Source organism: Rattus rattus, chromosome 14, assembly GCF_011064425.1.
Source record: "Rattus rattus isolate New Zealand chromosome 14, Rrattus_CSIRO_v1, whole genome shotgun sequence".
Classification (NCBI taxonomy): Eukaryota; Metazoa; Chordata; class Mammalia; order Rodentia; family Muridae; genus Rattus; species Rattus rattus.
Genome location: NC_046167.1, coordinates 60,701,275 through 60,845,453, shown reverse-complemented (window position 1 = coordinate 60,845,453; position 144,179 = coordinate 60,701,275). Strand labels below are relative to the sequence as shown.

Sequence of the window (144,179 nt, the reverse complement as noted above, 5' to 3'; positions counted from 1 at the left end):
AGGTGTCCAGGGCTACTGTGATGTTTGAGGAATCCCTTTGTACTTGGTGAAGAGTCACAGGTGTCCTCGGACTTGGGTGATGTCTTTAGGAAAAAAAATGTAATCTGGTCCTCAAGTTTAACTCGTTTAGTCTGAGCCCCAGAACTCAGAAATTCAGACTCTACAAGACAAAATGACCCCAGAGGGGCTTGCCTCTACCTCCCATTGTGAATTCTCAGGAGCTACACAAAGTTCGATCTAGGGCAAAGGTCAGATCCTTCTCTTCTAGGTAGGTTGCTGCACCAGTGACTCATAGGCCTCTGGATGCTCAGCTAACTCTCCTTAGTGAGGGATAATTTGAGGAAATAATAATATCATTATTTTAATTGTTTGTGTATGAATGAGGACACGTGGTTGCCATGACCCACACGTAGAGGTCAGAGGACAAGCTCTCATGAGTTGGTTCCCTCCTTCTACTGTGGGATTCTAGGTTAAACTCAAATCATCAGGTTTGCTCACCAACCACCCTTACAGCTCAGCCGTCTCGCCAGCTCGCTTTTGATACGATAGGACACTTGTCTGTAAGTTTCGACCCCTGGTGTATTTTCAGCCCACTTAACGTTCTGAATCTCTGATTCTGGTCTTTGCACTCCATTCCATTGCTCATAATTCATCCTTAATACTTTCTACCTTATGAACTTCTAGGTAGTCTATAAACATCTTCTAGCCCAAATCTTACACATCATTATACACCTAAATCCCAGCATTCCATTTGTTATTCCTGAGCAAGTTAAAACCACTCTGACTGATCATTCAATCTTACTGGGAAGCTCCTTTAATAGATTCCTTTGATGGAACAAAATCTGATAATAGCCCAAGGTCTATGTGACACAGAAATCCCATCCAGAAAGCTGGAGACATTTAACATTTCCATGTCTCAGAATAACATTTACCACGGGACACAGACATAAGACCTTTGTGCTTTATTCCGATTTTCTTTCCTTTGAGAGAAGACTCCAAGTAAACATGTCCGAGGCTGGCTTTGATCTCTTTGTGTAGCCCTGGTTGTCGTACAACTCTTCTGCCTTACTGCCCTGTGTGCCGGAAGTACATACTCCCACCACCCATGTTCTGCTATTAGTATTTTTTTTTAAAGAATAAAAATAGTAGTTTCATAGTTTCTCCTTTCCCAAAGTTTGACTTTCTACACATTCAGTTAGCCATGGACAGTAGTAACATGATGAAAACCCATGATGTCCTATTCTGTCCTGCCCGAGACATGGATCTGTGATGTATATGCTACCCGCCCGTGTATTACTTACTTGAAAGCCATCTTAGTTCGTCAGATCAATTGCTGCAAGGTCCAAGTCAAATAACTCTTATATTTCTTACTTAGCTCCAGAAAGCACATGAGTAGGGTTGTTGACAGTTCACATACGTCAAAAAAGAAGCAGTCACTTATTTTAATTTATGTGTTTTTGTGCCTTCTCCCTATGTAACCAAAGCTAGTCATGAGCGTTCACTGTATACCTTGTGGTGGGACTATATACCATTGCATATGGCCTTGAAGTGTGTCCTTAAGGAGAAAAACAAAAATATGTACATATAGGCAAAATCGAATATGTAAAAACTGATGTAAACTATGGCTTCACAGACTCACTAGAGGACTTGGGGTCTATTCTCTGGGATTTAAGGGGGTGATTATTCTCTGCAAACAGACAAATTCTATTATTGTTTTTCAATTGAATTAAATCTCCAGATCATGTTTTGGAGTCCTAGTTGTTTTCCCTACTTAGTATGAATAGTCACTAGCTTGTCAAGGAACACATAGTAGGCATTCAGCAATTATGATCAAATGACCAATTGTGTCCCTCTACTCCTGCCTTAAAACGGTGTGCCCACTATCTGACTTGGCTTCCAAAAGTCTCCAAGATACCCCAGATGATGAAAAGTTTCAGACCAGGATCCTAGCAAATCTTCCATAAGTTAAACAAACTGACTGAGTTCATTCAGTCTGCTACCTTACCATGGTTGCTTTCCACAGTGAGACATTCAGCAATTCTAAGAGATGGGGCTTGAGCAGACAATACTTTCAATGGGAACAAAAGCAAATAGTATCCTCTTTGCCATCGGCATCTCGGAAAACCCACGGGTATTAAACAGAAAACAAAGAGTATCGATATTATAATATGCCCTTCGCTCAAGTACGCATGTACATATACCAAAACAAGGCAAACCCCTTTTAGGGGCAATATTTGTGGTAGAAATAATTACTGTCTACTTATTGCTGTTGGAGCTGTGACTCAGCAGGGAAATAGGGCAGAGCTGTGGGGGAGCCAATGGGCATTAAGCAATTTACAAAGGTCTCGGTTTGTTCTACCTGGAGAGAGGCGTGTATGTTTTAAAATATCACGTTTAATTAACACTTGAGGAGAGGAAAGAAATGGCTCGCACCAGTAATCCTAGGCAGCTTTTGTGTGGAACAGACGAAGGAGAAAATAATCTGATTAGGCGCTGGCCTTAAGTACAGTTTCCGCAGATTCCCGTTCGCCTCCTTACCATATAATAACACGGCTTAAAATTAGTTCTGACAGCTAATCAGAGTGAGTGGCCTTTTCTTTTCCTGGAGTGGTTAACAAGTACTGTGCATTGTGCCAACAAACTATACTGCGGCCTAGCTGTAAGAAGGGAAGAGGACTGGTTTGTTCTTTCATGGCGGAAAGCTCTGTGGCTCTTTTGTTAGAATCGGAGCCTTCTGCAGTACGAGAATCTGCTCTGTGACCCAAGGCAGTCTGGACTTACCAGAACCCTCCTCACTGGATAGGACGGCTCTTCCTTCTCTCCACCCCACCGTTCTCTGCTGTCTCTCACTCAATTACTCCTGTGTCTGACTGCTCCCTGGCAATCTGGGCTATAAGAACGGAATGATGGGCTGTTCTGTGACAGAGTGGGAGGAAAAAATACACCCGACTGTCTTTTTAAGATAAGGACTTGGGAGCCAAGAGGGTATCTGAGGCTGAGGACAGACACCTGTGTTTAACTGGGTCAGGCAGAGGTGGCGCAAGGTCAACCAGAAAGCCTCTCTTTCTCCAAAAGCTGTCTATCTTTATGTGGATCTGAAAACAGATGTTTATGCTTCCCAAAATTCCAATTCTCTTCAAGAGAACACCCATTGCTCAGGGGGAAGTGACCGTCTGCAATGGAGAACTACCAAGACTTCCCATATGAAAGCCGGACAAAAGGATACAAAAAAATTGCCCCTCGATGTAAAAGAAAAAGCAACAGCAAAAGTGGCTTTGGGGGTGGTATCTGGGCCCGACCTAGTCCACAAGATCCCAAGCCTGTGGCAAAGCTGGGTCACATTCAAAATCCCGTGCATCTGTGGGAGTTGTCCTGACACCTCCTCTCTAAGAAAAGGAGCAGGGGAAAGGCTTAGGATTCAAACGAGGCAAGCTAAGGCCTGAAATGTTGGCAGGTCCCCTAGCCTACCTAGGTAGTAGGTCAAAGTGAAGAAGCTTAAGGGCATAGCCAGGCCCTACAAGGTTCTTGGCTGGGCTCATAGACTAGCTCTCCTTAAAGTCGTTTTTTGAGGGAAAACAGGAATGCTTGAGGTCAGTCATTTTGAAACTTTAGTGTGTCACTTAGTACAAACGCCCTGCCTTCTAAAGGTTGGCTGTTACCACATCCATGCAAAAGGAGGAAGAAAGAAAGAAAGAAAGAAAGAAAGAAAGAAGGAAGGAAGGAAGGAAGGAAGGAAGGAAGGAAGGAAGGAAGGAAGAGGGAGGGAGAGAAGAAAGAAGAAGGAAGAAGGCTTTAAATCACTTTTAGAAATACACGTCTAATATCAATCATAACCAGGTGGGATGGTACATACCTTTAATCCTGGCTCTTGGAAACAGAGCCAGACAAATCTCTTTGAACTTGAGGCAAGGCTAACCTCCATGACAAGTTTCAGGCCATCCAGGGTTGCAAGGTACAAAGTTGTCCCAAATCAAAACAAGCAAACCGCATTAAAGTCGATCTTGGTGATTCAAGGCCTCGGCAGTGCAGACGCTGCAACAAGAGGATCTTGAGTTTCCCATCAGCCTAGACTATTGTATAAGACTCTTTCAGAAAAAAAAAAATCAAAACAAATGAAACCAAAAGCATAAGTTACACCTTAGTTAAATTGATACTTGTCATTTTTATTGCATAAAAAGTACAAAAAACATATTTCAGTCATCTTCAGTGTGCAGCTTAGTCACATCACATGTGTCTGTGAGACCACAAACTGCCAATGTTGTCTTTTTCCAGGACGATTTTAATACTCCACAAGAAAACTGTGCACAGTCCTTCCCCTTTCTGTCCCTGCCTTCTGGTCCCTGGACATACATAACCCATCTGTTCTCTGTGTCTAGTTGTCTGCACTGGACATCCGTTGACATGGGCTTCTTGGGTGTATGTTGTTTCCTGTCTTCATTCACAGAGCACCATGCCTTCAAGGTCACTGATGTTACAGAATGTTATCGAGGGCCTCACTCCAGCACATGTCAAAACCTATTTAACTTATATATGCATCATTCAGCTAGTGTTTGGGTTGGCTTGATTCTGTGGACACTCTGATGAGCATTTGTGCTTTTATTATTATTATATTTTATTTGTAACTTTTATAAAACTATTTCATTTTACACGTATGACCGTTTTGCCTGCATGGAGGTCTGTGTGCCACATATGTCCATGATGCCCTTGGAAGTCAGAAGAGGACATCCGATCCCATGGAACTGGACTGAGAGACAGTTATGAGCCACCTGTGGGTGCTGGGACTCAAACCAGATCATCTGGAGAGCAGCTGGTACTCTTTTGAGTCATTTCTTTTCCTGGGTAACTATGTGCTTGGATTCCTAGTCTCAATGCTTTGGGTCATTCCTAGGAGTGGAACTGCTTAGTCATAGGATATCATGTTTAACAGTAATAAATGCCCAAATGGTTTTCCACAGAGGCTGGTGCACTCCACAGCGTTGGGGTGGGAAGGTGTTAGCTTCTAAGCACAGACACACTTGCATTATTGATGTCATCGTATCATGCCAGTGGAGAAGGGCTATGTCATCATCCCTTCGATTGATTTGCGTTTCCTTGGTAACTAAGGGTGCTTGTCTATCTCATGAGACTGTTGGCCATTGGTATGTTTTCTTTCCAGAAGTGACTTTTCAAGTTCTTAGCTTATTTTATTTTCATGCTCTTGAAAGTTGTAGTGATTTGTGTATTCTGTGTAGCAGGCCTTGATCAGAATGACTTATAAATATTCTCCATTTCTGTGGATTGCCATTTATGGCTTTCGATTTTGTGGGTTTTCTTTTAAAAATAAAGATTTATTTATTTTTATTTAATTTATTTTTATTTATTATGTGGATGAATGTTTTGCCTCCAACTATGCAAATGTGCCGCTAGTTTTTCTGGTGTCCATGGAGTCGAGAAAAGGATGCGCTAGGCTCTGGAACTAGAGTTCCACCTCTGTAAGAGGAGAGAACGCGCCGAACTGTCTCTTCGGCCCGCAGTGCTCTTGTTTTGAAAAGGTAGCTAATGAACAAAGCACTCGGGTATCAATGGGATGAGAGCCACCATAAAAGGTTTGAGCAGAGAGGTCTCTCTGTCACCTCTCTCCGGTCCCTCATAAGCAGCGCACATCCAACTTTGCTGTGATCACTCCAGCCACCTAGGTTGTGTGAAGACTCATCTCACAGCCATGTACCCTCTGTGTCCCTTCTGCTGTCTGTGGGTATCCTGCCTCATAAATGCTGGTGCTTCCGTTTTCCAGGGGAAACTGAGGAACAAACACTCCAGCGAGCGACTCGAGGCTTTGCTGCCCCATAGCAGCAGAGTGAGGATCTAAACCCGTCTGACCGATTTGACAACTCAAACCGTCCATCCACACTTGTTCACTAAAGTGCCCTCACATGCTGTGAAACATGTCTGCTCACAGGAAGGAGGGTCAGAGGAGGGTTCCGGTCTTGGTAGCCATCCACGCTCCAACCGTGGCAGCTTGGCTTTCTTTTTGTAATTTAGGACTCTGGAATCAGATTCCAGATTCTTGAGAGACAAGAAAAGAAGATAATGGTGCTTTTAAAAAAGCATTTGGGGAAAAAAAATGACAATGAACTCATGTCACTTTGGTGGAACAAATTCCAAAGTCCTTGTAACTTCTCATTAGATGGAGGTTTCAAATAAAGGACACCCAGTTCTAAGCTTAGAGCAGAAAAATAGGATTTGTGCATACTCGCATCTGCACATGTGCTGTCGCGTGGCATTTCTATGCCCTATCTTTATTTCCCAACTCATGCCCGTTTCTGGCCCAGGGTAATGCCAGCCGTAGAAGGAGTTACCTCTAAACTCCCACTCACTGGGGGGAAAAAAAAGTAGTGGCCACACCCACACTTCCCAGAAGTCCTAGCTGCCACCATCATCAGTCAGCTATGCTGTCTGCTCACCTTCGAAAGGCTTCTCAACAGCCGAGCAACTCTCTAAACCAGAGCTGCCCATCTCAGGCTTTGCCTTTCCATTAGCAAAATAAGCTCCCATCAGCCCCCGAGGGAGGCCTTAGCTTTTCATCATTCCTAGTCATGAGGCTGAAATCCGGGAACAGCTATCCTGAGGATCCCTGGCAAGGTGAAGACAGGTCGTAAGAGAAATAGCTTGCACGTGAGTGGCCCTCCTCCTTGCCTGGCTTCGGGCCAGGGCAGAAAGGGATGGGTGAGATCAGGGGAGGGGCCACTGGACCACCCACTCCCTCCCACAGAACACTTCTTATCTTCCAGACAGAGCTTGTCTTAGTAGGGTGGTGCTCTGGGCCAGGAAACTCCCCTGGCCACTGGAAATCGAGCTTGACCTCAAGCTCTCTGCATTTGCCTTGGTAGAAGACCCAGGTAGCTAAGGTGAGTGCTCTGTCTCACCACTACCTGTGAGATTCAGAAGCCCATGCAGATGAATAGTCGCTGCACAGTTGCTGGGAGGGTGAGCCTTTGAAGTGGACGGGAGGGGAGGTAGATTTTGTGTAGCTTCCTAAGACTCTATCTTGATTTTTCTGAGTGCTCCGATGTGCCAATAAATCACTACCAGATGGCTGCTCAAATATAGTTCAAGTGTGAGATTCCATGAGAAGGTTTGATGATGTTATTAACTGCTTTGGGAAGGTTGGGGAAAGGTGCTGGAGAATGCTCCTGCCCGCTAGATAAATTGGACGGAGGGGCAGAATCTTTTCATCTTCTGTCCCTATCTTCAATTGAACATTACATAAAGAATGTTGTTGGCTCATGACCCTGAAGATTCCTCAGCTATGGGTATCAAGCAACAATTCTCTGGCTTGATGATGCTTTCTGGTTCCTTTAAGAAAGAGCCAAGGCAGACTGGGACTCACAAGCCACAGATTAAAAACTGCAGTCTCAGGTGGCAGTGGGTGCTTTCAAAATCCTCTCCCGTGACTTGCCTGGGTACCACTCCTTTCCTGATCCAGCCTAAACTTTCTCCAACCCCCTATTGAAGTCAGCAGCCATTAGCCAACCGATTGGACTTGTGGTACCAAAAGGGACCCTGGAAAAAATAGCCCTTGTCTGGCAGGCTCAGCTGCACTGTGACCAACCATTCTGGAAGACCTAACTCATGCTGATCAAAGCACCTAGGGTGTGCCCTTCCTTTCACAGGCAGCCTTTGGTTCACACCCATACTAGCTGTGCTTGTCAGCAACCGGCTCATCCAGACTTGCAACTCCCGTCCCCAGACACAGAGGATGAGTTAGTTACTCATGGAAAGTTAGATGCTCAGACGTACAGAAAAAGGCCCTCGCCTCGTCTTTCTTCTGTGCAAAGCCTAGAGATGCGACTGAAATGTATGCCCTTCTTTGCAACGGGAAGAGTCTGAGACAGAGTAAAACATTTAGCGCAGCCAAGTCTGCCTGATTTCCAAGACCTCGGATCATCTTACATGCTGCGATGTTTAGTCTTTCAGTGACACGTGATCCATCTGGGCGCACAAGGGAGAGTGGAGAAGGTCACATTCACCCCCCACATACCCAATGGGAAACTGCATGACAATTAGACCGGCACGGTGCCTAGCTGCTACTCCCATAACAATTCTTTGTGTTCTCGCGGGGAGGGGTGGAATTAGCCCATAGATACCTGTGGAGCACAACGAGAGGGAGAATGTGTTTGGATTAGAGTCTAAGCTAGCCTCGGAAGGAGTGAGATAGCAAGGGATGTTGGAGAGCAGCTGAAGGCAATAGGAGGAGACCCCGTCATGACCTGGTATTTACGACTGTCCTAGCTTTAAGGATTTCATATGGAAGGCGCATGGTAGACCGCGGGGATGCTGGGTTAGACATCTCGTAGATACGTTATAGTTAGGATCATCTCCAGAACAGTGTACCAGGTTTCAATAAGGAGCAAATACAGATTTACACTTGAGGATAGGCATTATTAAAAATCAAAAGAGAAGATCTATCCTTCTGCTCACATGAAAGGAGCCCCCCAAAGCCCCGTTCTCATTACTGGGACCTCATAGCACAGGCTGCAGACAGCGCGTGGGAGAGAAAAACAGCACACCGTTGTGTTAGACGTTCACAACGTGATTGGGACAAACCCGCTCGCTCTATTAGCTACAGCACACAAATGACTGGGAACAAGGAGAAAGGACCTGAACTCACTGGCCAATTATGCTTATTAACTTTGTAAAAGATCATTTCTCTCCTGATCGTTTCTCAAGAGAAATAAAGCTGATGGCTGTTTAAATATTACCGTGGGTGTCCGGGAAGACATCTGAGATATTGTTTCATTTCTAGTTCATAAAATAATTCTTTGCTTCATCAGCGCGGCATCTGGGGTTACAGGAGTGGATGTTCAAATTGGAGCATACGCGGGGAGATGGGCGTCCTCGTTGTGTTTGGAGACTAATCCTGCTGCCCTTGGAGCAACCTGGCTGTGGAAATCAGCAGAGTAGGTATTTAGCAAACTGTGATTTCAACAGCACAGTGCTATCTGCTCCACTAAATGTTCACATCGTTATCTGGAAAGGAATAGCAAATTTCCGTGAAAATAAACAAAGTATTTAAAAGAATCATTTCTGAGAGATTCAGTCAGAGAAACCCACCCTGGTGTTTCCTGGTAGTCATTCTATATGTCTCTCCTTATGCTTAAAGTCTATATTAAAATGTCTTTATTAATTATATATTATATATACATATTACCTTAAAATATGAATATTAGCTGCGATGTTGGCTATTGCTTGCCATTTAAGGGCTGGAGGGAGAGTTTCATTTTAATGGAAATCCCTTTACATACCTTACATATTTTAAATCATTAAACATTTCTTAGATCCATACCCAAGGGGAAAAACGATCCTTTACTCATTTCAGGACGAGTCACCCTCTTTAGCCCAGGCTGTCCTACAACTTATGAGTCTGTCTAGGTATGTTTCATAGCTGGGAAGTAGGATCAATTATCTATGGTCTATTGTTAAGCTTTAAAAAAAAAAAAAAAACAAGTTAAACACTGGTCCCCTTAAATGACTCACTTGAGGCAAATAGCACATTTAAACATCATATGGTATTTGTACTGTGAGTTTGGTACTTCAGTAATGAATGTGTCTTGGGATAAAGATTCACATTTGACCTAAATCTCATTATTAGCCATGAACCAAACTGTCCATCTGAAGCATACTTGATATTTAAAGACTAATCAGAAATAATTCCTTATAGGTATAACGTTTAAGTGATAGTTTCTAAAGGGCCATTTAGTATACTTAGGATAGATCGTTCTTTAAGAGAGAGAAGGAAAATTGTCACTTTTGAATTTCATGGAATTTATACCCTCCACGGATTATCTCATTCACTCCTGTCAATTCTGGGACAAAGTTCATGCTGTGTTCTGAGGCTCAGATTGTTTTGTTTTAACCAGTGCCAAGGGTCATGGTATTAGTGACCTGTTAATCTTATTTCTCCCACAATGCTGGGGTATATGAGGACAGTCTTCATGGGGTGAGGGCAAGGTCTCAAGGCAAAGTTCATTCCCCACCCTTCCCCAGACAAGTTAAAACAGAACTTTCGGGTGCGGGATTCAGAATCCTATTTTAAGACAACACTCCCATGTGCTTCTTATGCTCCATGTAAGGAAGTTTGCTAACCACTGTCAAAGAAGAGGGAAATTGGTTTGTTTGCTCATCCCTTGACTACTGGTATCTTTATTGATTGATCAAAAACCAATTGGGGACAAGGACCTTTAGCATCTGCACATGCAGATTCCCAATTGAATCAAAGCATTAGAACCAATCTCCAACAGTTACCAATCAATATACATTTACAAGGAGCAGAACACATCTAGTCTTTGTAGTGACAGGATGTGAAATCAAGAGTTCCTTTCGTCAGGACCCTAACAGTTGAGATCAATTTTTGCAACAAGACATAGTTACAGTACCGTACCAGGACATAGTCAGGTATAATCCCTCTTAAACTTATTTGTAATTTAATTGAAGAAAGAGTTGAAAGGGGTCCTTTTCTGGAGGGAGAATTCAAGCTGTAGTTGGGAGGTAGGTTAACTGTTGGAATGCACAAGCTATTGCAAGAAAACAAAATTCAATTTTAAGAAATTCTCACAGATTGGAAATTCCCTAGAATCAGGAACACAAAGCTGTTGTAATATTTTTTTTAACATGGAAAATGTTAGCATTTAATTAACCTCCAGAGTGGCTTTAAGCCACCAGAACACAGGCACCTCCAACACCCTCAATCTTCTCTTCAGCTCTTCTGCTGCGGCCTTCGGCCTTCACCATGACAGGTTGCTTAGGCAGCTTCCTCGTCCCCAGAACTTTATAGCAGCCTGGATCAAACAACATCATGGGAGCAGCTCTAGTCTTGTTTTTGTTGCACTGATCCACGTCTGCTCGCTGACCAATGTCCATAGTTTATTCAGGTTGACAGTTGGGCAGAAGCTCTGGTTCCTCTTCAGGTGGTAACGCCTCAGACCGTCTTTCCTGTTACAGTATTGTCACAGTTGATCCTGTGGAGAAGCTCGCCTCCAGCATTCCTCTGGCCTCCTCGGTGCTTGTGGTGCTTACTGATGCGACTGTGACCGTGGCTCACGTGGCCCTGGAATTTCCGGGACTTCCTCAGTCTGGCTGACATGGCGGTGGCAGAAAGGAAAGAGGGCAAAGCTGTATTATTTTTAATGAGGCAACCAGTAGCCTTCGGTTCTCTGATGAGCTGAAAAGTGACATAATGAGCTTGAAGATCTACTTTTAGCTCATGGTTTCATGAGCGTTCAGTCTGTGGCTAATAGTCCCACGTGTTTGAGCATCAAGGTGGTGGACATTGTGGTGGGGTGGGCTCTTTCTTTCTAAACAGACAGGCAGTAGACAGAAGAAAAAAAATAAATAACAGAGAGAACAATGGCAGAGAGTGTAGGTCCCAAAGACAAGCCCCCAGGGCCCTACTTTCTACAGCATCGATCCTCTCCCCACTTACCAATAACATCATTGTGAGTTCTTCAGGGTAGTGGCCTTGTCACTCAGTCAGAGCCTCAAGATCTAATCTCTTCTGCAGAGATTGTCACAGAACACATAGAGGTGTGTTTGGCTGATGTCCTGACTAGTTCTTCATCTACCAAGCTGGCAAACAAGATCGGCTATTGCAGTTTACCCGACTGACTTAGCCAGCCTGAGAAGGCTTCAGACTCAGTGAATCCTCAGTAAACTTGGATCGCCCAGTCACCCTAATATTGGCACATGGGATTATTTAAATAAAAATTAATTTTACTTTATGGTACTGGTCCCATTTCAATTGTCCCAGGACAATGTAGTAGCTAGTTGCTATGTTGATGATCAATGAAAAATTAGAAATCGTCACCATTACAGAAAACTCTGTGGGGTGGTGGTGAGCTTAGAGGTTATTTCATATAACTAGCATCCTTGGAAACAGCACACTAGTCAAGGACTGGGCATGCTCAGCAGTGAGGATGCTGTCTCAGTGAGCACACAGAACCTGCTGTATCAGGAAACCTGCAGTGAACGGTTTCTCAGAGTTTGTACCAGGTTTTTCGTCTCTGTGCCCTCAATCTGCTTAGCTCCCAGGAATGTATGAACACTTACTGGTGCTTAGTGGAGGTAGGGGCATGACATTACAAATATTTAATGCATATGCAAAACAAAACCACTTGATCCTATTTTAAATTGCCCGCTAAGCATGAGAGTCCCAGTCATTTCCTTCCATTAGAATATCTCCCTTGACGTGCCACACTGCAGAAACGATGGCTGATGCAGCTTGCAGCTGAGGGTGGGCGAGCATGAGGGAAACTGCCTTTTTGCAACCAGATGACTTGTAAGTCCATTGCAGCCCTACCCCAAGCATCATTTGGATGATGGAATGTAGTGGCCATAGTCATAGAGAGGACCATTCTCTTCCCTAGGGCAAAGGCAAATTAGCATCAGAAACAGAGACAAGATGCCCATCTGTTTGAAGACCTACTCCGGGAGGATCTGAAATGTGAACACGGGGATTTGTGCAACTTTTATTGACCACTGCTCTGCTTCTTGCTCCTGTGGCATTCAGACCAGAGAAAGAGAGAGAGGTGACAAGAGCGGGAGGGAAGGAGAGCAGGAGGGAGAGAGAGCAAAGGGGGCTAGCACATTTACTGATTGTAAAGGTATGATGTAAATGAAAATTTGTGAAGGCTGTGTTTGCAATGATGGCAGTGGTTTTAGGATGATATCTAGTGTTTATTGGGAGCTTCCCATAGGGCAGGCTCTCTTCGGCTTTATATGGGAAAGTATAAAGCAATACGTTGGGAATCAAGATGCTGAAAGGAGCCTTCAATGAAACGTGATGTTCTATTTCTCAATATTTCTAATAAAACTATCACTGAAGCAGAGTAAAACTCTTGTCAATTATATGTAGAGAAAGAATCTTAAACTAATGAAGATGATGGATTTTATTCTTAAAATGATCATTTTTGCTGGGCAGTGGTGGTGCAGACCGTTAATCCCTCAGCACTCAGGAGACAGAGGCAGGTGGATCTCTTTGAGTTGAAGTTAGCTTGGTCTACTACAGAGCTAGTTCATGTTGGAAACTCTTAAGATTTTTATAAGCTTCAACAGTAGCACACTGAGTTCCAATGGGATAACAGGGCTCTGAGTTGATATAAAAATTATTTTCATAATGAATATAATAATAAGTTTTGAAATTATAGCTGACATTTCTGCCAGTTGTTCAACCTGTATGCTTTAATAACTTACTTAACTCCTAAGCATACTCAGATGGCTTTCTTTAGATGACATAACGATGTGTGCCTTGGTGCTGGAGAGATGGCTCAGAGGTTAAGAGCACTGATTGCTCTTCCAGAAGTCCTGAGTTCAATTCCCAGCAACCACATGGTGGCTCACAACCATCTATAATGAAATCCGATGCCCTCTTCTCGTGTGTCTGAAGACAGCGACAGTGTACTCACATATATAAAAATAAACAAATCTTAACAAAAAAAAAAACAAAGAAAGAAAGAAAGAAAGAAAGAAAGAAAGAAAGAAAGAAAGAAAAAAAGAAGAAAGACTTGAGAGACTGTGTACAAAGTGCTTAGCATGCTTGGGCCATTCGTACACTTAATAAACAGTTCTCTTTATTTATACAAATGGTATATTTGCCTTAATAATTTTATGAAAATAATATATAATATTAAATGGACACTGTCTCCTAATGCTTACTATAATTCCCTTTTTTCTGTAGTCCATTTCTTTCTCAGTTAGAAGTTCACACTAAGTCACGTGACTCCACCATCTTTTCGCCTTGTATCATTCACGACCTTTTTCCTACTTAAAGAGACAGAAGGAAGCTAGACTTGGTATACCCTTTGTCTTGGTCATTCATGTTGTTTTAACAAAATACATAATAGACCAAGTAGCTGAAACAACAGAAACATTTCTGTATAGTCATGGATGGTCAAGGTCAAGGTGCCTGTCCACTCAGTTACTTGTGAGGGTGCTGATCCTTGCCACATCCTCACATGAAACAGAGAGAGGACAAAGTTTTCTGTGGTCTTTTATGATAAGGGCATCAGTACTAAGATGTGAGCTTCCCAAAGACCCCATCTCCAAGAACCATCTCACTGGTGAGTGGAGTTCCAACATAGCACTCATGTTCTCTTCAGGGGCTCACTGGCAAGGGAAGGGAATTGTGTAGCACTGTCTTAGGCATTCTGAGCATGGGAACAATAACTTTCTTTCTTTGTGGAGCTACTAAATGACCCACTGACCAGCTTCCTATTGTCTACTTCTGAGCTATAGAAAAAAGTGTGGCAGAGAGCTAAAGTACCAAGCAACTTCTACAGTACCTATTTTTCTTATCATCCTTAGTTTGCTGACATCATGAGCATTAATTCTATCTTTAAATGGGGTAAAAAAGTTTTCCAATCTTTCGTGGAATGTAGTTAGTTAATGTGGATTTCCTTCATCATTGATTTTTTTTTTTTTTATGGTTCCACACGGAGAGGTTTAATGAGAGGAGAAGAGGAGAGGAGAGAGAGGAGAGAGAGGAGAGAGAGGAGGGGAGAGGATTCATCATTGATTTAACATCATGCCTACTACCTGATTTCTTAAGAACAAGTGTTAAGAGCAAAAGAGGCATCTGGGAAGAAAGTAAAGCACACGGGAGCACAAGTGTGGTCTCCTCAAAGAGTCAACAAGAAGAAAAGACTTTAACTGATCGCATTTTGGGTTATATATTCAAAATTGGTTTGTTGACTCCTCAGAATTTGATAGGTTATTGAATAGATTTTGATTTCCCATCTTTTTTTCTGTTTCACTGAAAATACTTCTAATTATAATTTGATCTGTTTTACCTAAAACAGATGTCAATTCACCATTGTTTGCTGCCCTTCCTACCCATACTTTTTATTTTTATAATCCTAATTCATTAGCATTCTGGTTCCTTCTATCTCTCACACTTGATAATTCACCACCCTTGGACTTCAGGTCAATTTCAGATGCCCTTTCCAGTTCCTGAGAAATGTAGGAGGGACTAGTGGGAAATTCTGGGTCATTGAGGTCTTAATGGAAATCCCCAAATTAAGAATGAAGGTTTTCCTTCAGTTTGAAAGCTAATGTTGGCCTTAAGACAACTATGAAATATTCTTGGAAATTATTCCCCTTGAATATTTTCTGGAAAAAATCATAATGCTAATAGTAGGCATCCTCATGGCTGAACTGTTGCTTCTACCATGCCTTTAGCAGAAAACATATCTCTAAGTTATTCCCATAGATGCACCTCCCAAAGCCATACACTTCTTGTGGATCGCTAGGATGTTTGTTCTCTTCAGTTGATAGTCACAAGTGATAACATTCTCGCTCTCAACCTGTGGCTCTCAACTCCTTAGGGGTGGGTCCAATGTCTCTTTCACAGAGGTCACCCAAGACCACTGAAAAACACAGATATATATGTCATGTTTCATAACAATAACAAATTACAGTTATGAAGTAGCAACAAAAATAATTTTATGGCTGGAAGTCACCACATTGTGAGCAACTGTATTAAAGAGTTGCAGCATTAGCAAGGTTGAGAAATCACTGCCCTAAAAGCTATTCTTATCATAAAGCCTAATACATGTTGAATATTCACAGCCCTATGGGTTGTGTACAGCATCCATAAGGACTGTCTCATTTAATGAGCCTTGGAAAGCTGTGAATGGGGAGTTATATTACTGCCTTCATTTCACACTCAAGAAAACAGGTATAATGTTTTACTGCCTCACACATGAGTGGGAAGAACTGAACCCATGACTTGACTTTGGAACAAGCACTGCTGACTGCTTGTGAAACGGTTTTCTCTTTGGAGCCCACACAGTTTCAGAAGCAAGGCATGGTGTGGTCCAGCTGTTACAAGCATTTGCTCAGTCCTCTTCTCTGCCCTAGAATCTTAGCAACACTATCACTGATTATAAACAGGTTTGACCAGCGGTTGGGTAGTACGCTGAGGGTGAGAGTTTCCTAACTGACTCTGGCTACTAGATCCAGTGTGTTCTCCCTTAGCTTCCAAACAATACCGACCTTGAAAAGACAGCTGGTCTTATAAAAACATGGATGTCCATATGAATGCCACTAAAAATCCAAAAGAGTATATAAAATCTACTTCCGGCTAACACAGTGCTGGCCAGAGTATCTTTGGTAAGAGCAAAAGATTATGTCACTGTCACTGAACATAATCTAAGCACTATTACGTCTCAGAACAGAAAAGAAGTCATCACCCTAGCTACTCAACTAAGGGCACACGAAAAGCATCCTCTGTGGAAGACAACTTTGAAGAGTTTATCTTTCTCTCCATCTTCACCTTTTTCATATCCTTTTTGACAGGACTCCTTTTGAACCTTAAAAAATGGGCAGAGAAGGAAAGGCAGAAAGAAGGTCATGGCAGGGATTTTGATATCATTCAAGACAAGGAATGCAGGGGCTGAGTCAGAGTTGTGGGACTGTTGCTCTGAACATCTAAGAACTAGCTACACTTCTTCTTTCCAAGGAATCCACAGTTCATAAAACATCCTCATCCCCAGGAGGCTGAGTTTTCAAGAAGCTTAGTTTTGTTAGAAGTCATAAAGAGAGTTGGGTTTGATTTCATCTAATTTATTTTGGGCACCTAGGAAACAAATTGGAATCTCCCAGAGTGCCCTCAGATAGCTTGAACATTCTAGAGGACACTGGTGGAAAAATGGTCAGTGACCATGGGTGCACCCAACCCAATTAGAAAACACCTCTGTAAAAGCTGAGTATGGCCTCAGATGCCTGTGACCCCAGCACTAGGGGACAGAGGCAGGTGGATGCTGGGAGTTTGCTGGTCAACCATAACACCAAAACAGCAAGCTTTGACCTCAATGAAGATTCTGTCTGAAGGGGATAAAGGTAGGGAACGATAGAGGAGAATATTCATTTTCCTTTTCTGGCCTCTATGTGCACACACATGAGCATGCTCACTGGAATACACACGTGCATACACATGCACACATAGTCAAGTCTTCTGATACCCGAAATTTGCGTAATATAAGTGCAATGAAGCAGTCATGCCAAGAATCAAGAAAAAAAATCACATCTAGAATAAAAAAAAGAAACAACAGTTCAATCAGATACTACAATCATCTGACAATGACTTTAAGACAACTGTTATTTTAAAAAAATCTTCCATGAGTAATTGCAAACTCTCTTGAAGCGAGTGAAAATAGACAATATCATTAGAGAAGCACAAATTATAAAACAGAAACAGAGAACTGAGAAATATATTGGCAGGAATAAATATAATGACCGCAATAAAATATTGTTCTCGCCTCGTGGGAGCAACCATGAAGCCAAGAGGACTGCCTGGCTGCAGAACCAGAGAGGTGAATGGTGCAGTCACCGAACCCAGCCAGTCTGAAGGCCAGAGAGAGAAAGGAGATGGATGGGGCAAATGGAAAGTCAGCTGAACTGTCAGACAATGATAGAAGACTTTTAAAGCATCTCATTGAAAAAAATAAAGACTGAATGTTTTCCAAATTAAGTGGAAGATACAAACTTACAGATTTAAGAAAATGAAAAATCCAACAGGATTAGAGCAGGCAAATTCATATCTCAGCTCATCATCATTAAGTTTCTGGATGTTTTTTGACAATGTCTTTAAAAGGAGCTAAAAAATTATGCACACAGGAATGCAAGTTAAGTAATTGTACATTTTTTCCTGCAGCCACGAGGGCTGAAAAGAAAGGGCACATGGCCTTTAACCTGTGTTGTAACTGTGGCCAAGGATGCCTTCAACTTCAGAAGTGAATTATTCAGAAAAGAAATACAGAGAACTCACTCCCATGAATTGTCCTCTGACCTCTGCAAATACACTGTGGCATCAGAAAGGCACACACACACACACACACACACACACACACACACACACACACACACACACAAATGTAATAAAACCTGTACTAAAAATGAAGTAATTCAAGCTGAAAGACAATGATAAAAGAAGGGAATTTAAAGCATCAGGAAAGACAACCAATGGGATGCATGAAAATCAGAAATAACTGAGAGGAGTAGGAAGGATACTGGACATGGAGTTTCCTGCTTAATGCCCAGCTCCCAGGGTACAAGGAGAGGACGGCTTATAGTTGTTAATTCAGCAGCAGCAGCCGCCACAAAATGTTGAAGTGGGGATGAAGACAGGGAGATAGCAGATAGAATGGGGGATGACTAGGTTATCTAAAACTATGGGTAAATGAAGCCTCACAGAAATTAATAGCTTGGAAGTTAATTAAGATTATAATATAAAATAAAGGTTGTTGAATAAAGGATGAGAAATAAACTCCAAGGGCAGACGATGTTGCTCCCAAAGATGGCATGAGTTACTGAATGGAAAATCTCAGTGCTGGGCACAGCATACCTCCCTATGAATTATTATCAATCAGGGAGGCCCAGAGGAACCCAAATCAATGCAGGCTATGCTCTTGACCTTGGTTGCCCAAGTTAACCAGATAGGAAGGCCCTATTGCAGAAGATATCACTAACTTTGGATGCTGGACATAGAAATTAACCTTAACTGACCAGAAAACTCTCCCTTGATGGCTAGCTTACATGGTGCCAAAAGTTGCTATACAGAATTCTGGCTCAGAAAATATATAAATGACTTCACTCAACACTGGGCCCTGTATGGTAGAATACCAACTTGCTTCACAGGGTACATTCACTGTTGAAATGGAGGTATACAGGTTACAGAATTGACCAAGCTCAGTCTGATTGGATAGGAGGCCTGTTACACAGATGGATTTCAAAGCTGGCTAAAAGCTCATCACTGGGAAAATCATAGATCTCAAAGGAGAACCTACTATTGTTATGTTAAACAGGCTCACTGAATTCCAAATATTTACACTTATACCCATAGGTTTGTGCTGCTTTTAACTTTGGTTAGAGAAACTTTCTTTTACAGTGAGTAGTAATTAATGCAGAGGCATATAGATGGTCAAAATGTCAAGGATACATAACTATAAGCAACCCCATGTGGTTAAAATATCTATACTAACACCTCACCCCCTCAGCCAAGGCTTGGGAAATGTTCCAGAAGAGTGAGCAGGAAAGATAAGGAGCGCTATGAAATGCAGATTTCTTGACCTCCCATGCTGAGGAACTTAGCAGTTCATAGCAGTTGGTGTTACTTGTACAAGACTGGCACAAGATGAAACCAGTCAAACTTCCAACACATATGGGGAGGGGCCCCTGAGGATCCACCCTTGGAGGAGGAGCTACTAGCTCTAGATGATTGCAGAAGGAAGGGGTCCTTTAGTGTATAGTCTCTTGTAGCTTGCCCGTATTCCAGAGGCTGGCCCCATACCCAATTAGTACATACAGGTAGCACTAATTGAACTTAGGGGGAAGACATGAAGTTGGGAGGGAGATGGGATGATGGACTAGGAAAGGTGGATGGATATGATAAATACATTGTATAATGTATGAAAATTTCAAACAAATAAGTGAGCAATGAATACTGTGTGGGGGGAGGGGGATGACAAACAACACCTTCTTGCCCACCAGCTGCCGGACAGTCAGAAATAGAGTGAAGCTTAAGATTACCATAACAACCAGAAACTTTTATTTGACTGTTGGGCAGGCTTTCCCTGATTGGTCGTAAGTCTCACCTCATTTGCATAGGTCTTACCTTATTTGCATGCCAACAAGGGGCTATCCGTGACCCAGTGGTTTTTTAGGAAATTCAGGTTGCCGGCAGCTTCTATACCCTTCCTTCACTGTTGGACTCAACAGAGGAGGACCATACAAAAACATCAGAGCCAGTGGTTGATGATAGGAGACAGTCTCTAGCCAACAGCCACTTCAATTATGCATAGGATAAGAGTAATTGTTTTCCATCCTGCTTAGAAATTAGAGTGAGTAGCACCAAGTGAAGCAAGACATAGGAACATAGGAAAGATAAAGGCGTCAAAACAGAAGGATAGAAGGAGGCCATATTTCAACTAAAGTAAAAACATATATACAGGTAGAATACAATGGACTCTGTGTGTATTGTCATGTTCAGACATTCAAATGGATACAATCAAAACCATATAAATAAATCAAGATGAAATCTTAAAATGTATTCAAGTAATGTAGAAATTCATGGAAGTAAGATCAGAGGAATAAGACACAGCAGAAATGTACTGAAAACAAAGAATTAAATGGGAAATTTGAATCCTGACAGGTAACAGCTACCATAAAACACAAATAGGTAAACAAGACTATAAGGCCTATGTTGACACAATTTAAAAAAAAATAAGCCAAGAGTCAGCCTTGGTGGTACACACTTGTAATTTTAGCATTTAGGAGACTGAGATAGGAGAATCGTGATTTGGAAGTCAGTCTGAGCTACAAAGTAAAACCTTACTTACAACAACAACAAAATTAAACAAATTAAAATATTACCCGGTCATGTACTACTTACAAGACACTTACCTTCATTGTAGATTGATTACTAGAAACAAAAACTATATAGAAAGAAGTCATTAAAATGGTTTGCCGTGGGCCCTGCATTGATAGTTCTGTGATGTTGGGCAAACTCCTCCATTTCTCTGAGCTTTAATCTTCTTATCTGAAATATAAAGAGGTTGGACTGACTGATTGCAAATGCTTTTCCTCCATGACCTAAACTCTTAATGTGACTCAATCTGATGCTCTCATAAACAGATGAATCCTTTGAACCTTTAGCTACAAGTGCACCCTGGAGACTCCTTACAGTGATCCCGTCTCCTCTCAGGGACTCTAGGAGCACACAGAGCCCTGCGTTCCACCCCAAAGCAAAGCTGGAGAGCATTGGAGAAGGCTCCTCTGAGCCAATGACCTCAGTGTAGCAGGCAGAGGGGAGCTGAAGAAAATAATTATCTTTAAAATGGAAGAAAACCAAGAAACAAGCTCCTATGTCGTTCAACACCAGTTTAATGTGGTCACTAGAAATGCACATGCTTTTTTTGAAACAGACTTCAGGAGGTCACCTGAAGCTATAGATTTTTAAGAAAGGGGCCATTCATGTTGGTTTTCCAGACAAACAAGTACTCTTGGTTGTGATTAAAAAAAAATACAGCTCAGTGGCCCAGCACACCATTCTAACCAATTTTTTAGCAATGGCCAAGAGCTCTTAGGGTTGTGAAATCCCCACTTGATTTCTGTGTACTTTGACTTCAACTGTTTGTGACACAGTCCCAGTTATTCTAGAATCACCCCCCATTTGGAGAGAGGTACCATAGAAGAAGACAAGCTGATACAGGTTCAGAGGCACTAGGGGATTGGGAGAGTACATAAAACATCAGTGGATGAGACCACAATCACTAGAAGCCCAATGCCACCCTTAGTGATTATCAGTAACACATGATGCCTGAATGCATAGCAAATCTTGTGAGCAACTAGAATTCTCCTGCCACGTGCCTAGGCCAGGTGCGAAGAGATATGTCAGACGTCACCAGAAGAGTTACTAGTTCACTTCCTGTCTCAGGATGTCCCATCTTTCTTGGGGAGACTACTATTACTTTGGGGGATGGAGGTCAGAGTTAAACAGCTCTTGAGGCCCCAGATGAACTTTTAAGGGAACCATCTATCCATCTTAAAAGGGCTCTTCAAGTAGATTGAGCAGTTAACCTAGTAAGCATGCAAACTCCCATTCAAGTCTGGGTCCCCTCGCTCTCTCTTCTTCCTGCCTTTTTACAAGGTGACTGTGAAAATGTAGATCCTATATTTATCAGTGTAATGGCTATTCCTAGTTGTCAACTTGACCATATCTGGAATGAACTACAATCCAGAATTGGAGGGCTCACCTGTGATCCAGATCTTGAGGCTGGAAGACACAGGTTTCTGACCTGGATCTTGGCATGGAGACCTTGAGGCATAGTGGCCATGAAAAGCTTAGGCCCAGGCAAGGTAGCACATGCCTTTCATTTCAGGAGACTAAAACAAGAAGATCTCCGAGTTCAAGATCAGCCTGGGACAAAGCAAGTCCCAGATCCAGGCATTGGTGGTACACACCTTTCATATGGGCCACACCTTCTGCTGGAGACCTACAGAAGGACACTGGAAGAAGGAAGATTTACTCTTCTTTGTCTGCTTGCATTTACTTGCCAGCACGTCTGTTGGAACCTACTTCTACAGAAGACCAGCTAAAACAACCAGCCTGAGAAACTATTAGACTCTTGGATTTCCCATTCACAGCTGACCGTTGTTGGGTTGGTTAGACTACAGACTGTACGTTATCACAATAAATTCCATTACTATACAGAGACATTCCATAAGCTCTGTGACTCTAGAGAGCCCTGACTACTTTGATCAGGAAGAACTGTTGGTCTTACTACTAGTACGGTCTGTAATTTATCTGTTGCTATGAGGCCCACTGAGGACACCAGACTGATCCGGATCCACAGAGAGGCTTCGCCATCCCATTGGCTGTACCTGTTGTGTTCCTGAGGCAGCCCCCTCCTGTGAAGGGTGAATGATGAGATTGAGAAGCTGGGGAGGACTCTCCTCGAGTGGGTGGCCACGGGGTGACTTTAATATTTTTTCTTCTCCTGTCTAACAACTGAGTTTCCGGTGATTTCCTCAATGCATTCAACCCTAGTTCAATCTTCGGAATATTTTAAATGACAGAATAATCTGCAGGATAATTTAAACTCCATTACTACTTTATGCATATCCCCATTATAGCACTTATCACATCTTGCTGTAATCTTTTGTTTACATATCTGTCTCCTCCACTTGGCTTTGAGTTCCTCCAGGACTTCGGTTAGATAAATTCTTCATCCTAGATTCTCCCTCCTCCTCTGAACATAACAGCTTAAGGCTCTGAACAAAGTAGGCTTTTAATGAATGAGTCAGCTCTGAGAGGCTCAATAGCTAGATGTACCTACTATTCATATAAACATTTATCCGTAGACATTTTTACAGTAATGATTTGTTTGTAAGAAAGTGTGGAAGTATACAAATGGTTAAGCCAAGCTTTACTTTACATGCATTTTGTGGTGAGAATACTTCAAATCTTTTGGAAGTTTTCTTTTTATTGATTTTATTTGTTCTCTGACAATTTTACACATATGTACATAATGGATCCTGTTTGCTCGTGACCCCCACCTCTACTCCCTCCCTCCCACCACCATCACCTCCTTACCCCTTCCCTCTCCCCCATTCCATCGGGTCCCTTTCCCATATGTGTATTGATTTTTGTCAGGAACAACTGTGTAGCCAAGTCTGGAACTATCCAGGAGAGTATCACATACCAGAAACCATTAGAGTATCATGGTATATAACTGAAGGGAATGACTGCCCCGCCTCCAGATCCGTCAATAGCCAATAGTTTACCAGGTAGGCGTGAGGCCATGTGAGCTCCTCCTTGATCCACAGTTGGCTATTGACAGACCCTGTCTTGTGCAGGCAACTGTGGCCACTGTGAGATCACATGCACAATGGCTGTCATTCTCTGGAGACAGCATTTTGTATCTCTTCTTCCTATCTTTGGCTCTTATAGTCTTTCCAATCTCTCCTGCCAAGTTCCCTCTTGGAACACATGCATAATACACTGTTATTAACTGTAGTCACCACGATATATAACTGATTTATTGAACTTACTTCCTTTGGAACTGAAATGCTGTCTATGAACAAACTCTAATTTCTACTCCTACCTGGGCTTAATTCCCCACAAACCACAGTTCTATTCAATGCTTCTATAAACTTAGGTATAGACTCTTCATAGAAGGGAGACCCTGCAGTGCTTGTCCTTATGGCCTTGTGCATACTTTGCATATTGTTACTAAGTTGAGCCATGTTGCTATTGGCAAGATTCTTCCCTATGCAAGGGCTATGACACATAAGTATCTATCAACTGCCATGTGTCGTCCATGCCTTTGTTTACTGCTGGGCATTTAAAATGACCTCATACCACAAGTACCGAGGATGGTGCTGAACTAACACAGGAGGGCAGATGTATATTTGGCATTCTGACCTCATCTCACGAGGAAGCATATCCAGTTTTGATGACGTAGGATCATATGGTGCATATTGTGGGGCTGTTTTGATTTTTAATGGAATCTTCAAAGTGGCTGGATCAATTTCGATTCCCACTTGGGATATACAAGGGCCCCCTTTTCTCCACAGTTTCATCCATATTTATTATTTTTTTATAATAACCATTGTGACAGAAGTAAGTTGATATCTCAACTTTGCTTTTGCATTTGAATTTAATGAGGATTAGTCATATTGAACATCTTGTTCGTGCATTTGTTGACCATGGGTATGCTTGCTTTTGTGAATCTCTTTGGGTCTTTTCTTTATCTTATTTTATATATTGTATCTTATTGAAATAAGTCATCACTATGTAGTCTTGTCTGACCTGGAATTCATTATGTAAACCTAGCTGGTCTCAAACTCCTGCCTCTACCTACCACACCCAGCTTCTTTAAGTTTTTTTAAGTGAGTTGTTCTTTCTCTTATTTGACAGACATTTGTAAAGCACTATGTACACAGCACTCCTATGTGCTCGACTGTCTGATACGTTTTAGGAACTACATCAGCATCTCTGAACACCAAAAGCAACAGGGTATTTAACAGTTGCATTCTTGGTCATTTTGTGATTTTTTTTTTCTGAGATGCTTGGAGTGTCAGAGAAGAGATAAATGTTAGGGAAGAGGTGGGTACCATTTTATGTGCCTGGTTCAGGCAGGCAGGCATGTCAGGAGGTCAGGGAGAAATTCCAGAGAAGAAACTAGGCTGTGCTTCAGTGGATGATTCTGAGATAACCAGTCAGACTTCTGGGAAATCTAGGAATGTGGGCACATGTAACCTGGGTGGGAAGAGGTGGGAAGTTCTGTTTATTTCTTGTTCTTCAAGGAGCAACGTGTGACAGCAACAGATAAGGCTGAGGGGAAAGAGCCAAAGTCAGGTAATAGTGGGCGACTCATCAAAGCTTGTGAACACAGATACTGTGTCATTACTGATATCCATACATCAAAGGAACGCACATCAAGAATGACTTTGGCAGCTGGGCTGTGCTGGTGCACACCTTTAATCCCATCACTGGAGAGGCAGACAGATGGATCTCTGAAGTCAAGGCCAGCCTGGTCTACACAGCAAGTTCTAAGACAGCCAGGGCTGCAGAGAGAAACCCTAGGCAGGGGTGTGGGCATGTAGATGACTATGGCATTGCAGAAAGAACCACCTCTTAATTGTAAAGAACAGTGTTGGGGAAGGAAACTGGAGTAAGGACAATCAGTGAAGAGACAGTTGTTTTTGCCAGTGAGAGACGAAGACCTAAACTAGACCAAGGAAGGGTGGACAAAGAGAGAGAGAGAGACTGCTCAGAGCCCGATTTAGGACGCAAACTGGCTGGTTTTCTTCCTGTTTACTCTGCCTCTGCTTTCAAGAGAATACACTTCCTGATCTCAGGGATTGGGTTTTTATTTCTAAAGAAACCCTTGGATGAAGAGCTTCAAGTGGTCAGTGCCTGCACAGAGTTGGAGAATTAGTCTCTCCAGGGGCCCATTCTCATATAGGTTGGCCCAGCCCACTGGGGCACCCCTGGACACACATACAGACAAGCAAAGCTAAATGGAGCCAGTAGGTCTCGCATGTAACAGTGATAATTTTTAAAAAGATGACGACGTTGGGAAGGGAGACCCTGCAGGAGCTGGGGGTGGAGGGATTGGAGTGATGTAGATGTAGAGTGTATGTGTGGAGTATTCAAAAAGTTATAAAACAGAGGAAGAAATGTCCTTGGCCTAGTTAATTCCTGGAAAATTGCTATTGTTTGATATGCAGTTCTTCAACACCAAGATGAATTTAAGAAGCTAAAATCTTACACCCTGTCTCCTGAGAGCACAGAGCTATGAGAAGCACTTTTGTGAATCAAGTTGTCTACGCAATGTTTAAAGTCTCATTATTGCCTCTTAAAATTAAATCTAAAAGGCAGCCCCTTTTAAAAATACATTTTAGTTCTTTCCTTTCGCCTCTCTATAAAATGTAGCTTCTAATTCTTGATGAAAGGGGGCATGCAGGCAAAGAACAGACTAGACCTGTGTTAGTTCAAAAGTGGTACCATTTATTGCTTGTTAAAGTACTCCTGGACCCTGGATGGGAACTAGTTATCAGAGTCCTTACCCAGCCTCATGAAGCCCTATGTTTGATCTCTAACACTGAATGCTGAATTAGGAATGGCAGCCTATAATTCCAGCATTTGGGAGCCTGAGACAGGTTGATCAGAAGTCCAGACAGTCAAGGTCAGCCTGGGAGATGGCTCAATTGGTAAAGTGCTTGCTCAGAAAGAACAGGGACTCAGTCCCTAGCCCCCACATACAAATGTTAGGGATGATGGGACATGACTATGCTATCCTAGAACTGGGGCTATGGATGTTAGGTCTCAAACCTGAGACAAACAATTAACTGAGGTGTTTATTGACATATCTGATACTAGCTACCAGGTTCTCCCAACATCCCCCAATCCCTACTTGCGGTAGAGTCTTCCTGGATGGCATACCCGAGACCCTACCTTAAATTTCTCCGGCCCAGAGAAATGGTGAAGTCAGCCATTTTGGTCACCAGCCTTTGTAAGTCACTTTGCCTTTTGGTGGCTACTCTTGGTTGCTGTCCTCCTGGTCTCTTGATTTCTGGTTCTCCCCTTCCCCCCTCCCCAACTTGTTTCCTCACATGGCCTGGTTCAGTTTGCTGGCTATGTTCATTCTGGACTCCCCCAAACACCTCTGCCTATGTTCTCCATTACATTATAATGGAAACCTCAACTCCTTAGGAGTAATCATGGTCTCTTTTTATTTTTCTCTCATTCAGTGGAGACAAGAGGACTCTGAGAGTTCACTGATCACCCAGTCTAGCCTAATACATGAGTTCCAGGCCAAATGAGAGACCTTGACTCAAATCAGGTAGATATGTTTCTAGAACAGGGGTTCTCAACCTTCCTAATGTGGTGACCTTTTAACACGGTTCCTCATGTTCCAGTGACCCCACCCCCCACCACAAAATTGTTTTTATTAAATTATATTTAATTACTTCATAACTGTACTTTTTCTGCTTTTATGAATCATAAGATAAATATCTGATATGCCAGACACCTGATATATGATCACTGTGAAAGGGCTCTTTGACCCCCAACCCCCAAGAGGGATCACAACCCATAGGTTGAAAACCATTGTTCTAAAGGATGGCATTTAAGATTGTTCTCTGGTCTCCAACACACATGTGTACAAATGGAGATGCCCTGTGTACACAAGTGTAGCTCCCCGCAACACACATTTAAAAAGTTTACCATCGTCCTTAAGTACAGGAGTTTCGGGACAACCTGGGTCTATTTCACAAATTAAAAACCAGCAGCAGCAGCAACAACAAAAAATCAGATAAATCAACAACAAAAGTGGCAAAAACTCCACCTGATGTCATTGCTGGGGACAGATATGGAATGAAAGCGGGTCTGGTCATTCATCCAGGGATATTTATCGTTGAGGGCTGGTCTGTTGCTATGTATTGTAATGCTAAACCCTGGCTTACCTTAGGGAGAGCCTCACGTGCTCCAAATGATGCCATGTAACTTTGCCCTCCCAAGTATTTCTGATTGGTCAATGTCCTAGCCAGGGTTTCTATTCTTGCACAAAACATCAGGACCAAGAAGCAAGTTGGGGAGGAAAGGGTTTATTCAGCTTACACTTCCTCATTGCTTTGTCACCAAAGGAAGTCAGGACAGGAACTCACACATGGCAGGAACTTGGAGGCAGGAGCTGAAGCAGAGGCCATGGAGGGGAGCTTCCCCTGGCTTGCTCAGCTTGCTTTCTTATAGAACCCAGAACTACCAGCCCAGGGACAGCACCACCCACAATGGGCTAGGCCCTCACCCCTTGATCACTAATTGAGAAAATGCCTTACAGCTGGGTCTCATGAAGGCATTTCCTCAACCGGGGCTCCTTTCTCTGTGATAGCTCCAGCTTGTGTCAAGTTGACACACAAAATCAACCAGTACAGTCAATAAAGATGCCCACAGCCTATAGCTGGGCATGTCATTTTGGCCCTAACATCGTTATGATCTTTAGTGTTCAGAGAACCAACATTAGTAAACCGCTCAGAGCCACGCTTAGCCGCAGTGCTGGAGAAGCAGGAGACACTATTGTTATTCGCAGTTTTAGCCCTAGCCAGCATTGCTCCCATGTCCTGGATTGCTCTCTCCGTAGTGAATGGCTTTCTGTTTTAAGTGTGTGTGCCTTTGCCAAATTCATAGAGTGAGATCCTAACTCTCTGAGTTGATGATATTAGTCACAGGTACGGCTATAGACAAGTCCTGGGGACATAAAGACAGAGCCTTCTCAGATAGGATTCTGGCCCCAAAGGTGCCCAAAGGATCTGCTCTGTCTCTTTCCCATGAGAGGTCGTGGTGACAGGATTATCTGTGTTAAGTAGAAAACAAACCCTTACCAGACACCAAACTTGCCAGCACCCCGGTCTTAAAATGCTAGCCTCTAAAAATAGGATAAATAAAATTTCTTGTTTATAAGCCTACAACTGTGTAATATTTTGGTATAACATTTCCAACAGACTGGGAAGCGGTTACCCTGCAGGCCTGCTGGCTCAGGGCCACTGTCCTCCTCCGGCCTATGAGTTTGAATGTTTGGTCCAGTTGACTTTTCAGAAGGAGAGAGTCATGTTCTGGATTTATTTGGGTTCCCATAGCTCCTTATGGTTCTCTCTCTCAGTTCTTCTAAGCCCTGGGGAAATGGTGAATAACGTCAACTGCAGACTTCCCTAATGCCTCCAGGGGCATTTCTCAAAGAATTTGCTCACCCCTCCGAGTTGCCCAGGGAAACGAACCAGTGATGTCACAAGGCATGACGCTTGCAGTTCTCCTTAAGTCCCCTTCTGTACAGGTGGAGGTAGGGACCTGTCCTTTTCTCTCCCAATCCAATTATGTCTTGTACGCCCCAGCGCAGTACAGAGGCCCTTGCTACCCCCGACATATACCCACGACCAACCATGTCTACACTCAGGTATGCTGGCTTCCCAGCCGTGGATGTCTCTCTCCTTATGCTTCTTCCCTCCGGGCACAAATGCAGTGCGGATGGAATGTCTGGACACCTTTCTGTAGTGTAAGGGTAGCGGGCAGACCCAGACTCCTTTGAGCTTGTTCTCAGAGGATCAAAGGCTTTTCTCAAGCTTGAAAAGGCCTCAGAGATTTCACAAGTAGAATGACTACACCCTATTTCCTTTCTTCGGGCTATAAACACATCCAAGTCTGTACTTCCTGGTTTAAAAATATAAAAGGACCCTCCCCTTCTTTGCTGGGACGCTGTTGCTACCTTACTCTGACCTTTCAGCCAAATGAAAAAAGAACAGAGGCATGACCTTTTACCTAGATGGCATCTGTAACCGGTCCTTTAGCAGGCTAAGCCCTCTGTTCAAAGCGCAACTTCCTTGCTCTCCTCAAAGCCCTGTTTTGAAATGGGTGCAAACTGTCAAGTTATCTAAATGCGGATATCTCTGAATTCCGTACTTGTGAGGAAAGGTGCCTCAGAGCGAAGCAAAGTCCAGCCTGTGTTGAAATGCTCATCCCCAGAGGGCTTTGTTTCTGCAGCTCCGGTGTGAACAGAGTGCAGCTGTGACTCCCAGGACCGAGTGAGAGCAGAGCAGGTACACCGCCACCGCTGTCGCCATCGTCGTCCTGATCCACGGAAACCATGACGAAAACAACTACGTGCTTGTATCACTTCGTTGTTTTGAACTGGTACATTTTCCTCAATTATTACATCCCACAGATTGGGAAGGATGAGGAGAAGTTAAAGGAATTCCATGACGGTGGACGGTCCAAGTACTTGACGCTCCTGAATCTGGTAAGTTCATTTCTCCACATCTAGAACCGAGTTCTGATCACTAAGGGGAGTTTTCCCACAAACCACTTTACTGAGCACAAGCCCCCCTACCCCCGTACGTCTTCCTTCTTCATGGTTGGTGAGTTTTGGGGCTTCCCCTGATCACTAGTAATTTGTTCTAAGGAACTAAATTTGGAGACTCTCCGTAGCTCCTGGGGTGTCTAACTATTAAATACTCTTTTACAAAGACTCTTGGAGCCCAACTAGGGGACCACAGGCTTGAGTACAAAACACAGGAGAGAGTTTTGAACCTTGCTTGGGGACGTCTGTGAGAAGAAGGCAGTGTCGCCTGTTGAGTAGGAAGTGTGACTCCCAGTGGAGGAGTAATGCTATTTGACAGGACACACCGACTCACAGATTTATCCAAGAAAAGCAAACACATTTTGCCACCTTCCTCTCCCACCACGATTTTTTATAGGCTCAAGTTTCATCTGAGAGGAGAGATCACCCGAGCCAACAGCCAGTGCACAGTTTCAGCTATTACAGATAAAGCAAAGTGAAAACCAAACTCATAGCTTCATTCCCTGATGCCTACCTAAACTGGCTGACCTTGTGCTAATAGACAAAGTCTGGATGAGTTGAAGAAAACTGCCTTGAAAAAAGTATTTTAGGGGGCTGGAGAGATGGCTCAGCGGTTGAGAGCGCTGACTGCTCTTCCAGAGGTCCTGAGTTCAATTCCCAGCAACCACGTGGTGGCTCACAACCATCTGTAATGGGATCTTGGTGCCCTCTTCTGGCATATGGCCATATATTCAGGCAGAACATACATACATAATAAATAAATAAATAAATAAATAAATAAATAAATAAATAAATAAATCTTTTTTTTAAAAAAGTATTTTAGGAATATACTTTTAAACTTAAAAACTAAAAATGGAACATCCTTCAGACATGAGGATTGACATCTGAATTTTTGTTGTTGCTAAAATACACAGTTCTGCAGGGTGGTGGTAGTGGTAGCCATTAACCCCTGCAGAGGCAGGAACAGAGGTGCAGAGGGGCAGAGGGGCAGAGGGACAGAGGGGCAGAGGGGCAGAGGGGCAGAGGGGCAGAGAGGCAGAGGGGCAGAGGGGCAGAGGGGCAGAGGATCTCTGAGTTTGAGACCAGCCTGGTCTACAGAGTGAGTTCCAGGATAGACAGAGGTATACATAGAAACTTGTCTCAAAAAACGAAAATAGGTAAATAAGTAAGTAAATAAATAAATAAGTAAATGTAAATTTAAAATAAAATATACCCAGTTGTAAAATTACCTGGTGTCAGGAAGCTGCAAAATATTTCCTGTTCTCAAGATTTATTTTTATTTTGACTTTATGGGCATGAGAGTTTTTCTTGCATCGCCTATGTGCATGCATGTGTCTCCCATATGTGTCCCTGGTGCCTGTGGAGGCCAGAAGGGGGTGCCAGATCTCCCGGTACTAGAGTTAGAGGTGAGCTGTCAAGTGGGTGCTGGGAACTGATGCTGAGTTCTGTGAAAGAGCAGAACGGTACCCTCAGCTGCTGCCCTGTTATCTCTCAGGCCCGGGGATCAGAATGTGCGAATCCCTCAGAATCTTCAGAACCGCAATCTTCATTTTGCGACCAGAGCCGAAGCATGGTCAGAAAGGATGGCGAGGTGCTGAAATGTCAGGCTGGAGATGTGGAGCTCAGGTTGAAGAGCACCCCCCCCCCGAGGCCCTGTCCCCTTCCCTCTGGCCTTGTGCTCTCCTCTGGGTATTAGCCTGGATAGTTTGAGCTCTGGACACAGCTCTCTTATGCTAGAAAGTGTCAAGGTGACTGTTTCCGTCTTGAGATTTTTATGAGGGAAAAAGTTGACTCATTAAAAAAGAAAACAAAGACTGATTTTGTGGTGTTCTAAGAGCACTGTACATATAAAATCGTGAGGTATTTTTAATCTCCGTTGCATAAACTGGGGGTGGCTTTAATCTACTAATCAAAGGCAGGCTCCTCTCTGGGCATTCTATTTCCTGTAACTCTGCAACAGAACAGATTGATCACAAAGCTCCATAAGCCACCTCCCTGACCTCTTCCGGCTTCCGATGTCACATATTCTGTCTCCTGGCATATCCTAGTTTGGTGTTTTCCAAAAAGAAAAAAACTATAATCTATTTTGTGTGCATGTATGTATGTGTGTATATGTGTATGTGTTGGGGTCATGTGCACCACAATGCATGGGTCGAGGTCAGAGGAGTCAGCTCTCTCCTTCCACCGTCTGGGCCCTGAGGCTTGAACTCAGGAAGTCAGGGCGAGCAGCAATCATCTACCTCATGAGCATCTCATGGGCCCAAATCATATTCCAGTTTCATTCCTTTTCTTGCCTTCCTGGTGAATTAGCCATCAAATCACATCCCATTGGCTTTTCCTTCCGTTGGACGCACCTCTCCCTCCCCAAACTTCCTGCTGTCTCCTTCCTAATTCTGATTACTTTGCATCAGAGGACTACCACACTACCCTGTCCTTTCCTATCCAGAGATCTGCCCATCCAATACTCAGATCCCAGGTTAATCTTCCAGAGCGCTCTCTCTCTCTCCTCTCTCTCTCTCTCTCTCTCTCTCTCTCTTGAATTCCTTTAAACAATGTGGCCTCTTTGGTTTGGGGAAGGGCGGGGGGGTCAAGGAAAAAATACAAAAAGAAACAACAAAACCAACCAACCAACCAACCAAACACCCAAATTCACCGCTCAGGTCCCTTTTTCCCCCAGGATAGCTAGTGTCCCTCTGAGAAAGGACTTGGTCTCTAGTTTTGTCTACAGGCTTCCTTCCTCATTTCTCTGCCCATATCCCCTAAGGCCAATTCGCCTCTGTTCAACACTTCCTCCGTTGCCTTCCTTAGACCACCTAGAGTCCTGTTTACAGCAATGTTTCCTCGTCTTTTCCCTCCCCTTTATGTAAATGTAAAAAGCATTTGAACTCTCACTAGCTCAAAACCGGTTCTGCCTCCCACACTCTTATCAACCCAACCCACTTACAGGGCTCCACTTTGCTCACGTGGTCGGCTGTGGGCGTGGCTAAATTGAATAGCATCTCCTCTGGCTGCTTCTGCCCCAGCGTGTGAGCAAAGGAGACCTGATCTGTAGGGATTTGTTTCTATGCTCTTGAAAGTTTGACTTCGCCGAATCTTCCCCATCTGACAAAGACAGGTTTAAATATATTTTAGGGAACACATCCAAGGATGGTTTTCAAATAGATTGTTCATCTGTGCCAATTCATTCTTAACTGACTTATATTTTAATGGAATAGAATGATCAGGTTATAGATCTCCTAACTTACTTTTTTTTTTTTTAAATTGTTTATTTAATGTATGTGAATACACTGTTTCAGACACACCAGAAGAGGGCATCGGATCCCATTACAGATGGTTGTGAGCCACCATGTGGTTACTGGGAATTGAACTCAGGACCTCTGGAAGAGCAGTCAATGCTCTCCCGCCCCTCTAATACTCATGTTTATTAGAAACTGATGAACTCAGTATCCAATTCAAGCTAGTAAGAATTATAAATTTTATTATATTGTATTTTACATGTTAGTTTTTTGCCTTAGTTTTACATTAACTTTTGCCTGCATGTTTGCATGTGTACCATGTGTGCAGGGCCTGCGGAGACTAGAAGAGGCTGCCAGATCTTCTAGTGCTGGAATTATAGGCAGTTTTGTACCAACTTACAGGTACTGGGGACTGAACAGGAGTCTCTAAGAGCAGCAAATGTTCTCTAACCACCAAGCCATCTCTGTAATCCATCGACGTAGCAGGGATTGTATCCCTCTTCTTTTTATTTATATCTTAAATCAAACATAACTTTTAACATCTTTGTTATGTGCCCTGTTAACCTTCTATGTGTGCTTTTGTGTGAGCAATACAAACAAAAATGGGCATTTCATGGAATTTTCATACCGATTTTGATTTTATTGATCCCCACCCACACTTCCTTCCTCTGCCCTCCTACCCTTCACCCTGCTTGTCCCCAGTAGTCCCCAACCTCCTTGCATGTCACGTACATCATTTGACTTTTTTTTTCTTTCTCCCCATGACTTCTTTCCTCCCCTTTCTAGTTTCATGACCTAGAGGCTCCATCCCACGCATAGAAACAGTTACATCCAGAGCCGACATATGAAGGAGAATGTGTGTCTTTTATCTCTCTGAGTCTGCTGTACCTTCCCTCTCAGACATTCTAATTTCTAGTCTGCTGAGTGCTTGTCTGTGTCCCAGTTGAATAGCAAAGCCCGTCTTATTACAAGTCAGCTTTCAGAGCTTCACGCCATTTTTCTCCTGAAACTGCCCCCCAGGAAGTCTCAAAAGAAGCTATGGAAGCTGCCAGAGGGTTGGTGGCTAGCAGAGAGCTTCTAGCTAAGAAGAGAAAGGGCAAGGGGACAAGAACGTCACTCCCAACAAGACAGAGAGGTGGCCCCAGAGAAAGGGACTGTGCTCTGGTGGTTATGTCCCCTGTAAGGGTTCCTCTGTCTTATTGCTTACTGTCTGTGACCCAGGGCTAAGGACTTTATGCTGTCCATTCCCACATTTGTTAAGTAGGAGAACAAATAGAAGCCAACAGCATGGCCATAAACTTAGAAGGCTCTCAACATGGTGTAAGGAGAAAAGAAGAGAAGACAGAAAGGAAACAGGAAGGTTGGAGTCAGTCTTGTGTTTGACGGATGGATAGTTACTGTGGGACATATTGTTTAGTGGAGCATGGGTCTCCTTGATAAGTTCTTAGTGGGTGATCTGGATGAGAATCAACCACCTCATACTACATACATTGTACATGCCCAGCTCCCGTATGTGCCTCTCCACCCTACACTCCCTGTCATTAGCTAGGAAAGGATGTCAATGGACAACTCTGCTCTCTCTGCTGTAGCTGTTGGGGTAGACACCCTTGACCCTGGAACTTTGGGGGAGGTACAGCTTCAGGTGCAAGCTGAGAGCACTGAGTTCTACCGAGTGATGAAGCCCTAGCAGCTGCATATGGAGATCGCGCTATGCACAATTTTAGTCTGATTGTCCTAGTTCAGTTCAGTCCTTCACAAATGTGCTTCCTGGTTTCCTTCACTCCCTTTCCATCCAAGAACTGTCCCTGGCCCTAAGGGACACCTATTAGTGAAAGTGACGAGTCTTCAGCCACTTCTTGATGTGCAGGGTCATTGGGTTTGCTCAGATTTCCCATTTTTAGGAGCCCCTAGGTGAGATTCTTAGAGTCTTTCCCCCTTCTAGCCTGTATCTCTTCCTCCAGCAGACGCGTGCTTTTCCTTCATTCCTCTCTTGTTTGAGCGACCCAAACCTCATGATCCGCCAGTTTTCAGCATGACAGCAATGTGATGTCATTGCATATGTCCCCAGAGAGGATGATTCATGGCTAGAGAAAAAGAAGTCCCCTCCCTGTTGGCCCAAACTCCAAGACAGCCTACAAACAGTAGAAAGGCAGGGTTCCATTTACATTACAGTTCCCGCTCTGGTACCTAGAAGGAAACCCTCAATTCCTATCACCGAGTTTAGAGCTTAATCTGTGAAGATCTTTAGCTTTACAGGGTCCAAAAGACACAAGACTGATGGTGGTCACAAAAATGTTTAAAACTCTTCCTGACTTAGCACTCATGGGTCTGAAGGGATGGCAGATGATAGCACAGAAGGAACGGACACCAGCAGCACCCGAATAAAGCAGCTAGAATGGATTAAGTAGGCAGGATGGATAGCATTTTGATACATTCTTTAAACCCAGTGGAGAGATCTGTGCTGAGAAGCCAGGTTTCTGGAGCTAGAGCCCTGGCTGTCTTACTTACTTCCTGTGTGATTCTAAGAGAATTGTTACCTAACTTTTCACATCTCGGTTTGTTCCTGTGTGGCACCGAGGAAAACATATCCTCCCACCTCACAGAGCTGGGAGATTCATTCCACAGCTCCCAGATGGTGTGTGGGCTTCCGGTCGGTCACAGGTGATCTCTCTTCCCAGAAGCACCCTCAGCAGAAGGAAGCTGCCTCCACCAGGGTTTATTCCCCTTCCCTGGGGGCTGGGAAAGGGCTGATTCAGGGAATATCTGCAGGGCAGGGCAGCTCAGTACAAGAGCTCCTCTAGATCCGCACTGCCCCAAATCCTTCTTCCTCCCTGTCACAGATACATCAAGGGTATTATCCTCAATGCATTCCCTATAGGCACGGCTCAGAATCACACAATTTCCCACTCACCCTGGCTTTTATCCTACCAATAACAAGTTACAGAAAAGGTTCCTTTCTCCCTCCTCCTCTTTCTCTTTCTCCTCCTCCTCGTCCTCCCCCCCCCCACTTTTCCTTATTCTGACATGAGCCAGCCCATTCTTTCTCTAACACAATTCTGGGTTCCTAACTGGCACTCCAGGGATATTGGCTGAATGGATTGTCAGCAGTACATACTTCTAATAGGGATGAGCCACTTACCAGGAGACCCCATCCTCTCTGTAGGTTGCTGTGTCCCAGGGAATCCTGCTATAAGAAAGCTGCTCTCTCAGCCCCACAGCCTTGGCCAAGGCTTCCTATCCTTCTTGGCCAACACATCCCACAACTCTTCCTCTCCCTATTTTTCTCCTCGTTATTCCAAATTGTATTCTTTACATTTGTCCTTCTGGTTTTGTTCGTTTAACGCCCTCGCTTACCTCAAGGGAGTTTTGTTGTTGTCATGTTGATGTATTTTTATTTAATTTGTTTGAGGATGTCCTATATGAGTACTGTATTTACGTAATTTTACCACTCCCTCTCCCCCTCCTACTCCTCCACATCCGTAACCACTCCCACGCAAACTTACAACTTCTTTAGTTGTCAGTGGTTTACACCTACTCGGTCCACTGATTCCATAAACTCAGGTGAGCATCTGTTTGGGGCTCACCACCTGGCTTGGATAACCTATCAGGGGGCTCATCCCTAGAGAACACTGATGCTCCCTCAGCAGTCCTGGATGGATTGCTTGTGGGCCTTGGTTGATGGGTGTGGCCATGTGAAATGTCCTACGCCCACCTTGGCATGCCAACAAGTTGGTATCAGTATGCTTGTCGTGTTTAGACAGCCAGGTTGATGAGATTACATGGACGAAGGAAGCATTGGCATCTTGTTGCTGTTAACTTTTGATTGGTTCACTGTAAATTCCACACCATGTACTCCAATCCCTCCCTCCCCTGGTACCCTCTCTCCACCCTTGCAACCCACCGTCCCAACAGAGAAAGAGAAATCTCATTGTGGAAGCTGTAGGGGGCCCCACAGTCTACCCTTTTGTCCACACATTTCAGCATCTTCCTCAAATCCACATGAACTATGAGTGGGATTGTGCTCTTCATAGACCCAGATAGCCTTGACTGAGAGGATCCTATCCACCTTCTGGTCAACCGCACCTTCTCTGATACCACCAGATAAAACATCAAACCCTGTTAGTCCTTGTGTTCTCTTTAATTTTAGAATGGTCTTTCGCTGCCAGGGTTGCATCAGGTTGACAGAAGGGTAAGGAAAGTCCCAGTGTGGCCGATTTAGGCCTGGAGCCTTGAGCTTGGCACTGGCTTGCTTGACTCATCCAACAGGAGTCATAATGTCTTGTTCAGGGAACTTGTGGAATCTCCCTCTCTGGAATTATTATTCTTTTTTTAATGGAAGAAATTTTCATTTCCTGGGGTTGTTTAAAAAGGTTTTGGCTTTAGGGCAAGGAAATAAACTTGATGACTTAGAGAGGGTAAGTTTCCATGATTTTAAGATCCTCGTGGATTTGTGAAGACATGGAATATATAAACTAAATACCTTTCAGCTACAGTTTTTTTTTAAATTACGTTCGTTATTTTTTTTTTAGATGTAAATTCAGCTCTGTCACTGGTCCTAAGTTTGTTAGCTAGCAACAGAAACAAAAAGACAGCTAACACATTTAGAGCAGCAGCCTTTCAGGAAAAGTCCCAGAACATTCCACTGGAGTAGAATCAGGGAAAAGCTGGTAGAAAAGATGAATCGAAAAACATCAGCTGTGACAGGACACCATGAAGTCTACTTTCCTGGGCACCAATGTCCCAGGATGGTCGAAGAACAGACCACTGTTTATTCAGATGAACTGAGATGATCCAAATGTGCGCTCAGTACCGCACAGGACTCCCTAGAATTCGTGTGTGTGTGTGTGTGTGTGTGTGTGTGTGTGTGTGTGTGTGTGTGTGTGTGCTTCTTGGTGGATGAGCAGATCACTACCCATCTGGATGACCTGGTTGGTCCTACTGTACCCTTGACACCCCTCCAGACTCCCTAGAAATCCAGGATCCCACTACTCCATATCCTCCAACTCTGTTCAGTGGCCCCTTTAAACCCTAGCACTAGCCTGTGTCTTTGCCTAGGCCAGGCCTTCACCTCGTTCTCTCCTACACCCACGTGGGACCTGCCACTGCCCGAGTATTCCTTGTTGGTACTGAGGTAGCGTGTCAGCACCGCAGATCAGTCGCAGCAAGGCTGCTTCACACTGAGTTGACGTCTGGTATATGTCTGTCTGCAAGACAAGACGACATGTGTGAACTGGGGGGTGGAGGGGGAGAGGTGATTGGCACATTTACAGTAGGGAGCCAATTTGTATTGATGGGGGAGAAACGACGGAGGAGCTGAGTAATATGCTATCTTCCTTAGTCTGATTTCCACACTCTGTGGCTGAGAGGGGCAAGGAAAAGGATGGGCTTGACTCCCTCTAAGACGCTTCTTTGACCAAAGGACATCATTGGGGGAGGGGGGGTATAGATTTCTCTCTCTAGTTGGAGGCAGCCTCTCAGTCTCAGGGAGGGCAGGTCCAGAGGATGGTCAGTGTGTGTGTGTGTGTGTGTGTGTGTGTGTGTGTGTGTGTGTGTGTGTGTGTGTGTGTGTGTAGAATGGTTGTGTTGATCAACAGAGACCAGGTCCCAGGGTTGCTTCTGCAAACTGAGGCAGCAAAAGGCTGCCTGTGGCCAGAGTATCTGGAACTGAAACTAGGACTGAGAGCTATGTGAGATGGGGAGAAGGCTGGAGAAGAAGCAACTTCTGATGTCTGTGTGCAAATGACTTCATACTCAGAACTCTACAGCTCGTGGGCTTTGAGCCAAAGGCACCAACAGTAGGGCTAAACATTCTTCAGGGAACCTCTGATAGCATTTAGAACTGTGACTCTTTCCCTCCTTCCCACACCTACCCTCTGCCCTTGGGAAGCCTCCTCCTCCCGGAGGAACCTTTGGACTCTCACCCAGCCTGTGAATCTGCCCCAGAATCTGCCTTTGTGACCTTGAATAAGCCTTGCCTCATCCTGTGCCTCACCTGAGGTAACTTCCTGGCATTTGTTCCCTGCCCTCAGTTCCCTCAGCAATTTCATTCCACCTGAGAGGACTGACTACCTAGGTCTTCTCCTCCCAGCCCGGTCTCTCTGAAACCACTTGATAGTTGTATTTCCAAGAGGAGGTTTTACTGGACAGGTAGGCTTCAGTCTTGGATACCTAGGGTCAGCGTACCCCAGGGGTGTGGCTAGGGAGAAGGCTCAGTTGATCAAGGGCCTGAGCACAAACACCAGAACCAAACTTTCATCTCCACCATCTACATGTAAGGCTAGTCATGGCGGCATGACCTTGAAATCCCAGCACAGAGAAACTGAAGATAGACAGGTCCCTAAGGATTGCTTGCTGACCAGCCTAGCTGAGGCAGAGAGCCCCAGACCCCAGTGAAGAACCTATTTCAAAACCCAAGATAGATGTTGTCTCCTGACCAAGGTTGATCCCTGGCTAACCCTACCACCGCATACCCAAAAGAAAACAGAGCAATCTTGGGAAGATTTATAAACCCTAATACCTGAGCTGTGTCCCCTTAGGCCCATTAAAGGGGAATCTTGGGTAGAAGCAGCACACTGTGTTTGTTTGTTTGTTTGTTTGTTTTTTGTTTTGTTTTGTTTTGTTATAATTTATTCTCCTAGCCATATAGAATTGTTTCTCCTCAATTCTGCTCAGGAAATCTGATGTTTCTTAATTCTGGCTCAAGAACCAGAAGCCTTGGGACTTAATGCAAGTTTGTTAATCTCTCTTTAGCCCATTTTTCACATCTTTAAATGGAGCTGAGAGATTAATCCTGACACATCACTAGGACAGTTGGGAAACAAAAGCGAGTCTTGAGTCTGGCATAAAACAAGCCATGACCAAAAGTCAACTGTTGGAGTTGTGAATCCCTGGTAAAGACCATGAAGGATGGATGTCTAATCCAGAGGGTTCTGCCCATACAAGGACCCCATAGAGTGCTTGTTTAAAAAGCACCGCTTACACCTCCTTCCCAGGGACTGTGATTCCAAAGTCCGTGGGCAGAGAAGAGTCCCAGCTTTCTGGGAAGCTCCAGGCAGTGCACTTTCTGCTGGTCTGAGAACTCAGCTGCCAATCATGAATCATTCGTTTCTCCCCATCCCCCTCCTGCTCATTCTTCAGCCTAGGGAGTGTCCTGAAGTTAACTTTAGATCCTTGCCCAAGTCTAAACTTCAGACGCTGTTCTCCAACAGCCAGCTCAGATCAATTATTAACCCAGCTCCCCAGTCTCATAAATCTCCCTTCTCATACTCTAGGCTAGAATCCAACAGCCCCTCACATGCCAAGGCAGAGCCTCTAAGAACTTATATGACTTCTCAGGCAAACATACTTCGAATAAACCCAATCTCTGTATAGCCAGAACCCACCAGAGCTTAAATTAGCAGCCATAACATTACACAAAACACACAAGGCTTGATTTCCAGGCCCTGCTTAGTATCCTGAATCCAAAGATCTGACAATTGACTCTAAAAATCAAAGTGTCTTGGTCACAAGTATGATGTTGCAAATAGAAAATTTCACACAATCTAACTTGATTTCACGCACGAATCATTATTAAGAGTATGGTACAAGGTTACCTTCAAGCTATTTTTAAGAGGCGAACATAAAATATGAATTAATTTTGTGTGCATGCATGAATTCTCTCTTCATTATGAGTCAATATTCTAAAATCTGGACAAAGAAATCCTTAGTCCAGAGTACTTCTAGTGCCAAGCATTTAGGATAAAAGGACTTCAATCTTGATGAAGTGGAAGGGGTTCTACTTCTCTCCTGCTTTGCTTCAAGCACCTCACAGAACTCAGCAGCTGCCACAACTCCTGCACTTGCTTCCTGGATCCCATGATTTAAATCCTTCCAATTATCAGATGGCTTCCCTACAGCCTTCGGGCAGCGCCCGGTAGGTAGGGGCTGTACTGGTTTCTCACTCGGAGTACGGTGTCATGATGTGCACTTTCTTCAAATGCCACGGAGCTCCATCCTGGTGTTCCTGACCCTCATTATGACTTTCTCAGTGAGAGTTCAGTGTGTGTGTGTGTGTGTGTGTGTGTGTGTGTGTGTGTGTGTGTGTAATGTGTGTAAAAAAGAAAATATGTTCATGCATTCATGCATTTATGTGCATATGTGTGGAGACCAGAAGCCAACTTTATTTCATGAGTTTCTTTCTTTTTTTTTTTTTTTTTTTGCGGGGGGTGGGGAGTGGGACACCTTTCTCTGCCCTCACCCCACAGTGCTGAGGTTACAGAGTTACAGACATGTGCTCCACCCCATCTTGCTTTTTCGTGAATACTCGGGATCTGAATTCGGGTCCCCAGGTTGTGAGGCAGCCATTCCACTGACTGTTGTTTCTGCCACCCCCTAGGTTTTTTTTTTTTTACCTCCGTTATCTTTCCCTAGAAGGGACTCCTGACCATGCCCCACTGTGCCTGGCCCTTCACCCTGAGCTGTGTATTTGGTTCTTACCTCTGTGCAGCCACATAACACAGCTCATTACTTTCTCTCTTTAAACTCTATTTTGTTTCCATTTTAGCCGAAGACCATTAGACTAAATACTGTACACACTATTATCTCCTAAATGAATTTCCTCAATCAGTTTTAGTGTGCAAGGGTCAAGGCCCAGTGAGCTGGAATCCCAGCCCTCAAATTGGCTCTGCACCCAAACAACCCGGCATCTCCTCCTTCTCAGGTCCACATTGCTCCCAGAGGGCTGCAGCCCTCCATCAGGGAAGGATGTATTAATTAAAGCCAATGAAAACACTCATTTATTGTAATGAATTTAGCTCTTGCAGGCCGTTTTCTTTGGGGTCGCCTGCCTGGATGATGTGCTAAAAAGAGTCATCGGAAGGAAAGACATCAAGTTCGTCACCTACTTCAGAGATCTGCTTTTTACTACGCTGGCTTTTCCTTTATCCACGGTAAGTGCCCAAATGTTTGTCCAACACCATCATTGCGTACAATGGATGGATGCTTCTCTTGAAGCAAGGTGGTCTGGAGACTGATTGCTATAACCAGAGCATCTACATTTCCACAGTTTCTGTCTCAGAACTGACTGCATTGGCTAGCATCATCAGGGAGTGGGGTAGATAGCAAGTGAGGTTATCATTAAATTTCTATTTTGGGGGAAGGTTTTGTGCATCGTCCTTGTTGGCAACATCCTTGTTGTTGACTGGCAGGAAAGCACAATCAAAATAAAACCAACTCTCCGTGTTTGGACTTCGCACCCACAAATTCGACCGAGTGCAGATCAAAAGTATTTGACAAATGAATAAAAATCAAACTGGAAAGACTTGTGACAACGATGTGACATTTACATCGTACTGGATATTATAAGCAGTCTCTGGGTAGTTTAACATGCACAAGGAGATGTGTATGGGTTCTATGTGAATATGACTCCACTACATATAGAGGGTACATATATGAGCATCTGTGGAATCTGTAGTAATCTTGTGAACGCTAAGGGATGACCATATTAGTGGGACAGCTTGGCTTTTATCATGATGATAAGGAGGAGAGTCCTAGGTGGGAAAATGATCTACTCTCTTTCTACACGTCTGGGAAGCTATCAAATACAAAACTTGTAAAAATTAAAAGACATAGGACCTCAAAGTTGAGCCACAGAAAAGACACAAGACCGAATGCCAGCCCAGTGCAGAGAACAGGGAGGCTGCTTCATTTGGGTCCAGTGGACAGAAATCAGGTAAAGGAGCTGTGTACAGCAGAAGGAGTTTGTTTTCTGGTGCTGCCACACGGCCGCTCCATTGTCCACGCCTTCATTCTGAGCTAGGACTGAAGCAGGCCGGAGATCCGATGCTAAGCTGCACAGCAGGGCCTGGCATTAGACATGGCTGCCTCATTCCTCACCCAGTGCTTTCTGTGGCTACTGAGACTTCAAAACTCAGTGCAGATCAGAGCTCTCCCACTCTGGTGGGGCTCAGAGGCACGCAGCAGCATTCCAGGTTCTTGGGTGGAATGCCTCACCTCCACTCGAGAAAAATGACCTTGAGTTCAAGGTTTTAAAGGAACAATGAGTCTGTTCCATTTTTTTCTTGCAAATCGTCTTATGCGTGTTCAGAAGGTAGTGTGGAAGGAGAATGAAAAGATGGTCTCATCTCCACACGGAACACAGAGGGCAGACACAGTGACAGGACATACAACGGGTACAGCAAAGGCAAATAGCCCCAGAGTTCTAAGCAACGGAGAGATCCAACTTCTACTTTATTGGCTTACAAATGACGTAATGCTCAGAACTACTCCAAGCCTTCCTGTTGTTCTTGGCTATGGCTACTTAAAGGGAGGACGGGGCAAGCACATACATGCATAGGTATATGCATAAGTGTGTATGTGCATAAACATATGTACACATGCACGTACACACACAGATGAGAAAGGCATCATTGATGACAATGAGGAGCTTGTGGTCCATGCTTCCTTTTTATTCCTGTCTTCTCTGCCTGCCACCATGGTCTTCGTCATTGCTTTCTAACACATTGCCTTCATTGGCGAATCCCCAGAGAGCAAGGATACAGACAGCCGTTCTACAGTAAGCGTTTTCTCCTCCATTTTACATCTATAAACTTATGTTTAATATCCTTCAAACTGCCATCAATTTTTACGTTGTTGTTTCTTTGGTTGGCTTACAGACCTCTCCTGAAAAACACTTAATCCTGGTGTTTTCCTGTTTTCTTTCCAGTTTGTATTCTTGGTATTCTGGTCCCTCTTCCACTACGACCGGAGCCTCGTTTACCCCAAGGGCTTGGACGATTTCTTTCCAGCATGGGTTAATCACGCAATGGTGAGTGGCAGAAAATTCATGAACACCGAAGTCAGTGGCTTCTATACTGAACGCTAAAGTACCTGTGTGTGTTTCCAAACTGTTCAATGCCCTCTAGTTCACTCCGGTCTCTCCACCCTATCACTATTTTAAAAAGCATCCCGAGGGGTGCTAGAGAGAGAGATGGCTCAGTGGTTAGAAGCACCTGTTGATTTTCCAGAGACCTGGGATTCGATTCCCTTCCCAGTGGTCCACAACTGTCCATTTCTACCATTCTAAGGGATCTGATGCTGTCTCTGACCTCCATGGGTACCAGGCATGCGTGTTTTGCACACACGTCATACATGTAGGCAAATACTCATATACACATAATAAAAATAAATCCTTTTTTTTAAAAAAAGGATACTGAGGATGTAAGTGAATAAAATCTAGTGTAGGAGCCCGGGATCCACTGAAGCAGATGAAGATATAAGCCGTTGTTGTGTTGCTTAGGAAAGTCATTAAAAAGTGTTGCTACCAGGAAAAAAATGACCCTTGGCAGTTCTGAAAAAGAAGCGACTTTTGCCCATGACTAATAATGAAATTCATTTCCAGGAATGAAATAAAGGAAGGTTTAAACAAAATCTATGCCCATGTCCAAATAATATTCGGAAAAAGGGCAAAGTCGTTACCGCTCACCAAGATTTTCCAGGATTGTGTACCACTAACAGGACAAGTATTTAAATATTTCGATCTGTTTTATCCAGTCGTGCATTTTTTCTCATTGATTCCAATGTTTTTGAGGAGTTAAACAGAAAGCAGAACCTGTTCTGAGATGTTCAGGCCCCTGGTGTCTGAAGAGGCAGCCGTGACCCAGACAAGCAGGGCTAGCAGAGTACCCAGGTCTCCACACAATGCTAAGCCCGAGTCATTAGAGCTGTGTATAAAACGTCTCCCTGGGCAATCGTGGCTCAGCAGCTCAACGCTTGCAGATGCATTTCCACCATATGAGGCAGTTTAAATAGGAAGACCTCAGATTCTAGGAAACAAGACATCTAAAAGTCAGGAGAATCCATAGGGCTTAAAACTCCCAAGGTCACCCAGAGACGTTCTTCTACCTTTCAAAGGTCCTGTTGGCTGCAAATTCATGACCGTCAGTGTGGAAAAACTTCTCTGCCCACTAAGACTACCCCATGCACCCCACTCCCAGAAAAAAAAAAAACTTTAAATATTCTTCTGAGAGACATCCCATTGGCTGAGTGCTGTGCTCTGGATTCTGATCTAATTTAGTGGACAAGATCCAAATCTCACTGTTCAATAATCCCCTCCCGCCAGTGTCTGTCTTTGTTAGGTTTCGTTAGTATTCATTCAGGATGCCTTCATAGTGAAGATTCCCAGTGTGGGTAGGTGACGGAGTGTTTGTCTTCATATATACATAGCTGGGCATTCAGGGTGTGTGTGTGTGTGTGTGTGTGTGTGTGTGTGTGTGTGTGTGTCTGTGTGTCTATATCTGTGTATGTATGTGTGTATGTTGTCTGTCTGCTGGTATGTATGTGTGTGTATGTCTATGTCTGCATGTGTGTATGTGTGTGTGTCTCTCTCTGTGGGTAAGTATATGTATATGCTTGTGCATGTGTCTGTGTGTTTGTGTGTGTCTCTGTGTTTATGTGTATGTGTGTGTATATGTGACTGTGTCTGTGTGTTTGTGTATATGTGCGTATGTATGTGTGTGTATGTCTGTGCTTGTCTGCGTGTCTGTATATGTGTGTATATCTGTGTGTCTGTATCTTCGTGTGTGTATGTGTGTATGTTTCTGTCTGCTGGTATGTATGTGTGTATGTATATGTGTGTGTCTGTGTGTGTGTGTGTGTATGTTAATGTTTGTGTGTGTGTGTGTGTTTGTGTTTGTGTATATATGTGTGTGTATGTATGTGTGTCTGTGTTTGTGTGTCTGTGTGTATGTATATGTGTGTGTGTGTGTGCATATGTTCACACACTCGCACCTATGGCAGCCAGTATTTGATACTGAGTATCTCTATCAGTCTCTATTCACCTTATTTTTTGAGACAGGGTAAACATAGAGCTCACTGATTTAGTTGGGTTGTCGGGCCAATGAGTTTCCAGAGATGCCCCCAGCCTCTCTCCCCCAGCACTGAGGTCACAGGCAGGAGCCACCTTGTCCAGCTATGATGTGCGTGCTAGGAGCCAGGCTTAGACCCTCATGCTTCTAGAGCAAGTTCTTCACCAACTTGAGTCATCCCCACCCCCATTTTTTAACATATACATTAAAATTTTTACATTATACCATGGAAAGCATGGTATCATATTCTTGAATATGATTTAATTCACACACCCTTCTTTAGAGAAGTGCCACAACTTTGAGTTTTACAAATAAAAGCTGAGAGGCTATTATGTCATCTGCCTGGGAGCCAGCAAGCTTGGCTCCTCTCGGGAGGTGATCCCACAATAATACGAGGCTAATTTGCTGTTGCTTTTTACCAGTTAAATTCAGAACCTGGGCTTTGACCCAGCTTTACATTTCACTGGAAAATTAAGAGGATTAATTAATATGACAAAGTGAGAATTTTCTCTCAGACTTCCCGTCTCTGTGCCAATAAGCCAAAACCTGGAGAAAAGTGAGTGATCAGAAACCACGCACGCACCCTGGGGCTGGGTGCTACTCCCACAGTTTAAAAGGCAGAGTCTTGAAAGTTCGTTTTATCTGGAGCCAAACACGATCACCAAGCCCACTCTTCGGGCTTCGTGAGCTTAGCCGGTTTTCCTACACTGACTACCGACTCCCTCCTCCTTCGAGTCCCACTGTCTGCGTAGATGCTTGGATTTCCTCCAGTCAGCTGTAATGGTGATGCCCAATCCTAGTGACCTTGATAAGTAAACAGCCATATGCTTGCTTGATCATTTGGGAAGTGAAGATCTGGATAATGCTGTACATCACATCCATGAGCCAATTATTAACAGCAAAACAAAGACTGTACTGTGGAGACGCTGAAGTATTTTTGTGCCTACACCACCTAGGATGGGGGATGTTAGAGACTCTGCCTCCTTGCCCTTTGGTTGTCCATGTCACCTCCATCCCTTGAGGAGAGCAGGCCAGAGTCATAGGAAGTGGACTCTAGATTAGGAAAGAAGAGGGGGAAGGAAGCCTGACATGGGTTAGACACTGACGTTTCCCTGTTTCTCTTCGCTTAATTGGAGAAAATCCCTGCAGTGTTATCTCAGCCCAAGAAAAAAAAATCAGCAAACCCACTTGGAGTTTCCTAATGGAACCATCTCCAAACACCCTGTTTCTCCTCAGTGTTGGCTCATCTCATCCCTTACTCCAGAGTCTTGCCTCTTCTGGTTATTTTCTGACCCTACTACTAAAGCCTTCTAGCCTGATGCTTCAAGGATGCTGTTTCTACAGAGAGTGGTTGGTTAAGGGCTGGCAAGATCGTTCAGTTGATAAGGTTCTTGCTGGACAAGAACAGAGATCCGAGTTCCATCCCTCACTCCCACACAAAAGCCAGGCACGGTGGATGTTCCAACGCTGCTAGTGTTGGAGAGATAGAGACCAGTGAGTTTCTTCAAACTCATTGGCTAACCAGCCTTGCCGAATAGATAAGCTTCATGTTCTGTGAGAGATTGTATCTTAAAAAAACAAGGTGGTGTGATGGCTAGTTTTTATGCCAACTTGACACAAACTCTAGACAGAGACATCTGAGAGGAGAGAACTCTGGGAAAAGGCCTCCATAGATTGGGCTGTAGGCAAGCCTGTGAATCCTTTTCTTGATTAGTGATTGATGCAGGAGAGCCCAGCCCATTATAGTAAGTGGGACTACCCCTGGGTTGGTGGTCTTAGGTTCTATAAGAAAATAAACTGAGCAAGCCATGAAGAGCAAGTTAGTAAGCAGCACCCCTCCACGGCCTCAGCATCAGCTCCTGCCTTTGGGTTCCTGCCCTGCCTGAGTTCCTGTCCTGACTTCCTTTGATGATAAGCAATGACGCAGAAGTATAAACCAAATAAGTTCTTCCCTCCCCAAGTCGCTTTCGGTAGTGGTGTTTCATCACGGCAATGACAACACAAAGACAGGTAGATAATCCTGACAAATTTCAAAAGTACTACATAAGGATGGAGAAATAGCTGAGCTAGAAAAGTGTTCACAAGCATGCGGGTGTGGTTGGGTCCTCAGACCCATATTGTAGAGCCTGGGTGCTGCAGCCCATGCCTGTAACCTAGGGCTGGGAAAGCAAAGATAGCAAGGTTCCTGGTGCCCATCTAGCCAGTCGCGGGGTGGCGGAGGTAGGTATTTGGTGCTATAATTCACATGTGGAAAGGTCTCCAAAGCCTTGAGTACCAAAGCCCGGTCCCTAGGCCCTTTCTGTTGGCAAAGTATGGAACATTAAAGAGACGGATACTAGCGACGGGCCTTGAAGTTACTTGTGACCATGCTCTTAGAAGGGACTGTGCAATCCCAGCTTCTGCTCTCTCTTTCCTGACCCTGAGGTAGAGTTAGGAGATGTTTTTATTGTTTTTGTCTCTCCATGCTCCCTGGTATGCTATGCCACTTTTCCATGGGTCTGAAAAGCAATGGAGTGAAATGACGATGGAAAGGAACCCGGTGAAGCTGTGAGCCCCGATAAACCTTTCCTTCTTCACAAGCTGCTGCCTCGGGCCTTCGTTATCACAATGGGAAGTTGAGTACCTTACGGGTCCATTTGTTAACACTTCCCGCTTTGCCGGCGCCCGTGTAAGACAACCCAAAGAAGATGATTCAGGGCTGGGAAACTGGGACGAGAGGGATGATGGGCAGTCTCCTGGACGTGTGGCCTAAGTGCTTCTGTGTGAGGCACACTTCCCTGGAGTGATTCAGGCCTGTACCACTGAGCCTTTCTCTCTGCCACAGAACAACTGCAGCATCAGCACCACCTTCTCCTGACAGTATCCCTCATACCGACCAGATGCTAGCTTTCTTCTTGCAACTATTTTCTTATCGTTATCTGTGATGTTGTCCCCCGGTTTATGGCACCCCCCTGTGATGCTGGCCCCAGTTTTGTGGCACTCCCTTCTGACACTGTCTATTTCTAGATGCTTTAGAAGTAATAGTCTTTGGCCTCTTCCTGCCCAATACTTCTGACTCACTGGAAATCTGTGGTTCCTGTAGGACCCTTCAGAGCTTCCTGCTGCTCTGTGTTCAACAGACATTTTCCTGTCCCTGTCATGTTTTCGGTCCAAATAGTCCTCTCAGAAGGATGTTAGCATCCACCACTGCGGACAGGCTGCCTGAGCTGCTGCGAGCCTGACTGCCTTGGGTGAAGCAGATCAACCCGATCGTGTTATTGTTGAGCAACCGTTCTCTGGCCTTCGTAAAGGAAGAAACAGAACAGAGGATTCATACTTCAGAGTTTGCCAGGAAAACATTAACTCCTCAGGTCTTATCTAAATGCTTACTAAAGATAGAACCAGAGCAGACGGATTTAAATAGCAGGAAGAGGATTCAGTAACTGAGAAATAATGACCCTATCCTGCATCACAGGGGAAGCTGGAGAAAGGATTTCTCTGGAAATCAACCTGAATTGCTCAAGTTGGAAAGAGGCATGGAATAGATCAGAGTGTCTCCTAAGCCCTGCTGCATTTGTAAAGCATGCATAATTATCTAGAATGGGCCCAAGTACTTTAAAGACCAGCCAAAGCCAGCATAAATGGAAGTCATTATCATGTAAAATATGAGAATCCCGGCCAGGACCCATCACGCTTCTCTGTATCCACAACCACAGTCTGAGACCCGGCAAACTCAGTAGGTATGAATGGGACCCTAGGAACAACCTCCAATTAAAAGAAAGCTAGCTCTTTAGAGGAAGACTTTAGAGGAAGGACCCAATTCAGCTTCCCAGTTACCGGCTCTACTGTCCTTTGTTCATTTGAAAATAATTACTAAGCCCTGTTATGTGCACGGTGCCATTTAGGTTGAAACTATCAAGTGTCCCTCTAGAGGGCACAAGTGTTGATGGATGGATGGATTGGCCCTCTGTTCCGGTGCTACTGAGGGGTGGCTGGATCAAGAGATTCATAAATTAATTCATGCTGTTAGAAGATGGGCTGGCTTACAGGAAGTGGGCCAGGAGAGTGCGCCTTTGAAGAATGTCTCTTCTCATTGGGTAGGCTTTTGGTTCCCACGCTTCCTGGCTGCCAAGGAAAGCAGCTTTGTTGCTGCCCCTCCCTCATACCCCAACTTTCTACCACGATGCTCTGCTTCATCACCAAGGACTAAAAACACAAGCCCAAATCAACCCTTCATCCTGCAGATTGTTTCTTTCCCATATTTTGTTATAGTAAAGGAAGCTAAGTAACACAGATGGTGTGACATTTGACAAGTGTTGTCATCCAGTGATTTTGAATCCTGATTGAGCCCATACAACGTACACACACACACACACACACACACACACACACACACACACAGAGAGAGAGAGAGAGAGAGAGAGAGAGAGAGAGAGAGAGAGAGAAGATAAGCTATCATCAACATTGATTTATTTAGATGGTGACGTGCTCTGGTATTGGCATATGATTCTTGACCAACGAGTTTGTCCTAGGCACAGGAAGTACAGCTCGATAACTTAGAGGCATTGTCTCAGATTTCTCTCTCCCACCCGTAAGCTCTGTGGGAGATGTTTGGGCTAAGTACCAGTTAGTGAATCCTACGAGTAATGCAGATCCACCCTGGCCATGTCAGCCACTGATGGCTGACCTTGGTTTCCAGGCCTGTGTCTCCCTCCTGATTCCTCCTCCTCCAACCACCATAACCCACAGCCTAGACATTTCTCCGTGTTGTCAAACTTTCAGGGATTTCTCCTATGACTATGAGTGGATCTTCAAGCCATTTCTCAGAGATAACGCAAATATCCATTAAATTAATGTACTATTTAAGAAGGCCTCAGACCTTTCACGTCCCAGTGAATGTTAGTCTTGGGACAAAAAGAGCCAATGTAAGTGAACATAGGATCCTGGAGTCATATCCAATACGTAGCTTAACACACAAGGACAAAATCAAGAGCTATTCATTTTTTAAAAAATCAAAATCGTGTGCTTAGCACTTTGTTTTTGTCTTCCTGGGATAGCATGAGAAACGTGAAGCAAGACTGATAATACGTTAATACTGACAAATTTAAATACTGTGCTCAGAAACCCCACCCCCTTCAGATCAGGATGAGCAAGACATTAGATCTTTAACGTAAGGGGGACGGAGAAAAGGCCCGAGGTGAGCCACTCTTTAGGAGGGGGTTTGTTTAGCACACCGTTTGGGCGGCTGGACATCCAAGCAGCGTAACAGAGGCTCTGAGTGAAAATGGCGCCATGAAAAGTGATGGAGGTGTGCGCGGAAGTAGATTACGTCATCCACCGGAAGCCAGAGAGGGTGAGAAATCCATCCAGGCGTTTATAGCCACTTGCTCTGGAGAGATTTGCCTTCATTCCTCCCAAGGGCAGAACCTCCAATGACATAGCAACCTCTGCCTTCTGGGCGCCACTTCTGAAAAGTCCAGACTTCCAACCAATGGTACCTGAGGGACACATTCAAATAATACTCAACTTGTAACAATCACCAAAGCCCTTTTCCCATGTTTAAGTAACGCTCCCAAGGAAGGCTTCTGGGAAATGGGGTGTGGATATCTTTGGGGAGCGTCATTCAGTCACAATGGCCATCCTTACTGCATAGACTTTCTCCAGTTTGCAAGGCTCCTCCTAACACTGAAGACAGAGGGATTCTGTTCCTTCAAAGGTAGCGATGTGATTGAAGCTTGTGGTGAGTGAACTGCGGTCAAGTGCTGTCTTTTTAAAAACTCACGCACTGCCCAGGTAAAGAAGATAAGGCACTATGTAATTTGACAATGACACTGTGACACAGGTGAGACAGAGGTGACAAGTAGACAAGGAAACAGGCCTCGGAAGGAGAAAATTGGATCTTGAGGGATATGGATAACCACATTCTCATATGTTGATAATGTCAGTTCCTAGTTTTTCTTTTCTTTCTATTTCTTTTCTCTAGAAGCTTCTACTTGCCTTCTTTCCTTCTTTCCCCCACCAGCCCCTGCTTGGTAGAGGGAACTGTTGTTTGTTAAAACAGAAGCCTTTCCTAGATGCCACTCTTGAAGAAGCTGCCTCTCCATCCCGCATTCCCTCTGCACATGCGCCTCCGAACCTTCTCTTCTAAAGAGGCGCTGATCAGATTGAAGTAACAGTGTCCTGAGACCCCCAAGAGAAACACCAAGTGTTTGATCTGGCAGGAACAGAGGGATTGAATAAAGAAGGGGGTGGGTGCTGATGCAGCCCAGCGGTGGTAGATCTCAGTTCTAGAACGTAGGATGCTTGAAGTTGGAGTTGGGGCTAGAGAGACATAGGTGACAAATGCTGGGGCTTTAACGCTAAGAACTTGTTTCATTGATGTTGGTTGTTGGTTGGATAGCTTGCGGTTAAACCAGACCGATGGCCAGTTTTGAGCTTAGAATTGTTTGTGTCCATGAATGAGTATCAATAATTAGATTTAAAAAAAATTTTAATGGGATTATTTATAACTTATGCAGTTAGCCATAATGGGGAAATCTCACCAGACCAAGGAGGCGCCTCAGAAGCTTTCCCCAAATCTCTTTCCTAGTGAGATTCTAGGAAGAGACAGTACATTTTGTCTCGCATTAAATCTTATTAAATCCAGAGAAAAGGACAAAAGATTAAACATCTCTTTGTATGACAGTCTTGACCCTATCCTTAAATGAGCATGGTGTTTGTGGGCATTTGCTTATTATGCTCGGCTGGTGATCTCACAGTGCTAGCCACGATCAAACGGTGGTGATCACACCTCGCCCTGCTCCCTGGAGACACAAATGCAGCTATAGAATCAGAACTAAAATGTTTCCAACTCGCTGTGCTGAACACCTTGCAGGGGGACAGAAGAGAAAGTCGAAGCTGAACTGTGACAACTTAGCTTCAGCTCACGACTCTGAACAGCAAACCTAAGTTTTCTCTGACATTTTTATACTTACTACAACTTTCCCTCGAGGCGCATGAATCACTAGACAAAAGGGCTTGTTTCCCTACCCTATAATCTTTATAGGCAAACATGCAACACCTACTGTGTGCACGGTTTTCCTTTATTTCTTCATTTGTTCTTAATTAAACTATTTTCAGATAGTTATAGCTTTGCATACAGGTGCAAGAAATAAACAAATCCTTAGTGTACTTTGCCCAGTTCCACCAGGGGCATTGTTTCCTCCTCCTCCTCCTCCTCTTCCTCTTCTTCTTCCTCCTCCTCCTCTTCCTCCTCCTCCTCCTTCTCTCTCTCTCTCTCTCTCTCTCTCTCTCTCTCTCTCTCTCTTCCTCTCTTCCTCCCTCCCTCCCTCTCTTGTTTATTTTTCCTCTCTGTGTTTCTCTTTTCTCTCTGTGTCTCTGTCTCTGTCTCTGTGTCTCTCTGTCTCTGTGTCTCTGTCTCTGTCTCTGTCTCTCTCTCTCTCTCTCTCTCTCTCTGTGTGTGTGTGTGTGTGTGTGTGTGTGTGTGTGTGGCCTTGCTGTAAATTCTGTGAATGCATGTGCTGTGTGATCTGCCTGCAAAGCCTCAGAGATCTTTGGTATCCGTTCTCAGTGTCTGTAGGCTTTTGTTGTTCAACTAGTTGGTTCTGAAGATAGGATTCTCCTACCTCTGCCTCCCCTCTTCTACTGAAAATGCTAGGATCACACATGTGCTCTACCCTGCCTGTGTGTTCTGGAGATTCACACATGGGTCCTCACACTTGAGCAGTAGGCACTCATCCACCGAGCCCTCTCCCCAGTCACCCCCTCTGCCCTCATGCATTTTGAATGTGTCACTTACGGAAGGATATGAAGTATCCTTTGAGTCATAAGCTCAGGGGCAACCATTTCTCATCACCTCTGATCCCAATGTTGTTGTATCATGAAATTCTAAAATGTTTTTTGGGCCATTTTCTACTCTAGATTAGCATCTGAGTCCATTCCCCCTTGCTATGACAGAATGCTGGAGGTTAAATGATTTATAAAGAAAAGGGGTTTATTCAGCTCAGCAGTCTTGGAGACTGGGAAACCCAAGATTAGGGGGCTCCACCTGGTGAAGGCCTAGTGCTGTAGTAAGTGGATGGCATCACAAGAGGTCTACATGAGAACTTGGCAGCCCAGCATATGGAAAGGGGCAGGCTGGGAGTGGGGGGGATACTTTGTATGAATGTGTGATGATTCCATTGTTACAAAGAGCAGACTAATCCCCTTGAAGAGCCAGTCAAGTTACTTCCAATCCTTCTCAAAGGCCCCAACACTGCTAGCTTGGCAACAAAGTTTCAAGAGGAATTTTGGCGAGAGGGGGCCATATTCAAAGCATAGCCATTGTGTTTACATTGTGAGCAGAAAACATTGTGGCCGGGGATACAAATTCTCCTGTGACTCCAAAGACGGTGAGCATTGGTGAAGGCTGGACACTCCTGTGGACACACCATAGGGAAGGGCCCCAAGCTGCGAGTATCCAGGAAGCCCCTGCAGGAAAAGCATAGCTATTGACCACGCCCCTTATTTGGACAGGATGCCAGGCCTAATGACAGGGGTGTGGTTATGGGTTGAGCATTGCTTAGAAACACTGTCACCATCCTTGCTTTCCCTTCGCTGACTTCCTAACCTAAGCTGGGTCACTGTCTGCCAGCATTCTCAAGCTCTCTCTGGTGAATGCTAAAAACCCAGCAGGGAAACCAGAAACTAATCTTGGCTTTGGCAATAGTGACTTGTAGGACAATGCCACACTTGCAAACAGAGGGGCATCTAACAATAACCTGCCTCAGGATTACCATCTACTGCAGGCTTTTGTAACTAGAATCAACCAGACTTTCACTAGGCCTGCTTTCTTCCTCTCTGGAGAACGCAGATGACATCAGCTTCCCTGGTTTTGTTGTCTTTTGGGTTTTTTGTTTGTTTTGTTTTGTTTTGTTTTTCTTCTTTTAATCCCAATTCAGAGACATTCCAATTTGTGCTGGAGTGGCCTCCTCTCAAAGTTCCATGTATTCTTGGTTCTTTATCAATAGCCTGCTTTCATACAGGTCACCGATTTTTAAAAATGAATCTCAATTTCTAAATCAAGGTCAAAGGTTTTCAAGCGTCATCAAAACCACGGAGATGTCTTCTGAGAAGCTGCAGGGATTTAAGTAACTGAAATCATCCAGTGTGCTTGAGGGCTTGCTAGTGGGCCCCGCCCCCCTCCTGTGTGACTCAGCCAGCTCTCACTTCCATGGCAACCAACAACCCTGTATAATACCCCAAAAGGAAGAATGACTTCACTGGAGACTACCAGGAGGCAGACACTTGAAACAGTGGATCCTGAACCTCTCTGAAATACCAAGAGATGAAAATAAAAAGCTAAGTAGGTAGGAGAGACCAAAAGTCCCATAATCTGGAAAATACACATAATCGGCCGCCTGGTGTGTGGCCTGGGTAGACTCCCCAGGCAGACTTGAATGGATGCCCAACCCCTTTTCTGATAGGCAGCCAATTCACTCTCAGTGTCCAATAACTCCACAAGCCACGGGTGGGGGTGAAGGGGCCTAGTGCAGAGGCCCAGTCTTGAATGTAGCTGCTGTCGGCTCCTTACCCCTCCCCCACAGCGCTCATCCCTTTCCTCTTCACCTCCTCCTCAGCCCATCACACACCACTTGTGTTTAATTGGGAATTCTGCTTCCTCCCCTCCTCCTGGTGGATCACCAGCCAGTAGGATAATCCTGCTGGGCATTACCCAGAAGCCTCCTGGATGGTCCAGTAAAATCGCCAGAGGCTTCTAGCACCTGCATGGCTTCTCATTTCTTCATGCTTTGTGACCTGGGTTTTCCAACTTCCAACTCTTCCTCTCCAGTGGGTCTCCCAGCCCATGGCTTAAACATTGCGCATGTGCACAAAAGGCCTTGTTTTGCAAGCCTTGCCTCAATCTCTACAACTCTATTGAAATCACTGCTCCACGAGTGCTGTGGTTTGAATGTTGCCCCGAATGTTTCCCATGTTGGCAACAGTCCCCAGTGCAGCAGAATTGAGAGGTAGGACCTTAAGCCGTGACTAGGTCATGAGGGTGCCCCTCTTCATAAATACATCAATTGGATTTCATAGGAGCACCATTAAGTAAGCTGTGAGAATGGGTCGATGAGTCTGTCCACTCCCCAGACTCCAGCACTGTAAGAAAGAAACTTCTTTATATGTTACAGAGACTCTGGTATTCTGTTTCAATGACGCTAAGCAGGCTAAGACATCTGTCCGGTTTCTTTCCTCTCCCACCATCTTCACCTATTTGCCGGACCCACCCACTTCTAAAATATTTGGTTCAAACAAAGCTGACGAGGAGTGAGGAGAGGGGTAGGAACTTTCTCCAGGAAGTGTTGGGCCAGGAAACGTTCCTGAACCCCCCGAAAAGACCACCAAGGAGCTGAATCCAATGCAATTACATTAGGGTCTCTATTCATGCTTGAGTTTGGGCCATGCCTCAGTCTCTGACACAGGAGAACAGGAGGGGGGCCCTGAGCCCAGTTTCAGGCAAGCATTTATAGAGGCAAGAAGCGGGTATTTAGCCTGGTATATATCTGACCAGGGAGATGGGGGCGGGGGGAGATTATGGCCTTTAACATAATTGACTGGTGCTAGGAACTGAACCATAAACTTAACTTCTGCTTTCCTCCTGACTGGTGGTTGTTAGGAAGCGAAGTGTCAGGGACAGGCTTGTAACCTGGAGGTGCAGATTTGTTGGGGAATAACCTGGAAACTGGTGTTAGAGGAAGGCCTTGTTGGGGGCAGGGGTAGCCTGCTAGGTACTGGCCTGTTAAATACCTTGAGTTCAATCTTAGGTCAGGTTTTGTAAGATGGATGGAGTCCGAACCAAAGATCTGGTCTCTCAGAAGCTTAAGCACGCTAAGCTATGCGAAAGTCAGGAGTGTGTGTCAGTCTATGAGTGTAAGATCTGCTCCAGTTACAAATGTTGTTTTTAGCTCAGAAATTCTTTAGAGAGCCAAGTGTACACCTGTAACCTTTTAACAACCATGGGCAGCTAAAAACGACTCTAGACATCAGGACTGAGTATTGCAAAACCTCAAGAAATGCAATAATCAGTTATCAAACTGTGATGGTCTTAACCCAAAGGAAAAAGTAATGCCAACTGTCCTACCGGGGAAGGTAGCCGGACAGGGACTTCTGTTAGCAGATATCATTATTGCTTGTCTTGTCTCCTCAGGCCACATGACTCTAGCAGATAACCATACCTTGAGATTTTCTTTCTTACCTAGTCTATGCTCAACGATGAGTATTCTCCGCTAGGAATGATTGGCAGAGATATTAAAACACTTAGCCTGTCAAATAGCATTTAATAAAGGCCTTTTGTCTCCAATCAGCACAGGGAGTCGAGTTCAAGGCTTCTATGTGGGAACATTTTAATTAATATGCAGAGTTATACTGACATATTTTAAAATAATACTTCATAATCCAATGTCAGAGTTGGTAGCATTAAATTGTCATTGTGAGCACAGAAAATGTAAGCTTAGCAGGAGAAGCTGCTCGAGAAATATTTGTTGGAGGATATTTGACAACGGTAATGTGGGGTTATATGTCCAACTGAAGGTGGACACTAATTTTAGTAGCTTGTTTTCCCCCATTTGTATTGAGGCTCTAGAACATGAGGGAAATGTGGGGGCATCGTTATATGGAAGCCGTTAGGAAATGGCCTATGTGGTAAATGGATTTCCATCTTCACAAACGTCCCTCCACGTCTGTCAAAGGTGTATTTGGGCTAAGAGGTTGAAAAGGATCACTAGGAATGAAAACGCCTTAGCTCAGTTACTCACTAAACCTTGTGCCAAGGTCAATGAAAGCAAGCCCTCTGTGTCTAAGCCTCTATATATCAAGCAAACACAAGTTTTATTTTTTATTTCATTGGGAAAAAAAAGACCAGTACCAGGAAACCTTAGTTTTGATCTGTTTTAATTGCTTTCTCATTGCTTTAACCAAATACCTGATACCAATTTAAGGGAGGAAAGGTGCATTAGTGCTTCCATTTTGAGGGGACACATGACATCATTGTGGGGAAGGCATGGTGGGAGGGGCAGGAGGACAGCCGGTCACCTTCATTGACAGTCAGGAAGCAAAGAATGAACAGGAAGTGGCCTGTGGGTATAAAAGCCCAAGGTTTGTCTTCTGTGGCTTCTTCCTTGAGCAAGGCTTCTCCTCTTAGAAGTCCCATAACCTTCCCAAATAAGGTCACCAGCTAAGGACCTATTCATGTGTTCATGTGTGCCTATTGGGGAAGATTTTTGCAAACCATAACAGGATGGTATTTCTGCCATTGTCTCACCAGGTTTCAAGAAAGTTATTAAAAATGTGTCCGAGCATTGGGTTCCTTAGAACAAGGAAAGTTTGTTGACCCTCTTTAAAGTCTCAGAAATGTTATTGAGAGCAAGTGAAATGTTGCATATGGGACTGGGGAATTGGCTCAGTGAGTAAGGTATTGTGCAAGCCCGAGGACCTGAGTTCAAAGCCCCTAACACCCCTGTAAAAATCTAGGTGGTGTGGCTGTAAATTCTGTAACCCCAGTGCAGTAGTTCTGGAAGGGAAAGGGACAAAGGCAGGCAGGTCTCCTAGACTCACTGGCCAGCCACTGTAGCTGAAATGAGAGGCCTTGTCCTGATAAGTAAGTAAATAGATGCTAGACAGATAGACAGACAAAGATGGAGAATGAAATAACAAGGTGGCTGGTGCTGGACCTTCATTGCTTGTGTGCAGACATGGGCAAGTATACCCGTACATACATATGCATATACCCTCTAGCACACGTAACATGTTATATGTGTAGCACTTGAATTATAGCAATGAATGGCGTCAAACCGAGGCCAACTTGGAATTGCCCAGTTTCCTCCCTATTCTCTTCATTGCTCGGAGAGCCCCAAATCACACAGTTCCAAGAAATAGAGTCCACAGTTGTCTGGTGGAAATGGCCAACAAGTGTGTGGGAAGACCACAGACCTGGGGCTAGCCCTGGCTCCTGGATGAACGTGTAGGGGTCCTACACACTCCACACAGTAAACAACGAAGGGCATGGTGACTCGTTTACAGCATTCGATAGAGAGTTCCCTCTTCTATGGGAGTTTCTCCGATGTCGCCAACCTGTGTTTCAGGATAGTCACCTGAACTGCCAGTCCTTGTAGCATTGGGCTCCTTGAATAGATTTTGATTTTTCTCAGTGAATCCGGATGCCACGTGATCATAAAACTCACACTTGCCTCTGAATCATGTTCACGGTGTTTTTAAAAGTTTCACACTTCAAAACCTTTGTGTGCGCATCTGTGGTGTGTGTGTGTGTGTGTATGTGTGTGTGTGTGTGTGTGTGTGTTGTGTGTGTGAAAGAGAGAGACAGACAGACAGACAGACAGACATGCATGGCTATACACGTGCAATGGTGTGTGTAGAGTTGACAGCCTTACATTTGGACTTCCTCTCCAACATTGCTTGAGACACAGCCATTTGCTCACTGCACCAGGTTAGCCGAGCGGAAAGTCTCCAAACCTCCTGTCTCCTTCCCATTTCACTGAAGGAGTGCAGAGATCGCAGGCACTTGCTGCCCTGTCTGGCTTTGTGGGTTCGGGGGATCCGAACCCGGTTCCTTAGACTTTAAAGCCAGGCACTTTCTCACTAAACCACCTCTCTCTGCTATTCATTTACATTTTTAAAGTTAACCTGCAGAATAATGATGGTTTTTATTAACATATGGAGAAAGGTAACCATAGTTAGAGGAATCAGAACCCAAAGTGACTTTCATCTCCGCCACATGGTAGAAAAGTGGCCCCGAAAGGAAGAACGCTCATTAAGAAAAAGATACCTCAAATATTGAATAAAACATTTTTTTCAAAAAAATCTTTTCAAGTGCTTGGCTTACATACAAGAAAGGAATGGAAATTTCCCAAAGTTAAAATAAAATAGAGGGATAACAAAAACGTGAGATAAAGGCAATGTTTGAAAAGATAATTACTGGTTTTTTGTTTTTGTTTTTGTTTTTTTTTTTTTTTTTTGATTTAAGAACAATGAGGTATCAGATTCAAGACACAGGGAAAAAAGTTCCATGTGGGGCTAAGAGGCAGAAAGGAAAGGAAAAAAAAACCACTCTCCCTTGGCCACACACTACAGACACCTCAGATGAAAGAATCCTGGGAAATCATTAGTAGGCCACATTTTCGAATGCAGACTCAATGATGACTGGAAATAATTGGGGAAAGTGCTTACGTCCCAAACATGTTCAGACTTTCATCTTGTTGCCCTTTAAGCAATCACCATAGCTTTACATTGAATCGAGATAGTATTTACATTGAATTTACATTGTGTTAGCCATTGTAAGTACTGTAAGAGTGACTTAAAGTGTGGTGGACGGTTACACAGCTCCTAAGTAAATGCCATGTTTTTCAAGCTGGCCAGATGGCTCTGAATGAAAGTGATTGCCCCCAAATTCTATAACCTGCACTCAGCCCAGGTCTCACATGGGAGAGAACTGACTCCTACGAGTGTTTCTGTGACCCCCACATACACATCACTGCACGTGTGAACTTGCACACACACACACACACACACACACACACACACACACTAAGTAAATAGATTAGAAAAACGAAAGAAAATTTTACCATGTTTTAGACTATTAGGTCTCAACTTTGGGGCTGCCAATCAGATATCCTGTATATCATATATTTATATCACGATTGAGAACAGTAGCAAAATTAGTTATGAAGTAGTAATGAAATAATTTTACGGTCGGGTGGGTCACTACAATATGAGGAATTGTATGAAGAAGTCACAGCATTAGGACTGCTGGGAACCACTTTTTTAGACAAAGGACTTGAATATCCAAATAGTTTGGTATTCAAAAGGGTCCTGTAGCCAGGCCTTTGTGGACCCTGAGGAATCACCATACTGTCAGACTTGGGGATGGGTTTCAGCAGCAAAGGTAATAGCTTCACAATTCTGGGATGGGAAAGAGAAAATAAAGAATAATTTGGTTTAAGACAATGTGCTGAGATGTTTGTGTCTCCCACCTTGAGGTCTTGATCAGGGCTCCCTCTAAGAATGTACTAGGCAGACAAAGAGGGTCGCAGCCCCTCAGCTGCAGGAGGATGTAACCAAGAGAGCTCGTGGGTACGGTAGCCTGTGCTGTCTGTCAGTAGGCTTTGGGTGCCAGTCAAGAGAGGTGGCGAGCATCACAGTTTTGTGCTCTCAGCAGGCTTCAAGGTGCCAATGGAGAAACTGTTGCCAAGAGTTTAGCTGGAGAGATCTCAGAGGGCTTTGGGATGCCAACCAAAAGCAGGTCAGCCATAGGAGTATCAGGCTTTCTCTCCGAGGCCGGTTTCAAGGCAGGGACGAATTCTCTTCTGCAGCCCAAGCTCAGAGTCCTGGAGGCTCATGGCAGCAGGCTATGTCCTAGAGTCTGGGCCAATAGGAGCCTGAGCAAGTTCCTGGTTTGAAGCAGAAGACTGGTGCAGCAAGTCTCTGAGCCACTTGTTCAGGGAGTCTTGAAATCAGTATTCCTTCCCTTGAGAGCCTCTGGAAGCCAAGCCTCTGGGATCCCGGCTCCCAGCAAAATCCAGGATTTAGGGCTGGACTCCACCAGAAGTAGGGTCTAAACTCTTCCTCCCCTGTTGTAAAATGAGACTGCCTCTTTAAGACTTCTGGGTTGAGCTTTATAGAACCAGATAGATTCTGATCTGATGAGTGGGATTGCATGCAATTAAGGTGAAAAACAGAATCAAGGAAGAGCTGTCAAACTGGAAGACGAGGAAAAGAAGAGTTCCCAGACAGATCTGGATGCAGCCTTCTGCCCCTGCTGTGGTGGGGGAGTTTTCCTAGATTTTCAAAGACTCTCATTGATCACCTTTGCACCTAGTGCCCCTGCGTATTACCCCCCAGAAGCTGAGGCACTCCAGTTAGGGAAGCAGTCTGACCTCAGCCCTTGTAGGCTGCTTCCTGTTTCCTGTCCCCATCATCCTCTCTGGTGTTGTTCTTCACTCATGGCTGCCACATCTCTGAAAGCTTAGATCACAGTTGTCTGTCTTCTTGTCTCTGGGGCTTAAGTCTGTTCTTCCATTTTGGGACCCTGTTAAATCGGCACCTTAGAGCTCGGGAGGCTGAGGCAGGAGGATTGTGAGTTTGAGACCAGCCGCGAAGTGAATCCTTGTCTCAAAACCAAAACAACACAAAACCAGCAAGAACAAACCCCTGCAAGTTGTCAAGTCACTGAGAATGTCTACTAAGAAAGAAAGAAAGAAAGGAAGGAAGGAAGGAAGGAAGGAAGGAAGGAAGGAAGAAAGAAAGGAAGGAAGAAAGAGAAGCAATAAAGGTAGCCCATGGGCGCTAACATAGATCTTAGTACTCAGGCACCGCCACCAAAGGGTGCGTGTAAGATAAAGAGTGAGATCTCAGGAGGGAAATTTGGGAAAGCCCCATGGGCTTCTGAGAAGGATGTGTATTGGTGTTTAGATGGAATATTCTGTCGACGTCTGTTAAGTCTGTTTGACCTGAAGGTTTTAACCCTGATGTTCCTTTGTTGATGTTTTGGCTGGATGCTTGTAGTATGGGTGAGGGAGGTCTTGGTGTGACCCACTGTTCTTGGATGATGTCAGTCTATGCTTTGACGTCAAATAGAGGTGGTTGGTGAAATTTGTCCCACCGTTGCTCCATATATCCGTGCTTTGGATTATGAGGCCTCTTGATGGGTTGTTCTAATCATCAATAGAAGTGACTTTTTTCATCTCTTCTCATTTAGGTTTGAAATCTATTTTTGTCCCCTGACACCAGTGTGGCATCTGCTTGCTTTCCCGGGTTGTGTTTTTCACCCTCCTCATACTCTTGGGTTGTGTTGGTCTTTAAAATGGAGGATGTTTCTTGTAGGCAACAAATGGAGATGTCTGTTTTGAAAAGCCAGTCTGTTTGTCTGTGTCATTTGGTGGGAGAATTGAAATCAATAAGTATGCCGTTATTATTGAAAGCCATGCGTTCATTCCTCTCAGTTTTCTTTTTGGAATATCTGAGGTTTTCCTGTGTTTGCTGTTCTGAGACAGGTTTGGCTTTCTTGGGACCTTATGGGTGTTCTCTCTTCATTGTGTGACATTCTTTCCACTGTCTTCTTCCGTGTTGCCTTAACGATCACGACTCCCCTTCTTTGTTTGAGTTGCTATGTCCAGAACTGATTATTTCATTTTCGTAGCCAAGCCTATTTGGTGCTTTCCAACTAGAGAATTGGAGCCATGCTCTAATTGCCTAGGACAGACGCCACAATTGGAATTGTGGTTTGAAAGCTATCTGGAACTATATTGTGAGACTCTTACGCTATAAAATCAAAAATAAAATGAGTATAGAGGCTATAACCCCAGCAGTCCGGAGGCTGGAACATGAGGGTTTCTGTGGACCTATGACCATCTTGGCTACAGAGTGAATTCCAGACAAACCTGGGCTGTAGAAGGTCACTCTATCTGGAAAATAGATTCTGTTAGATGTCATCATGTTTTGTGAAATGAGCCAGACTTGCAAAGACAGGCACAGTATACGTTACTTAATTGTGGATCCTGAGTTTTATAGAAATCAAAGCTATACACATATATGACATAAAAGCAGAAGGGGAGACAGAGGAAGGAAGAAGACGCATTGTGGGGCAGGAGGGAAATACAAAGGTGGTGGGAAAGAATATGGTTAAAGCATGTGACATGTTTGAAAGAAATTCTCTTTACAAAACCCAGAACTATGCTTTGTGACTATATACACCAATAAAATTATTTAACTAACAAACAAAAAGCCAGTATTGGCCTTGCCAATTCCTTCGATATCTTATTCATTCTACCCAAGGAGGTAGCATTCCTGGGAACCTTCTAGAGCTACTGCTGATGTGCTAGGGGCTATAACCACTTCCTGTATGATCCCATTGCAGAACTCTAAACTGGTCATAACCGTTGCCATTCTCAACTTTCTCCTCATGATAGGAAAACAGATTGGAAAATACCATCTCGGTTGGTTCTCCTCCATGGCTTCCTAGTTCATTTGAACTGTGTTTATCAGGCTTGCTTACTGCTGACAGCTAAGATGGGCCCCCTCTCTTCTTGATGTGCTGAGATGAATTTGTCTGTCTGTCTGTCTGTCTGTCTATGTTGAGGCAGCGTCTTACCATATAGCACTGGCTGGCCTCAAACTCACAAAATCTGCCTGCCTCTTCCTCCAAGTGAGTGCTGGGATTAAAGGTGTATGTCACCAATGTCTGGTGAGTTTTAGGTGATCTTGCCATTTCTCTTTTCCAATGAACCTTGAAGTCTTTCCTTCACCAGGACTTTGCCTATGCAGTCCTTCTTACCTGGAACCTCCTCTTGCTCTTGCTCTCCTCTTTATTGTTGCAAAACAGTATGGCCGTCCCTGATCTGTCCACCCTGGGCCTTTCTGTGTGTGTTCCCCAGCACAGTTTCTCAGTCTCCCTTCATGGCAAACACAACACAGCATGTTAGCATCTGGGTTTTCTTGATTACAGAAAATGTTGCCCATCAGTGAAGTCTGCAAGAGTAGAGTTTGCCTTTTGATTGTAAATACCTTACAGATCCAGTTGTCTCTAAGAGACAATGAAGATTACATGAAAGAACCATGGTGTCACTGCTTCGTTTCTTTGTTTCTTTGGAATGTTGACTGGCCCCAAGATTCTTTCTCCTTGGGGACATGTAGGGTGTGATGAAGTCAGGTGGCACTGGAGGCAGAAGAGAAGTTTACTGTGGAGGCAACTGACACGAGTGCATGTGTGTGTATTCCTTTTCTACAGAAAGTTGTAATAAAATTCCACTGAATTTCCTAGTGCCTTGAAATAGCTATGGAAACTCTGTTTCTACTTGAGTGAGCCATGGTATATTTGAGGATGGCTCATGTTTAAGACAAGCACAATGCCAAGGTCAGAGCATCTGTTTTCTTGAAAAAAAGCACAGCGTCCACCATGGCTTCCGTTGTAGCTCAGTGGTAGCTCTTTCAGTAGAGACGTTCACTGATCTCCAATTCCCTTGGTTATCACCATCCCAAGTGTACATTGGGCAGCAGCATTCGTGTAGCCAAAGAGAGTTAAGAAGGCCAGTGGAGCAGGGAAGAAGTGTGACTGAAAATGAAAGGAAGAAGAGAAACAGATACACAATCATGGAGGTCACCAGAATAATGAGATGTGGTCAAAGGAAAGGGAAGACACCTGGTTGAAAATAGAAACATCCTTTCTTGGCGAGTGAACGTGAAAGGCCCATTTCCCTCCCTTGGGCAGTGGTTGGTCAGAGCTTGACACTGAGAAGTGTACTCCATATATAAGCAAAGGTTCTTACAGACGGGTGACATGTGGGGTCATCTTGTACAGAAGTGAACCCTTGAAGTATGATGTATCACCAGGAAGAACCAATTCTTTAATGGCCTCCACAGACCCCAGCATTTCTACTGCTGACTGGTAATCATGGACACCTTATTTTAAGAACAGAATCTTAAGAAAAGCCTCAAAAGACTTGAGCCTTTCACTTCCCTTACCAGGAACAGATGCTGCCATCGAGAACTCAGATCTGAAAGCTAAAACGCATCAATATGCGGAGGACTGCAGGGGAGTTTCTGTTGCATTGTGTCTCCTGCATTGGGAAACTGAAAAGTGCCCAATCACTTCAGAGGGGCATTCCAGACACTCTGCCAACCATATTTTGGGCATATCATCTCCAGACACATATTCAGGCTCCTAAAAGCCACATTTTACTGCTCTCTGTTGAGAAGGTGTCTCATGACCTTTAGAGCCCTTTTGATTTTGTTTTCTCTAAGAAAACCAGAAGAAGGAAGTAAGTGTACTTTCTGGGTGATGGGAAGCTAGTATTGGTGTCCCGGGCATGCTTTCTCAGGAGTGTGGAGGGCCCCGAGAGTGATCTTGCTACCAATTTAACCTGTATGTAAGGTTGCCAGAGTTTATACTCATCGGTGAGATTTAAGTCATTTCAGGCTTGTGGAAGAGTTAGAAATGACAGTATGGTGGTGATCCATGTCTAAGAATACCATACATAGGAGGCTGACACCCAATGGTCCTCTGGGTGAGGAGTACAGGGCTCACTGTGGAAGAATGATCAACGTGGGAATGAAGGGAGGAGCTTAGTCTTCCTGCCTTTTTTTTTTTTTTTTTTTTTTATCGTGTCAAGCCAGGAGAGGAAGAGAGGAAGAGAGAGAGAGAGAGAGAGAGAGAGAGAGAGAGAGAGAGAGAGAGAGAGAGAGAGAGAGAGAGAGGAGAGACACTCTTCACATTATTTTTTGAGACAAGGTCTTGACTGAAACTAGAGCTTACTCATTTGGTTAGACTGACTGGCGGAGAAGTCCCAGGGATCCTCCTGTTTCAACACAGCACTGGGATCATGTACATACACTGCCGTACCGCACTTTTTACATGGAGGCTGGGGATCTAAACCCAGGTCCTAATGCTTATTCCATCTGGTCCACAACTCCATCAAATAACTCTTATAACATAAGTTAACTCTCAACTTCAGTGGAGTCTTCTTTCCATAACAGTGTGTGGAGGCAATGTTGATTGTCACATTGAGAGCAGGGACTGTGTCCTGACATCTGATGTGTTTGAGCCAGTGATGGTACTTGATAGCCTGTGATGCATAGGGTACCCCCAACACAAGGCTAATCTTGTCTATTCTATCAATAGTGTGGAGCTTGAGAAGTGTTGACGTTACTGTGGTTGTTCCTCATTCCAGGTATATACTCATCTCTTCTCCCTCTACTATGACGTTAAAAGAATTTTTTTCCACTCTGATGATTCCCACTTCTTTGTCCTTATCTAAATATTTCTTTAGTACCCAACATCAGACTGGATAGCTTTTGTTTCATATCCTGATACCTACCCTACACAGCCATTTGTTTTTTGGTTTGTTTGTTTGAGATTTCTTTTCCAGAGAGAAGGGAGTTTATAATTTCAAAAGCAGTTTAATATACGTAGTTACCTAAAAGAACCATTTCAAGACAACCACCATCACCACCACAATTTGGTAACCATTATGAATGGTTCTTGAAGATTGGGCTAGAAGGCCAAACCTACTGAAGAAAGATCCCCAAGTTTATTTTTAAGACAAAAAGATTTGGACCCAGTGGGCCCCTAACAATGAGCATATATCTTTGAATTAAACAAACACATGTTTACTTCTTGTGGTCTCCAAGGACTTAAGTCCATGTTATGTACCGCTATCTAATGTTTTCAGAGTTTCTACCACAAAGTAGTTTCAAAGTAGTCTGGCCCTAAGGGTGACAGGGTAGGTTTGAAAGAAAGACAAGTTTAAATTCATTTATATTATTTTTCACTTGCTTAAAGTGAGGATGCAGAACTGTGTCTTTTGAGATATTTAATGGGTGGCAGAGGAGGACATTTCCCAGCCCAAATTCCTTATCTATTCTCCTCTTCACTGCGACTTCAACAGGAAGTGCACAGAGAGACACTAACCCTAAACCCACTGATTGTGTGCACCTAGAAAAATCACCAATGAGCAAGAGCCACCCACACAGAGCAGTGTTGAACTCTTTCGGACTAGGGTGATGGGTGTGCATGAGGAAGGAAGGAGAAAGAAGTAGAAATGGTCCCTTATGGGATCTGCCTTGAAGAGGGCCCAGAACTATGCTGCAAAACTTGCACTTATGGGGGGCTTTCTGCATCATCCTTGTCTTCCAAGGAAACCAGCCGTCTTTGTGTCCCGAGTTCTTTGCTGATGTGGTAATAGGATACCGGAGAGGAAATGATGTTGCCTGGGGAACATGGTACCTATGAAGCAGGTCAAACCTGATGTTTACTAAACTCACTCTGTTGAGAACAATCTCTCCTCAACTTAGAGTAGCCATCTAGAGAATGTCCCGTCTTGTCTCTTTAGGTGTCTGTATGTTCAATGGAGCCAGACAAGGGGTCGTGGAGGAAGTATAGGAGAAGACTGATAAAGAGGAGGAGGATAGAAAATTGATTCAATGAAGCCATAGGAGACAGGGTTCCACTTGGCCCAGCCTCAGGATGGAGGTAGTCCAGGTAGTCCTAGGACAGACCAAGGGCTGCCTTTGGGTCTTCCAACTTCCTACAAGGATGTTGCTTCTAAATGTCCGTTCTATTGGTTGAGCCTACAGTGTACTTGATCATAGTGTTAGCACCTGTTGATTATTTCCAGGGGCCTCACTTACTCATGGGCTTTCTTGCAGTGCCCGAGACCTAGCATGTCATCCCCAGCCATGATGAAGTTGTTGCTATCTAGTGGTGAGGTTGGCTATACCACTCTTCCCAAAGGCACATTTCCTGATTTGTAGAATCTCATGCCTATGAGTACCACTCTGGGTTTCTTCCCAGGCTCTGCAGAAGAACTCTCCACCTGTCCCTTTACTGTTTCTCAGCCTCCCTCATTAATGCCATGACTATTAAGTGGCCTAGGAGGCCTGAGTGGCTTCAGTCTCAGGAAGATCTCAGCTTGTAGCACACTAGGGTGGGTATGAGTACAGACGCCTCCAAGCAGGCCATGAAAAGTACCAACTAGAATGCTGGGACTCACCCAGGAGTCACTGAACCCCCTCTAATGGGAAAGAGGTGACGAGGCTGGGGAAGTGGAGGGACAAATAGGTGATGTATCAGTGCTAAGAGAGGGCATAGAATCTTGGGGGTGGGGTGGGGTGCAGAGTGACCAAGAAGAGGAGTAGGGAACTTGGGCACAGAGCTTAAGAGAAGATAGGTGACTGTCTTAGGGTTTTACAGCTGTGAACAGACACCATGACCAAGGCAACTCTTATGCGGACAACATTTAATTGAGGCTGGCTTACAGGTTCAGAGGTTCAGTCCATTATCATCAAGGCAGGAGCATGGCAGCAACCAGGCAGGCATGGTGCAGGAGGAGCTGAGAGTTCTACATCTTCATCTGAAGGCTGCTAGCAGAATACTGGTTTCCAAGCAGCTAGGATGAGGGTCTTAAAGCCCACACCACAGTGACACACCACTCCAACAGGACCACACCTTCTAATCGTGCCACTCCCTGAGCATATACAAACCATCACGGTGACCAAACCACACTTAGGACTCTACCCTCCTCTGTAACAAGAAAGTCAATCAAATATTTATCCAACTGGAGCGGAGTACAGAAAATAATAAATTAGATCTTTGCCATCAAAGTATGAGTAGTCTCATTGAGCATAAGAGTGAGAAACACAAAAGTCTGCAGCAGAACTGGTACTGACTGACCTGGTGCTGAGGGAGGGTGGGGAAGGGGTGTGTCCAGCGGGGGGGAGACAGGGAAGGGGAGTGGAGAGGCTCTCAGGACATACTGTAGCAGAGAAAGAGGGAGGTTTATTTGCTTGAGTGGACTTATTTGCAATGCAAAGATATTGATATTATTACAGCCTTTAAAATAATCCCTCCAAGTTTTTATATCTGAATCACCAAAAGTACATCCTTCTTGCAGTCCAGCTTTATACAAAGAGGCTGGCTGACATGCAATGCAAAACCAAAACGAAAACACCCATGAGGAAAAAAGTACCTATGATCTGCTGCTCAGACCACAAAATGGCACCCCGTGATCTGAATGGCAGAGGCTCTCCACCCATGTTTTGTCACACTGCCTTCCATTGATGTCGGTTCACAGATTCAGGAACCCTGAACTATTTGCTATGGGGACACTGTTAAAATCACTAAGTCACTTATGCCCCCCCAAATGAAATGCCATGGTAAAATTTTCTCTTCAGTTTTCTCACAAGAGGAAAACCTTTATTTTTCTCCCAAAGAAACCCCAAATGAGCCACGTCAGTCCTTTCTCTTTCATATCAGCTGTCTGGAAACACACCGCTCAGTGACGCGAGCCTTGGCATCAATGCAGTAAGCTTTCTGGCTGGTCTTTTGTGTCCGTTCTCTTGAGTCCTGTTTTTCCTTACGTCTTCCAATGCTAATTAATGGACTTGAGATGAAAGGTGTCTCAAAGGTACGCAGGGCTAGTTAAGGGGGGGGGAATGAACTAATTTAAAACAAAGGGAAGGGAAGAGCTGCGGGAAAAGACGACAGGCAGAAGCCAGACTACAGCGAGAAGCTGATTTGAATGTGCAGACAGCCTGCTGACACACCTTGGAGAATAAGGAATGCGATTTGAGAAGGGAGGCATAGACAGGAGAACCACAGAATGGTTTTGAGCAAGGAGTAGTCATGTGAGACTTGATTTAGAAGATCAACCCCATTACAATGTGGCAAAATATGAACTAATTCCTTACTGTTTTGTTGCTAGGACAAAATGCCATGACCAAAAGCAAGTTAGATGAGAAAAAGGGTTGATATGGTTAAGCTTACAGTTCCACATGGGTTACAGTCCATCATGGTAGGAGGCATGAGAGCCAGGAGCTCAGATACCATCCACACACTGGTGGTGGGGGTGGGGGTGGGGGTGGGAGAGAGAGAGAGAGAGAGAGAGAGAGAGAGAGAGAGAGAGAGAGAGAGAGAATAAAAGAGCAAGAGAAGTGTGGGAAGGAGGAAGTGAGGGCAGGCTGTATACTACCTCAAAGCCTACCTTCACTAATAGACTTTCTCCAGCAAGGCTCCAAGTCCCAAACGTTCCATAACCTCCCTACACAGCACCACCAACTGGGGACCAACTATCCAACCACACGAGTCTACGGGGAGTATTTCTTATTCAGAGCACCGCAGTAGGGAAAAAGCCAGCAAGCTGAAGCTTGCGATTTAAATACTAAGCAGCTACGGGAAATAAAAAGTTTGGCTATAAGGTCTGAAGGAGTGAGTCAGTGGTTGCAAGAACCAGTGTTGCAGACATCGAAAAGGAAAGGACAGAAAGGGCAACATACACTGACACTACAGTCCTAGGCTCTCAGAGGTCTGTCTTGTCCGAGCCTGACTAGACATACTCCATCACCATTTTACCAGGCTAGACTAGCTTCCAGGTAGAAGGATGATGCTTGGGTTAACCTGTAGTTAACCCAAAGGATAGCAGGCTGTGTGTGGAATACAGCTTACAAAGCTTTTCAGAAGTTGTCGTTCAGCTACCCATTCAGTTAATGTAAGAACACATTCATCATAAATACTAGCACACGTCCTCCCTTGCCCTGCAGGAACATCAGTGAAGGCTATTCAACCCTTTTAGCGGCTTAGTAAGAAAACTTTCGGGCTGAAGAGATGGCTCAGTGGTTAAGAGCACTGACAGCTCTTCCAGAGGTCCCGAGTTCAATTCCCAGCAACCACAAGGTGGCTCTCAACCATCTGTAATGGGATCTGGTGCCCTCTTCTGGTGTGTCTGAAGACAGCGACAGTGTACTCGTATAAATAAAATAAATCTTCAAAAAAGAAAAGAAAAGCAAAGAAAACTTTTCCAACATAAGAGTGAACATAACGGTTCTCAGGGTGAACCCATAGTTCTACACTTGCTGGTTCACTGGTTCGGTTTCAGCATCAATCTGTCCATCTCCCATGCATTGGTTCGTGGGTTCAGGTGCATTTCAGAGTAAAATGGGGCAACCACAATAGTCCTTTCTCATACATGAGACAGTTTCTAAGTTTCTCTTTGCAGGTGGCCAACCTGTGTCAGCCTACCTAGCTGGATAGTGGAGATGAAACCAAAGCGCTGAAGCTCTGACTGTGGGTGGTTTATGTCCCGCCATTCTCCACCCCTTGCCTGAGGCAACTTCACAGTGACTTTGTAATTACAGAGAGCCTTGCCAGTGAGTTCCTAGAAAGTAATGGAAGTTTATTTTACAACTGCAGTCTTCTTCTAAAACTGTGATATTGAGACAGGAGAAGAGTCTTGCAGGTTGCAGAGACACAAGAGTTAAAACCAAAAATCCCCCTAGAGGTAAAAGCTGACTGACCTGTGTGTGTACTTCTGAATTGCCCTATTATTAGATTTACTTCAAGCAAAACTGCACCTTTCTTTCTTTCTTTCTTTCTTTCTTTCCTTCTTTCTTTCTTTCTTTCTTTCTTTCTTTCTTTCTTTCTTTCTTTCTTCCTTTCTCTCTCTCTCTCTCTCTCTCTCTCTCTCTCTTTCTTTCTTCCTCTCTTCCTCTCTCTCTCTCTCTCTCTCTCTCTCTCTCTCTCTCTCTTTCTTTCTAAACATTAGAGGGGAGTCTGCAATACAGATGGCTTCAGTTTGGGAATAGAAAATACTCCTAGCTGCATGTCCAAGACCTCCATGGTTGTCTTGTGGGCATTTGAGGCAGAAAGTCAGCTAGGGACAGTAATTGAGGAAGCGGATCAAAACTATTGGCTGGGGACTGTATGGTGTTAACAAAATTGCCCTAATAGGATTAGCCAAACAGCGCTCACCGGATTTGTAATGACAAACCGTGTGACAAGCCCGGAGTAACAATACTTCAGTAAGGCTTGCTGGGTCTTCACTTTTCTATCTCTTGCATTTATACAACTGTGATTTGGTGTTTTTGTCATGTTTCTCCCTAAAAAGATTTTGTACAGATTCCTTTTATTTGTTATGGTCTGTCTGGTTGATAAGATTCAACATTTAGGTATCCAGAAATGAGGTCGTATTAGCACACTGAAGTTCATTTAAAAAATATCCACCCCTTTGCACCATTAAAAAAATTAGATTAGTCACTTTTTCAAATGCCTGACGGAAGCAGTTTAGGAAGGAAGGAAGCAGTTGAGGAGACACCAAGGCTGGGAAGCCATGGTGGTATGAGCTTGAGTCACATCGTGTTCCCAGTCGGGAGGCAGAGAGTAAGACTGTGAGGGTTGCGGCTCCATTTCCTTTTCTGTTTAATGTGAGACCCGTGGAATGGTGCCGCCCACATTTAGAGTGAGTCTTCCCTCCTCAATTAAACTCATTTGGAGGCTCCCTCACTGACACGCTTTAATGTTTGGGAAAAGTTAACACCAGTAGTTGATTCTTGGAGAATGGCAGAGATGATGAGAGCTTGGAAGCCTGTATGAGGTAACAGTGTCATCTTGGGTGGGAAAGAGCATCTAAAGGAGGAGCTGCCCGAAGAGGACAGAAGTTGGCTCGTTAATCTTAATCAAGTCAACACAAGCAAGATTCTCAAGGAAATGAAATAGAGGGAAGAAGCAGAGATCAAACATTTTAAGGTCATCATCTGATTTTTAAAATACGTAATCTCCCTAGTATTTTTCTTTCCCCCATTGGAGGAAACGCCATCCCACACGCAGAGTCATAAGTGATTGGTTGGCCTATAGATATAGTCTTTGGGACTTCCATGACTATGAACAGGCTAAAACTGCTGGACGGAGGAGTAAGACCAAAAACAAAAACAAAATAGAAAAACCAAGAAACCTGTGGGGAAAAAAATACCAAGATTATTAATATTCTGTATCTATTAATTAATGCTGGAAATTAATGTGGCAGCAGTTATTCCTTAACCAATGAGCTCCCCAAATAATCACAGAGACCTTTTAAATTTTCATGGCGTAAGCCTTAGCTAGGCAGACCCTCTACTAGGTCATCCAAATTAAGTTAGCCCAACCACCTAGCCCTGTTCAACCGCATGACTATCAATACCTTCCAGGCCTGAAGTCCAGGCAGTCTCCTAACATCTCCTGGCAAAAAGAACTACCTATTCCTTCCCTGGAGTTCCTTTCTCCCTCCTAGGAAGTCCCGCCTTCCTCTCTCTACTGCCCAATCCCAGGCTTTATTTAGCCTCATATTGGCCAATAAACTTGGGGAGCAGGGTTTGCACGACAAAAGCTGCTGAAGGTGAGAATTCGCTCTTCTTGGGGGAACCAGATCTTGGGGTACAGAATTTTACTTTTGAATACATAGCCCCAGAGCAACCCCAACACCTGTGAGCTCCCCTGCTTACTTCGTTGGCTGAGGATAGCTCGAGAGTTGAGCAGAGGAGGTGCCCATCATAGATTTAGTCCCTAAGCAGGGTCATTGCAACCACTGCTTTTCTGCAAGTAGGAGGTGAGTAAGAACGCATGTGCAAACCATCATTGTGCTTCAGGTTGCCACTCTTGCAATCTAGTAAGAATGATCTACAAGCCAGGACATTTCTGGTCATTGTTCACAACCTCAGAGAATCTAAGGTACAATTATTATACTATTACTTAAATTAACATTGTATATGTATCGTTCAGGTTCCAAAGCATTCTGATGGAAATTGGCATTGTAGAAAGAATAGGGGAAGAGGAATAACAAGGAGGGAATAATAGGAAAATAGCAGCATTCACCTCATTTTTGGAAAGACAAATTCAAAGGAGAATCCACACAAGGACAACTTCATTGACTAGGAGAGGTAACTTGGCTCCGCCCACCGTGTTTACATAAAGCTATTGTTTCAGCCTGTGATGTTTTGTTTACTTCCCAAGGAAATATTTTACCCCCTCTGAGATAATTAATTTTTGTCAGCTTTGCTGTTTATAAGGGAAACTGAGAAACTGTTAATTGAAATACAGAATGAGTCACTGTTTTCGGTAATTTTTGGCAGCGTTCTAATTTATGTCAATCCCAGCCTAATTATTAGATTTTGTTGGAAGCAGAAAGCATATTTGATTTTTTTTCTCTTGCTGAATTCTCTTTCTTCCCCATTTTAAAAAAATATGTGCGAGAGCAAATATCTGGCAAAGGTTATGTAATTTATGTCAGTATGAGATGAAACACAGATACATCTGAAATACTGAGAGGTTTACTGTGTCATGCTTGGCTCTAGTCAGTAGGTCGATGTTTACAAAGCCTGTAGACTGTAGTCTTACTGCCTTGCTCCTTCCTGCCTACCTCAAGCCCCTGTGAGAAAATGTGATTCTTTTAAAGACCTTTTTTTTTTACTGGGGTGGAGCCACTATCGATGGACCATCACTAATGGTATCACGGAAGTGAATTTCCTAGAAGCCATCAGGGAGACTTCATTTGGAAATCCAACTGAATGTCACGAGGGCAGGCACCTCGGTAGAGGTGACCAGTCATGCATCCCCCGAGTTGTTGGTTGTGAAAGCATTAATCACCATGAACTCATTTACTCCTAGTGCAAACATACTGCGTTATTCCACAGGAATTCTGTTCCCAATGATCATTAGTGCAGACATCAGGGAGCTTCTGGTTGTGGGTGAGGTTAATAAAATCTGTCAGCTCAATGGCCAGCATAATGAACCTGTTAATGACTCTTAATAGAAGTTGGATTCTTCCAACTGCTTCAGAGCAAAGGCAGGAAGAGAGGAGAGGCAGGTGTCTGTACAGGGCAGACAGCTCTGTCCTTTAGCTACCACGGTGTCTTCTAGATATAGGCGACCCTGTAATAGTCACTGAGTTGGATCAGGAATCAGAGTGTGGTGGTTTACGTATGCTTGGCCCAGAGACTGGCACTATTAGAAGATGTGGCTGCTTAGTTAGGGTTTTATTGCTGTGAACAGACACCACGATCAAGACAAATTTTATAAAGGACAACATTTAATTGGGGCTGGCTTACAGGTTCAGAGGTTCAGTCCATTATCATCAAGGTGGGAGCAGGGCAGCATCCAGGCAGGCATGGTGCAGGAGGAGCTGAGTTCTACATCTTCACCAGAAGGAAGCCAGGAACAGACTGAGCAGCCTCAGGCAGCTAGGAGGAGGGTCTCCACGCCCACTCCCACAGTGACACACTTGCTCTAACAAGGCCACACCTTCTAATGTGCCACTCCCTGGGCCAAGCATATGCAAACCATCACACAGAGTCTGCTGCGACTGGGGGCATTGGTCCTCAGAATGACCACAATGGCCCTGACCACATCCTCTAGAACACATGTTATAGCTGCTAAAAGCACAGGCTAGGAGCATTCAAGCACTTAAAGCTATGAATAGCCCAAACCTCTTCTCCACCCTGAGTCTACATAGAAGAAGGATGGGATTCACAATAAGAACAGTGATGGCCATGGTAGGTGGTCCCCAGATGCTGTCAAGGACACATGTCTTGTCCCCATTTGACAACAAGAAAGTCCAAGTCCAGAGGGCTTCAGTTACGACAAGCAAGGTGGTATTTAGAAGGTTACACCAACAAGCACCACGCTTCTTCATTGGAAAAACACACGAAAGCAGCAAACTATAGTCAGACCCATAAAACCGTAAAGAGCATGAGAGAGAATGTGGACTTTCTCCACTTGTACATCCCCCTAGCCAGTCGGTACATTCAGAACTAGGTTCAAGGAAAATACATGAAAGCTCTCTACAATGCCTTGTTACTTCAACAGACGATCCCCGGCCTTTAGGATGCTTGACTGTTCAGTGTTGTCCACTCGTGGCCCTGGCTGTGATATTCCAGCCAATGAGGCTCCTATCCCTATCCTTGACATTTGTTCCTTATTGCCCCAGTCCCACTTGTCACAAAACTTGTCACAATTTCTGTCCCTGAAGCTCATCTTGATCTCCCAATTGGGCCCTAAGTACAAGGGGCAAAAGCTGCTGCCAATTTGGGGGGACTTCACCTGAGCCCAAGCCTTGTGAGACTTAACAAGGAATGCCCAGAGCCAGAGACCTAAGCTCCACCCCCATAGGCTCAAACCCTAAGGTCTCTGCAATTCTGGTCCTGATGTCATTGCGACTCAGAATCAGGAGGCTCTGGAAACCCAGGGGCTGCGAAGACCTGTATAAACCAGGGTGCAGAGTGACTGAAGGGCTTTGTAATGTCTTGAGCAAACCAAGGGAACATTGTCCAGGGCCAATCCTAGAGTAGCTTTCAAAACCCAGGAGGGGGCAGCCCCAGTAGTCTTTGCCAACAACCCTGTCACTAAAGGTGCATTTACTTGACTCTGTGTGTGTGTGTGTGTGTGTGTGTGTGTGTGTGTGTGTGTGTGTGACTTGTCTTGTTTTTGTTTTAGAGTTTTTTAAGTATTTGAAAGACGTGACAAAGCAGATGGTTATAAAACAGGAAGACCCAGGAAAGATGCGGTGGACTTCGGGAATTTCAGATGGAGCCTTATGGGTACTCCATATGCATAATTCACAGTCCCTACCGTCCCTGGCAGGACTGAGCTCCGTGCTGACTGCAGTAGAGAATGCAGAGAATGCCGGGTGTTTCATGCCCCACCCCCCAGCTTATGGATGCCCAATATAAGTGTGAGACTACGTGGCAGCAAACTAAGAGAAACGAGCAACAGGGAAGATTTGCAGAGAGCACCATGAAGGATTGCAGTAGTCTTAAAGAGCATAGAGGATCCTCACATCCCACTTATGGTGACGAAATACAGTATGAGGAGGTGTCTGGATTGAGAACAGCACGCGGAATACAAAGGGGAATGAAGGGCACTGCCCTGTCCAAGTGGGAAAGGAAGGTATTTGTAGGCATACACATAAGAGAAAGCATCTCTGTGTGAATGAGAGTATATTTGAGAGGGCATGGGAGTGTACATGCTTGGTGTGTGTGTGTGTGTGTGTGTGTGTGTGTGTGTGTGTGTGTGTGTGTGTGTATGCTAGAAAGGCACAGCAGGCAGCATGTAAGGTCAGAGCGGATGTTAGTACTTTTCCAAGAGCCTTAGAACCCAGACAAAGGAGTTTAGACCAACATAGCAGGTCATAGGAGGGCCTTGAACATCCAAGGAGAAGGATCTAACTCAAGTTTTGGAAAGGTCAACCTGGCAGTGCCTAAATGGATAGACTGGAACGGGACAAGGGAATTGTGGGCGCTTGAACAGCTGGGGAGCTCTGCCTCACAGTTTGTCATATTTTCTCCTACAGCATACCTCCATATTTCCCTTTTCCCTGGCTGAAACCGTTCTCAGACCACACAACTATCCATCGAAGAAGCTAGGACTCAGCTTGCTGGGTGCCTGTAATTTTGCCTACATTATCAGGTAAGAACGGCATAGAATGGGTCAAATGAAACTTGTTCATGACCCAAATGAACATTCCGTAAAAGCATACCCTTAAATCAATCCTTTTGTTGGTTTAGTTGGTGATCTAATCCATCTTACAATTTCCAGGGGAGTAGGGTTCTTATTGTTAAGTTTTTTTTTTCTCTTTTTTTTTTTTTTTCTGAACCCAGGGCTTTGTGCTTTCTAGGCAAGCGCTCTATCACTGAGCTAAATCCCCAACCCCTTATTGTTAAGTTTTAATACTCATAAACTATTATATTCAGAGAACACACAGGCTTGCCTGAACACACACATACACATGCACACCCCACACCCACATAATTTCTTCGTCTACCCACCATGAAAAATAATTATTGTTCAGCAGCACACAAGCATATGTATAAGAATATATTAATTTAAATTTCATTTGCAATTAGAATTTGACTGAGTGAATTAATGAATGGTCCAAAGCATCCATATGCACTCCATTTACAAAAACGTTTGGCCAGAGGAGCCAGATGCTACTGTCCTACATCATCTTAGACCTCAGACACCAGTGTCCCGAGGGCAGTTGCCAGAAACCTGTAGAACAAGGGAAATGAATCCAGAATCAGTCACCAAATGACACTCTTTGCAATGCTGCACCGTGGTCTGCTATCAAGGGCACTCACATGACCTTCTGTCTGGTGCTTGAGATGACCTGGTTCCCTTCCTTACGTAGATTTCTTTCTTCCCTTCTTTCATTGCCTGTTTCTTTTTTTCAGAGATGAGGTCTTAGGTAGCTCATTCTGGCTTCAAACTATCTATCCGACCAAGAATAACCCAATGATGATGATGGTGGTGGTGGTGGTGGTGGTGGTGGTGGTCGTCGTCGGTCGTCGTGGTCGTCGTCGTCGTCGTCGTCGTCGTCGTCGTCGTCGTCGTCGTCGTCGTCGTCTTCTTCTTCTTCTTCTTCTTCTTCTTCTTCTTCTTCTTCTTCTTCTTCTTCTTCTTCTTCTTCTTCTTCTTCTTCTTCTTCTTCTTCTTCGATCTTCCTGTCTCTATTTCCCAGGTGATGGAATTATGGAAGTGTATCATTGTCTTAGTTAGGGCTTCTGGTGCTGTGAGGAGACACAATGTCCATGGCAACTCTTATAAGGAAAACATTTCACTGAGGCTGGCTTACTGGTTTGGCGGTTTAGTCTTTTATCAGCATAGCCGGAAGCATAGGGGCATAAAGACAGACGTGGTGCTGGAGGATCCTGGATTGGCAGACAGAAGAAAGAAAAATGACATTAGGCCTGGCTCAAGCATCTGAAACCTCAAAGCCCACCCTCAGTTGACACATGCTCTCCAACAAGGCTATACCTCTTAATAGTGCCATTCACTAGGAGCCTAAGGTAGCCATTTTCCTTCAAACCACCATAGTTGCCTTGCACAGTTTTATGATGTTGTGATTGAACTGAGGACCTCATGCATGGTAGGCAAGCACTCTACCAACGAGCTATATCCCCAGCCTTACCTTTCACAGCCTGCAAGGGTGATACTGTCCATGTACAGGACCTGAATTCCAAACCCATAGGACACTCAGGATCATTGCCCCAGTCTGTATATGGGAAGCTGTTTAGTGCAGTGCTCTGTTAATGAGAGCAAAGCATGAGATGGCATTTCAGAGGACATGGGAGATTTCACAGAAGTCACCAACTTGGTACCCAGAACTCCATGACCTTACTTTCCCTCCCATAATCTTCCTATCTTCTCCCTACCCTTCCTCATTTTCCCCTGAGTGCTAAAGTCTTTCTTCCTTTTCTCTTGAAGAAAGTTCTTGCATAATATAATTCCATGAGAATTAAGTGTTCTTCACTGTTCTCCACTCGTTGGGGCCTTTGAATTTTAATAAAGGGACACTTTAAGAGACCCAAGCCCTACCTGGGGACCATTTGTAGGCGACATCAGGATCATTGAGCTAAGAGGGATCCTGAAGCCATATTATATGACTTAATTAGATACTGGGGACAAAAGGTGGTTCAAGAAGCCTCAGTGGCTCTTAGGGATGAGAAGGGACAAAGGACAAAGAAGACACAGTAATGAAATTGGTGATAGGGAGACCATGGTGCTCTGGACTGATGGTCAGGGCTGACTTTCTAAAGGGAAGAATCATTTAAGCTGAGATCCAGAGAAAGAATAAGAACAACTCAGAAGAAATGTGAGAAAAGATAAGGCAGAGGGAGTAAGAGCTCTGAAGGGCTAACAGAGTCAGGGGCATAGCAGAATTGGAGGACAGGGCAAAGCTAAGTCATGATTACATGTCAGTGAACTTACATTTGCAAACGATGTGCTTTTCTGCTTCAAAAGTGTTTTAAACATAGAGTCAATAAGTACCAGGAGTTAAGTACAAAGGAAAGTCAGGCAGCCATGGCTGAAGTATAGGGATGGGGCTGAGAAAAAAGGGAGGTAGAAACTGAGGAGTGTCAAGTCAGCCAGATGCTGGAAAACTACGATTGATCTTGGAGCATGCATGGAGGACAGTGACAGATATCAGCTGGCCTCTGAACACTGGGCTCCATTGGGTTAGATGCCTTCCTCAAGGTCACGAGATCATAAGGCAGAGGGACCTGGTGGGAGAAGGAATGAGGTATAGGCAGAAATATGGAAAGAAAACCTTAAGAAAGATTTTAAAGGGCTGAGATTAGGGCGAGCTTTATGGCTACCCATTCATCCTCCCGGCCTCCAACATGGTGGTTTTATACACGCCGGGAACTGAGCAGACTCTTGGCCATGTGAACACTGTGAAGAAAGAACTAGGTGTGGAAACAAGAGACCCCAATTAAAAGTAGCTTTGGGCCCATCTTTGTACTAGAATAAATGGAATACAGTATAGTTGAGGGCATTTTGTCATTGTCCCTGGGTAGACACTTCCACAGTTTCAGTCCAGTCCCCAGTAAGAGGGGGCATGTGACTCTGTTGCCTGACATCCCTGCCCTGTTAAACACAATGCATATCCAGACTCTCATGAGCAAACGGGGCCACAGGAAGTTCCACAGTGCTAGACACCCGTGTAGAAGTGCTATAGGTTGGCTCCAAGGGTGTATCAATTGAGATGGTCAGATGAAGAGATAGCATAGCAAGAGTGCAGTTCTGAACATGGACTGGATCATAGAGGGCATTAAAAAATAAACTTTACTCGGCAAGGAGGTGCTAACACTGCACCAGAAAGACGTCATTCCAATAAAACCACAGTACGGTGACGTAAATATAGCCACATAGACACTTGGGGGCTTCCCCTCCCCGCCCCCATAGGCTGTTCACTTGCTGCTAGTACATTTCAGGTTGCAACATTGGCAGTCTGGCCTTGCAGAGGAGTGATGCTAAAACTCTTTCATTTCCTTTGGAAAGCTTTAGCCACCTATAAATCTGCTGGCTTGCTCATTCCTTCCTGCTGCCTCACTCTTGAAACACCTCACCCCACTCTGTGTGAAGCAAAGGTGAGGGGTAGGGAAGGGAATGTCCCTACCGCTGGCCTTATCCTTTTTTAAAAAAAAAAGGGATTTGAACACATATTTACCTTGATAGGGCACTAATCCTTAAAAGTGAAGTCATATAAGGCCAGGCTCCAGCCTGCAGGGTTATTGACAACTTACTGAGTGGAAATGAGTCGCGCAGACAGACTACAGAAGACTGGGCTGGAAAGAGCTAAGATAATAAAAACACACAGAGCTGTAAGAACACAGAGAAGGGAGGACTGGTGTGTGAAGGCATCATGAAGGCATATCTAAGGTCTGAGAAAGACCCCAAAGATCCAGCAGATTGAGAAGGGCAACACTATCCACACTGCACCCACAGCCAGCAAAAGGGAGACAATAAATGCTTGTGAGCCAGCTAACTTCTGTCTGTGGTACAGTCTAGTATCCCAGACCAGTGAATGGTACCACTCACTTTTAGGGTGACCGTTCCTACCTCATTTAACCTAATCAAGATAATCCCTCATAGCTATGCCCAAGAGGTTAGCTAACTGTGGTGATTTGGGGAAAAAAATCAGGCTCACAGAAAGTGGCACTGTTAGAAGGTGTGGCCTTGTTAGAGGAAATGTGTCACTAGGGGTGGGCTTTGAGGTCTCAGATGCTCAAGGCAGGCCCAGTGTGGCAGTCTGCTGCCTGTGGGTCTGGATGTACAACTCTTAGCTACCTCTCCCACATCGTGTCTGCCTGCAAGATGCCATGCTTCCCACCGTGATGACAATGGACTAAACCTCTGAACTGTAAGCCAGCCCAATGAAAGGTTTTCCTTTTATAAGAGTTTTCCTCATCACGGCGTCTTTTCACTGCAATAAACCCATCACTGAGACAATAACCAAGTCAGAGTCATCCATCAAAGGTGCATCCAGGGGCTTGCCTCCTAGATGATTCCAGATCCTACAAGATTGACAGTCAACATTAACCCTCTGCTACTCAGGAATAACAGTATTTAAACCTACTCTTTGTTTATGCACACAATTATAAATCGTATCCCAAGAAAATGGTACATGTTGCTAATGTGGAAGCAAGCCACACCCCACACATAGAATTCTCCAGTTAGCGCATCGTGCTGAAGTCTTTCCAACACCTACTTCTGAAACGCAGCCTTCATCTAGAACAATCATGGTCAAAGATGGTTGTTAAACTCCAGTCTTAGCAAGGGCGAGAATCCCTGTCCCATTTCCCACAGCCAGGCTCGCCAGCCTTCATGTTGATGTATTAAAATAACGACCGAGATGTCACACAATGTACCTCTCCTTAGGGGTTGACCTCAGAGGGGTAAATTAAAAAGTAATCGCAATGCTTGTAACGGAATCTAGAAGTAATAGCAACCTAAAGAAGTTACCAGATTCTTTCTAAGTGAAGAGCCTACCAGAAATACATTGTTGGAGGAATGGAGTAGGTTTATGAATTGATTGGCATGTAACAGGCAAATGTAAATAACACGTTAAGGATACTTTTAAGAATTTTCACAAATCCCGTATTTACATTCTATTAAAAGCTAATGGTAAGGGCTGGAGAGAGATGGCTCAGTGGTTATGAGGACTTGGGTTCAATCCCCAGCACCCATATGGCAGCTCACAACTCCAGTTCCAGAGGGTCTGGCACCCTCCCAGAGACATGTATGTAGACAAACAAAACATCAATGCACATAAAATAAGTAAATCTTTAAAATCTAATGCTGGTTTAATTTGCTTAGGATACTTCTTCCTCTAGAAAAGCAGTTCCTCTCTACACGGAAGGTAAAGAGCCACCCACCAAGAGGAAAATCACTGCCCACATTCTGAAAGGATCATGCAAGGGGATGCAGGTAGCTGGCCCCTCAGGATGCCATTTCTGGAGTCAAAGGAGAAAGTAGGGGAAAGAATCAGGAAGCAAACGCTGGGGAAACTCTTTTGTTTTCGTGATCAGATGAGGCCAGAGGGCAGCTGAGGTAGCAGCAGCTGAGACCAGGCAGACAAGAATCCTCCCGGTCTTTGAAGGAGGATGCCTCACACCCAAAGGAGAAGGAGGTGTGTCAGGATGACCTGGGTGAGGTTGCAAATTCAGTCCATGCAGGAGATAGAGGTAACCTCTCTTGCCTCGGACTCTGCTTGGCTTTCTTCTGCTTTTCCTGCTGTCAATCACTTCTTGGGCGTGTTCTCTGTGAAAACCCTCAGTTGATTCACTAAGCCTGGGATCCGAAGCTTTACTGCTGAAAGGAAACAAAAGTGAAACAAAAAGCAAAATTTTTCAGGCCCTTAAGGGAATGTCCTGGGTTGCGGACTGCCTCACATAAAAGGACACGGGAGTTCTGAAGCCCTGATTTCAGAGTTAAAGTAAACACTGTGAACTAATTAATACAACCTGTTAGTGTGCTCAGAGATCCATTCCTGTTTGGGGGATATTTGTTTCCTGCCCCTTCTTCCTACGCTGATCTGTACCACAAGATAGCCATGCAGGCAGGAAGCACTGTGAAAGCCCACAATGCATCACTGGCCTGCACATCTTCATCCTACTGTCAATTATAATGATGATACTGATGTTAATTTTGTTACAGTCACCACAGTATCCATGTAGAAGGACTAGCTGGGCAGTTTTGGGTGACTAGTGATCCCAGCAGGGCAGGACTAGGGATCAAACACCAAATCTACACTTCCTTGACCTGAAGACCAATGCTGTCCATCTTAGTTAGGGTTTATGTTGCTTTAATGAAACACCACAGTTGGGGGTCAGCACCCCAGTTGGTGCTGCTATGTAGTCTAAGGCCAAATGCTGGCCCCCAAGTCTGGCTGTCCCTCAACTAGAAGATTCTCAGGTACATCAAGTGATGCTATGTAAACTTAAACTATTGGTTAAATAAAGGTGGCTGGAAGTCGCAGGTAGGAACCACGAAAAGAAAGGAGAGAGGAGGAGAAAGGAAAGTGAAGGAAGAGGAAGATGGAGACAACAGGAGGTCTCCTGATGAAGCAGGAGCATGTACCCAACTGAAATCACCCCCAACCCCCAGGGACGGACTGTAGGAGCAGAAGCAACGGGAGCAAGATTCAAATAGCAAGTACTTGGGTAAGACAGCCAGGAAGCAGACAATCTAGTGATTAGAAAAATAGATTTAGGGGTGATCCCCCCAGTAATTGTGCAAGAGCTGATTTAATAATCCATAGGACTCTGCCTCCGTTATTGGGGGGTCTGGCCGGGTCATTTTAGTAACTAATAGAGTTTATTAAAATCCATTTACAGACCACGATCAAAACAAGGGTAAGGAAAGGGTTTGTTTCAGCTTACAACTCCCAGGTCACTGTCTCACAGAGGGAAGTCGAGGCAGGAAGTCAAATGGGCAGGAGCCTGAAGGTGGGAAGGAAGGCAGAAGCTGTGTGGCTGAAGGCTACCTACTAAATTGCTTGCCTGTGGTTTTCTCACCACCTGCTTCCTATAGAACCAGGACCACCTGCCTAGGGGCGGCACCACCCACAGTGAGCTGGGCTTGACCACATCAATCATCAATCAAGAAAATGCATCACAGATTTGCCTACAGACCAATTCAGTGGGGGAATTGGGGAGCATTTTCTTTATTGAGGTTCCCTCTTCAAAAATGACTCTAAAGGAAAAAAAAATGACTCTGACTTATGTCAAGTTGACATAAAAGTGACTATCACAGTGGCCCTAAAATGGTTTTTTAAATGTGACAAAATAAACATAGGGTAAAATTGACCATTTTATTTATTTAAAGCGTGTACTTCATGGCATTAAGTAATACACATTACACATCCATCAGCACGGTCCCCCTCACAACTCTGATCCCACTCAACATCTCCCATCCCTTCTCTGCCCACCCCTCACACTTACCATCGACCTTTCTGTCTCTATGGCTCTGACACCATAGCCTCCTCTTATAATTGGAATTATATGGGTCCTTTTCATACCACGGCACCTTCAAAGCTTACACGCGTGTTATAACCTGGGTTCAAATGTTTTTTCTTTCTTAAGTCATGTTTTATTCCTCCGTTCACATCAATGGATTCTCTCCACCATTGGGTCATAAGCCCTCACGTACAGATATTGCTGGGTCCCTGATTTCAAGTCTTTGACTGTATAACCAACCCAGCAGCAGAAGGCGGGTGATAACCTTTCTTAACTCGCTGAAAAACTTCCATATGGTTTTGCTAGCTGATGACAGAGAAGGGATCCAATTTCTCTATGTCCTCACAAACACGTAGGCTGGTTTGATTTATTTGAGGTTTTTGTTTTAATAGGAGACAATCTGTGTAATGACATGTGATAGCTCACGATCGTGATCTGCGTTCTCTAGATATTAGGGACACCTGACATCTTTTGATGCAGTCCTGTTACTTGAGTCTGTTCTTTGTGGAATGTCTATCTGAGTCAATCATTTATTTCTAATCAGGTTTTCTGGGGAGTGTTTTTGAATTTGGCACATTATTTATATATTCTAAATGTTAGCCAATTACTATGCATATGATTTGCACACGTTTTCTGGCCTCCTATTGACAGCCCTTCTACACTGATGACAGTAGCCTTTGATGCATAGAGATGAGACTGTGAATTCCAGACTCCAGATTCCTCTTTGCCCCACCCTAGGCCTGGTCCCAACGATTAACCCTTGTCCTCCAAACTCTTACCAAACTGAGTGTGCTTGAAATGTTAGAGATTCCATCCAGGTTTCTGAAAGCTTACTTAAGCACCAAGCTTTCTGTTTCTGTCTGAACTCCAGTAGCCACACTGGGGTTCTGTTTCTCAGGCCCAGCCTATCTTCCCTCTTACGAGAGAACTATGCTGGCCCGTCACTCTGTGAACATGGCCTCTTTAGGAACTCTTGTTAAACTCCCACATGCCGGACACTACTACCTTACATATCTTACCCGTGACATACACCAGTAACAAGCACATGTTTCACTCCGGTAATTCTTACAGCAGCCTGGTGAGGTGTGTGTGTTTGGACCCCACCCACCCAAGTCTACACCAGCAGAGTTGATAAGCTGCTGTGGGTAATGCAGCTAATAGGTGGCAGACTGAACATTTAACTAACAGAATACTCTTCCAGATTGAACACACTTAACAACTGTAAGCTGCCACCAAGGTGGCATCGTCCCTTAACACATTCTGGGCTTGAAGTTATCCCACACTTGGGCATCTTCAGTACTGTTCGTTTCCAGCATAGTGCATTCTTTCAGGCTTCACTTAGACATCATGGCTTCTCTCCCAGCATTTCTTTTCTTTCCTTTGGCTCACAGAAACAACTTACATTCTATCCTCATGTGAGTGAGTGGTGAGCCTTCCTACCTATTCATCCATTCCTACCTAGTGCTTGGTCCCTAAGAACTCCTGAGCTGAAGTCAGGGATAACACATAACCTCCAGGCATCCCCTCTGAGGGCTATGAGGCAGCATCACCTCTTCCCCTCCTGTGTCGTCAAAGCTTGGAGAGCCGCCACTGTCCTCTTAGGTACCAAAACCAACAGCAACACACATCATTACTTTAGCTTCAGGACAGCATCTTCACAGATCTGATGTCTCGGCCATCTCAAAGAAAGCAACAGTCCCGCCATATACTCTCATACCCTTCTTTGCTGATGATATGTTGGGGGCTTCTATCCATTCACCAAGATGGGTCACAGAGTATTAGATAGGGAGAAATATCCCTTATTCCACAAAGCAAGATGACTTATTAAAACAATGAATGGTGCCGGAAGATGACTGACTCCCTATAGATCTGTGGGAAGATGTTGACAAACATCTCCCATGCTTGCTTTTCACCTGCTGTCTTCTGGTGTCCCATGGAATCTGAGGTGAAAGCAGCTCCTGGCTTCCATGATACTAACATCATCTCGACCTCTTGTTCATGCAGGATCCTTTGGCGCTACGTTCAGACCGGAAACTGGGTGTACCCCGTGTTTGCCTCCCTCAGCCCGCTGGGTATTATTCTCTTCTTCTCAGCCAGTTACATCCTGAGTGCCAGCCTCTACCTGTTTGGAGAGAAGATCAATCACTGGAAATGGGGTCAGTGCTTCTCTCTCTTTTCCACAGTCCACAGAGAGTCTTCTTACTGGTTCTCTACTCTTCCCCCAAACCAAAGGAAAACTCAGTCCAAACTCAGTCCCACTACTAGGTACCTTTGGTCACAGGGCTCAAGTGGATCCTATGAACACAGGCAAAACAAAATCCGGGTACACATTGGCATTTCCTCAGAGAACTCTACGTGTTTCCTCTCTTCCTTCAAATAACATCTCATTTAACTCAAATACCAAATTCTCTTTACAGTGTTAGGACCCAAAGAACAAAGTCCAGTAGGAGAGGGAAAATCCTATAAGGGTCTTTGCTCACCCCAGTGGGGGTTTTGAGGGACATAAACTGTTAAAATGGACTTCCTTTTGGCCAGAAAAGCATGACTTTCATTCTAAACTACAAGACATAGCTTATCCTGTGCCAAATATGAGCGAGCATGAACCCAGAACCATGGACTCAGGTGGCCCGGAATGACATATACTCCTCCTCTACTGAAGTCACGGGAACTTACAGAGTCACAGAACAAAGGGCAATCACAAACCATTACATTTAACCGAATACTGAGGCTTTGGTGAGGACAGCAGGTGGGTGAGCCCGTGGGCTACGGCAAAATAGGAAAAACTCTGCCATCAGTTTCAGATATTATCTGATGACTCTTAGCTTGGGAGAGAGTGGAAGCCAGTAATCTGCCAAGTTAATCCATTCCAAAGGCTTTGTGTGACAGGCAAAGGCCAGACACAGAGGTAGGCAACAAATGGCTATTAAGGGGAGCGAAGACATTCCGAAACAATTGTGGTGTAACATTCCTGGGATTTGGGGGTGATATCTTATGGGTCAGTTCTGCAAGGGGACACGCAGAAATTCCACCCTGGTTCGTATATAAGGCAAAGAATCTCTACAGTCTCACCTCCTACCATTCAGCCATCAACCGCACTGCTCCATCAAAACAGAAATGGCATCTCCCGCCCGTTCTCTGAATTCATGCAAAGCATAAATTTGTGGGTGTAACAAGCAGGCAGTTCCCAGGGACCCGGAGTGAGTTACCTCTGGGGGGCAGGGAAGACCTTGGAGATTTGTCACACTTGCTTCTCTTGGAACATTTAGTTGATGAAACTCTTAAAGGGAGTGTTTTCTGTAAAAGTAAACATTTAAAATGAGATGCTCCAACAAGGGAAAAACTAACTCAAACAACAACAAAACCCTCTTAAAACCAATATTTCAAACCCAGGATTCCAATCCCAGGGAATTCACTGGGGTGTGGGAGTGGGGATTGGGATTTTAAAAGTACTGGTATCTAATTCTAATGAGTTAGGGGTCCTTGAATTTCTGGGTAAAGATACCTATCATCTATTTTTCTACCTATCTATCATCTGTCTGTCTGTCTGTTTATCTATCTTCCTTCATTCATTTATTGGTTTTTTTTTTCAAGACAGTGTTTTTCTGGCTATCCTGGAACTCACTCTGTAGACAAGGCTGGCCTCAAACTTACAGAGACCCTCCTGCCTCTGTCTCCATAGTGCTAACATGTGCTCCCACACTGGGTTAAGATTTCTGATGATTTTCAAAAATTTGTATTTAAAAAAAAAGGAAAGAGGAGGGAGAAAGGGAAAGAAAAAGAGAAGTAACTGCTTGAAGTCCAGTGGGTAGAAATACAGAGAAAACGCAGTCACTTAGAGATGATCGAGAACAGTAGATTTTTAAGTCACTTGTGTTGAGTTTGAGAATGATTGATGTTTTACATTGTTTCTGCACAAGAGCGAATGTTGAGCATCTTGAGTTAAAACCTGAAGCATCACTCCCAAATTCTCGGGAATCTGACACCCTCTGGCCTCTGAGAGTATTTGCCCACCCATGGTGCACATAAAGTTACACAGACAGACTTGCACATAAATAAAAATAACAAATACATTTTTGTTTGTTTGTTTTTTTCAGAGCTGAGAACCGAACCCAGGGTCTTGTGCTTGCTAGGCAAGCACTCTACCACTGAGCTAAATCCCCAACCCCCAACAAATACATTTTTAACAAAACAAAATCTCACTGCCTTTATCATCCTTCAAATCCCCAGGACAGCGAGTTCCTACCAGGCCCCACTGCTGTGCTTTGTGTCCTGTTTTTCTCACAGTCGGGTCTCAATGAGCAAGTTAGCTAACATGAGCAAACAAGCACGCGCATACCAAGAGCATGTGCGTAGTGTGCAGGGCAGAGATTAGGACGTGTGTCTCCCCTCCAGCTCCACATTCATGAGAGGAAACCCAGATGCAAAGTCTCCTTGCATCAGAATAGAATAGCAGTTACATCCTGAACAAATTATTGTTTATTGCAAAGAGCCAAATGATTAGGGAGAACAGGCAGTGAGGGGAGGCGATGGTTGACACACGTCTATAGTGCTCCTGCTGGAGAGGCTGAGGCAGGAGGATCGGTCACAAGTTCGAGAGCCAGCCCAAGCTACTGTCTCAGAGCTGGGAAAAGTATCAGAAGGGAAACTAGATCCCGCAGCATTCCATTGGCAGTGAATGCTTTTAAATGACTGGGAGCCCCAGAGAATCACTCATGTGAATTTATACCCTTCCTTTCTACATATACTTTAAGGGCTCCTCCAGCTTACAACAGAAAGCCCCAGCCAGTCCTCAAAGCATGCAGATTCTCTCTGACTCAGTTCCTATCTTTGTGTTTTCTCATCATCTTCCTTTCCCTCCCTCCACACTGGTATTGCTTCTTCAAACAACCCCCTTGTTATACACACATGTATAAAAATTAGAAACTAGGATCTACATATAAAACCTTGTGTTTGTCTCTCTTGAGTGTGGGTCACTCGCTATAATTTACAGATCCACGTATTTTCTGGTCATTTCACAGTTGAGGAGCTTTCCATTGAGTGTTTAGCCTCACTTTCAATATCCATTCATTTGCTGCTGAATATCTAAATGCAACCATCTGCCAATTTGTGATTAGAATGACAATCAGCATGGATGAATGCCCAAATATTTCTATGGTAGAATATAGTAATATAGTCTTTTTATATGCCCAGAAGAGGTACAAGGGGGTCATATGGTAGTTACATTTTAAGAATTGTTTTGTTGTTCTTAAGAAACCTCCATACAGATATTCATAGTGGTGACCCCAGTTCATATTCCCTTTAGAAATGAACAAGGGTTCTTCCCCATGACATTCTAACCAGCATTTGTTGTTGCTTGTTTCCTTGATCATAGCCATGCTGGCTGAGATGAAATGGAATTTTCTTTTGTCTTTCCTTGATGGCTAAGGGTATTGAGCAATTTTTAAACTATTTATTGATTATGTTTCCTCTTTTCAGAACTATTTAGTTCATTAGCCTACTTGCGAATTGATAGCTTTGTTTGGGGGGAGTTTAAGCTTCTGAGTTCTTTATGTATGTGAGATATTAACCCCCAACTGAAGCATAGCTGGCCACGCTCATCTCCCATTCTGTAGGCCGTCTGCCTACTCTCCTGCTATCTGCTGCCATTCTGGGATCTAGAGCATGGAACACTGCAGACCACACCTAGCATAGCTCTGAGTCCCACAGGGAGGAAGAGACTGAGAGCTGAGGGGGAAAAAATTCAAGGTAGAAGTGATAGCAATTAGCGACAGGCACTGTGGCTAATGAGCTACAGAGAGGTTATCAACTTCAAAGCTTGTGCCAACATTGGTGATCGTGAAATATGGAAATGCCAACTTAGATGTTGGCTAAGTGGAACCCATTTTAGGAATGCCATACTATATATAGTTTCTTTTTCTTTAAAAGATATATTTATTTATTTTATGTATGTGAGTACACTGTCGCTGTCTTCAGACATACCAGAAGAGGGCATTGGATTACATTACAGATGTTATGAGCCACTATATGGTTGCCAGGAATTGAACTCAGGAAGAGCAGCAGTAAGTGCTCTTAATCACTGAGCCATCTCTCCAGCCCCCATACCATAGTTTCTATAGAAGAATGAGCCTATTATGTGCTTGATACCAATCCTGTGCCAATACTGATGTAAACTGATTTGGGAGAAGCCATGGAGACCCTGATTAGGGCAGACTTTCATTTTCTATTTCCTCTCTATTTTGATACAATCTCTTTATCTCCATCTGCAAAGTCTCTGCATATTCCCTTGGATGTATACAGTACACCGCACTCTTCCAAAGCAGCAACAACTGCAGGAGGGGGCAGAAGGCTGATTTGAGAATGCTCTGCAGATGATAGCATTACTGAGTATCTGACTAACCACACACACACACACACACACACACACACACACGAGAGGAGACTAGCTTGCTTCTTCTCTCTGGAGCAGTGGTGGCTGTTATCAGAGTTATTCTCTCCTTGTGAAAAGGTGTTTTTGACTTCTTACTGCCCCATCTGGGTGAATCTCAACCCACTCAAGAATACCTATTAGGGAAACCTATTTGAGGTGTCTCTGTGTCTGTCTGTACAGGTGCCACAGTGAAGCCACGGATGAAGAAGAATTGACTACACACTGTTTTCCAAGAAACATGGAAGAAGAAACTTAAGAACTGGTCCTCTTTCTATTATTCTCCTTCTTCTTATTTCTTTTTGGACCAGGGTGGAATTGCTTGGGGAGATAAAAAGGATGGAGAATGTTGCATAGTTTTAATAAAGAGCATGAAGGGAGCTTGGCTTGGGATTTCCTGGTTTTCTAAAAGGCTGACCGATAATTCTTCACATATCAGAATCTGTTATGTTTGTTTGACCTCCATGGAAGATTTTGTTTCTGACTAAAAAAAAGGCTAAATAAGCTTGTCTTAAACTTGTTGCTGGACCATTTAGAGAATGGGTGTGGGGACAGGAACCTAGAGACATTAAAATCACTTTACCTTCAAAGGGCTATGGGGAAGGCCCAGATGACATGCTACATACATCAAAATCATTGTCAAGCTGGAACAGCGGTGCACACAGGGCATTCCCAGCACACTGGAGGCTAAAATCACGAAGATCATGAATTCAAGGTTGTCCTGGGCTGCAGAGTAAGACCCTGTCTTTAGAAGACCAAAAATAATTATTAAAAAAGTTGTTGTCAGAGGCGAATGCTAGCAGCCAACCATTGAACTAAGAACTGGGTCCCCGTTGGAGGAATTAGAGAAAGAGTTGAAGGAGCTGAAGGGGCTTGCAACCCCATAAGAACAATAATACCAACCAACCAGAGCTTCCAGGGACTAAACCACTACCCAAAAACTACACATGGACTGACCCATGACTCCAGCTGCACATGTAGCAGAGGATGGCCTTGTTGGGCACCAATGGAAGGAGAAGCCCTTGGTCCTGCCAGAGCTGGACCCCCCAGTGTAGGGGAATGTCAGGGTGGGGAGGTGGGAAACAGGGATGGTTGGGGAGGAGGAACACCCGTATAGAAGAAGGGATAGGGGTCTTATGGACAGGAAACCGGGAAAGGGAATAACATTTGAAATGTAAATAAAAAATAAAAAAAAAAAGTTGTTTTCACAATGAAGAGTGACTTCTTCTCCCAGACCACCTAATACCCAACACTGGGCAGTTTTTCAATAATCCCCACTTCTCTAAAAATAAGTATGTATTTTTAATAAGCTAAGTTGTTTTCAGTGATTTCTGACCTATTTTCCCTTGATTTAGAAGTGTACAGAAGCTCTCTTTGCCCCATCCACTGTGAGAATGAAGACCATTCTCAGCAATCAGACTGTCGACATTCCAGAAAATGTCGCCATCACTCTGAAGGGGCGCACAGCCATTGTGAATGGCCCCAGGGGAACTCTGAGGACGGACTTCAATCACATCAGTGTGGAGCTGAGTCTCCTTGGAGAGAAAAAGAAAAGGCTCCGTGTTGACAATGGTGGGGTAACAGGAAGGAACTGGCCACTGTCAGAACCACCTCAGTCGTGTTCAGAACATGATCAAGGGTCTGACACTGGGCTTCCGTTACAAGATGAGGTCTGTGGATGCTCACTTCCCTATCAACGTCGTTATTCAGGAGAATGGGTCTGTGGTTGAAATCTGAAATTTCTTGGGAGAAGAATACATCTGCAGGGTTCAGATGAGGTTAGGTGTTGCTTATTCTGTCTCTCAAGCCCAGAAGGATGAGTTAATCCTTGAAGGAAATGATATTGAGCCTGTTTCAAATTCAGCAGCTCTGATTCAGCGAGACACAACAGTTAGAAACAAAGATATCAGAAAGTTTGTGGATGGCATCTATGTTTCTGAGAAGGGGACCGTGCAGCAGCTGGACAAGTGAGACCTCAGTTTCCTAGCTCCAGAAACAAGATCCTGATCACAAGTACAATTTGGGCTCTTTGGGAACAATAAAAGACATATATTGAAGAAAAAAGTGTACAGAAATATAACCTGGTGGCAGCTAACTTTATAATAACGACTAATAAAAAAAATGGCAGCAAAGTCTCTGGGACAGTGAGAATAATTTATGACAAGTGGTGGGAAGTCCCACTCTCTCCTGAGCAAACATTTGGGGTAGGAATTACTGACTAATGTGGAATAAGGGGCTGTCACATGGCTCTCATTTGGATACTGGTTTGCAGAGAGGCATGGGTAAGTTATCGGGAAGTCAGTGTGTATGCCATATGCAGACAGGACTTTAGCTGGGAAGAAGGGTAACTGTGAGGGTGCTGGGGTTGCTTGTGTGCAAGCTCCTTAGCTGACCAGGTGACTCTCAAGAGCTCACGAAGCCTTTCCTTTCCCTGGTGGCTTTTAGGCCCAGCTTTGTCACTGCTGTATACGTGTTTTTACGGAGAACAGGGTCTTGTAAAAAACAATCCCTCTTAAGAGATCATGCATTTTAACCATATGTGCTTCCCGAGAACATCACTTTTCTCCCCACCCCCGCCAGCTCCCCTTCTGACTTCATCTGCCCCCCACCACCCACCACCCCCACCACGGTTCCGTGTGTCTGTATATAATCTAGGATCCACATAGAAGAAAGAAAAAATCCACATCTGTCTTTCTGAGTTCGGCTTGTTTCCCTTAGTTTGATGATCTCTGGGTACGTCCACTTTCCAGCAAAGGGTGCCATTTCTCTCTTTATGAGTGACTAAAACTGCATTTCGATAAAGATTTATTGTTCACGTTTCTTGTATTTCTGGGTTAGGGTTTGCACACACGGGATTAAAGCGCTTGGTTGGACCACCCATATTCTTTAAGGGGAAATAGCTATTCTTGCTTTAGTGGGAGTGGGCTCTGCGAGCACCACAGTGCAGGTCTTCCTGTAGACTCTCAGTACTTAGGTCATCAGCCCCGAGCTTCAGGCGTCAGATTTCATTCTCTGCTGTGTTAGTTGTTTTGTTTTTTTTTTTTTTTTTTTTTTTTTTTTTTTGATATAAACCTATACATTTCCAACAAGAGGGAATCTTACCTGGGAAAATACTTCCATAAGACTGGCCTGTAGGCAAGTCTACAGAGCATTGTCTTAACTGAGGACTCATATGGAGGACACCACTGTTGTGGGTGGTGTCAGCCTGGATAGGTAATCTTGGGCTGTATAAGGAAGGTTGAGCAAGCCGTGGAGAGGAAGAGCTGTATCCCAACTTCCCTCTGTAACGAATTGTTTCCTGAAAGTTTAAGGAAAATAAGCCCTTTACTCCCCAAGTTGCTTTTGGTCATGCTGTTTTCTCACAACAATAGAAGCCCTAAGACATGAGTAAAAAGGGCTATCATATTCAGGAGTAGCCACAAGTGACAGATAGGTTGGCATGAAATTACAGCAATAGCCCATCAAAAAACACGTGCCAAGCCTGTCTCTGTGAGACCCCTCAGGAGGGCAGGCCTCCATCTGTATTGTCTCTTTTGGGTTTGTGGGTGTTGGGGCCACCTCTGTACCAGCCCATATATGAGTGGACTGAGGCTTGTCTCTATACAGACCACAGCTAAGATAACGTTTCTGCCTCATGCAACTCTTCTGTATAGGTGTCCTGAAGGCCAGGTCACAGTAGATCTGTGACACTTCCCAGATGAGTCATGCAGGGAGGGATCTTTGACTCTAAAGCTGCCTCGTAATTTATTTTTAAAATGGCATTTTGCTTTAGCTCCTGTCTGGTACCAAAGACTGAGGGCTTAGTCCACAACACTCCCTACCTCCCAACTGTCATAGCCTCTACTTGTCCCTCCTCCTTCTGGTCTTTATTGTGGATGGCAAGATGTGAATTTTCTCAGGTTCTCTTTTTTTGTTTTTAGAATCATGTATACACACACACAGGCACGCACGCACATATGCACTAACTTGCTCAAAGGCACATAAGTGGCCTGAAGAGGACTTGAACTCCTCTGGAGTTAGGGTTAGAGGTGGTTGTGAGCCACGTGCCTTCGGTACTGCAAACTGAACTCCAGTCCTTTGCAAGAGAGGTATATGCTCTTAACCACTGAGCCGTCTCCTTGGTGATCGCTTCATTTTAAGTCACGGTTACCACCCTGTATGTTGCCTTCACACTGGGAGGAGAGAGCCCTCCTGAACAGATGTTGGCTTCTATCTTTCCATTCTGTTCCCAGAGTTTTCTTCCTGTCATCATTACCGAAGTCTGTGGGCGTTTTCCCTGCCCGCAACCCATCTCCTACCACAATTGTTCTCGCCACTCTGCCCAGTTTAACTGCTGACGTTTCTAGCCATGGGTACTTATCTGCCACAGTCCTCCTAGGGTCACTTTCTGGAAATGCAATGATCAGTGTCTGGTGGTGGGAACGTATGATTGGGTCCTCTGCGCTCACATGGGTTGGGAGCCGGCACCAAGGTGGGACGTACCTTGGCTCCCGACCTAACATCATATAGTGGAGGCTGGGTACAGAAAATCCCTTAAAAGGTTATGAAAGTATAGAAGAGTGGAATCGGGGTTGGGGATTTAGCTCAGTGGTAGAGCGCTTGCCTAGCAAGTCCAAGGCGCTGGGTTTGGTCCTCAGCTCCGTAAGAAAAAAAAAAAAAAGAGTGGAACCGTCACGTCCCAAGGGGAGACTGCCAGGCGGGGGCAAGTACCAAGAATCTTGTTTGGTTTTTTCTTTCTTCTCACGAAGGTGGGATATGAACCTCCAGTGGGCTTTTTTTTTCCTTGAAATGAAAGCTCCGCCTCCTGCTCGCACCTGCTGCTGTTCTTAACTGCCTGGGGCACCAGGTCTCAGTAGAGGCCCAGGAGCAGTTGCCAGGCTGGAAACTCCCTAAATATGCACCTCACAGGGGATCGCCCAAATTTTCCACACCCTGAAGATGACCTGCGCTGCTGCTGCTGCTGCCTTCTCACAGGCATAGTACATTCCTCTGTCAGTTGAGCCCATTTCTATTTGTGGCTTTACTGTCCTGGCACCAAATTAAACGTGGATGGCAGCGTGGCTGGCCGCTGTGCAGTTCTGTTCTGACACCAGAAATACCTCAGCCGGGTGTCCCACTGGGCACATGCATAAAATCAGCAGACAGGTGCTTCTTGGAGCTGGCATAGTTAAATTACGGGCAACAAGACACTTCTAATGAACGCTGATTAAACATTCATGAAAAGACATAGCATTTGCTACCTGCAAAGCTATGTTAGGGCCCTTGGTGGTTAGAATATGGTAACAGGAGCCAAATGGTGCCAGCAGTCATATTTGAATAGTGAAATTCCTAATCACTCCCATTTTAGCCTCAAAATACTATATATGTGGAAAATCGATCGGGTCCCATTTTACAATGAGTCAAACTGACCTCCTGATAGTGGTGTGCTGGTAAATGTTTAATGACCAACAACAAATTAACCTCCTGATTCATGATGTTGGCTCCTTTCCATAGTGTAAACATCCCTCTCCCCAACACAGCCCTCCACACCCCGGGATCTTTTTTTAAGCTACCTACGAGCTACCAGAGTTGGCCAGAGATGCCCTTAACCCGTTGGGCCCAGAGTGCCTGTTTCCTATAGACTTCTGGATCCAGAGGGGGTTGGGGGTGAATAACAGGTCCGAGTTCACTCAGGTAGCTCATTCCTCAGCCCACGTTCTTCCCTTTTTGTTGCAGAGCAAAATGCCAATCCTGTTAAGAAAACTGACCCCTTGTGGCAATGATAGACAGGACAAGGTGGTCAAGTGTCCCTAGAGTAGTTGGAGACCCTTAGCCTGGTTGTTTGGGAGAGGAACAACGGCTCCTCATCCCTAACCCCAGAGCTGATTGGCTCCTCATCCTTAACCCCGCACCTGATTGGCTCCTCATATCTGACCCCACGACTGATTGGCTCCTCATCCCTAATCCCGTGCCTGATTGGCTCTTTTTCCCTAACACTGCACCTGATTGGCTCCTCACCTCTAACCCCACAGCTGATTGGCTCCTCATCCCTAGTCCCGTGCCTGATTGACTCTTTTTCCCTAACACTGCACCTGATTGGCTCCTCATCCCTAATCCCGTGCCTGATTGGCTCTTTATCCCTAACCCTGCACCTCATTGGCTCCTCATCCCTAACCCCGCACCTGATTGGCTCATACTCAAGCTACCATTCCCAGGTCACTCTCACAAATGAAACCAGTTCTGAGTTTGAGTAAATGCTTGTCTTGGCATCTGAGGTAACATTCCCGCCCCCATCTTCCTTCCAAAGGGTCACACATTCCACAAGCTATTTTAAGCAACTCAGCACCTACTACTCGTCTGAAGTATTTGTTATAACAGGAAGCCAGTTTCGTATACAGTAATCCTCAAACACGTTGAGGTGTACATGGGGAGTGTGAGTAGGGCTAAGGGAAAATTGTGGATGCCAGGGGCGCCTTAAAATCCCAAAGCTCTGAGCCGCGGTCCCAACCCAGTATATATCAGCCTCCTTCCCAGGCCCAGAGAATGAGAAACCCAATTATTCCATAGTCAGGCAGCCTGATTTTCCTTCTGCATGTAGTTGGTGGTGGCTTTTTTTTTTTTTTTTTTTTTAATAAAGGATTTTGAGTAGGCAGCTAAGCCAGTCAGCTGTTTATTTATAGCTGCAAATTTTCAGTGCTGTATAAATTAGAAATCAGTGTTGAATGAGGCCCGCGCCCACTCACACACGCGGGGCCCCTATCTGTGAGGCCTTTCACACAGTTTGACTGTACACAGTCTAAAATGGGAGAAAATGACATGCTCCGAGTCAAATGACGGAGTCACAGCTAAACGGCAAAGCAGAAAACCAGCAATTATTTTTCCTCGGCACAATATGGGAGGTACGACAGGTGCAATTATCCAATATTATTTAACAGCACCGGTTTGTGGTGTACAGAGAAAATAAAGGTTTCGGTGTCTTGGAGAGGAAAAAAAAGAGAAAGAGAGAGAGAGAAAGAACCTGCCTTGCAGCTCCAGTTACTGTGGATTAAGCTGTGTTATGTAAATTGAAGCTGGCCAGGATTCTAAATCTGGGAAGGGACAGCCACCTGGCTCCAGGGCCTCCCTCAGGCCCTAGAGACCGGGATTTCTGAGGAAAGACCCCAGACCAAGAGGCAAGGAATGAACGCCCACCCCACTGAAGACTGGGTGTGGGGAGAGCAGAGCTGAATTACTTCTGTCCCTTTGAGGAGACTTGTCCTGCACTTGACTCCCTCTGACAGGGTAGCAGGGAAGAAGTCCAAGGGAGCCCACAGGGACCATTTTTGTTTTGGTTTGTCTGTGAAATGCCCCCATAAACTCATGGATTCGAACACTTGGTCCCCAGTTACCTGGTTCTGTTTCGGAAGGTTATGAAACCTGTTTTGGGGGCTTCCTGGAGGAAGTGAGTCACGGAACTGGGGGCTGGGGGGAGAGGGGGGCAGGGGGGAATGGGGTTTGATGGTCTGTTCCCACTTCCTGTTGGAAATTGATTTCCTGATTGAAGATGGACCACACTCTCTCCTGCCCACTTGGCTGCACTGATGAATTGTGTATCCGTTTAGACTATAAGACAAAAGAAAGCCTTCCTCCCTGACGGTTGTTTTTGTTTGGTGTTTGGTCATGGCCACCGACCACCTTCTCTTTAGCCTCTGGCCTTCAGTTGTCTCTTCCTAGGCTTTCACCTTAGATAATCTATCTAGCATACCATTGATCTCTCAGAGGGCCATCCCCAAGCTCTCCACAAAGCAGAAAAGCCTTTTTTGACCAACACCCTAGGGCTTCTGATCCTCTGAGTACCCATATATCTATCTGTCTCTGTACATGCTCACTTGGTGTTCGTTACCACACTAGGGTAGGGTACTGAAAACAATACCTCAGACACGGACAAGAACTGACCTTAAATTCTGACTCCATGATCACAGTCTGCATTAAAGCTAAAGACAAAAAGCATCGCTTTTCTGAATCTTTATTCCTTGTCTGTGCAAATAAGATTGTAATACCTTCCAAGATTAGAGGAAATAGGATTATAATATCTTGCATACCCCTTTAATCCCACACTAGAGGTCTAGTAGGCAGATCTCTGTGAATTCAGGGTCAGCATGGTCTATATAGAGAATTCAGGCCAGCCATGGCTACGTAGTAAGACCCTCTCTCAGATGTTAGACATATATATTTACACGTATCATGATTAATAATCATTAAATGCTGGGTCCAAGTACCTGGTCTCCAAGACCCCATCCTTCTCTGCTGATTGCAAATGCCTAAGGCACTGCCATGTCTGCCTTTGTCCTCGCTTAGTTGTATAAAACACTGGGCATATAAACAGATTTAGGGTTACACAGAGTTTCTTCATCTCGTCTTCTTTATCCAACTCTTCCTCAAAGGCTGAGACCTCTTTCTGACTTTACAGACAATTATCTCAAATACCCTTCATTGGTGACATCCAGAAAGACTTCCTTTCAAATCAATGGTCAAATGACATTTTCCTCCTAGGTCTAGCTTAGTGAACTAATGACTTTATTGAAGTTACTTACAGGAGCATGGGTAAAGGAAAGCCTACAGCAACATAGGTATCTCAAAGGCAGCTTTGTCACAGAAAAGCCCACCCCAGCAGGGACAACAACTCATGACACCTACAACTCTGGAGCTCCCTGAATGACATGCAGACAGTGGGACAAGGTGGCCAAGTCCCTGTCCCTAGCAGTCCTTACTGCTTATGTAACTTTGAGGAAAGGCACCATAGATCTTGTAAATTTCAGGAATTCCTTAGCCTTTTGAGTTTTCTTTACTCCCTCAGTCTTAATGAGCCTTCCTCAATTTAGAACTTCTTGGTATTTAAATTCAGAGCAAACTGCTACACAACAGAATTGCCTGTAGAACAACTAGATCACCTTGGTTACCCAGAGGATCCTGTAGAGTGCAAGATTCCTTAAAAAGAGACAGAAAAGGAACATCAAAGACACATCCTTTTTCCATAAGAATTGGGCTGGAGAAATGCTTCAGTCAGTTATGTGCCTGCTATACAGGCACTAGGACCTGAATTTAGATCCCTAGAACCCGTATAGAAAACTGATGTGGGGCAGCCCAAGTGTGGCTAGAATCACAGCCCAGTGGGATCCAGGGGACAAGAAAACAAGAAAACAGGAGGATTTTGTAGGTTCAGTGAAAGACCCTTCTCAAAGGATGAAGAATGGCCAGCTTACACACACACACACACACACACACACACACACACACACACACACACAAGCAAGCTCATTTTACTGTAGGTGGCTTCTTCCTAAAGAATGTGCTTTGTTAAGGCTTTGTCTGGTGGAATTCAACTGCATCATTTCCAGCCTGATCTTGAGAGGCCGAATCTTTTAAGTCCAGATTCCATTTTAGAGAACCTGACCTAAGTTTGAACTCAGGTAAACTAACAGACTGGTACCTGGCATTAGTTTCCAAGTTGCACCCCCCCCCCAACAAAACCCGAGCCTAGCCCCAGTCTGTAGACTAATCCCCAACAAGACTAGCATTTCCAGGTTACACCCTCAACAAGACCAGTGTCTCCAGGTTAGTCCCCCAACAAACCTGTACCCCCAGGTTACAACCCCACCCCCTGCCTAATGACCACCAATGCAGAGGGGAGCAGAAATTAAGTTTATGATATGACTCCCAGCACCAGCCAATTATGTTAGAGGCCACAGTAGCTTTCCAATTAGATGCTCGCACACTTACCCCCTATTTATTGCTTACTATGAATCCTTGCCCTGATAAATATTCGGGGCTCCCCTACCACCAAAACCATGTGCGTGATGGTGGTGCATTGCAGGGCCTGAACTAACTTGAATAAAATAAAGAGTTGCATCAGATTGGCTCCTGTTCGTTTTGGGGGGGGCATCAAACACTTTTGTTACAATCTCATCAACCTGCCCTATGCATGGTCTGATTCGAGAGGAGTTGAGGATAAAAGGCCTCTGTTCTTATTGCCAGACCATATATCTTGCTAATGTTGAGAGGAGAAAATAGAAATTGTTAGCAAGAATAAAGCCTTCCATACTCTACGGAGAAACGATTTGAGTTCGTAACTCTGTCCTATGTGGGCCCTCCTCCCCCCAAAGATTGCTGAACAGTATTTATATCACTCAAAACAGAGTTGGCCAGGAGTCTTGGCAGCTAATGGGCCAACAGAAAGAACGGTGCACTCCCTTCAAAGTGTAGATGGAAAAGACAAAGCTGTCTTAGTGTCTTGGAGTGGTGTCCCCGCTCCCCTCCCATCTTGAAGGTCTGACTTAGATTGCAGGAATTTACACTTGCATCATGCCTGGAGAAAGAACTGGTGTTGGGTTATCAGCATTCTCGGGAAGAGGAGAGACAGAATAAAGCATCACATTGGCCCCTTAGGATCCGGAGGCAGCACTGGACTTTGCCACAAACATCTGTTTTATTGATCAATCAGAGATCTTCACGTGCTTGTGAAAGACCAGATCTTGGGTTCAGATCCCGTCTTAGAGAGCCTGACCTAAGGGTAACCCACAAGCCGGGCCCCTAGCACTAGTTTCCAGGTGACAAACCTGCCCCCCTGGCACTTCACTTCCTAACAACTACCAAGCAGACGTTAAATTTATGGTTTGGTTACCAGCATCATTCAATTACTTTAAAGGGCAACAAAATTCCATAATAGCCCCTCAATCAGATGTGTGCCAGGCTAGGGACCCCCTCACTTGCTTGCCATTTGCTATAAGCCTTGTGCTGCTGAGAGGCTCAGGGCTTCACCTTCCATTTCTGCTATGTCTGGGAAGGCAGTGTGGCCAAAGCTGGAGCTTGTAATAAATACCCCGGTATGACTGCATCAGAGTCAGCTCCTTAGTGGTCTTTTGGGGTCCACAAAACAGGCACAACACTTGAATAATGAACTCCGTGCTTATGGGGAAGGGCAGCGAGATGTCTTCTTTATCCTCAAATCCCCTTCAACGCATAGAGCCTCGTGCACGGCACGTGTGACATACATGTTTGGTACCCAGTCAGATTTAAGTATCGTGCTCAATGATTCACAGGGCATCAGCCCTGATCCATCTGCAGAACCCACACGCTCCAGTAGTTTCCTCTCCATGCCATCATTCAATCTTTCAAAAAATACACTCTCAGAAATAACTTTTTGGTCATGGCCTCAGAAGAAATACACATACAACCAAAGTGCATAGGCCTGTGCATAACTGGGAGAAAACTTTCATAAAATCGTATTCATTTTAAAATATATGTGAGAGGTCCCTCTATTTCCCACAAGTCTTTGATCTTCTTATAAAGTTATTTAAACTCTAACCATTATGGATTTTCAAATCCAATCAGGGTTATGGAAATTATGTATTTTGTAATCTAATAATAATAATAGTAATAAAAGGGTTCGACTTAATGTTGAGCCTCATGACACTCTACTCTCTCACTCACTCATTCAACAAATAATTGTGAAACGCCTATGGCTGTGGCTGTCTGCATCTCATGGCTGTTCAGAGACTCGGTGTCCTCTCCCTGGGACATTGGTATCAGGGTTGAATGTTCACATCATTTCCTCCAGTGCCCCCAAAGGAGAGGCAGAACACAGCCTGTGTTCCCCATCTCACACTTGCAGCTGCTCTACCACTCCAGCACCTCTGAGCTGATGACAGTCTCTCCCTGACAGCTTCCACACAAGAGCCTCCGGACCGACTGCTGGGGCCCCAGCCCACCTGAACACAGAGATTCCGTTTCACTTCAGGGGTTTGCTGGCACTCAGCACTAAATTTTGTTAAGTATTGAATGATGAAATTAGCTGATGCTGAGTTAGTTTTATCTGGCTGGGAATCTCCCGAGGGGATGGGAGGGAACAATCGAGACACGGTTTTTCGTGTGAAATTTCTGTGTACACCTCAAAGACAATTATGCTGTCATTTTATGTATAGCACTAATTTAACCTGTCCAAATTACAAAATCACTTGGTTAAATCGAATTTTCTTTGCTGTACAATAGATTGTATGGCTGTTTGCCTCTGCCGAGATGCCTTCTGTCACTGTGACCTTTGACTGTCCCCATACATCATCACACTGAAAAGGAAGAGGCCAAAGAGAGCTATGGGCCACAAGACCATCATGGTTTTGTCCCTGACTCAGAAGGATGTATTTCTGAGTAATAATCAAATCAAAAGAAGGAAAGAACCACATCAAAATGGCTTTGGACCATACAGAGATCTCTCAGTCTACCAGGGAGCCACCTAGAACCTGGGCATATAAGACCAAGAATTATTCACCCAACAGCACAGTAGTTCTCTCTTGGGAAATACATTCCAAGACCTGCAGCAAATATCTGAAACACCTGAGGGTACTACAAACCAATACATACATTGTGTTTTCTCCTGTGCATGTACACCTCTGAGGAAGTATATTAAATTAGATACAGCAAGAGAGCAACCATCGTAAGTAATAATAAAACAGGACAATTATAGAAATGGACTGTAATAAAAGTCATTAAAAACCTGCCAGCTAGGGGCTGGAGAGATGGCTCAGTGGTTAAGAGCATTGACTGCTCTTCCAGAGGTCTTGAGTTCAAATCCCAGCAATCACATGGTGGCTCACAACCATCTGAATTGGGATCTGAGGCCCTCTTCTGGTGTGTCTGAAGGTAGCTACAGTGTACTTAAAGATTTATAAGTAAATCTTAAAAAAAAAAACAAAAACAAAAAAAAAAACCTTAGCAGCTAGGTTGCTTATTTCTGGAATGTTCTGTTTTATGGTTTGGGATGAGAGTTACAGCTAAATAAATGAAACTTTAGAATTTGTAACAGTAGCTAGAAGAAGACCAAGTACTATGATGAAAGGAACTTAGAGGATTCTTAAGCTGAGCTTAGTGGAAATTTCTTACCTCCACAACCCCGGGTGCTTTGGGTGCTTGCTGAGGAAGAGATAGAAGGTATAACTCCAGAGAGGGACCCACAACAGGTAACTCTAAATGATTCATGGCCTACTGTGTTAAATGCAACCAAAGGACAGCTCGATCTCCCTCCATGGTTGACGGGTGGGGATGTGGAGATGCCGCTCTTGGCTGTTGACTGACCACCTTGCTGCATCTCACTTCCACTGCACTCAACACCTGTCATTTCTCTGAGTCACAGAGATACTCATGAAAGACCCATTAGTATCAAGCAGTCCCAATGAATGTTTAGTTAAAATGTTATCATTACCAAATCTAATCACGTTTACAGTATGAACGCCTTATGGTCGCAATACCTTAGAAGAGCATGGTTGGTCATTGTTTTAGATCTTTATAGTTACTGTAGCAAAATGCTACTAGCTGATCACCTTAAACACCATGAAAGTGTATTCCCCCACAGTTGCAGGGGCCAATGGCCTTACGTGCCAAGCATAGTAGCTATATGTCCCCTTAGAAGATGGTGAGGAAGGCTCCTTCTTTCTGCTGGCTCCTAGTGGCCCTAGTTTAATCACAGCAATGCTATATTCACTGCTTCCACTTTCCTTACTATTTGTGACCCCCCCCCCTTACAGTGAATCTGGACTCTGGGCCCAAATGTGCCTCTCTTTTCTCACAGAAACCCCAGAGGTAGGAGGGATGTAATGTCTACTCCAAGCCCAACGTAATTCACTTCAGGATGCATAGCACATCACATAGGCGAGGGTCTTAGTTCCCACTAAGGTCCCTTTCTGATGCTCTGGAAGTTTGTGAGCGCCGGAGGATGCCCTTCAGCTCAATGACCGTCTCAGCAGGAAAGACGCCAGTCAGGTGCCCTTCTCCCTTCAGATAGGAGACTATCGAGCAATGGACCCACAGAATTGGAATTTCCCCCAGAAGAAGGAAAGAGGGGAAGAAAAGACTGGGCTCTACTGCCAGGCACAGGGGAGCTTGTCTTCCTGGAAGAGACTTCTGTCAGCATGTTGACAATTTTCCAGATAGCGGAAACCAGGAGCCACGCTCCATATATTCCCTGCCTTTCCCAGCTCTTGACTGTTAGGCTATTGTGTTGGCTTATTGAAGGTCAACAGAGATGCTTTTCTTGTTAGAGTTGTGAGGCCTCCGGCTTGTACCATAAAAGCTCTGGTGACACCAATGAGTAATTTTGGTTTAATAAATGAGAGACTGAGGATTTAGAAGTCATAGATACCAAATGCGCTCTTAACTCTTTCCATCGGTCTGTCCCAGTGATGACTCAGAACCCATACTGTGTGCTCCCCATTTAAACGGATATTTGCTGTTTGTCATCCTGGAACCTTCATTCACCATCTCATAGAGAGACTGACATCATCATCTGGTAGCAAAAAACCGCTTAAGGTCAGTAACGTTGATGGATTTCTCTCAATGAAGAATTACGCAAGAGAGAAATGTCAGACAGAGCTGTTTCCTGTACACCATATGATTTTCTTAACAAATCCTGCTTCTGTCTCCTTCGTGACGACTGGAAAATCTAATCCTTCCTCTGTGTCTTCAACACATTAGACGTTTTTCTTTCAAATCTTTTAAGCCAACATGTGATGAATGCCGGTTTAGAGAAAAATGGTATCACTGTGGAAACACCTGCTTTTCTAAACCCAAGGAACGTTAGCGAGTGAGTTAGGGGCAGCAAAACAGCTCAGCAAGGCACTCTTGTATGGGCACCTGGATAAGACCATCAAAGAAAAACAGTGTACCCATCAGACACTGAAGACAGCTTGGAAAAGGAAACACTGAGAGCTGCTAAGGGTGGCTATGGTTTGGGTGTCACCCAAGAGTTCATGTGTTAGAAAACGAACCCCCAAATTTGCATGTTAGTAGTAGTAGTCCTTTGCGAGGTAATTAGGCTAGATGACAGGAGAGGGAGGTCTTCATGGTAACTTTATTGAAGGATGAAGACTGAAGATTCCATGCCTGAGAATTGACTATTTGATGGCCTCTGCTCTATTAAGATGGCGTGCAGAGCCCTCCCCAGAGGCGGAGCAGTTACCAATGCCACATTTCTAGATTCCCCAGACTCCAGAACCTTGAGCCAACTAAGGTATTTCCCTTTCTAACTGACCCAGTCTGTTACCCTGTTACGACCGCCATGTTCCATGGATTTCCATCCAACTTCCCTTGTATTTGAGCAGCCACTAAGGAGCTTACAGGAATACAATTTCCCAGATGCTCCCTTCACCCCCCCACCCCCTCCCCAGTTCAGAGATTCTGAATTTGTCTGCACTATGAACCCCATGCTAGGTGTTTAACCCCCACCCCCTTCTAGATAGTTCTAATTTACAGCTAAAGCTGGAATTCCCTGCTGATGTTTAAGAATCTTGATTTAACCATCATGGAAAGGCAGCAACTAAGTCTTCAAGCCACTGCCTGAATCTTAGCTGCCTTGAGCAGCCAATGCCAAAGCAGATAAGCAGAACTGGTGACCTGGCCTCTTTGGGGACACAGCAGGAGTGACTTTGAGGCACAGTGTGGGGCCAAGCTCTGTTAGAGGTTTGGAAGCATCTATAGAGATCCTTGGTCAAGACTTCCCACAGCTCCCTGTGAACATGAACCACTGTGCTTTGCTAGCATTGGACACCAGGCTATGGGCACCACGGTGGTGGCACCCGTGGGAATACTTTTGACATTCCACATCAGCCCTCCTCTGGGCCTCCAGCCTGCACATTTGAGATTTGCCAGTCTCTGTCATCACTGGGGCCTATTCTTTGAATGAAATCGCCTCCGACATGCACTTGAATCTGATTGGTGCTGTGTCTCTGCAGAGTCTGACTAACACTCCCGAAGCGTTGCTCCTTGCTCTCCCTCCTTCCTCTCAGTCTGCCTCAAGCCTGCTCTGTGCCCACACTCCCTCCGTCGGCCCACTCAGTATCATTCGCCTGCAGTCCCTGTGACTCATAGGCCTATATTAATCCTGCAGCTTCCACTTGCCAAGCTCCCACTCTCTCTCCTCTCTTCATTCAAGAGTCTCCCCAGATCTCACATCATCCAATCAAGGAAACAACAGCCTGTGCCTCCTAGAATGAACCCAACTGGTGGAACAGAGTTAGGGAAACAGATGAGTGCTATTTGAAAATTAATTTCTGAGACTGTTCCACAGACGACCCTAATAGAGTTCCAAGAAGTGATACGAGCTGATTGCTTCATAAGACACTTTGTCACCGCCCACGGCCTGTGTCAATCTTATCTTCCCAAGTGGCTAATGGAGCTCCTAAGCCTACAGTCCTGGGCGAAGCCTTCTGAATGGGTGCTAAAAGCCATCGTTCTGAATGGTGATGGGCTGAAAAGACAAGCTTCTGATACCATGTGTTTCCCTGTGTAAGGCCTGGAGGAGTCAGGGAAAACTCATAAGAAAGACACAATCCCTTGACCCTCATCATCATGGTAGCTTCGAGGTAGGATTCAGGTCCTACGGTACGCTCAGTGCGAGCACTTCCTAACATCCCCAGCAAGGAGCACCAGCATGTCTGGGGATGGTCCACGAACCCCACCTATGTTTAGAGTCAGGAAGGTCATTATTGGCTGGAGTGGAAAAGTAGCTGTAACCGGAGCAGAGTAGTTACTTTAAAAGATGTCCAAACTTTCTCATTGCCACCCACATGCTGCAGATGACAAGGGACCCAGACACCTCCCCTCCCACTCAAATACCAGGAGAGCCCTTGTAATGCAGCAACCACCAAAGAGACGCACTCCTAATCGTTATTACCACGCTGCAGAGCAGGTGGCCTTGCCGCTCCTCCAAGGAGCTACTGTCCCAAACACCCTGAATGACTTGAGGAAAAAGGGATGTCCAAAAGGACGGAAAGCTGGCATGGCTAATTCACTTTCTGTGGGCTCCTAAAATGTCAAGGTGAAAAACACATAGACTCCCTAGACACTCTAAATCCAATTAGTTCCAATTCTAAGGCACTTACAGTCATAGGTGACTCAGCCCTGCAGAGTTCAGTCTCTTCTTATGCAAATTGGGAGCGAACCGTCAGCTTTCTGCTGGTTACTGGGAGAATAGATAACAGAAATAAGGAACTCACTCTCAGGACTCGCTTAATAACATTCTCGTCCCTGCTTTCCTGGTCCAAGGGCGCCATTGGTGCAATGAGGAATGGTTTTCTCGGTCATCACTTGGAAGCACTGGTAAATTTGGTGTTAAAGCCTGGCACACAAAGGAGCAAGGTTGACCCCAGGAATAAGATGTGGGTGGGAGGAAAGAAAACTCGCTCAGTATCAGCACACATTCACCAAGTCAGCAAGAGGCTCCCAAATCACACCTCATTATTAATATATTAATAGGATAAAAAGAAGGTAGCACAAAGGCAACAAATATCATGATTGCCATGAACTCCAGCAACCTTAGATTTCAGTGGCTTTTCACCGAGCACTGAATTTTCAGTAATTAACTCAGCTCCAATAGAGTCACCTAAAGGGAAGAGGCTTGTTGTCACATCCTCCCTCTTCCCACCCAACATATGGACAACGTTTCCAGGCAGCTTCTGCATCACAGTGCACCAGAAATAAATTCAAACAGCAATTAGGAAAAGACAAGGAGGAGGGCCCGCTCAACATTTGCAGATGGAGTATTTGTTTAGCTTCAATCTCCCATTTTATATTAAGATGGCTTGGCAGGACGTCTTTACAATGGTTGCATAAATTCAACAGGGAGGAGGGAAGTTGCCTCGTGTGTGTGTGTGTGTGTGTGTGTGTGTGTGTGTGTGTGTGTGTGTGTGTGTGTGTGTGTGTGTGTGTGTCCTTCTGGGCTTCAATTGTGTTTTTCTCTTCATTTAGTTCTAAACCTTCCATTAAATGAGAAGATGAGAGCCCCCTGGTGGCTGGATTAATTCTTCATTTCTTAGAGGCATTGAAACACGTTACCTTGAGCTGTAAAATTCCGTTGCCTTGTTTTGTTAGTGAATCCAGTTGGTTACACCGGCTATGCCGCTGGTGGTATCACGCCTTGAATTTCTTTGTTGTGCATCCTCTGCGGTTAGGCAAATAGTCAAAGCACCTTCTGAAAAAAAAAAGACCACTTCAGTAATTGCTTCCCAGATGTTTATCTAACACTATTTATTGGCTATCTCTACAAAGTCGGACACCCTACTAGCTGAAAGAAAAAAAAAATACAAGGAAATTTAAGTCACCTTTGGCCTTGAGAAGCTTACATCAGAGAACAACAGAAAAGAATGGCCTTAAGGTTTTTAAAGATGTTTTCCCTATAAAACTGACCTAGTTCGTGGAGTGGATAAGTGTTCTTATTATTACGCCTCTAGGCTCCCTGTCTTTCTCCATTTCCCTAAACTCCGATCCAATCATGAACAATTTACAACCCACTCTACTCCCTTGCATTGCTGTTGACATAAGCTTCATTAACTCAGGACACCATCATTTCAGATCCTTCCAATATATACAAACTTTACAGAACAAATGAAACTCAAGACGGATGATCAAAATGTGAAGGCTTCACCCTTCTTTAAAAAGGAACAAGAATACCCTGCAGGAAGAGAGGCAAAAAGATTAAAACAGAGACTGAAGGAACACCCATTCAGAGCCTTATAGAGCCACCCAATTAGACAAGATGGATGATGAAAAAGAAGTGCAGACCGACAGGAGCCGGATGTAGATCGAACCTGAGAGACACAGCCAGAATACAGCAAATACAGAGGCGAATGCCAGCAGCAAACCACTGAACTGAGAACGGACCCCGTTGAAGGAATCAGAGAATGAACTGGAACCCGAGCTTGAAGGGGCTTGAGACTCCATATGTACAATTCCAGGGACTAAGCCACCCTAAAGACTGCATGGACTGACCCTGGACTCTGACCTCATAAGCAATGAATATCCTAGTAAGGACCAGTGGAAGGAGAAGCCCTTCCTGCTAGAACCCCAGTGAACCTTCCAATATATACACCCATTGTTTGCCAAATGTACATTTGGGGTTTGACAATAATTTTGAATGTATGCAATGGACCGTTTCCCAGAGGTTCACAGGTTGGAAATGCCCTTTGTCTAATGATACTGAGACATAATGGGACCATAAAAACGTGGGGCCCGACGGGAAATAAAGCTATGGGATAAAATGCTCAATAACGTATGTATTAGTCAGGGTTTCTATTCCTGCACAAACATCATGACCAAGAAGCAAGTTGGGGAGGAAAGGGTTTATTCAGCTTACACTTCCACATTGCTGTTCATCACTAAAGGAAGTCAGGACTGGAACTCAATCACGTCAGGAAGCAGGAGCTGTTGTAGAGGCCATGGAGGGATGTTTCTTACTGGCTTGCTTCCCCTGGCTTGCTCAGCTTGCTCTCTTACAGAACCCAAGTCCACCAGCCCAAGGATGGCACCACCCACAATGGACTGGGCCCTCCCACCTTGACCACTAATTGAGAAAATGTCCTACAGCTGGGTCTCATGAAGGCATTTCCACAACTGAGGCTCCTTTTCTGTGATGACTCCAGCTTGTGTCAAGTTGACACACAAAACCAGCCAGTACAGTGTCCTGTAGAGACTGGGCTAGTTCTCTCAGGAGCTAGACTAACTCTGTGGACATGCTCATCCTCCCTCTGCTCTGTCTTGCAGACGCGCCTCTTTGGCTTGTCCTTCCCATGGTCAGTGCAGACACATATTGTAGAACTCAGAATGTAGAAAAGTGACTTCATTAGAAAGGCTTTCTTTCTTTTTGTTAAACCCAAACCTTAGTCCACCCAGTTTCCTTCTTCCAAGCAACTATAAGCCCACGTGAGTTGATTGTACTTAAAGAGATACAAGTAAGCTCTTTAAAAAATGATGACTGCTGTCTGGTTACTTCTACTCTTCTCTTTCAATGAGCATTGCTGACAATTCTAAGTCAGTGTAAAGCAGGCGACTTCATCCTTTTTTTTTAAAAGAACTACATAGACGTCTACTGTGTGCATCATAATTTATTTAATCAGTTCCCTGTTGGTGGAAAGTCAGACCTTCTTCAATTGTTCACTATTACAAGTTGGCACTGCGGTGAATGTCTTCTTACAGACATCATTTTGTACATATGCCAGAATATACTTAGACTAATTCCTAGAAGTGGAATTACTGGATCAGAGGGATATGGATATTTTTACTTTTGACAGTTACTGCCAAATTATCCTTTATCAAAGTCTCTCCTCCCTGACAGAACAAAGGGCTCTGCTTTCCAAATTCTTCAGCAATACATTGAGTTATAACTTAGAGTTTTATCTGGACCAATCCTATGGGAGGAAATGGAATCTCGGTAGAGATTTAACTTAAATTATTCTTCTTCTGAGTGAAGTTAAGCATCACATAAGAACATTTGAAAAGTATTAAACTATATCTTCATATTTATTTATAATCATTTTTGGCAGTACCGGAAAACTAGTCCAGGGCTTTACATGTACAATGCAAGTGTTCTGCCATCAAATTACACACACCACCAGAATATGACATAAATGACTTTTCTATAAACATGCTTTCTATGTATCTCATCCTCTCTCCCTTCCTCTCTCTTTCCCCATCTGTCTCTCCTTCTTTGTCCACTAGCTTGATAATTTTAACTCTCAACTTGACCCGACTTATTCTCACCTAGGAAGAGTCTCAATGGGAAATTTTCTTCATTAGGTTGACCTGTGTTCATAGGGCGAGCTCAGGACTGTATGAGAGTAGACAGAAATAGCTGAGAACTAAGCAGGAAAGAAAATATTCATGTATTTATTTTCTGCTCTTGACTGTGAGCATGCTACTTTAAATTCCTACCTGGACTTCACCACAGTTGTGGACTATGGCCTGGAACTATAGGCTGAATAAACCTTAAGTTACTTTTGACAAGGATAGTTTATTGCAACAACTGAAGTGATACTCTCAAGTCTTCTCTTAGAGGCCTTCAAATGAGGATGGAGAACTCTCAGCTCCTCCTGCACCATGCCTGTCATGCTGTAACCTTGATGATAATGGACTGAACCGCTGAACCTGTAAGCCAGCCCCAATTAAATATTGTCCTTATAAGAGTTGCCTTGGTCATGGTGTCTGTTCACAGCAGTAAAACCCTAACTAAGACAGAGGTTGGTACCAGGGACTGAAGTATTTCTGTGATAGGCCTGACCATGTTTTGTTTGAAAGAGTGTGGATTTGGGAATTTTGGATTTGGAAAGCCATGGAATGTTTTTAAGTGGAGCTTAATGAGTCATCCCAGTAGCGATATGGAAGCCCCAAATACTAGTGTGGACTGGTGTTTGTAGGATCTTAAAGCTATGGAAGTAATTCAGTGATTACTGAATTCATTCCTTGTATCCCAAGCAATTAGTATAAGGTGGCAAGTCTTGCAACAGATAAGTACTTTGCAAACACAATGCCAGCACTGACACATATATGCACACCCTCCCAACATTGTACCATGAACTATAAAACATCACGGCCAAGAAGCAAGTTGGGGAGGAAAGGGTTTATTCAGCTTACACTTCCACATTGCTGTTCATCACCAAAGGAAGTCAGGACTGGAACTCAAGCAGGTCAGGAAGCAGGAGCTGATGCAGAGGCCATGGAGGGATGTTACTTACTGGCTTGCTCCCCCTGGCTTGCTCAGCTTGCTCTCTTATAGAACCCAAGACCACCAGCCCAGGGATAGCTCCACCCACAATGGGCTGGGTCCTCCCACCTTGATTACTAATGAGAAAATGCTTTACAGCTGGGTCTCATGGAGGCATCTCCTCAAGGGTAACTTCTTTCTCTGTGATGACTCCAGCTTGTGTCAAGTTGACACACAAAACCAGCCAGTACACATACCAAGAATGATGGTAATGATGGCCGAAAACTTTCCAGATTAGCTTATAAAAAGTGTTCAGCTTATATCTTGGGGGGTCGTCTTGACCTGCTGCTTTGGGGACTCAGTAAGCATGACATGAGCAGACAGATGAAGGCGCCATGTGAGGGGTAACTGAGGTCTTCAGTGACAGACAGACACCTCCAGCACATCTCACACAGACTACTACAGAAATGGTCCTCTGGGCTCACGAGTGGGGCTCATAGACCTAGTACCATCCTGCCATGCTGCATCTAGGGTCTGCCCTAAGTATCCTGTGAGATAAAAAAACAAACAAACAAACAAAAAACTAAAACAACCCTTGCTGGTTTTGCTTAGTTTTATATATATCAACTAATGTCAGTATAGAGTTCTCAATATATTAATAAAAATGGTGCTTTCTCTTAGGCTTCAGCATACTGATGAAACTTTGAAATGCCTTTTCTGTTGAAAGGCTACTGGTTCCCTTCGCACATACTTTTTTTCTTTTTCCTTCCTTGCCAGCCCCGAAGATGTTTATTTACTTACTTTACTTTTTAAAACACTAACTTGGGATTACTTCTCTATTTGGAAATGATGAAAAAGATATTTAGGGAAAAAAATTCCAAAATTTCCCCTCTTCCAAGAATAAAGGCCTAGGCTAACTGAGACAAATTTCCTGCTAATGTCAATTAAACATAATAGGAAAAATCATGTTCTAAATAAGACAAAATGGCATGTATTCTAATTTGTCTTTTGTTACTGTGACAAAACACTAGGCAACACTAAGTGGGAGGAGAAAAGGACTTATTCATCTTATAAGTTGTGCAGTCCATCATTCCATAGTGAGGGAAGCTAAGGCAGGAGCTTGAAATTGAAACCACAGAGGAACACTACTTCCTGACTTTCTCCCTCTGGTTGACTCAAACTGTCTTACACAGCACAGGCTCATGTGCCTAGGGATTGAACCACCCACAGTAGACTGTACCTTCCTGCTTCAATTAGCCATCAAGAAAATGCCTCATAGTCAATCTGTTCTAGACAATTCTTCAGCTGACATTCCCTTTACAAGGTGACTGTAGGTTTGTGTTGAGTTTATAGGAAGCTAATAATGATGGTAAGAAATTATCAAAGCAATGTTTTTGAGAGACCCATGGGTCTCGGATAGGCAAGAAAAGCAACAGGAACCTTTGCCATGAGGATTAATGAAGGGACAATAGTGTTCACAGTTTTGAAGACCTTATACATAAGAGGGTCAGAAGTCAAGTTCAGAGTCCATGCAAATTGAAAGGCCAGTGTTAAGTTGCCCTCTGCATTAACGTGGAATCTCAAAGGGAAAACTACCAATTACTTGAATATTTTTACCTAGAGGTAGGTCTTTCTGTAAAATTAATCCAAATTGAGAAAACTTGGGGAGGTCCAGAAAACTCTAAGCCAGGAATTAGATTTAAAGTGATTACAGAGAGGTAATGCCCCTAACTACCTGTCAAGGACAGCTATCTAGAGAGGGACGCCTTCCCATAAGGCATCACCAGATGCATGCTTCTCAAGTGATCAGTACATGGCTAGCACACAAGCATGCTGCTGAAGGAGGCGAGCGGTCAGGACAGAGAAACGGAAGTAGTAACAGACACTATAAATAGACCCCGAAGGGGTCAGCATGGAGGTAAGCTGATGAGGTCTAGAAGACTGTACTTAAAGGAAGAAAGGGGCTGGAGAGATGGCTCAGTGGTTAAGATCACTGACTACTCTTACTGAGGTCCTGAGTTCAAATCCCAGCAACCACATGGTGGCTCACAACCATCTGTAATGGGATCTGATGCCCTCTTCTGGTGTGTCTGAAGACAGCTACAGTGCACTTATATATAATAAGTAAATCTTAAAAAGAAAAAGGAAGAAAGACCAAGTGAACGAGGAATGATAAAAAGAAGAAAAGACCTCACTGATTTTTATTAAAAAAGAACAGAGAGGGACTTCTAGACTTACACTAAAAGAAACAGTTGAAAGCCCTGTCTATCTGTGTAAGGAGAGAATGGATACAATCATGGAGGACTGAAAGACTGGCCCAAAGCAGTGATTCTAACCACAGGACAGAGAGAGACAAAAGAAGTGAAATGTGGTTAAAACAAATAGCAGAGCGGTTAGAACTCTGTGTGTGTGTGTGTGTGTGTGTGTGTGTGTGTGTGTGTGTAAACAACTAAAAGTGATTAGTGAATTTATTAGTGTTAGAAAACACATGGTCAATATTGAAAATTAAATGTAAAATTACATGTTAATATAAACATCTGAAAGATGGTTATTAAAAAAATACATCATGTATAAACACACAAAATACCTAGAAAACATTTATCGTGGTATAGTTCATTTGCAACATAGAGCTTAAGTGTTAGTCTGGTGACTCTCAGCAGATGATGCCTTATGCTCCACCCCATTCCCTATTCCTAGTGAAGACGTAAAACTTTTCATCATCTGTGTTATTCCAGGAGGCCTCCTCAGACTCCTCAGGTTCACCTCTAGCCCCGGCAGCCTGAGTTCTGATTTCCTTCACTGCAGCTGAGGACAGATATGAGTTAACATCACGATAGATGCACATGGATGACTTAGAGTCTTTGTCTTGGCACAGGCCTGATGTTCCCGAGGCTCACCCATCCACATTTCATCATTTTTATTACTTTTCCTATGTCCGAGGACATCACACACCAATTATGTTCTTGCCTAGACATTCAGGTCAATTTCAGTTCAAGCTATTATAAATAATGTTGCTGTGAACTTTTCTGTACAAGTCTGTCGGCAGTTGGATGTCTTCATTTTTCCCAATGTGCCTAGAGGTGAAACGACAGGTCACACTGCACTCACAGCACGTTTAAATCATCCACATAAGTGGTAACCCCTTGGACTGTCAGGCCCTGAATACAGGGAGCAGGTGTGGGTCGTCCCCTTATCTCTGATGTCTTGCACAGTAAAACGCACACAGAAAGCAATAGGACTTATGAATTAAAGCGATATAGTTAAGAAACATTTTTTAAAGACCAAAGCAAACAATGCATATTCAATTCAGTTTTTCCTTGGTTATATATCGTTGTACTTTAAGAAGACATGTTAGTTTAAAAAAAATTAATGAAAAATAAAGACTCATGAAAGGCCAGGCATTGTGAGGGCAGCTTGGGGTGAATGATAATAAGTTGTCTCAAAACAATATAAAAGCAGAGAAATGCTCAAGAAAATGTGAACTTTTAAACTTACACTAGTTTGACTGGTGTTTGTATGCTCTTAATGCTATGGAAGTAATTCAATGGTTACTGCATTCACTCCTTGTATCCCAAACAATTAATATTGGATGGCAAGTCTTGCAACAGGTAAGTATTTGCAAACGCAGTGTAGCCTGTTAAAAGTTTTGCTGTTTCCTTAAAGACAGCTCCGTGGCTAGCAGTGCTTACTGCTCTGGTAGAAGACCCATGCTCCGTGTCTATCACCCACACAGCATCTCCTAACTGCCTTTAAGTCCAGTTCCCGGAGACCCAGTGCCATCCACTGACCTCCACGGCCTCCTGAACAGACGTGGTGCATCTAAATAGATGCATACAAATAAAAATAACAAATAGATAAATGTTGGTGTATCTATAGTAGATATGAAGAAGGAATTTTGAGTTTCTATTTTAGTAAATATTATTTTTGAAAGCCACTTCCAAGCTGTTTCCCAACACCAAGGATGAAAACAATAACAGTAGCTATACAGTAACACGTGCAGTTAATTGGTTTTAATTTCCTCCATTATCAGAAAAGCTTGATCCAAGGTGATAACTCATGAGTTTCGACATCACCATCAGTATCAGTGGTTACCATCACCATTTGGCTACTTACTGCCTAGCGGTGGGTAGGATAGAGTGGATTGGTGAAATGGCTGTGCTGTGCTAGCATACTCTGAAAATTAAAAGCTACTATGTGTCCAACGTTCCCCCAGTGCAGTAAATCAAAGCTCAAGAGCAGAGTCACTGCCACCGCTCTTGACTGTAGAAGTCATGGTTCTTGTTTGTATTTTCATTCCTGGCTGTCTGAGCCTCTTCTCCTGTTGCTGCCATAAGCTAGGCAAAAGCAACTGAAGGGGAAAAGAGCTCATAATTCAAGAGTAACAGTCTGGCGGGGTTGGGAGTGAAGGAGCCTCCAACAGTTGGTCACGTTGTATCCACAGTCAGGAAGCAGAGAGCAATGCATGCCGCCCCTCAGCTCTTTGTCTGCTTGTGTGGTCCAGGATCAGGAGTGGATGGGAGGATGGGATGGAATGAGGTTTCCCACTTCACTTCCTGAAATCATGGTGATCCCCCCACAGGTATGCCCAGAGGCCCATCTCCTGGGTGTTTTAAGATGCTTTCAACATGTAATTATCAGTAACCATCACAATGTTTGACTGGTCACTCCTGATTCTCTTTAATCAGACTTCAGGAGTCTCTTCTCAACCATCCATGATTAAGCCACCGGAATGTCCATCAGCGAACCCCCTGGCAGCAATCATTTTAGGTCCTAGCAATAAGTCAAACACCAGTATCCTTTTCCCCCTCTGGGAACCTTAAGATTCCAGTTTAGAAGTTATAGCCTCAACTTCCCAGTACCATGGATCAATACGCATTTATAAATTGATCAATTCCTCTAAGCACGAAGCACCTTATGAATAGTCTTATAGTTTTCAAATTAACCAGGAAGTAGAATTCAACCTCTGCTTAGCCACTTTTCCTTATCACGTGTGCCCCTAAACACTGAAATTAGAACCCTTCACCAGAGCCATCATTTTAAAGGGGAACCACAGGAGTTATGAGGTCTCATTAATTCAAATCAAAACTAATAGATCTGCTGCCCAACTTTTATGTCCACAAAAGCTAGGTGTCAAAAAAATCTTGGAGCTTAACAGAGAGGACTAGGTGTGGTCACTTGTTTAAAGCTCCACACCCCTTTCCCCACGTATCCCTGAAGCTGTCGCAATGGCTCTGACAAGCACAATGGGGTTCTTAGAAAGCGGTGTTCAGCAATTTGTTATTTCCCAAGGTGATGCTTCCAATGCCCTCCATCCCATGCCTGAGCTTCCACAGCAGTAACGCAGGAGTCTGTGAATGCATATGTGGACCTCAGTTCGCAATCATTGCAGGAGACGATGTCAGTCTTTAAGTGTTGGAATGCACATCCTTTGGACTCCAGTTCATCATCACTGAGAGTGACCAGAGGGCCATCCCTTGTCCCTGGAGAGACAAGCTGTAGGGGCAAACGTGTGAATTGTAAGCATCGCAGGGGTTCCTCCATTTGACCTGTGAGTTCAACTGAGGACAAGTACTTTGAATCTAAACAAGCCCTCCGAAGTGCCAGGAAATGGTCCTCCACTGGGCTCTAAATGTTCTGACTCATCTGGTCACTAATGAGTCTTCACTTTCACACAGATCTGCAAGCTGTTTCAATTTATTTACATAGACATTTATCTCAGAATGCCAGCATGGACAAGACGCCAGGAATGAAGAGCTCAGGCAGGGCCTGAGGATGCACATAAAGACAGAAAGCAGGGCTGGAGAGATGGCTCAGTGGCTAAGAGCACTGACTGCTCTTCCAGAGGTCCTGAGTTCAAATCCCAGCAACCACATGGTAGCTTACAACCATCTGTAATGGGTATGTCTGAAGACAAGTACAGTGTACTCATATATAATAAATAAATATATATAATAAATATTAAAAAAAGATATGACACATGACATTTATAGTACCTGTCAGAATTGACATATCCTGACATATCTGATGATCTGCAATAATCCGACTTCTTAATCACAAATAAGTGTCTCCTTGGCTACTTGGATTAGAGGTACATGTGCTGCAAGGAAGTAAACAGTTCCCAGCATTCCCATGACCATCAGAGCATGTGCAGTCAGGAGCTAAGGGAGGCCACTACATCTAAGCGTGCAGGGGCTGGACTTAGGCCTCTGCACATTAATAGCACAGATGTGCAGCTTGGTCTTTATGTGGATCCCCTCTTGGGCTATCTCTGACTCTGTTGCCTGTCATTGCATCCTCTTCCCCTACCTGGTTGGACCTCAGAGGGAGAGGACTTGTTGAGCCCTGCTGAGACTAGATGTCCTCGGGTGAGTACCCTGAGGATGTCCTTGGAGAATGGGAGGGGGTAACAGAGAGAGGAATTTGTAATGTCAGAACTTGGAGGAAAGGAGGGAGATGGGGCTGCAATCAGGATATTAAAGTGAACAATGGAAAAAAATAAAAGCTGTCTTAGCGGCTATCTTCCACCAGCCATTGGCCCCTCCTGTCGCTGTGCCTTGAACTTAACCTCGAACAGTCTCTGAAGATTCCTGTCCATCCACTCAGATCGCTGAGTCAGTAAAATGTTTGCTGAACAAACCCAGAGGAGCTCAATTCCAACCCCAGAACAAGTGAGACCTAAGGCACACGCATCAGGAAGGCAGAGAAATGGGTCTGGGAGATGATGGGGCAGGCTATTGATTCTCCCTTCACACTACCTTCTGAACATGCATAGGCTCGATTTGCAAGAAAAATGGAACAGACTCCACTGTTCCTTTTAAAACCTTGAACTCAAGGTCATTTTCTGCGAGTGGAGGTGGAGGCATTCCACGAAGAAACCTGGAATGCTAAGCGCGCGCTGCCTCTGAGCCCCACCAGAGTGGAGAGCTCCGGTCTGCACTGAGTTTTGAAGTCTCAGAGCCACAGAAAGCACTGGGTGGAGGAATGAGGCAGCCATGTCTAATGCCAGGCCCTGCTGTGCAGCGAGCATGCGTGATCTCCGTCTGCTTCAGTCCTAGCTCAGAATGAAGGCGTGGACAATGGAACGGCCGTGTGGCAGCACCAGAAAACAAGCTTCCTTCTGCTGTACACAGCTCGCTTTACCTGATTTCTGTCCACTGGACCCAGTGAATGAAGCAGCCTCCCTGTTCTCTGCACTGGGCTGTCATGTGGTCTTAATGTGTCTTTTCTATGGCTCAACTTTGAGGTCCTATGTCTTTTATTTTTTACAAGTTTTGTTTTTGATAGCTTCCCAGATGTGTAGAGAGAGAGTAGATCATTTTCCCACCTAGGACTCTCCTCCTTGTCACCATGATGGAAGCCAAGTTGTCCCACTAATATGGTCATCCCTTAGCTTTCACAAGGATACTACAGTCCACAGATGTTCACTATCCTATATATGAAATGGAGTCATAGGACCCATATACATCCCTTTGTGTGTCTTAAATCACCTAAAGACTGCTTATAATAGGTATTTTTGTCTTTAATCACCTAGAGACTGCTTATAATATCCAGTACAATTTAATAGGCATTTTTGTTTGACTATATCTGATCTTGAAACTTGTTCTCTAACCCTTATACATATGCACACATGCATACACACACAAAGACACACAACACACACACAAAACACACACAAAGACACACAACACACACACACACACACACACAAAAGAGGGAGGAGCAGAAAGACGACAATAACCAAAATGACAAAGGGGAGCAGCTACAGAAGAGGGGGAATGACAAAGACACCCTTCCTGCCTATCACTCACAGCTGGCCTTAACCACAGCTGTCGACACTAGGTCTGACTCCTCCTGACCAGATGGAACCCGTCATTTTCTTTCTTTATTTTTTAAAGCACCTCAATTCTGCAGTATTTTCCTCCCCCAGGAGATTCATTATCTATGCTTAAAGCGAGGCAAGATCCAAATCATGGGCTCCATTCTTGCCCATGGACCATTCTTGCTCTCTGTGTCTTAAAACATGTTGAGAGAAACGGTTCTCCCTTTCCCCTGGCAATCCCTTACTTTCCGTTTATGTTTAGAAGAATCGGAAGCTGGCCATAGTATTTTCTTGATCACCGTTCCACAGAGTTCCTAAGAAGGTGTGAATGCTAAGAGTCTCTGCTACCCCCAACTCCTTCCTCTGGGCACCCAGCAAGAGCAAATACACAAAGTTGGGCGGAAATGGGCAGCAAAGCAAGAGACGGAGCCCGCTCATCACGTGACAAAATTAGTGTCCCTATAAAAAGGCAATGCCGGAGGAAAAGGAACTCTGGTTCTTCCCCCTCCCCCTGGAAGATTGGGAAGATGGATTAAATAGCAAGAAGGAGATGTTTTAATACTTTCAATTTATGTCTGAGTCTGCCCCACCTCCCCCCGGTCTCTGTAACGCGCAGTTCTCCAATAATAAATATGGGCTGTAGTAACCTAAAATTGCCTGGGACCCTGGCTGGCTTCAGATAAGTTTGCTTCTGGCATGGTGGGAAAACTCCAACTTCTCTTTAAATGAGCTCTCTCCTCCGTCTAGAGAATCCCCAGGCAGCAATGCCACGAGCCTAGAAGGTACATCCTGACATACGTTAAAGAAACGAAGTTCATGCTACAAATGACTGGCCTCCCGGGGAGCAGCTTTAAAACAAAACCAATAATGTTTCCTTCACTGGGGAAGAATACACGTTCTGGCCCCTATCCTAACTCTGATCACAGCTTAGAAATTCACTAAGTGACAATGTGGCAATGACAAGATCCCTGTGCGCTTTGTAAGAGGGCGGGAAGTTAAGTTTCTAAATTGCCTTTGTGAGTAGAGGGTGGGGGGATGGCAGTGCAAGCCCTGTCACGGCTCAGCCAGCTCCTTCCAAGCCAGCCCCTGCCAATAGGCAGCAATGTGGATGATGGGAGAGAGGCTCTAAGGAGAGAATCCTGCCTTCTCACTGCTTCTCATGCTATCTATGATGACTACAGTCTCCACATTGGCAGTGACGGTGGACAAAGTAATAGAAGTGGCTCCAGTTTGTAAGTTGACACTAACACTCCTCAGAGCTACCAGCTAGCGGGTGTTCCTTCCTTGCAGGTGCAGGACCCAGATCTGTGGGACCCTCGGGCAAGTTCAAAGGCAACAGTGTAGTGTTAGATAACGGAAGCTTCATTTCAGAGGTTTGCATGTTGGCTAGCCAGGGAACTTTCTATGATCTTAATAGCTTTGAAAGTTCCACCCTTGTCCCTCTTTCTCAAATGTTAAGAGACATAGCTGCTTCCTGTAGGTGCTACTTCTGAAACTTTTAAGAATTACTTATCCACATGGCATGTTTTAAAAGAATCTCACACCCGATGGGTGTGTGTTTGTATATTCTCTCTGTGCTTCTCCTCCACTCCTTTGTGGTGTGTGTGTGTGTGTGTGTGTGTGTGTGTGTGTGTGTGTGTGTGTGTGTGTGGAAGCATATGGAAGCCAGAAAGCCTCAGGTATTTTTCTTCAGGGTACATCTATCTTGTCTATTGCAGCAGGTTCTTTCACTGATACCTGAGGCTCACCAGCCATCAATCTCCAGGAATCTGCCTTTCTTAACCTTCCTAGGACGATGGCTACAACTGTATGTTACATGCCTGGCCTTTTAAGGGTGGTTGGGCTCAAAGCAGGTCTTCATGCTTGCACAGAAGCCATTTTACTGCTTGAACTGTGGCCCGGGACCCTAAATTACATAGAGATTGATTCAGAATGGATCAAAGGAATCCTTCAAATCCTTTAACAATGGAACCTGGGGATTGTTTGCCAACTTTGCAGAACAGGGCTGATCTCTCCATCACTGGTCACTAGAGTTCCAGCAGCTAATGGCACAGAGCATCACACAGCGAATGACATTCGCGCCCTCAGTTGACTGTAATACTTCCTAAAGCGAGAGCCTTGGGAGGATCACAGGCCTGCTGCCCTGGCCAACAACATCAGAGTTGATGACTGTGTTGACTATAATATAGGCTGGCTTCTCCTGGGTGCTGAGAACCCATTCACATCTGAAGACGTGTTCATGTCTAAATTCTCAGCTCAAACTGGAGATTGACAGTCAAGACGCTTCCAAGTTTGTCCTAAGAGACTCTCCTCTCTTCTTGATGAAAATAAGCCATCAAAGTGTGTGGATTACACAATGCAAACTGAGGTCAGATACACAAATTCTCAGCTTTTACAAGTGATGGTTTCCAGTGTCAACTGAAAAAGAGAAAGTACCTTAGGATTATGATGAAGACACATGGATAGGTTCAGAGGGGGCCCAGTATCCTCCCTTGCCTGCAAAAGTTTCTTATATTTCTAGAGATGCCAGCCTCTCTACTTAACTGAACTTTAGTGATGGAACAGAGCCTTTGCTGTGAAATATCTCTTCCCTTTAAGGCCTTTCCTATTGGTTCCTTTCGCTATAACGCCCATAATTAAGACCTCATCTGTATTATTTTATGTTGTTGCAATAAGACATCATGACCAAGGTAACTTGTGGCAAGGACAAAGATTTCCCCTAATGAATAAAGATTTCAGGGGACCAATCATTGGGTGAGGAGAAGGCAGGACTTCTAGGTCCAGCGGGGAAGAGAGAAGGAGAAAAAGGACTTGAGACTTTGAGGAATGAGAGGGAGCTTAGGGTAGAAGATGTAAGGAACTAGAGGCCCCCAGCTCCGCCAGGATCCACCATCAGAGGATTTAATTTAATATGGCTTACTAACTAGGATGTTAGTGGTTGTGCCCAGCGATGGAGTTACCTGTTGACTTTAAACTAAGTTTGTGTAGTGTTTTCCTTTACGAGGTAACTCAACTGAGTTCAAGAGAAAGGGTACAGGGCATGCAGAATTCGGATGCATGGGACTGGCATGGTAACGACCCAGCACGAGAACATCGAGAGTGAGTCAGGTGGAGACATTTCGAGAACCTCGGGCCAGAGAGTCTACTGAGATGAGAACAACCAGCCGGTTCCATGGTGGCCGGACAGTGCCCCGTGTAGTGTGGGATGGTGCGTTCCTGTTTTATAATTTAACACAATAGTAACATAGAGAAGAAAGAGTTTATTTGGGTTTTTGGTTCAAGAGGTTTAAAGTCTATGATGGCCAAGGGGAGGCAGCAGGCAGTAGGCATGGTGGCTGGATCAGGAAGCTTAAGGATGACATTTTGAGCCACGGCACAGAGCAGAGAGAGCAAACTTGAAATGGAGCAAGGCTTTAAAATTTCAGTCTATCTCCAGTGACAGGCTTTCTCCAACAAGCTCCACCCCCAAACCTCCGAAACAGCATCAATTTGGGACCAAATATTTAACTCCCTGAGACTATGGGGGACATCACTTCCAAATCAAACCATCACAAGATTTGAGCACTTTTTATTATAGGCAAGTACTAAGCTAACCAAGCAGGCAATCGAGTGAGTCCGCACTAAGATAATTATAAGATGGGGCAAATTAAATGTACAGTGGGTGAATCTGAAAAACACGCGTGAGTATCTCTTCTAGAGATATAAGATCAATGACAAAATGAATGGAATGCAAGGTGGATTTTATTAAACATAATGACAAGGAAGAAAGTAGCAAAGTCTGGGTCTGAAGCTATATCTCCTGCCACTTGATTGGGCTTTAGCCGTTTGCTGGCAGCTTTAGAACCGTAGTGGTTCATGTTTACTGAAACGGGGATATTTCCGTCCACGGTAAAGTCCAAGGAGCCTGTCTAAGTCTTCTAAGGAACATGAGGTCGTGAGAGCATATTCCCAGTGTGCTACCTAAATTTACAGTCTCAAGGTAGCTGGAAGATGCTTGTCTTATAAAAGCATTGAGACGTCCATTAGTGATGTAGGCTTTAGCATCCTTGAGCAGTTCTATGAATGGTGTCTTCTGTAGATTGGTGCCGTCACGGAGGGTTTACTGAGACTAGGAGGAGCTAACAAAACCCAGGCAGCTTGGCGTGTTGATTACCAACAAGGTGAATTACATTCGTAGAAAAGCACACCAGAGGTGAGGCAGTCATTAGATCCTTTCTAATATACGGTCCTAGCCTCCCTGTCAGTGGAGTGAGGGGCTGCCCATAAGTGTGCTGGTGGACCTCTCCTGGGTTTGCAAAAGGTTTCCTATAAAGCTAGATATAGAAATATCTTGTCTGTTGCAGACCAAGAGGCAAGAAGGGAGGAGAGGGGTTCCAGAGGTCCTTACATAAAACAGATAACAAAACCCTCAATAAGTGCTCACTGATGAAATCAAAAAGTATATAGCATCATGAACTTGTAATTTTCTTGTAATAATTATAGTCTGGCGAGGAGAGAAAAGAAAGGAGAGTATAATATTTCGCTTAATTCAGGCTCTGGTTTAGTGCTTTCTATTGCCAAAATTGATTGCAAACGTCATCGGATTAAAGCTGACTTTTTAATAAACTTTGTGAAGGTAGCCTAATCTATGAAACTCTTTTTACACAGATAAATATTGCCAAATATTAGCATTGAGACCAGGAGCCTATCATTTTAAGGGTATTCAATACTTAGAAGTTATTTATATAACTCAGGCGCTTCTCTTCTATAACCGGCCATTTGTAGTGTGAAGCGAGGACATGTCGTAGTTATATAAATATGGATCGCACAGTACACACTGATGCAGCCTACTTGGTGTAATCAAGAGAGACACAGGAAGCAGGAGACGATGAGGCTGCCCCAAGCACAACACACTGTGTTATTTTATAGTAAACGGTTTGTTTTAATACAGATGGAAAAGGCATTTGATGCTGTTTCTTACCACAACCACTAGTTATGCACTATACATAACCGCGTGCGTGCTCCGCTTTAATACAGCCGGGTTAGCCACAGCAGCATCACCACAGATATGTCCGGAATGCACCGTGTTAGGATTCCGCCATGGTCGCAGCACCACTAGCTTTCGCAGCTTCAACATAATTATGAGACTCCAAGAGTCGGACTATGCCCGCTTGCCAGCCCTGATCACACCACTGGGCTTATCGGCTGCTGACTGGGAAAGAGAAAACAGAGAGGAACCTTCGCCTGAGCCTCTGGCCTCTCCTCCCAACCACTTGTATATAATTCTGCTCGAATTCACAGGATGTCAGGGGCTTGGGAAGGGCTAGACTAAGAGGATTTAAGTGGAGAAGGATTATCAGGGGAAGTGGGCACCATCTGCATAGCTATGGGGAAGCCATTATCCCTGTTGGTCCTGTACCTTCCAGAAGGGCTGCTTTACACTCACCTGTGCTTGCTTCTGACCTTAACTCTCACCCATGTTCTATAAGTAAGCCTAATGCATCCATGGGTTCCTCAGAATGAATTTTGGTGCAATTGGACCTTGGTTTGTTGCGGGGAGTCAAAAGAGGACAGGTTTACATGGTTTACATTTCCCCAAGGGAGGGACTTTTAGCAACGATAATATTACAGATGTCTATATTTTTGATAGAAAAAAATTATTAAATTTCCAGTGGGGGAGTCTACAATATGGAGTTTGCTGCTTTTCCAGGTTTGATAGCAGACAATAAACGTAAGTTTTCTGCAGGGTACCTGCTGAAGGGTAACTCAATAAATAAACTGTAAAAGTTTTGTTTTCACATGTGTTGTAAATTTGTCTAAGGCTTTCCCCCTCCATGTGTATTTTAACCATTCTCAGCCACAACGCACCATAGCAGAGTCAATACTTCGAATTATATTGACTTAGTCATTTCTTACCTTCTGTGAACATATACTGACCTGCAATGGTTCCGTATTGAACCACACCGTTCAGAGATTTTTAGTTATTTCAATCTAGTCAAAAATTGACTCCCTGAATAAACAATTGAGCAGTATCATAAACATTTCTCAACTCATCCAGAGCTAAAAAAAAAAAAAAAAAAAAAATAAGCACTCCAAGTCACTTGCCTTGTTTTTAAATTGACTATTGATTTTTGCTGTCTATATTCTAAATGCTTAAAAACAACCGTTCCTGCTAAAATGCTAACGCTCTTACGTTTGTTTCTCAGGACACATTTCTTTAGCTGCTAAGATCAAGCATGGTTTAATTAATTCACCGTTGATACATGAGTCTTCTTGCTCGCTTGCCTGGCAAATGAGCCACTTGGAAACTACAGTGTCCTTGCATAATTACTGGGATCTTGAATTATTTCATTTGATAAAAACATAATGTATACTGTTATAAATAAAACCCAGTGGTTCATTTCCAGAATAAAAGTCCCTTGAGTCTTTTAGGTTCAGCTACAGATGAGTAGAAAATGCTGAAGCCTACTGACCTATACCACTCCATCCCACCCCAAACTAGAAGTTTAGAACAGAAAATTGCTGAGAACCAAGTTGGCCTAATGACCTGAAGACATGACCTGAAGATCTGCGTTTCTCACACCTCCTTTGTCATGTCTTAAAGGCATAAAAACAAATCCCACTTTTCTCACAGTTTCTGATCATGACCTGATTGTGTTATCAATACGAAATGTTATATTGTATTGATAGGTATGGCACTCAAAACATCGTTGATTGTAAAGATATCCCAGATGTATCCCAATAATCTGCAACATGTTTAACAATACCTCGTAAGGGTTGGGGATTTAGCTCAGTGGTAGAGCGCTTGCCTAGCAAGAGCAAGGCCCTGGGTTCGGGCCCCAGCCCAGAAAAAAAAAAAAAAAAGAAAGAAAGAAAAGAAAAGAAACAATACCTCGTAAGCTTAAAGCAGTGTCCCATCTCTCCATCTACTCAGTCAGCTCTGCTATAGTGTCACGAAATCACATAGACCAAATGAACCAACTGAGTATGAAGTACTCCAATAAAACTTAATGGATATTGTGGTTTGAATGAAAATGACCCCCATAGGCTCATAGGGAGTAGCAATATTAACTGTGGCCTTGTTAGAGTAGGTGTGGTCTTGTTGGAGTAGGTGTGGCCTTGTTGGAGTAGGTGTGGCCTTGTGGGAGTAGATGTGGCCTTGTTGAAGTAGGTGTGGTCTTGTTGGAGTAGGTGTGGCCTTGTTTGAGTAGGTGTGGCCTTGTTGGAGTGGGTGTGGCCTTGTTGGAGTGGGTGTGGCCTTGCTAGAGTAGGTGTGGTCTTGTTGGAGTGGGTGTGGCCTTGTTGGAGTGGGTGTGGCCTTGTGGGAGTGGGTGTGGCCTTGTTGGAGTAGGTGTGGCCTTGTTGGAGTAGATGTGGCCTTGTTGGAGTAGGTGACCTTTCGGAAATTAGCTAGAAGCAACATGCAGAAAAATAAGCTAGTTGGTGTGACTGTTGTGGAGTTCTGTGTTTTCATAGCCAGTTATTCAAAGACCCAGCACAGGGCAATGTGTTCACTCAATTTGTTGCTGTCCCTTTCCTCCAGGCACCATGCTAGTAGGCTCTGTCCCCTTGTTGTCAGGCAGGCAGGCCTCTGACCTCTCTTCTCTATCCTTCCAGCACCCATGAGATCACAGCACTGTCCATTTATAGGACAATTGCTAAAATAGCAAGTGAGGTGAGACAGAACAGTAGCAGCCAAGAAATGAATGCTTTCGTCCATGTGCTTAAAAATAACCAGCATGGAATGACATCATGGGAAAAATCCAGATAAGACTGCGCTTGCCCAGTATGAGGTCACCCAGGTTTTTTCTTGGATGTGCCTCTCTGTGACAATCACTGAAAGCAAGACCTGCATTCCTAGTCTATTCCCTCCGAAGCATAGCGGGGTATGAGAATTTTTCATTTAGCGACCAGCATTACCTGCTCTCGGCCCATGATAGCTTTGAACTTTCAAGAGAAAAAAACTAAGGTGACAGCAGTTTGTGCGACAACTTGGCATTTTCAACACAACCAAAATTCCGAAAGCTTCGTTTATTTGGTGAAGAACATTATGCAAGCTTCTACTGGGGAAGAAAATAACAAAGACAAAAAGAAAAGAACTAACACTTACCATTATAGCTCTGGCCCCATCTCCACGCTCCACCTTTCAATAACGAGCATCAAGAACTGTCAGGTCAGAATGCAAACTAAAAGCAATCCAGGGGTAAACCAGGGACCCAAATTCCTAGCAGGAGGATGCAAGGGACTACTTAGAATCCCTGGATCCAAACTAATATGCAGGAGGAGTGTGGTTGACACATGTGACGAGAATTGGCCTTTTAGGCTGACTCAAGGTTCCAAGTATTCCAAGGTTCCTAAGATTACTTTGCAATGTCTGGCTGTATCTTCCCACAGAACTGCGTGCTGGGGAGTCGTCCTGTGGACTTGGCCAGTATTCTTGATTGAATCCCATTACATTTCTCATCACAGTTGTCATATAAAAGTGTGGGTCTGTGCCTTCTTTCTTCTTTTCTTCATTGTAAGCTTCTTGAGGGCAGAGACTGTTGGGTTTCTGTTTCTTTGGGGATTTTTTTTTTAATTTTTAATAAACCCGTCTTACAGAATCTACCATTGGAACATAACATCAATGAACATAGTGCTGTGTGCCATAGCTTTTAAGTATGAAACTCAGTACCGTGTACTTTTGTGGAAGCACTAATAACGTTTTTAAAGCTTGCAGTTTGATCGGTAGTTATTAAAATGAAGTTCTGTGAGATTATGTAGTCGTAAGCTTGAGTCTTCTGGAACGAGATTAGGCTGGGAGCTTGCCCTCACTATCTGCTGACTAATCCTGACCGATTTCTTTAAGTTTCTGTGCACCTCTGTGTTCTCATCTACAAAGTGGGGATTTGATGAACACTGGATTAATAAAGAAATATTATGAGAAATAAAGGAATTAGAATATACAAAACACCCAAAGTCTGCACAGTGTCACTATCTTAATTATGCTGCTGTTGATTGTATAAAATAATGTCATATTTAGTAACAATGACAGACCTCATTTGTGGGATGATGTCACAGGTGAGACAGGTATAAGATAGGAGGCCTCTCATTGGATGAGAAGGAAGGATGGGCGGGAGAAAAGTTTGAAGGAAGAGGAGGAGACTGGAACAGAAAAGAAGAGACAGGAGGGAGAGGGAGAGAAGCCGTGGCAGGACAATATGGCGGCTGACATTAAGATTCCATGCTGTACCTTTACAGGCTGTTATGAATGTTCTTAAGGGATGGACGTGTATTGGGCTTTGAATGTTTAGGTGGGCAATTATATCTTATCAGTTGGGTCAAAGGTTATTGTGTTCTTTCATTGAAATGATTTAAGTGTAAGAAAGTGTGCAGCGGCTGGTCTGGGCCGCCACAGAGTTGGGATGTGTGTTTCTGGCATGGAAACCTGCTTGGGAACTAGGTAGGTAGAGAGAGTGCTGCCAGGCTCAGAGAGAGGCCTTCGGCAGTGTGATATGGGATGGAACAGAGCAGGTGAGAGGCTTTGCTGACTGAGAATTAAGACATCCAGCAGATATCTTGAGGCACCGAGGTGCCAGACCTAGTGGGGGATAAAAAGCAATCTTACTTTTTTTTATTTTTTATATTTTTACAACAGCACTCATTGGACTCGTAAAGCAGTAATACACTGGTAGACACCTTCACAACACTTAAAAAGATTTTAATATAGAATTTTAATATATAATTTTAATATAGAACATTTTAATTTTACAAACTTCAGAATTGGGAGAGAGGTGCAAATGGCAATTCACACCAGCAGAAACTCAGTGTATATAAGCACACATTTACAATTAGTTAATCAATTAATTAATCGGTTTTACTTTATGTTTTGTACTTCTTTTTGCAAGGTTGGAGCATATTGTTTAGTTAATTAATCAACAATATCAAACAATATTAAATAGTATATTAATCAATATCAACAATCACAAACAATGTATTAATTAGTAATGTGTTAATAATTGATATAATTACTATTAAACAGGATTGAGTAATACATTAATTAATTAAACGGTATACTCCAGCCCTGCACAAAGAAATGAGAAACAGAAAGTATACTTTAGGAAGTAAATTTTTTTAACAAATTGGCATACATTTCAGGATGTGTTGTGGCCAAGTGTCTGCCCGGATCAGGTGATGGGAACTTTCTACAGATGGAGGGAACGTGAAGTGGCATCGTAGGCTGAGATCAGTTACTGTCTGGTACGACTGGGCATGTGCACATTTGAGTATGAGGCAGCTTCCACAGCAGCTGTGGCTTATGCAACAGGCTTATAAACAAGGAGCAGTTTTCCAGATGGGCTTAAAGCTCTCCTAGGTCACAGAAGCCCTTTTCTAAGCCACTGTTTCTAGGTTTGAACGTCCTTCAGCTAATGGAACAAGAAGGCCCTCCTCAGGGCTATGTAGGATGCAGGAAGCCTTTGAGCAGTTAGCTCTTCCCAGGCTGCACCTTGGGTTTGAGCTGCACTACAAAGAGGAGATAAAGGGGAAACACTCCATTAGTCAGGTGATGGGCTAGAGGTGGGGTTCATAAGAGTGAATCATGGGTGAGACATGCTGAATATGCTATGGATTGTGAAGGTACCTGCAGGTCACCTTCTACTGGCCCCCTCTAGGGTCCCTTTGTGTTGTGTCTGGAAGATACTAGTGGCCTGAAATAGCCAGAACTCTGAAAAACTGGCAGTCCCCCTTCACGTCTTTACAAATGTGGCAGAACTATCCAGTTTCCTGAAATCTGACAAAATCCACAGGAGAGACTCTTTCATAATTTCTCTCTAACTTGTGTGACCTTCACGAAAACACTGAACATGCCCACTATAAAAGTATGTCCAACCTGCAAGATGTTCAGCGATAAAGGTGGGGTACAGATTGAGAGAATGGCTAACCCATGGCTGGTCCTGCCTGAGACCCATAAGAGAGAGCCAACCCCTGACACTACAAATGAAACTCTGTTGTATCACGACAGGAGCCTTGCATAACTGTCCTCTGAGGGGCTTCATCCAGCAGCTGACGGAGACAGATGCAGAGACCACAGCCAAACGTTAGGTGGAGCTTGGGGGTCTGTGGGAGAGCGGAAGGAAGGATTGAGGGAGGCAAAATGGTTAAGGACACCACAAGAAGAACTATAGAGTCAACTAACCTGGGCCAATGCGGGCTCACAGAGACTGAACCACCAACCAAAGAGCACGCATAGGCTAGACCTAGGGCCCCTACATATATGTAATAGATGTGTAGCATAGTCTCCATGTGGGTCTCCTAACAAGTGGAGAAGGGGGCTGTGTTTGACTCTGAGGCTTCCCTTTGGATCCCATTTCACTAGCTGGGCTGCTTTGTCTCCTCAGTGGGAGAGAATGCTTCTAGTTCTGTTGGCACTTGATGTGCCAGGGTAGGTTGATACCCAGGGAGGCCTCTCTCTCTCAGAGGAGAAGGAAGATGGGAGGAAGGGAAGATGTGAGAGTGGGATTGGGAGGAGGGGGTCTGTGATTGAGATGTAAGGTAAATAAGTAAATAAATTAAGGGAAAAAAGGAAAGTGTGTCATGAATAATCTAATCAAAATTAGCCTCCATCTGATGCTCCGTGCTTTCTAGGAGCAAGAACAACAACAACAATGGAGAAATAAAGTCACAGGCACTCATTCATTCATAGAAATCGATTTTAGCATTCTGTGGCTTTCTCTCTCTTTAAATACCAGGGGTTGACTTTATGCTGAGGCAAAGAAATTATGATATTATGGATGATATTTACACTTGGTTCTAACTCGTTTTTCTCCCAAGGCAGAACATGACACACTCACACACACACACAAATACAGACTCACACACACAGACACACATACACAGACACACACTCACACACACACATGCACAAGCATATACACATACTCATATACACACACACACAAGCATACACACAGACTCACACACTCTCTCTCTCTCTCTCTCTCTCACACTCACACACACACACACACACACACACACACACACACACACAGACACACATTCACCAAGGAAGCAAATGCCCTGGTCTCCATCACACAGCTAACTTCAGATACAGCTTACAATCTCAGCTAAACAGTACCTCTATTTTATAAATGAAGTAATACAAATAGTCACATGACCCAATTTCTTCTTTTTATAACTATTAAAAAGTGGATATAGTAATTCTATTGGATATACATTTTTTAAATCTCATTACACTACATATAGTCGATGTGTATTTCTCAGTGGTTTTAGTAATGTTGGATATTTATTCAGAATTAAATGCAAATTAAATTCAAGAGGTACTTGATGACATTTCTTAATCTTGTATTAACATATTTATTTGAATTAAAAATGAAGTTGGGTTATTTTTGTCTAAAAAAAAGGTTTTATCATTGATATATTTGACAAAGGCATAGAATTTCTCCATATAGGAAGGGTAGTTTTACAAATAAATGGAGAAAATCTGGAGCTCTGAATTTTTAATGAAAATGTATCTCATAACACGTGATGAGATTAAAAATTATCAGTAGTAAAGTTGACAATCTGACTGTTTCTATATCAGTGACAGATGCTACTGCCTGCTAGGTTTCTGTTCCATGACCTACTGTCTCACCTAAGGGCTCACTTTGCTGCTAGATTTGGTGCAAAATCCCAGATTTTGGTGGTAATGGTGGTGGTGGCGTCTGAATGTGTGATGTATGTGTGAGTATGTGTGTGCATACGATGTATGTACGGGCACACACTTGCTGTGGCACTGAGGTCGAGGTCAGAGGATAACCTCAGATGTTGGTCCTTACTTCCCACCCTTTTTGAGGTAGTCTCTTTGTTGTGCGTGTTGGGCTAGCTAGCTTGCAAGCATCAGGGGATCCTCTAGCCTCTGCCTCCCATCTCTCTGTCATCGCTCTGTAGGAGTGCAGCGAGGTGGCTGCCACACCAGGTTTTACGTGAATTTTGGGGATTCGAACTCAGGTCTCTATGCTCACACTGTAAGTGCTTTTACCCAATGAGCCGTTTCTCCAGCCCTGTTCCTCCTAATCTTAAAGAAAGGATTTCCACAGCGTCTCTGGCTTTCACCCCTGCTCATAGGAGCCTAGGTGATGGGTTGGGAGTGGAGGGTTGTCCTTTCCAGAACAGTTTTTATTGTTGTAGTTACCCGGGGACAGTTTCCTGTGGGGATTACAGGCACATGATGTCACATCCGGTTTGTAGCACGGTTCCAAGGTGTATTCCACGGGACACCGCGGAGGCAGGCTCTCACTGCAGAGCCCATTTTGGGTTGTATTTTTTTCTTCAGCCCCCTTTCCCACAGATTCCGAAGTACTCCCAGGGACAATTTGCTAACAGAAGCATTTGCACTGAAAACTTTATCATTTCTGTTCGATAAGCTACACACCATTATTGTTTGGAGATGGACCATTGTTTTTCCTGACCAATCATACAACAACAATAACAAAAAATAACGACAACTCAGTCCAGAGACAGTTGTTACAGCCACAGGAAATAAACTCTCATAAATTTACTGAATTCAACCCTGGATCGTGGCATCTGTTTAAAGGGGAGCCAAAGCGGAAACACTGGCTCTCTCTACAAGAGCCACCTTTCTGTGGAAGAACCCCTGGTATCGTGAGGAGCTACGCAGGACATCTTGGAAAACACTCCTGGGGAGAAAGTCTCAGGCCTAAACCTGTTAATACGGTGTTCAAATGAGTGGTAGAATTTCTGCCTGTCAAGTGGGGCTCAACACTCATTGATCTGAAGAAGGTAAGAAAGGATTTGTACTAGACATGGAGATTGAAATATTTTTGTTGGGGCTGAGTTGGCTCAGAGGTTAAGGGCACTGTCTGTTTTTCGAGAGGACCCAGGTTCAATTACCAGTATCCACATGACAGCGCCCAACCATCTGTCACTTCAGTTTTGGTGACTGGGACTCCATCTTCCAGGCACTCTAACAGCACATGCTTATACTCCTAAACTTCTTAAATTAAGATAAAAATGTCTTCTTGTTGATTAATTTATTAGGCAATGTTCAACATACCAGTTTTATAAATCTGACAGAGTTTGGGTACGACTGTTTCCTCAAATACCTTTCATTTCGATTTGATACCATCAATAAATTCTTTCAGCACTCATGTCTGTTAAAATGGCAGGGAGAAATAAAATGCATACCAATCTGTGTGGCCGTATGGACAAACAAGGGAGAAACCTTGGTTCTTACCCTTACTAGAAACATGGACAGTGAAAGTTGACTCTTTCATTGTGGTTGTTTAGCAAACTGCTAAGTAATTTGTTTTACAGTGCAGTTTGTTCATCGTAATCAATTGTCCAATAATCATGACAACACTTCTCTCCAGGAAGAAAGCATTTTAGCATGGCCTTATGCTCCGGAAAACTAAACAAATTCGGCAAGAGGAAGTCAGCTATGGTTCTCCTAACCCCTTGGTATGACTCAAGATTTTCTGAGCCTATTTGAAACGCAGGCTGTATCAGGGCACATCTCCGGTCTTATTTTAAAAAATGTTTTCATTTCTTCTTCCTTTATGTTCTTCAAGGACACCATGTAAGTGCACGGCTGAAATTATCCCGCACAAAGAAAGCAGATTTCTCCTCTTTCTCCCTGGAGTATTTTGTTATCACTGAGCTACATTTACATATTTTAGCTTGTTGTGTCTTCAGAATCACTGATTATTATTTTCTTCTGCGTCGTCTAATCTTCCCTTAATCCCACATAATGTAGTATCATCTGAAACATTTTTGTTTTAAGGCTCTACTATTCAACGCAGGTTACTTTAACAAATAAAGTCTTTAATAAAGTCTTTCTTTATTCAAGCTTTTCGACAAGTAAGACGTAGCCATCTCTATTTTAACGTCCTTGAATTGCAATTCTGACTTCTTGTTATCGCTGACTTGATTATCAAGTTTTCCTTGACTGATTTTCATCTTCTGTTTTTGTTCAGTACTGTTCAGGTTTCCCTGATCCTCCTCATACCCCATAATTTCTGATTAGATCTCATTTTACGTCTTTGGACACCAGATAGCTTATTTATATGTAAATTAATAAGTACAGAAATAAATTAAATGTACATACAACAGAGTGTTATGCTGATATGCAGTAAATCATTTGTAGCTGTTATATTATTTGGGGGTTTGGTTTAAACATTTTCTAGGTGATGGACGCAGAACACCATTTAGTCCAAGGCTAACCCCCACCTAAGACCTTCTAAATACTTTACTTGATGACCCATTTTGTAGCCTGCCTGGGTATGGACACTATTCCCAGCCTCGTTCATGTGCTAAGAGATGGCTCCCTCTGGTACCTCTCTAACCCTAACACTCCCTGCCTGCACCCAGATCTCTCTGTTTCCGTGGTTGACGCTTATCCTCAGTTGACTTCTCAAGAGTGACCCCGGGTCTGTCTTTGGAGAAATCACTCTGAAGCCCTCTCTGCTCTCTCTTCCACTGATTTCTGAAAACCCCAACCCTCTCGATGTCCCTGGAGGTTCGAGTTACCCACATCAGGGCCTCCAACAGACTCCCTTGGGGTTTACTCGGCCTGTGCTTCAGCCTGGGAATTCTCCCAAGCAGCCAGGTGGAGATACTTGCAAGGTTCGCTGCATTTCGCCTCTGTCTATTAGGGACAGCTGAACGTCCCTGCCTACCGTCCGTCCTCTTAAGCAATGGTGGCTTTGCATATTTCGTCTACTTTGAGGCACACGGGAAAATCTGATTCCTATTACCCTATTTTGGCAGAAAGTGGAAATCCTGCCTGCCGATACCTTCCTTATCAATTCCTTTCCACTGAAGACAGTTTGGTATCTGCTGTTTGCACTTGAGGATCTACTTCTTCTGTTCCTCCCTCAGTTAAGCTCGCACTCCCAGCAAGCTTGGTTCTTACCTATCTCCTGAGCTACACTCATGTTAGTTCCTGTGGTTTACAAGCCATATCCGTAGGAGTGTGGAGCATGTATGTGTACATAGCATGTGTGATTATTATCTTCCGTTCAAGGAAACTGAGGCACACGGAGGTAAAGGAACTTTTTAAGGTTGGGGCTAAGAGGGTGAAAACTGGCAGTCTAAACCAGTTCCCACGGAAGCCCTGCCACCTCTAATACAGCTTCCTTCTTCCGTCCGACGTCTCTGTACCACCACGCTGGTTCTGTCCGTTATCATCCCTGGCCAGAGCCACCATGAGAATGGTATGTCTACCTTTAACCTGTCTCTGTTGCATTAATGTGAGCTTCACAACCCAAAGCTGATTTTTCTCTTTGATGTGCTTAAAACTCATCAGCGGCACTCCCTGGAGCACCAAACGGGGTCTCCCTGGCCACTTCCGCACTTCGTCCTATTCTACTTGTCCTTTCATGAAGCTATGGTGTTTTCTTCTTTTGGGGGGGTTGTTTTGTTTTGTTTTGTTTTGTTTTCTCCTGATCCTCTGCCTTGGCCATGCTGTTCTTATGACCAACAACATCCATCATCACCTTTTTCTACAAACAAACTCCGTGTCTACTTTGACTCCCTATAGAATATCCCATGTGTGACATCCCCTTGAACGAGCAGGTAAGTTCTCTGGTGAAGGCGATCTTGCAATACATTGGCAGATTGAAGTCACGCTCCCAATCCCAGGTATCCGTTTCCATGTGCCATATGAATTAAAGCTAGAAGAAACTTTCTGAAGGACGATGGTCTGTGCTACCTGTTGTGCGTGTTAGTGATGATTCCTGGTCTGCTGTCTTCCGGGAAGCCACTCCTACAGTCCCTCCCTGACTGATCATTCGTTTGGCGCGGGGAGCCATCGTATGGTGACGTTATTTACTGATGTGTGTAGAAGAATGTTGGTTGATTCAGTACTTAGTCTAAGAATGAACTCCTGATGATTTAGGTCTGTTCCTAGTTAATTAACAATGACAAATGAGAAGAACATAGACCTGACATTTCTAGGTCTCTAGCTACGTGGGGTTGTGTCTTAGATAATAAAATACTGAAAATCCGTTGTGCTCTAAACCATTTCTTGAGAGCCCTGCAAGCAGACTCCTAAGCACTGCTTATCATCAACTGCTTGAAGGACATATTATCATTCCAGGCACGGGGCAAGAAGCAGGTTTTCTTCTGTAAAGAAGTATGCTTTGCAATAAAAAAAAAAAAAACAGACTGGTTGTGAATGCAGCTCCCAAATTCCCAAGATGCAGTGTTTACAAGAGAGGACGAATATAAGACTAGAAAGTAGAAAGATCCAGCCATAAAGAAACTTAGACAATACAAACTACGAGGCAGGTCTCAACACTGTCAAGATCGAGGAAAAGAGTGATTCCCACGTTGGAGGCCCAGCTAACTGTGAGCTCAGCACTGGTCTGGATGCTAAACCACAGGAAGGGCATCAGGGTCACGCCTGGTCACGTTTCCAAACAGTCTATTGGTTATGAGGTATTTACTTTGTGGAAGCTGGGTTGAGGAAGTGGGCTTTGCTATACCGAAGAAGGCCTCTAAACCACTTTTACAGGTCGGTGATAAATCTGAAATTATAAAAAAAAGAATGTTCAAAACGTCTATACTATACAATAAGCAGAAAATAAACAAGTCAACTAACAGAGATGGTTCGTATTCCAAGAGGAAGAGTTTCTCCTTTATATAAAGGGGTGGAAACTGTCACACACAGTGGATGGTCCAGCAGCAAGCACGGAACATACACTTGGCCCTGCAGACAAGCTCAGAGGCCCTGGGCTAATGGAGCCAGTTAGGGGAAGAGTTATATCTGGATATCAGTACTGTGGTCTGTAGGGTCTGTCTGTCTGCCTGTGCCTGCGTGTCTGTGCACATGGTATGTTTATACATGAATGTACAAATACTCGTGCCCATGCAGATGCTGAAGGAGGACCTCAGACATTTTATTTCTAACCCTCTCCACTTTACTCTCTTGAGTCGGGGTTTCTCACTGAACCTGCAACTCTCTTTGTTTGGGCTACGCTAGTAAGTCTTAGCTCTCTCTGCCTCGTCTCTGCCTTGCCTTTAAGAACCGGAGTTACAGGTGTGTGGAACCACATCCAACATTTTCCATCGGGTCTCAAGATCTGAACTCAGGTCCTTCTACGTGTACGACAAGCACTCTCGCCCACTGAGCCATCTCCCCAGTCCCTGGTATGCATCTAAAATCCCTTTATATGCATATATATATATATTTATATGATATATATATTTATATTATATATATATTTATATATAGCACAGCATTGATGCTTCAAGGCAACACAAGCAAGATGTTTGCCTCTTTCCAGCTCTGAGGCCTATAAGCTGTAGGCATAAAAGTGGGTGGCCAGACAGGTACAGTCTTTTCAAAGCACCACCAACAAAAGCAGATGATAATTATGGCCCACATTTTACATGGAGAAAGCTAGGCTCCAGGATGCTTAGTGATCCACGGACAATGCTCCAGGATGAAAGGGGTCCCAGAGATCCAGTCCATAACCAATGCAGCCGCGTCCTCTCCAGCCCCTGCTTTTATCACTGGCAGCAGACAGACGAGATCAGGAACTTCTAACATCTCATGTAGCTCTAACGAGCTGTAATTTGGTGACAAGTTATTCGCACGGAGAATACAGACTAAAAGCAATTGCTGCAAATTACCACTGCAACAAAAATAACAGCGTTGCCGCAGGAAGAGAGGCGCTGCTCTCTCTAGTTGGAGAGTCACCTGCTGTGTCTCTGTGTGCTCTGAACGCTGTGGCCTCTCTGCTGCTCAGTTACGTTCTCACAGCCTTTCCTTTGGCTTTTTTTTTTTTTCTTTTTCATTTTGATGTCTTTCTTAGTTAAGGATGACAAGCAAGAAAAATGTCTTCCCAGCTTTCTCTGCCCCTTCATATCTAAATGTCAGGAGAAACTTGATGTATTTGTTTACTCCCTTGTCTCCTCTTCCAGAGTCCCTTTAATTCCCTGAGCCGTGGCATGGAAGTATCGAGAGACACACAAGGCCACCCGTAACGTTATAGTGCTGAGCCCAACAGTCATTTTCCATTGCCATTGGCCTTAGACAACTGAGCCCACCACCACCTATGCTTCTTTTCTTAGCATTCAGATATGATATAATCCAGTTGTAGTTGTTGTTTTCCTTTGTTTTTAGGTTTCTCTGACACCTTCTCCTGCATGTTCTCTGCTAGTCCTTACCTTCCCAGGGAGTGTCAGAATTTGTTCAGACTAGATCCAGGGGCTGAACTTGTCTCTTCACTCTTTCCCCCACACTGTCTCTTCCAGTGGCTTTAAATGTGTGTGTTTCCTGCACCATCAATACTAAAGTCTGAACTCTGGACTGTTAGCTCACCAGCTCTATTCAGCCATCCCTACACACCTGTCTTGGCTACTTTTGAACCTCTCTGAGATAAACATGCAATTAAAAAAAGCTTAAGGGAGGGAGGTTTTCTTTTTTTTCATCATTTGGCTCCGTGGCAGAGAAGGCCTGGTGTGGAGGGGACCCTGCTCCTGGTAGTAAGTGGTGTCTGTTTACAAGGTGGCAGAAAGGAAGCAGAGTGAGCGAGACAGGAACCAAAAGCAGGTGTGGGTGTCAAAGGCCCATCATGTTGACATACTTCTGACAGAAATGCTCTACCTCAGCCTTCAAAATGGCACCTCAAACCAGGGACCAAATATTCAAAACATGAGCCTGAGGGGATTATCTTAAATTCAAACTAGAAGAGCATCCAGAACGTAATCTGTCTTAAAGGAGCCCACCGTCCACATCTGTATCCTTCCCATCTTGTTACCTGGTTTCTCAGCATGCTCAGCGGCACCACCGTGCTTCAAGGCATCCTCCTCAAAGCCTAGTTTCTGCTGGCAACTTACCTTCATCCCACATCCAACTGTGTTGATAATTTTAAGATATTGTGTAATTTATTCTTCGAGAACATTACATATGCACAGAATTTATTAGAATTCTATCTATCCCCTCTTCCTCCTCCAACTCCCTCCTTCAAGAGTTGATGGTCAACTTGGTTAGACCTATCAGATACACCTCTAGGCAGATGTATGAGGGTATTTGAAGGAACAATTATTTGAAGAGGGAAAACCCTTCCTAAATAATGCTCCATTGCATGGATTTTGATCTTGAACTGGTAAATTAACAGGAAAGAAATAAAAAAACATGTTGAGTAACACCTCATTCTGTTGACTGACTGTGGTAGAAACAATGTGGTAGCTGCTCACGCTCCTGCCCCTGAGACTCTTTCACCTGCTGCCATCAGCCAAAGTACAACCCTCTTCTCTAAACTACTTCTTTCCAGGTCATGTTTTCAGCAAAAGAAAGCTGTAACTGACATATCCACCAGCACCCAAGAAATGTTTGGGCTGGAGGAATGGCTCAGTGGTTAAGAGCTGTGGCTGTTCTTCCTAGAGGACCTGGGTTCAATTCCCAGCACCCGCGTGACAGCTCACAACTGTCTGCAACTCAGTTCCAGGGGATCTGACATTCAGACATACACGCAGGCAAAATACCAATGCACATGAGATAAACACAAATACGTACCTCTTATCTCACTTTCCTAGGTGTTTCACACTCATTCCGTTGGCCGTGTTTCTGCCTATGTTAGAGGGCTCATAGTGAAAGATGAAATGGAGGAGTCCCTATAGTGACTCCCATCACTGCACAGCCTGAGTGCCATCTGCTCCTGTCCCCCTCCAGCTTTTTAAGTCCAGGATGGCCTTTCTAATACATTCTGTTTGGAAGTGATCACAGATCACATACTTTCAACATACAGTGACACGCCATATGCATGACCGTTTCCAAGGAGAGAAAAGAGAGAATCATGAGAAAATACTAGACCAAAGCAAGACCATAAATCAGCAGGGCAAACTCCAAATTCTGCATCTCTCTACGTCTGACATCAATCGCTTCTCAGATCTCCGACTCCTTTCAGGTATTGACTACAACACGCTTCTCTCTCTCGGGCTGGTTCCATTTTCTGTTAGCAGCTTTTGTGGGCAGGTATCTCACAACTCTGGCATCTCTAGGGTCTCTGAAGTAATCCATGCTCCCCTTCACAGCTTCACATCAAGGCCTTTCTGAGCCTCTGTGCATGGACATCCCTCCAGACGCCTGGCCTCAGCAGCTTTCTTTAATCACGGAGGGAGATTCTGCAACCCCTTTTCTTGTATTCTTGACTCTAAAGCCAGAACCACATGGCTGAAGTCATCAAGTTCTGTTTGCTGGGGCTGGAGCATGGCCCCCCTCATTCAAATACATTTTTACCAGCTTTCTGTTTTTCAATGTGTCCTTTACTTCCTAAACTTGACTGTCCTGGAACTTGCTCTGTAGACTGGGCTGCCCTTGACCTCAAAGACCTGCCCGCCTTTCCAGTGCTGGGAATAAAGGTGTGTTCCACCACACCAGGCCCTAAGATTTTCTTTAATTCTTTTCTCAAGTTGGATGCTTCCTGGATGGAGTCTTGCTCTGAGGTCACCACTCCCTTTATTCCATTTAGCATCAGTGTTTTCTCTACACTTTTATATCCTTGGGCACTGGACTTAGCTCTGTTATACTTCTTGGTGCACTTTTTCTCCTCAAAGTGTACATTTTTGTAAGTTTTCTTTTTACAACTTGTTCCTTCTCATTATAGATCTGCATAAGAATGACCAGTAATAGCCACATGACACAGTCAATACTGGGCCACCCTGAAGTCTCCTCTGCCAACACCATTAATCCAAAATTCTTCAATTTGGCCTCAGGCAAATTTGTCAGACCGGGGCAAAAAAGCAGTCGCATTCTTTGCCAAAATATCGCAAGTGTAAGAAGGTCTCTGGGCCACATACTAATATTCTTCCCTTCTGAAACCTCTTGAGTTGGCCACCAAAGTTCAAATTAACCTCAGCACCATTGTCCTCCATGTTCCTACCAGGATGGCCCATTAAGCCTGACTGAAAGTGTCCTGTCACTTTTCTTGTTCAAAGTCCCAAAATATTCCATATTCTTCTAAACAAAAGCATATAACAGCAATACCCTAAGTCCCTGGTACCAACTTCTGTCTCAGTCATTGTTCTATTGCTGTGAAGAGTTACTGTGACCACCACAAATCTTATAGAGGAAAGCATTTAACTAGGGCTGGATTACAGTCCCAGAGATTTAGTCCATTATCATGATGGGAAGTGCAGCGGTACACAGGCAGATGTGCTGAAGAGGAGCTGAGAGTTCTACATCTGTATCTGCAGGCAGCAATGAGAGAGAGAGAGAGAGAGAGAGAGATAGAGAGAGAGAGAGAGAGAGAGAGAGAGAGAGAGAGACTAGGCCTGGAGTGGGCCCTTGAAACCTCAAACCCAGTGACATGCTTCCTCCATACCTATTCCAACAAGGTCACACCTCCTAATCCCTCTCAAGTAGTGCCACTCCCTAATGAACAGGCATTGAAATATATGAGTGTGTGGGGGCCATTCTTATTCAAGCCACCATAGCTATCAGAGCCAATGTTGTTGTGAATGTGCAGAGATCCTTGTCATCATGCCTGTATATTCACTTTCGCAACATGGTAATGACTAAGAGGTTCTACTGCTCCTCCCATCTCCTGGAGCCACTGCTTCACCTTCATACTCTACCTGCCCTGCAGATCTTGTCACCACCCCTGCAGACCTTGTCACCATCCCTGCAGTTTCTTCTTCCTACAGCTCATAATTACACGACTATGTGTTTGTATTTTGTTTAGTGCTATCCACATAGGATGTCAAACTTTACAGGGACAAAGGCCATGAACATCTCGGTTTCCATAGTAACCCCATACCAGGTAACAGAAGACATTTAAGTATGTATTCAATGAGTACATAGAGATGTTATTAGAAGAAATATAAGCAAATGTTGCCGAGTTTGGAAGTATGTACCTATCTGTTTCATAAGTTCAAGGTGCAGATTTTTGTAGGTTAAAGTGGAGCCCTGCGCCCCCCTCTGACACAGGGCTCAGGCCCTCTGGGAGGCAGCATGAGGGAAGTTTGACTGTGCTTACCCCACACAGGTGTCAGGCTGTGAGAATCCTTGGGATTCAGTGATGGGAAAGTGCAGTCTGAAGCATGGGACACAGCCAGAGCTGGCTCCGGGTCCCTGTGCCTGCAAGGAGGCCTGGGCCATCAATTCTCAGGGTCTTGGGTGTCCAGGCGCTGCTGGAATGCAGCAGAAGAGCTGAGAATGGAGTGGAGGCCCGTGGAGCTGGATTCTAGCCCAGGGATGAGGGGAAAATGGGGGGCACGCTCAGGCTGGTCAGTGGTGTGGTGGGCTTGAGCTTGGTGGTGAGCGCCCCTGGGAGCGCAGGGAGGCCTTCTACCGGAGATTAGACAGGTGACGCTGAAGGTAAAGGGCTTTTCTATGGCTCCCCACAGCGGATCCTATGAAAAGAGACAGTCCATGGTTTCAAGGCATTTATTGTCATGGCAGAAAGTGGATGAGTAAAACTGCACCCTACTTCTCAGGGTGA

The 144,179-nt window shown here is 44.3% G+C and overlaps 1 protein-coding gene and 3 pseudogenes across 2 annotated transcripts; 2 read left to right on the top strand and 2 right to left on the bottom strand.

Moving 5' to 3' along the window:
• Nucleotides 1-10,689: 10,689 nt before the first annotated feature.
• LOC116883168 lies at nt 10,690-11,122 on the bottom strand (annotated as a pseudogene).
• An 18,162-nt stretch (nt 11,123-29,284) lies between these two features.
• On the top strand, nt 29,285-91,964 carry Adtrp (androgen dependent TFPI regulating protein). Of its 2 annotated transcripts, XM_032885110.1 has the most exons (6): nt 29,288-29,828; nt 41,917-42,051; nt 43,827-43,928; nt 77,583-77,698; nt 87,037-87,188; nt 91,640-91,964. In XM_032885110.1, exons 1-6 carry the CDS (start codon nt 29,676-29,678, stop codon nt 91,672-91,674), a joined length of 693 nt encoding a protein of 230 aa, XP_032741001.1. In that variant the 5' UTR covers nt 29,288-29,675; the 3' UTR covers nt 91,675-91,964. The 2 variants fall into 2 exon arrangements, with proteins under 2 accessions (XP_032741002.1, XP_032741001.1); XM_032885111.1 differs by lacking the exon at nt 41,917-42,051 and having other exon boundaries at nt 29,285-29,828; nt 91,640-91,841.
• On the bottom strand, nt 64,828-81,983 carry LOC116883847 (annotated as a pseudogene).
• Nucleotides 91,965-92,655: 691 nt separating the features above from the next.
• On the top strand, nt 92,656-93,577 carry LOC116883822 (annotated as a pseudogene).
• Nucleotides 93,578-144,179: the final 50,602 nt, after the last annotated feature.

Bases quoted from the DNA above. Each gene is read 5' to 3' on its own strand.
- Adtrp (XM_032885110.1), top strand. From the start codon at position 29,676: ATGACGAAAACAACTACGTGCTTGTATCACTTCGTTGTTTTGAACTGG. The intron at 42,052-43,826 runs GTAAGTGCCCAA...TTTTCTTTCCAG, and splicing joins TGGCTTTTCCTTTATCCACG to TTTGTATTCTTGGTATTCTG. The intron at 87,189-91,639 runs GTCAGTGCTTCT...CTGTCTGTACAG, and splicing joins GATCAATCACTGGAAATGGG to GTGCCACAGTGAAGCCACGG.